The sequence below is a fragment of the Lissotriton vulgaris genome, chromosome 12, assembly GCF_964263255.1.
Source record: "Lissotriton vulgaris chromosome 12, aLisVul1.2, whole genome shotgun sequence".
Taxonomy (NCBI): Eukaryota; Metazoa; Chordata; class Amphibia; order Caudata; family Salamandridae; genus Lissotriton; species Lissotriton vulgaris.
The window spans coordinates 58,023,860-58,168,038 of record NC_141700.1 but is presented as its reverse complement, the minus strand read 5'-3'; the positions used below and the strand labels follow the sequence as shown (position 1 = coordinate 58,168,038).

General features: G+C 49.3%; 1 protein-coding gene across 1 annotated transcript; it reads left to right on the top strand.

Annotated features, from left to right (window-relative positions):
- Positions 1–37,132: 37,132 nt before the first annotated feature.
- On the top strand, positions 37,133–97,410 carry SHD (Src homology 2 domain containing transforming protein D). The gene is made up of 6 exons (XM_086946336.1): positions 37,133–37,487; positions 49,337–49,466; positions 49,666–49,896; positions 82,487–82,664; positions 83,698–83,817; positions 96,202–97,410. Exons 1-6 carry the CDS (start codon positions 37,152–37,154, stop codon positions 96,386–96,388), a joined length of 1,182 nt encoding a protein of 393 aa, XP_086802462.1. The 5' UTR covers positions 37,133–37,151; the 3' UTR covers positions 96,389–97,410.
- Positions 97,411–144,179: the final 46,769 nt, after the last annotated feature.

Here is a 144,179-nt window from a genome sequence, read left to right as displayed (position 1 = left end):
GAGGGTCCGGATCCCGCTGACATCGAACTACCAGGCACAAGTCAAGAAGTTGAATGGTTTCCTGCTGATGACCAGGTTCTTGATCCTATAAGAACCAGAAAATACTCTTACCTAGGTAGTGAGTGGGACAGTGCAGGTGAGTCAGAACAAGAAGGAGAAGGTCAGATCATCAAAGCCATCATCAAATCTGATCAGGGAATAGGCCAAGTAGGGACAGATCAAGTCATCGACACTCCTTCTCAGACAGAGGAGGCTGGAAAGGGACAGATAGTAGTCAAAGCGGAAGTTCATGCGGAAGAAAATCAAGAGATCGAAGAGCATGAACTAGGCCAGTTAGAAATAGATGAACGTGTTCAGGAAGAAGAGTCTAGTGAATCACTCACAAACGGAGATCAAATACAGTCTAAACCTGAACTAGGTCAGCTTAAGGACCAGGCAGAAGAAATAGATGAAAGACCTGGAACTAGTCAGACAGGAAGGGAAAAAGACACTGCTGAAGCAATAGTGCGACAAAGAAGAAAAAGCAAAAGAGTTCACGAGGAAGAGCAAGTTTCCTCGACTACAAATAGGATCGAAAAGAAGGATGAACCCCGATATGTAAAAAGACTAAGAATAAGAATAAAAACAGTCGAAGAAAAACTGAAAGACCGAAAAAGGGCTGAAAGTGAAAGAAAAGAAGCCCGAGGAAAATCAATCCGAAAGGGCGGCAGAGTAAAGAAACAGAACAAACTGTATCGGAGCCCTGAATGGACTTATCTGGTGTTGGAAGAAATTGATGAGCCCGAAGCCTGTGGCAAAAGCGACGAAGGATCCATTGCTGATCGGAGTTCTGACGAAGACCCTCCTTGAGGTGAAGCGAAGTAGATCCTCTGCTGAAAAGAAACAAAGAGGGGTTGGAAAAAGCCACCTGTAAGATAAAATGTCTGATTCAAATGTCACTGGAAGATCCAGATTTAGCTGTTGCAAAACATGCTGTAAAATATGCATCTGTAGTGTAGTACTAGTGGTAATGATATGGATAGGATTAACAGTGTTTATACCTTTTATGATAAGCAAAGTGTCACGGTCCAACGACTCCTCTGGATCGATTGATGCTATTTGGGTTCCACCTCCAGCTTTCTCCGTGCTCCGGAAAGAATATCTAACAGAGCACGATAGTAAGCAGGCGAGGGATAACTGGTCCGGGACTGGAAACGAGGGTAGATGAGGTCTCTGTAAGGATACAAAGAACACACAGTAAGACGAGAGCCCTATGCTTCCTATTTCCTATGAACTCTCTTCTCCTCTGGCCTCTTTCCTACCTGATGCGTCTCAGGACCTCTCTCTTCTACCTGTGAGATACTGTCTCTCCACAAATACGTTTCTGCAAAACACAAGAACACTCACACAGGTTATATACACTTCTCCCCCCCGCTACGCTGAATACAAAGCTTGATGTGGTGTCAGATACCTACTCGTTAGTTCCCAGCCCCTTGCTTTAAAAGGTTCTACTCAGGCTTTTAAGGGTATGGATACCAATGCCACAATTCCCGCGGAAACCAAGAGAGGAAAATGTTCGATGGTTCTGGTTTAATACTGAGTAGACTCTTCACCAGAAAATACGGATGGTGTGTTCTGCCCACACCCTAGCAAGTTGACATCTCTTACCAGTACGGGATCCGAAGAAATGTTCCTCCGAAACCTACCATTACCTCTTGTCAACTAGAGAGGGTGCAATCCTGCGTCTCTCACGGTAACGGATTCAAACGGGTTCCAGAACCAATCAACCTCTTGTCAAATAGAGAGGGTGCAAATCCCGCGTCTCTCTCAAGAACCAAAAACTCCCAACACCAGTGAACAAAATAATAATCCCAAACCAGTGTCGCACTCGGGAGGGTGAAATCCAACGTCTCCCCGAATGCACAAAGAAACGTGTCCAAACAAAAGTTCCAGAAATTCACAAGAGGGTGCAATCCTGCGTCTCTCAGTTCGGGTAGATCCAATGTCCCAGAATAGGTAACCCCGCAGCCGCGGGTTACGGTAACATACTATGGAGCACTAGCAATCCAGAATACAATCCCTGAAGCTCTCGACTCTGATCTCCGAAAAGACAAAATTACGTGCACCGCACTCCGGTTCTCACGGGTTTTTATGTTCTCATCCCGACTCGGTGCTCGCTGAGCTTTCTGGGAGTTGTAGTTCCACTATCGCTGGGTAGGCACAGGCCGGATCCTGACAGTATGCCCCCCTCCACCGTGCCTCCTAGCGCCCGGCTTCCCCGGGTGTCTGCGATAGAAAGCACGAACCGCTCTTGGAGCATGAACCGCCGTACTCGGTTCCCACGAATCATCCTCAGGTTGGTATCCCTTCCATGAAATGAGAAACCACAGCTTGCCCTGGCGGAATCTTGAGTCCAGAATCCTCCGGACCTCGTACTCCAACTGCTCGTCCCTCAAAACCGGAGGAGCCGCTGACATTTTCGCCTTCCCAGCGGGTTTCAACAAGCTGCAATGGAATACTGGATGTATTCTTAAATGCCCCGGAAGTTTGAGTTTGAACGCCACCCGATTGACCTTCCGAAGTACAGTATAGGGCCCAATGAAGCGAGGATGGAACACACTGTGATAGCGGAACCGGATATTCTTAGTCGAGAGCCATACCCTGTCCCCGACTTTGTATTCTGGCCCATCCTGTCGATGTTTGTCCGCCCAAGCCTTATAAGTTGATTTCGATCTTTTCAAGGTGGTTCGGATGACTTTGTGGAGTTTGACCAACTCCTCCACATGGGCCGCCACAGAGGGATGATTCTGCACTTCACCCGGTATCACAATGGGCAAGGTCTTAGCATGAAACCCGTTGTTGGCCCTGAATGGTGTTTCCTGGATGGAACTGTGCCAGGTGTTATTATAAGACAGTTCCGCGAGCCACAACATAGAGACCCATGATTTTTCCGCCTCCTTTGCATAACACCTCAGATATTTCTTGAGCGTTTGATTCATCCTCTCCGTCTGACCATCAGATTGAGGATGGAAGCTGGTGGACAATGCATCTTCCACCTGTAGGGCTGTGCACCACATGTGCCAGAACCGGGCGATGAACTGGGGCCCTCTATCAGATATAATGACTCGAGGAATCCCGTGCAGACGCACCACCTGCGTCAACAGTAGCTGTGCTGTTTGTTTGGCAGTTGGGAGATTGTGGCATGGTATGAAATGCGCCATTTTTGTAAGGCTATCTACTACCACTAATATGGCGTTGCACTGTTGATCTGTTGGCAGCCCCACTATGAAGTCTACGCTGATGGTATGCCAGGGATGGGAAGGAGTTGGAAGTGGCATAAGTTTCCCTTTCGCCCTACATTGCTCCCCCTTAGCCCTTGCACACACCTCGCATTGTCCTACCCAGTTCTCCACATCTTTACTCATCCCTTCCCACCAAAAATGGCGTTGTATCAGGAGAAGGGTCTTCTTTATCCCTGTATGGCCTGCCACTACAGCATTATGACACCAATTGAAGGCTTGTAACCTGAGGGAATGTGTGGGCAGGTATAGCTTTCCGTTACATAAGGGCACCCCATGTGTCAAGGCTCGATTGGTATTCTGAGTCGCCCAAGTAGACCACTGTTGAGGGCTTTTCTGCTTCACCACTTGAGACACGAACTGTTCTATTGCATTCGCACACAACACTTTCTCTGCGGGTATGATGGCCTGTGTTTTTTGTATTGATGTTTCTTTTTCTGTCTGCCTTGACAGGGAGTCAGCCTTCTTATTGTCCGCCCCGGGGCGGAACGTGACCACAAAGTCAAAACCCGCAAAAAACAACATCCATCTCATCTGTCTCTGTGATAGATGGCGAGCTGTTTTCATGTAGACCAGATTCCGGTGATCCGAATACACCGTGATGGAATGTCTCGCACCCCACAAATAATGCCTCCACTCCATGAAGGCCTTCTTTATGGCGAACAATTCCTTCTCCGCCACGGTATAATTGGCCTCAGCGGATGACAGCTTTTTCGATAGAAAAGCCACCGGGTGCAATTGTCCAGTGTGCTTGTCCCTTTGTGAGAGGATAGCTCCGACCGCGGCATCCGAGGCATCCGCCTCTACCACGAACGGAACATCCATTTGAGGATGTTTCAAAATGGGAGCCGTACAGAACGCTTCTTTCAATGTATTGAAAGCCACGTCTGCCTCATTCGTCCACTCAAATGTCGTCCCCTTTCTCAGCAATCGAGTAATCGGAGCTGCCACTGCTGAGAACTGTGCAATGAATCTTCGGTAATAGTTGGAAAACCCCAAGAAACATTGCACTTCCTTCACACTCTTGGGAGTTGGCCACTGCTGAACTGCCTCCACCTTACGATCTGCCATACGGAAACCCAAGGGGCTCAAGATAACACCCAGAAACTCCACCTCCTCCACTCCAAACTCGCACTTGCTAAGCTTGCAATACAAGCTGTTGTCCAGTAGTCTCTTCAGAACCAAAATGACGTGACTAGCATGTTGAGGAATAGACCTTGAATACACCAAGATGTCGTCGATGTAAACGATGACAAACTGGTCTATATAATCCTTCAACACGTCATTTAAAAAGTATTGAAACGCCGCAGGGGCATTGCAAAGCCCGAACGGCATTACTAAGTACTCGAATAACCCGTATCGAGTCTTGAAGGCCGTTTTCCACTCATCCCCACTGCGGATCCTCACCAGATGATATGCACCCCGGAGGTCCAACCGAGTGTAAATGTTGGCCTCCCTTACTTGGTCCAACAGCACAGGGATGAGTGGTAACGGATACCGGTTCTTAATGGTCTGTCTATTCAACAGGCGGTAATCAATACAGGTACGTAGTTCCCCGTTGGCTTTGGCTATGAAAAACAGAGGTGAGGCCGCCGGGGATCGTGATGGCCGAATAAACCCCATGGCACAAAACTCTCTCAAATACTCCTGCAGGTGTTTGGTTTCAGGCTCTGAAAGGGCGTATACTCTACATGAGGGTATCGCTGCTCCTTCCACCAGATCAATACGACAGTCGTATTCTCTGTGAGGCGGTAAGGACGCAGCCTTGGTTTCACTAAACACCTCACTATACTCTTCGTACTCGGCGGGGAGGCTAACATCTTTCTCAACCGCTGTCGCTACTTGATACCCTTGTGATAGAGCAAGGAGATGATGGACCTTTTCCCTCATGCAGGTTGTTTGACATTCTGTCGACTGAAAGCTGATGGTTTTCCGTTTCCAATCCATAGTAGGATTGTGCAGACCTAACCAAGGCATGCCTAGGATAACCTCATATTGAGGTGCTTCGATAATATTCAGGACAATGGTTTCTACATGCTCCATAGGATCTCCCGGGAGGTGCAGCTCTACTTCCTCGGTGTGTTCAATGATAGGGCCGGACTTCAGCGGCGTGCCATCTACTGCCAGCACTCTCTCTGGTTTCTGCATCGCCACTCTCACCAACCCCAAACGTGCTACCAACCCTTCGTCTATGAAGTTACCCGTGGCTCCCGAGTCTACCATACTATGTACTGGGTATAGAGTTCCTCGCACCCGCAACAACATAGACAGGACGATGTGCGCTTCCGTGGTCGTGGCGGAACCCCCCGCCAGCGATGGCAACCGCCACCCTTGCTCCTCAGGGTTTTCTTCCAACACCAAGGATGCACTCTCTGAATCCCCCTTTACCGCTGGAACAGCTTGGGTCCTTCCCATCGAATACGGACGGCCTTTCTTGGGTTTTACCGTACAATCCTTAACGTAATGGCCCTTTTTTCCGCAATACATGCAGAGGCCCAAGGTACGGCGACTCTCTCTTTCTGCTCTCGATAAAGGAGCCCTAACCGCCCCCAACTCCATAGGTTCGGCTCCACCACCCTTCTCCTGGGGTATCCCACCTTCACTTTTCTTCTGACCCCCAAGGGGTTGATACCCACGTCTCCGTTCACCCACACGGTCCGCTCGACGATGGTCAAGCCTCAGCGTCAGGTTAATAAGATCGGTACAAGTAGCAGGCTGCGGATCGATTTGCGCCAGAACATCCTTCAACTCGTCTGAAAGACCATGATAATATAAGGCCTTTCTCTTCTCCTCTGGCCAAGCTGTTTCTGCTACCAGACGGTTGAAGGCTGTCATGTACGTGATTAAATCATTCCGCCCTTGTTTCAAATCTAGGATATCCGTGTCTGCACTTAGGGTCGTGGCTCTTCTATCGAATACCCTTTCGAATTCTCTCCGAAAAGCCCCCCAATCCGATAGGAGAAGGTCATCATTTTTCACTAACGGCCCTGCCCAATTCGCCGCATCCCCTGTCAGATACGAGATAGCAAAGGCTACTCTTGACATATTAGTGGGGAACGACGCAGGGCGACATGCGAAATGTAACGTTATTTGCGTCAAGAAATTTTGGACAGATGTAGGACTCCCCGAATATCTCTCGGGACTGGCCAACGGAATAGGCTGAGGGACGGTGACCTGAACCTGCTGCACACCTGCAGAAGCACTAAAGGGATTCCTGCCTTGTCTTTCTACCTGTTCCTTTAGAGCAGCTGCTTCTGCTCTTGAAGTGACTAGTTCTTGTTGTACCAGCAACAAGGCCGCCATTACATCTTCCAAGGTAGCCATCACTACTCGATCAAGAGGAGGTTATTTCGTGGGCACGTAATTCTGTCACGGTCCAACGACTCCTCTGGATCGATTGATGCTATTTGGGTTCCACCTCCAGCTTTCTCCGTGCTCCGGAAAGAATATCTAACAGAGCACGATAGTAAGCAGGCGAGGGATAACTGGTCCGGGACTGGAAACGAGGGTAGATGAGGTCTCTGTAAGGATACAAAGAACACACAGTAAGACGAGAGCCCTATGCTTCCTATTTCCTATGAACTCTCTTCTCCTCTGGCCTCTTTCCTACCTGATGCGTCTCAGGACCTCTCTCTTCTACCTGTGAGATACTGTCTCTCCACAAATACGTTTCTGCAAAACACAAGAACACTCACACAGGTTATATACACTTCTCCCCCCCGCTACGCTGAATACAAAGCTTGATGTGGTGTCAGATACCTACTCGTTAGTTCCCAGCCCCTTGCTTTAAAAGGTTCTACTCAGGCTTTTAAGGGTATGGATACCAATGCCACAATTCCCGCGGAAACCAAGAGAGGAAAATGTTCGATGGTTCTGGTTTAATACTGAGTACACTCTTCACCAGAAAATACGGATGGTGTGTTCTGCCCACACCCTAGCAAGTTGACATCTCTTACCAGTACGGGATCCGAAGAAATGTTCCTCCGAAACCTACCATTACCTCTTGTCAACTAGAGAGGGTGCAATCCTGCGTCTCTCACGGTAACGGATTCAAACGGGTTCCAGAACCAATCAACCTCTTGTCAAATAGAGAGGGTGCAAATCCCGCGTCTCTCTCAAGAACCAAAAACTCCCAACACCAGTGAACAAAATAATAATCCCAAACCAGTGTCGCACTCGGGAGGGTGAAATCTAACGTCTCCCCGAATGCACAAAGAAACGTGTCCAAACAAAAGTTCCCGAAATTCACGAGAGGGTGCAATCCTGCGTCTCTCAGTTTGGGTAGATCCAATGTCCCAGAATAGGTAACCCCGCAGCCGCGGGTTACGGTAACATACTATGGAGCACTAGCAATCCAGAATACAATCCCTGAAGCTCTCGACTCTGATCTCCGAAAAGACAAAATTACGTGCACCGCACTCCGGTTCTCACGGGTTTTTATGTTCTCATCCCGACTCGGTGCTCGCTGAGCTTTCTGGGAGTTGTAGTTCCACTATCGCTGGGTAGGCACAGGCCGGATCCTGACACAAAGACCCTAATATATATCCTACAGACTTGACGACACAAGACGCAGAAGTTGTACATACTGAAGAAACACCACGAAGAGTAGAAAGACGTGACAATTCAATGAGGCTGAGACATACACGACCTGACTTAGAAGCATCAGATGAGGGAGAACTACATTATCACCAAATGAAGAACAGAACACACTTAAATGTTTTCGCTAATCTTTTAGTGCACTATGTAGAAGCTATGGAAATAGAAGATTGCTATGTCTGCATGATGCTACCTACTTCTGTAGCTGAAGGCGTGACATACCACCATTTACCCCTGACCTATGGAATTTCCTGTAGTATATTAGCAAGCTTATTCTATAGAAGCACTTTACAGTATTATTTCTCAAACACTGACGTTATCTTTTCAGAACTTCCTATTAGAGGGAATCTGAATCTTGTACATACCCTTGGTGGAGTGACTCGCTACATGGGGGAATATTTCCTGACTATAGGTGACATAGACTTAAATGAAGCTAGAAAAGCTAACTTGACTTGTTCTTTACATGCACAAGAGAAAATGTTCTTGAAGATGGCAGAGAAGAGAAGGGAAAAGTTTCAGAAAAAGGCAAATGACGAGAAGGACAGAACACCTAGATGGGCAGAAAACATGGATAACACCTCACAAAGCGAAGTTACTCCTGCTCTGTTGCTGGATTTTGAACGGAAAGGGAAACTCTGTCTTCATAGAGAAAAGACTAGTTATTATAACAATGTATTCATTGGTTCCAGCGAGTGTGAACATAATTACAAGGTAATTGGAGGTTGGGGTTTCAAAAATGGGTCAGAACCTGTGTTTCCAGGAATTTATTATATATGTGGAAACAAGGCGTATTTCAAATTGCCGGATCACTGGTATGGAAGCTGCTACTTTGGCATTGTCTTTCCGAAAATATACCATGTGAACAATGCAGCTGGAAGCAATGAGATTACTAATGGCTTAGTGCGTAGAAAACGTGAAAGTGTAGGAGAAATTGTAGGTGATATTTTTAGTGCACTGATACCTGGAATGGGGGTAGTTCTGAATACTCATAGAATCTGCAAATTATCTACAGTAGTGGATCGGTTATCAACTGACACTGCTGCTGGATTTCTGATGATCAATACCGAAATGGTTGCGATCAGATCAATGGTTTTACAGAATCGCCTTGCTCTTGATACCTTATTGGCAAAAGAGGGCGGAGTCTGCAGGATGCTGAGGGCACAACATTGTTGCACTTACATTCCTGATAAAAGTGTCGAAATTAAGAAATATATAAGAAATATTACTAATTTGGAAAAAGAACTCAAACCATTAGAGGTTGACAGTGCCTGGAAGAGACTGACTGATGGTCTCTCCTCTGTAGGTAGTTGGTTCTCTAACTTAGGTAAAAGTCTTATATGGAAAATACTGATGCCAATAGCTGGAATAGGTTTGATTGTTCTGATCATATTCATCTGTTGCAAATGCCAGAAATGCAGAAAATATATAGTGAATAAAAGAGGAAAACGAAAGGCTGAAGAATTAGAATTAGAAGAATTGAGAAACCAGATATATAAGAAAATAAAGAACAATCATACACACAGAGAGGCGGAGAGAAAGCTCAACAATAAGTTCGTTGAGATTGAGATAGATGAATTGGATGAATGAAGTTGGCATCTGTTTTCATGTGTAGTGATGATAGTAAATATCATCAAAGAGGGGATTGATGGAGCAAGGATTCGCACGTAACGCGACTTGCTCTCTTCATGAACCTCGCCTGAATCATAACTGTACTAACTCCGATTGTTTGTCATTTTATTTGTATTTCCCCAACACACGGGTGTCCCTAGGAGGCTTGCCTATGTGTTTTTCATCATAATCAAGCTTGCACATTAATAAAATGGCCGCTTTGCAGAAATCCAGTCTGCGCATGCGTCGGTCATACCCATGTGATGTGACGCACTCGCAATCTGGAGGGAAAAGTTCGCTCATGCGCAGTGGTGTTAAAATGGCCGCTTGTCACTAATCATGCTTCATGCTATCTTAAGCCGCTTTTGTATATGCATCTTTTCTGCACTAACTCTTAATGCAATAAGTATTATAAAATAAGGGATTAAGAGTAGTTGGTCATGGTGTACAGTGTATTCATTTTATTCTGTGTTATTAATTTGTTTTCGCTTACTTTTCATGTACCGCGTAAATGAGGGCCTGGACTTAGTGACCAGGACCATACTGAAGCTGACGTATCCCTCATCACGTGACCTAAGATCTGGGACGTGCAGCAATGGAACCTGGCCAGTTGGCCATTGAAAAGGGGACTGTCCTTTCCTGACGCACCTTCGCCCTTGAAGACCTGCTATTTTTATTCTGAATGTGCAACAATGTTGCAAACCTTTTCTTCACTATTGTACTTTCCCACACGTAGGCCTGGGAACCCAGGTGTTAGGGGGAGGGTAATGTCACGTGAAGTATAGGTGGTACCTATGATCTAACCACCTCCCTTGACCAATCAGAAGATGGGGCTTTGTCATTTTGCAACATTTATGGGTGGTCTTGGGGACTCAAAACTGTATATATAGCCTAGCTTAGCTTAGAGAAATTGTCCGACTTGTCCGAGTAGCAGACCTGTCACTGACCCTACGAACTCTATAGGTGCCTGATACAGAGTGCTGCGGAGCATTCTGCCTGAAACTTTCCACAAACTCCAAGGGGTGGAAATTAGTCCTAAGTGCTAAGCGAAGCACTTTGCTGGGAGATTCGATAACCCAAATCGGGGTTATTGGCGGATTCCGTGCAGAAGAGGGGGTAACGCTGGCGTTACATCCAAAGCTGTGAGGGGTTGGTCGTGCCTTGGTGAACCCAGTCCTGACCCAGACCTGAGGGGTATCCTGTCCTGACTGTCCATGAGCTGTACCTGCTCACCTTCTGGTATTTCCTGAATCCTTGAGGGTCCTTGTCCCGTTCTTTCCCAACTGACCCGTGGCCAGGGTTAGTCCTCATTCTCACCTAGGTAAATATTGGTATAGGTGTCTGTCTATACTATAACCCTCATACTTTTCCTCCTCTGATTAAAGCAATCTTGCCTGCGATATTCTCTATGTCTCTTTTGAATGTAATTTCATGCAATTGATTATTAGTAAATGTTCCACTTCTTACCCTTCCTTTAGGACATTGTTGAACCCGACTGTTTATCTAGATTGTTCCACTTATTCCCTTTCCCTTAGTATGGTTGCCGTGAAGTTAGTAAAGATAGCATAAGGTTTAGGAATTAGTATAAAGGTATTAGGCTACTAATTAGGTCTTTCTCACGTCCTTGCCCTAGTTTTAAACCATATTAGTTAAAATGTTTATTGTGATTCATGCCCTATAGTGTCCCCTTTTACTCTATGATACTCACTTTAATCCATAGCTATATTCTGGTTCTGATTCTTATCATTGATGTATTACTTTGCATTTGCCTACTTGTAATGGCATTTTTGTTCTAAACTTATACTATATAAAACCCTTAAAACCATCAAGGTGTCTGTGGTCATTATACATTAAAGTGAGATTAAAGGTATTAAATGTGTAAAGCAGAATTTTCTCACTTTTAGGAAAACCCTTATCTCCTATCCACTGCTAGCTCCTGATCCGTCAGGAGTAATGTGCCTGTGGTAAGTCAGGTACATGAATAGTAAGTGGTGTAAGAATCACCCACCCCATTACTCATAGAGCGTGGCAGAGGTTTCACCCGGTTCATTGCAAAACACTGTCATCGTATGCACGCCGGGGCCCAGTGCGTGGAAAATTTGGTAATCTAGTGAGCCGGGTGACCCGCGCGCTCTATCAGTAGCACCTGCGTGTCCAGCCTTGACTTGGGGTGTGTGTAGGTCACTGGCAGGTAGGGGCTGGAGAAGGCGATGTATTGGACCCAAAGAACAGAGGTTGTTTTGGCGCCCAGGTCACAGATTTGTGAATTGTGCCAAAGAAGTTAAGGCGCGCTGCTTTTCGGGCACCTGATTTCCTAGTGGTTACCAGAGATTCCAACTCTTATCTAGTTGTGTAAAAAGATGAACATACGTTGGACACTTTTGCAAGCAAATCGAATCACTTTGATGTGTAAGAGTGAACATCTGTCATTCAGCAACAAGGAGCCCCAAAGGGTAAATGTGAGTTTTCGAATACATGTGTTATGTTATGTTAAAACTTAATACAGCTTCTCTTAAATACAGATCGAGGTGTAGTTTATGTGGTGGGGTTAGGCAAGATTAGATAAGGATAGGTTTAGCCTGGTTATTTTGTGTTTCCAAGTGTACACCCAGAAGTCCTGATGTCTCTGCTGCAGCTCTGAATTGCTTCCCCCCCCCCGAGGTTTTTCTGCCTTTCATCTTTTTTACCTGCTCGTGTCAAAATCCCAGAGACCTCTTAAATGTCTTATTAATTTAGCTTTAGTTTGGTTGCATCCGTTCCAGGAACCAGTATGAAGTTATTTAATATTTAAAATCTTGCTTTCATCTCTGCCAAAAGGGTGAGCAGAGGTCTTGTGCATCAGATTTCAAGCTGCTGCTGTCCAGCTAAACAGGGCCGGCCGGAAGCCAGATTTTCACTGCCGCTATAGTGGGTGGCACAATAGATGCTGCAGTCCATAAATGTGATTCTATTATGGTGCCAACAAGGGAATTGTTTTCAAAGATTAAATCACAGGTAATTGATCATTTATACATTTATACTTCTGATCAACTGAATTAAATTGAAACCTGCTATAGTTGTCAATTGTCACATGAATTTGGACATGGTACACACAGTATTCAGAAAGAAGAAAAGCTACACAAATATTGATTTGATAAAGTAATATCTCTTTATATAAATTTGTTTAGGAAGGGTACTTTCTATAATGAGAAAAATTCATCAATGACAAGTGGACTGTAAAAAATAAATTGTTTGTCACGTCCACTTGCGTTGTGGTCCACTCTTAGAACATTGAATCTTGCATAACTGAAAACAATGATTCTTATGACTAAGTTCTTTCAACATAAAGGATGTGGACAAAGAAGTCGACGTTTCGGCCTTGTAGTGGTTAAATCCTTAAGGCCATCCTCAGGACAATTCAGTCTTTTGAGAGTAGAGACCCCCTGAATGTTGTCTTGATCCTTATAATTCTCAGTGAAGTATCTTAACTTCAAGGAACTGACAACCTGCTAGTTGAGATTAATGAATAAATCAAGATGATAGGACTAAAAGGTTCAATCCGCGTCTCAACAGCGTATCTGCTTTAAAAGGAGTTTTTCACTTGGGCAGATAGCGGAAATGGCGTATTCAATCGACATTTGCACAGCGTATTTATTCAAATTCCAATTCCAATCGGTCTCGAACCTGGTGCCTCATAGGAAAGTTAAATGTGCCAATCAGGTTTTAAGCCAATTTCGACATGTTTTAGGGGATCAAAGCACATAGACTGGACACTGGACAGCAGTGTCCTAGTGTTCGAGTTCAAGATTACCAAAAGGCTAGTTCCAAACGAAATGAAAAACTGGGGGTGACTAACAGAAAGGGGGTGACTATACAAAGTGGATAGAATCAAACAAATGGATCAATTCTTGGAGACAGAGTACCTAGGAGAGGGCGTGGGTGACACGCCTGGCAGCGCTGAAATTGAAGTCATTTCCAGGCACTGGCACAGGGTGGGGGGGGGGGTCGAGAACCCTAGTTTTTTCAGTGAATTTCTAGTTTTTTTTATTTTTATGTAGAGTACTATTTTATTACAATTCCTTATTAGCCTGCGCTGTACCGTGCATGGCCTTCAGCAGGGTTAGGCTAGTTATGTATTTAAATTGCATAGTACTTTACATTAAAAAAACGCTAGAAATTCACTGAAAATATTGAAGGTTAAAATGACGTTATCGTGAAGTATTGTTATAACATTTTACTTTACTTTTTTTTTTAAACTGAGAAATTTACTGGAAAACCAAAGGTTAAAGAGACATTTATAGTTAGATGGAAATATCAGTTAAAATGTTTCAATTTAAGCAAAAAAAACATTGAAATTCACCATAGTCAGGGCCACTGGAATTATGCGATTGTGCGGCCAGGTGATTTTTGCATAATTATACATTTGCCACATAATCCATCATCTGTCTAAGCAGCAACTTTTAACCCCAAAAATGATTTTATTTCTACCTCAAACGATTCAAAAGTTACTAAAAACGCAGCAGCTCACTGTTGCTGTGCACTGGAAGGCCTTTTGCTAAGGTTGACTGGTCACCTTTCTGTTGCTTATTGCTATATTTGGATTTAAACGGGTACTAATGAGGCACACCCAATACCCAGACAGTGTTAACAAATATAACAAGCATTTACAATGTAACGGTTTCGCCTTTGGAAAAGTTAGAGCTATTGGCATTGTAAATGACAACATTTGTATTTATGTGCTGGTTTTGAAAACAGATAAATAAATGGCATTGTCATTTACATTGCCAATAGCTTAATCTCTCGCAAATGTGAGACCTATTGTACCCTACGGACGAGCTCAGCAGACAGCAATTACTACCACACACACACACCCACACCCAGAGCCAGCCACACACACCCAGAGCCAGCCACACACACACCCAGAGCCAGCCACACACACACCCAGAGCCCCACACACACACACCCAGAGCCGTCACATACACACACCCACTGGAGCAGTCACACACACACACACTGGAGCAGTCACACACACACACTCTGGAGCAGTCACATACACACACTCTGGAGCAGTCACATACACACACTCTGGAGCAGTCACATACACACACTCTGGAGCAGTCACATACACACACACACACATTCTGGAGCAGTCACATACACACACACACACACCCTGGAGCAGTCACATACACACACACCCTGGAGCAGTCACATACACACACACTCTGGAGCAGTCACATACACACACACCCTGGAGCAGTCAAACACACACACACACACACACACACACACTCAGGAGCAGTCACATGCACACACACACTGGAGCATTCACACATGCACACACTCTGGAGCAGTCACATACACACACACTGGAGCAGTCACAGACACACACACTCGGGATCAGTCACATACACACACACACTGGAGCAGTCACACACACACACACACACACATACACACACTGGAGCAGTCACACACACACACACACACTGGAGCAGTCACACACACACACACAGACTCTGGAGCAGTCACATACACACACACACACACACACACACACACTGGAGCAGTCATACACACACACACACTGGAGCCGTCACATACACACACACACACACTGGAGCAGTCACATACACACACACACACACACTTTCTCTTATTACAGAACAGTCTGGAGACCCTGTGGTACACAGTGCCAGTCACTTGTCAAGATCTCTGAAATGACAGGCGTGTCAGTATGAGTCATGCACCTGGAAGGGTGAGAGAGTTGTGACAGAATCAGTCAAGCCAGAAGTACCCTTGGGACATATAGCTTCGCTCCAGCACTACTACTTCTCAAGACAAATATTAAGCATGCAATAATTTTAACGAACTAAAAAAAAACTATATGCAAAATATACATTTTACTCATACTGTAAGACAAGGTTCAATACAGACTTGAAGGGGATACTAGCTCTGAATTATGAAACCAGGGGGCATAATGGGCACTTGGCGATTCCTTAGTCCGATACTGGCGGTCAGTAAAGAGGACTTAGTTAGTTTACAAACCTGCTACAGACATCGGTTTACACTCCAGTTAAGCCTTTTATGCATCAAAGGTAGAGCTAACAAACCGCACGAGTTTGACAATAAACACAAATTAGTAACCAGGATATTTTTTGATATAGACGATCACGTTTTTGATGTTTTCCGAGCCCTTCCGTTCGCATAAATAACAAAACTGACGTCCATTGTTTAATCAAATATTGGTCACCACTACGGTGACAGGATATTTAGTGTATGGAAAGGTCTTAAACATGTAAGAAGTGTAAACACTGTTCTGGCAGTGTGAATCACGTCACTCATCAGGCTTTGTCACGTCACTGATCAGGCTTTGTATCAATTCAGTGAAAGATTGTCTATATCCATTTTCTTAGAACATTTGCCACTTTGATAGGGAAGATCCGCAGTAAACACAGAGGTTTCCCAACTCTACCACGTGGCCCTTTTTCCACATCTGAAAATTATTGTACCAGCCGACGCACTTCTTCAGCACAGACATTTATCCGCCTATACTAAGGGTTTGTTAAATTATGCAGCAAAAGAAGACAGACTTCATGACCTAATAAGGCCCATTCTGCGGTAGTCTTATTTCGCCATTTTAACATATTAATACTATCTGTGTAGAGGCTCCACCTCACTGATGCCTGAATATAGGCAATAAGCAAGTGAAATGTGGCGAGATAACCCTACAGGTGTGTGCCCCTGCATGGAACGACGTTTGTGGCGTATTAAAGTCACTAGTTCCGTTCGAGTTACAAACCTCACTTAGTTTGGAATCTGCAAATTATGAAGCAGTTGGTGGATTATTTGGCAAATATGGTAATTGTTAGACCTGACATCATTGGCTTGAGTCTCTCCTCCATTTTTTCTGTTTGCCTCTACTGTTTTTCGATGTTTTGCTGGTATATGCTTTGGGTGCTGTGCCACGGCTGATCCGTGCCACAGCGCAAGTACTCCCTATGTTAAATTGATGTATCTATGGTATCCATGTTTGGCTTATTTGGTTTACTGTCAGTCCCTAGTCTAGTGCACCAGGAGTGCCGGGGCTTGTAAATACAAATGCCGCTCGTGGGCTTGCAGCACGTGTTGTGCCACCCACAGGAGCGGCCTCGTAAAATAATGTCTACGGGTCGGTCATTGCGAGACCCACGTGCAGCCTAGTGCTGTCACGCAGGCTGCGCAAGTATACCTACTTGCCAGCCCCCCAACCTTCCCTTGACTTCATGTTAGCCACCCCTATGGTAGGCCCACGGGCAGGGTGCACTGTAAGTATAAGGTAGGACACGCCTGACCAGGTTGGCATGTCCTAATAGTGAATTACCGCCATCTTCGGTCTTCACTATTGCGAGGTAGCCTGCTCTCCATTGATTAGAATGGGCCGCCGGGATTATTAATGCTATGATCCTAGCTGGCTCGGGCAGCATGGTGCAATGTCGAGTTTGGTATCCCTGAACTCTGGGTTTAATTACGCATCCGTTGGTGTGGATGGTTTTTGGACTCTGGGTTCGAAAATAGCACTTTTAGAAAGTGTCTATTTTCTTGTCTAACCATATCTGGTTTCTGTTGGTCTTGCGTGTGTGTGACAGGAGCTGGGTGGCTCCACAGGTCTGGATGAGTCAGTGTGGGATGAGTGGGACATTTGCGTTGAGAGTAGGGGGAGAGTAGTTGTTGATAGCCTGCCCTGCCTGATACAATGCTGGCTCCACCTCCTACCAAGCGGCTGATGGCTCTGTGCCTGCCATGGACGATCCTAGCCCCACCTCCTGCCAGGAGGCCGATAGCTCTGCTCCTGCCAGTGTCAATGCTGGCTCCACCTCCTGCTGGGCGTCTGAGGACCCAGCCCTGCTCAGTGAATAGGCCAGGTGCTTCTGCCTGGCTCCGCCCACAACAGACCCAGGATGTTGGGAAATTCCCCTGCATGGACAAAGGGATCAAAGCCGAAGAGGGGTATAAGAGAAGGACCCCGGAACCAAGAATTTAGATCACTTCTGACAAGGAACCCTGTAACCACGGACAGGAGGCCTGCTGATCTGAGGACTTGCCTACCCCTTCTGCCAGTGTGCTGTTTGCTGGGGGGATTCCTGCAGTGCTTCTTTATTTTTGCCAAGGAACCAGGAGAGAAGAACTGTGTGTGTACTCTCACGCTTGCTAAGAAAATCTCCAAGGACTGGAAGAGTGCCAGTCTCCTGCTGAAGTCACAGGGCTAAAAGACTTCATCTGCTAAAGTGCTATTTGCTGGAATCGTGAATCCAGCACCTCTGAAAGAACCAGCAATCTCGACGCCGACGGACATCGCCGAATCCAGCTCGACGTAGTGGGTAACGGCCCCAGTGTCCCGCTTCCTCGACGACCGGCCGCCGGGCCCGACCGACGCCAGCAGCAACGCCAGTGAGTGGGAGTACGGCTCTAGCTCCAAGGGACCTCGTGTCTGCACCGCTGCTGATCGCATCAACTGTGTGCCCTCTCGACGCCGTGAGCGCTGCTCACTCTGTTCAACCGCACCATCGACGACGCCTGCTGAGGCCTGATCGACACCGAAGACGCGACGCCGGATTGCTCGACGCCGCTGATCATCGTGTGCTTCATTTTCAAAGGTACTGTGTTGTTGGGGGTCCGTGTGACTCCGGGCTCGACGTAGCGCTCCTCGCGGTCGACGCCGAACCTTTGGATTAACTTTGCCTCGACGTCGTGTAGCCCCCGTGTGGGTTACCCTGTTGCTAAGAACTGTGTTTCCAAGAAGAAGATTGGCTTTAAAAGACTTTGTGCTAAAGAAGAAACTACCTTGAATCGTTTTTCCCTTCCCAGAGTATTTATTAAGATTGCGTACATTTTTGTCGTTATTTGGTCTTGTGCTAAGCCTTATATAAAAATACTTATTTTTATAATACTACGGTGTCGTGTCCATTTGTAGTGTATTCACTTTATTACTGTATGTGGTCATAATTGCTTAACACACAGCCTCTGAGATAAGCCTGTCTGCTCTGCCAAGCTACCAAGGGGGTGAGCAGGGGTTATCGAAGGGTGTGATCCCCTTGCCCTGACTAGAAAAGGTGTGTCCCTATTTGTCAGAAGTGTATACCTCTGCCAACTAGAGACAGCCGGTTCTAACATTGGATACAGCGGTGAGGATTTGGACCTTGCATTTATGACCCATGTACAGTGATTAGTGTGCGCTACATAGTGAAAGCAGACCATAACTCAGTCACAATCTAGTTTGGAAGGATCCTATCTTTGGTTCTCCGCTTTTCTGAAGCTTGATTTTTTTTAACACTGCCAGTTTTGACCATGAGTGACAACGGAGTCACTACCCCTGTTGTTGTTGTTGAAGTGGAGGAATTCAACAGAGCGAAGATAAACGACTACGGCTTGAAGAAACTGAAAGCCTTCTGCGAGCAGTTTAAAGTTCCTACCAAAGGCCTCTCGTTGAAGGAGGAATATCTCAAAGCTCTGGAGGCTTGGTTGGAATCCAGAAATCCCACTGATCCAGTGGTGGTACCGCCAGTGGAAGGGGATGAGGAGGCGCCAGCGAATGGGCCTGAGTCCTCTCCCGGAAGCAGTGTTTCCTCCAAAGGTCTTTCCCCTGAAGAACGAGAAGAAAGGGCGAAGGAGCGAGCATACAACATGGAAATGGCAAGGCTAAAGATAAATGGGCAGTTGGAGTTAGAAAATGCAAGAGGTAGACGGGAAGCTGATTTGGAGACCAAAAGGTTAGATTTTGAACGAGAGAAGTTAGCTTTGGAGCGTGAAGCCAGGTTGAGGGAGCTGGATATCCAAGCTAAGAAGTTAGAATTGAATCCCTCTGGTGGCAGCATTCCATCTGGGCCTGCAGAAAGTAAGTTTTACTTTCCCAAAGATGTGATAAAGGATTATCATAGAAACGAAGATATTGGTCAGTGGTTTAAGGCATATGAGCTAGCATTGTTGGCCCACCAGGTCCCTGAGAAGAATTGGGGAGTGGGGTTGTGGGGTCGCTTTGTGAATGAGGGGAGAAGATACCCTGTTAGACATGCCTGTTGCGGATAGGATGTCGTATGCTCATATGAAGGATGCTTTAATGTTGCGGTATGGCCTAACCCCCGAGAAGTACAGACAAACTTTTAGAGAATGTAAGAAGTTGCCTGGTACGACGTGGGTTGAATATGTGTCTTATTTTTGCAGAGCCATGGATGGTTGGGTAAAGGGCAGCAAAGTGGAAAGTTATGAAGCTCTTTATGATTTGTTTGCTTGGGAGCACTTGTCGAATAACTGTTTTCCAGAGCTGCGCCAGCACCTGATTGATAGCAAGATATCTAACCCTAGAAAACTTGCTGAGGAGGTGGACCGCAGGGTCAGTACCAGGGTCCACAAGGGTCCAGTGGGAGACTCAGCCAAGGGTGGGCAGGGTCCCCAGCAGAAGAGTGGGGGGGACAAGGGTAAACAGAAGGAGTCTCAGAAAGGGCCCCAAAGTAATCCCCAAGGGAACCAAGGGAAAGGTTCCCAGCCTCCCCCTGAGAAGAAGCCAGGGGCCCCGACAGGTAAACCTGTTCATAGGGGCCCCCTGACCTGCTACGGTTGTGGGCAGGTGGGACACCGGTTTTACGACCCCCAGTGTCCCAAAAAGGATTCAAATGCACCGCCGCGTGCACCCCCGTCAGTTGGCGAGTGTAGCCTTGGGAGGGGAGGAGATGGTTGTCCATGGTGGGAGGGGTCCCGCAGAGATGTCCCTGGTCTCGCTAGGAGACATGCAAATGGTCCCTCCACCCCCTCTGCCTAGTAACACTAGTAAATATAGGCAGTGGGTGACCATTAATGGCCATAGAGTGGAAGCTCTCAGAGACACCGGAGCGAGTGTGACAGCTGTCAAGTGTCACTTGGTGTCCAGAGAGCAGGTGGTTCCCCACACATTCTACCCCGTGATAGCTGCCGACAACTCCCAGAAAGAGTGTGAGGTAGCTCAGGTTTCCTTTGAATGGGGGGCAGTTTCAGGTACTCTTCAGGTTGCTGTGAGGCCCGCCATGCCTGTCGATTGTCTCCTGGGCAATGATTTAGTAGACCCCCCTTGGGCGAAGGTGGAGAGAGAGGCGCACTTGAAGATGTTGGGTGTGCCAGAGTGGGTGTGTGCAACCACTCGTTCGATGACAGCGAGTAAGGGTGTTGATGGGGTCCCGGAGCCTGAAAGTACGGCCCAGGACCCAGCTGTGAAGAGAAGAGGCAGGAGGCGCGGGAAACCGGCCCCCGTAGTTCCCGTAGTCCAGGAGGAGGTAGACCCTGAGGGGGATGCCCGGAGCCCACAGGGGAACAAATTGCCGAACTGGGAGACCTGACCGAGCTGACCCACTGGCAGCAGGACGGTGGTCCCTCCAGGGAGGAATTCTGTGCGGAACAGAAGGTGTGCCCTTCTCTTGTGGGCATGAGGCAGCAGGCCTCAGCCCAATCCTCAGGTGATCAGTCAGGGTCACATTTTGTGTACTGGGAGAACGACCTCCTGTATAGCGAGCCTAAGGCTGCTGAGCCTGGGTCAGCCCGTGTGCTGGTGGTACCCCAGCGCTTCAGAGCCTTCCTACTGGGTTTGGCTCATGACGTTCCGTTAGCTGGACATCTGGGGCAGGACAAGACCTATGACAGGCTTGTCACCCATTTTTATTGGCCTCAGATGCGTAGGGATGTAGACATCCATTGCAAGACTTGTCGCACTTGCCAGGCAAGTGGGAAAAGCGTAAGGAAGCAGAAGGCTCCCCTCCAACCTTTTCCGGTGGTCAGTACCCCCTTTGACCGGGTGGGTATTGACATTGTTGGGCCCCTGGACCCCAAGACAGCCCTGGGCAACAGGTTCATCCTGGTCTTGGTGGACCATGCCACACGGTACCCGGAAGCCATCCCTCTCAGAACAGTGACGGCCCCCGTGGTGGGACGGGCACTGATGGGTGTTTTCTCCCGGATGGGGTTCCCCAGAGAGGTGGTGTCAGACCGAGGCACCAACTTCATTTCGAACTATATGAAGTCTCTGTGGAAGGAGTGTGGGGTAACCTACAAGTTCACCACTCCTTACCACCCTCAAGGGAACGGGCTGGTTGAGAGATTCAACCGGACCCTGAAAGGCATGATCATGGGTCTCGAAGAACTAATGAGGCGGAAATGGGACGTCCTCTTGCCATGCCTGTTGTTTGCTTACCGAGAGGTGCCGCAGAAGTCTCTAGGGTTCAGCCCCTTTGAGCTCTTATACGGTCACCCGGTAAGAGGGCCTTTGAGTCTGGTCAAGGAAGGCTGGGAGCAATCTCCCAGGAAACCTCCCCAGGATGTATACAGTTACATGCTGGCCTTTCGGAACCAGACTCGGCGCTTCAGAGAACTTGCTCAGGCAAATCTGGAGGCCAGCCAGGAGGAGATGAAGCGTTGGTACGACCGGAATGCCACTCTGGTAGAGCTTCAGCCTGGTCAGGAAGTGTGGGTCATGTCCCCTGTGGAACCTTGTGTGCTCAAGGACAGGTGGACTGGACCGTTTAAGGTTGTGGAGAAGAAGAGCGATGCCACCTACTTGGTGGACTTGAAATCTCCCAGGAACCCCTTGCGGGTCCTGCATGTCAACCGTTTGAAGCCCCACTTAGAGAGGTCCGAAGTGGGCATGCTCCTAGCTACAGATGCTGGAACGGAGGAGGAGAGTGAGCCTCTTCCTGACCTCCTGTGTGCTAAAGAGCAGGATGGGTCAGTAGATGGTGTTGTCCTCTCTGACACACTGACCCTTGAACAGAAACAGGATTGTCGCCACCTGTTGGGACAATTCCCGGATCTGTTTTCCTTGGTTCCGGGTGTCACTCATTGGTGTGTCCATGACGTTGACACCGGAGACAGCCCTCCTGTGAAGCACAAGGCTTACAGGGTGACTGACAAGGTCAGAGCGTACATTAAGGAGGAGGTCTCCAAAATGTTCGCGTTAGGGGTGATTGAGTCCTCTAGCAGTCCTTGGGCCAGCCCAGTGGTCTTGGTCCCGAAGGCTGCAGCGCCTGGTGCTTCACCAGAACTCCGGTTCTGCGTGGACTACCGAGGACTCAATTCGGTCACGAAGACTGACGCGCACCCCATCCCCAGAGCTGATGAGCTCATCGATCGGTTGGGGGCTGCCCGGTACCTTAGTACGTTTGATCTAACGTCTGGGTACTGGCAGATCGCCTTGACTGATGGGGCAAAGGAGAGGTCCGCATTCTCCACACCAGATGGGCTATACCAGTTCCGGGTGATGCCCTTTGGGATGAAGAATGCCCCTGCCACCTTCCAGAGGTTGGTCAACCAGGTCTTGGCTGGACTGGAGGATTTCAGTGCCGCCTACCTGGACGACATCGCAGTGTTCAGCGCCAGCTGGGAGGAACACTTGCGCCACCTCCAGGAAGTGTTGTTGGCCCTGCGCGGAGCAGGCCTCACAATCAAAGCCAGTAAGTGCCAGATTGGGCAGGGTTCGGTGGTGTACTTGGGGCACCAAGTAGAGAGCGGCAAGGTTGCCCCCCTGCAACCCAAGATTGATACCATCCTGGCTTGGGCGCCGCCCAAAACCCAAACTCAGGTGAGAGCCTTCTTAGGACTCACGGGTTACTACAGGAGGTTTGTCAAGGATTACGGTAACATTGTGCACCCCTTGACTTCGCTGACTTCCAGGAAGCAGCCACGAAACGTGATCTGGACTGATGCCTGTCAAACGGCCTTCGACACCCTGAAAACTGCAATGTGCACAGCACCTATACTCCAGGCACCCGACTTTTCGAAAGAATTTATTGTCCAGACGGACGCTTCAGAGCATGGCGTGGGGGCTGTTCTAGCTCAGGTGAATGAAGAGGGCCGAGACTTGCCTGTAGCCTTCATCAGTCGGAGGTTACTTCCCAGGGAAACGAGGTGGAGTGCGATAGAGAGAGAAGCATTTGCTGTGGTCTGGGCGCTGAAGAAGCTAAGACCCTACCTGTTTGGGACTCACTTCCGGGTTCAGACAGACCACAGGCCCTCAGATGGTTGATGCAGATGAGGGGTGAGAATCCGAAACTGTTGAGGTGGTCCATTTCTCTACATGGGATGGACTTTACGGTGGAACACCGTCCTGGTACAGATCACGCCAATGCTGATGGTCTGTCCAGATTTTTCCGCCTTAGTGATGAGGACTCCCTAGGTCAAGGGTAGTTCTCCCCACATTTCAGCTGGAGGGGACACGTGTTAGACCTGACATCATTGGCTTGAGTCTCTCCTCCATTTTTTTCTGTTTGCCTCTACTGTTTTTCGATGTTTTGCTGGTATATGCTTTGGGCGCTGTGCCACGGCTGATCCGTGCCACAGCGCAAGTGCTCCCTATGTTAAATTGATGTATCTATGGTATCCATGTTTGGCTTATTTGGTTTACTGTCAGTCCCTAGTCTAGTGCACCAGGAGTGCCGGGGCTTGTAAATACAAATGCCGCTCGTGGGCTTGCAGCACGTGTTGTTGTGCCACCCACAGGAGCGGCCTCGTAAAAGAATGTCTACGGGTCGGTCATTGCGAGACCCATGTGCAGCCTAGTGCTGTCACGCAGGCTGCGCAAGTATACCTACTTGCCAGCCCCCCAACCTTCCCTTGACTTCATGTTAGCCACCCCTATGGTAGGCCCACGGGCAGGGTGCATTGTAAGTATAAGGTAGGACACGCCTGACCAGGTTGGCATGTCCTAATAGTGAATTACCGCCATCTTCGTTCTTCACTATTGCGAGGTAGCCTGCTCTCCATTGATTAGAATGGGCCGCCGGGATTATTAATGCTATGATCCTAGCTGGCTCGGGGAGCATGGTGCAATGTCGAGTTTGGTATCCCTGAACTCTGGGTTTAATTACGCATCCGTTGGTGTGGATGGTTTTTGGACTCTGGGTTCGAAAATAGCACTTTTAGAAAGTGTCTATTTTCTTGTCTAACCATATCTGGTTTCTGCTGGTCTTGCGTGTGTGTGACAGGAGCTGGGTGGCTCCACAGGTCTGGATGAGTCAGTGTGGGATGAGTGGGACATTTGCGTTGAGAGTAGGGGGAGAGTAGTTGTTGATAGCCTGCCCTGCCTGATACAATGCTGGCTCCACCTCCTGCCAAGCGGCTGATGGCTCTGTGCCTGCCATGGACGATCCTAGCCCCACCTCCTGCCAGGAGGCCGATAGCTCTGCTCCTGCCAGTGTCAATGCTGGCTCCACCTCCTGCTGGGCGTCTGAGGACCCAGCCCTGCTCAGTGAATAGGCCAGGTGCTTCTGCCTGGCTCCGCCCACAACAGACCCAGGATGTTGGGAAATTCCCCTGCATGGACAAAGGGATCAAAGCCGAAGAGGGGTATAAGAGAAGGGCCCCTGAACCAAGAATTTAGATCACTTCTGACAAGGAACCCTGTAACCACGGACAAGAGGCCTGCTGGTCTGAGGACTTGCCTACCCCTTCTGCCAGTGTGCTGTTTGCTGGGGGGATTCCTGCAGTGCTTCTTTATTTTTGCCAAGGAACCAGGAGAGAGGAACTGTGTGTGTACTCTCACGCTTGCTAAGAAAATCTCCAAGGACTGGAAGAGTGCCAGTCTCCTGCTGAAGTCACAGGGCTAAAAGACTTCATCTGCTAAAGTGCTATTTGCTGGAATCGTGAATCCAGCACCTCTGAAAGAACCAGCAATCTCGACGCCGACGGACGTCGCCGAATCCAGCTCGACGTAGTGGGTAACGGCCCCAGTGTCCCGCTTCCTCGACGACCGGCCGCCGGGCCCGACCGACGCCAGCAGCAACGCCAGTGAGTGGGAGTACGGCTCTAGCTCCAAGGGACCTCGTGTCTGCACCGCTGCTGATCGCATCAACTGTGTGCCCTCTCGACGCCGTGAGTGCTGCTCACTCTGTGCAACCGCACCATCGACGACGCCTGCTGAGGCCTGATCGACACCGAAGACGCGACGCCAGATTGCTCGACGCCGCTGATCATCGTGTGCTTCATTTTCAAAGGTACTGTGTTGTTGGGGGTCCTTGTGACTCCGGGCTCGACGTAGCGCTCCTCGCGGTCGACGCTGAACCTTTGGATTAACTTTGCCTCGACGTCGTGTAGCCCCCGTGTGGGTTACCCTGTTGCTAAGAACTGTGTTTCCAAGAAGAAGATTTGCTTTAAAAGACTTTGTGCTAAAGAAGAAACTACCTTGAATCGTTTTTCCCTTCCCAGAGTATTTATTAAGATTGTGTACATTTTTGTCGTTATTTGGTCTTGTGCTAAGCCTTATATAAAAATACTTATTTTTATAATACTACGGTGTCGTGTCCATTTGTAGTGTATTCACTTTATTGCTGTATGTGGTCATAATTGCTTAACACACAGCCTCTGAGATAAGCCTGTCTGCTCTGCCAAGCTACCAAGGGGGTGAGCAGGGGTTATCGAAGGGTGTGATCCCCTTGCCCTGACTAGAAAAGGTGTGTCCCTATTTGTCAGAAGTGTATACCTCTGCCAACTAGAGACAGCCGGTTCTAACAGTAATTATAAATGCGAAAACGTTGCTGCGCATAATCAGAGTCGCTGCCTATACCCAGGCACCATGGTGAGGTAGTTACACCAGAGCGATATTACCCAAAGGAGAATAACTGCTCCCACCACAAACCACGCTCAGTAGCACATCAAACGAACACATCAGTAGGGATGTGAGCAATTACGCGCACTATGACACAATCAAAAACACTAACGCATAGGTCACACAGGAATATGGAATTAATTCATAAAAGCGACTCTCTTCTGGTTTTGCACGAAAACGACATTAAAATGCACACGTAGGGAAGAAAAACACATTAATGCACACAAAATGCACAGGAGTGCCCCCCCCCCAATAATCCAACGACAGCTGATCTATCATATATTAATTAGATCATCTGTGTAACTTAGACAAGTATCCAGGATGCGCGTTTACAATTTGTTATTTAAGAGCCATCATTGATGTGAAACGAACAATTCCTATAATGCAAGAGACAAAATCAAGGATGAACAAGCACCTACGGGCACACGGACAGCGGGAGGGGGGCGGGAACGGGGACACGAACAGCGGGAGGTGGGGGCAGGAACAGGAAGACGGATAGCGGGAGGGGGGTGCGGGAACGAACGGGCACACGGAAAGCACTCACCTGGACCTGGACTTCCTCCGGCGGCGGTCGGCCGCGGAATGACGTAATTATAAATGCCAAAACGTTGCTGCCGCATAATCAGCCACTGCCTATACCCAAGCACCATGGTGAAGTAGTTACACCAGAGAGATGTTACACAAAGGAGAATAACTGCTCCCACCACTGAAACCATGCTCAGTAACACATCAAACGAACACATCAGCAGGGACGTGAGCAATTACGCGCACTATGACACAATCAAAAACACTAACGCATAGGTCACACAGGAATATGGAATTAATTAATAAAAGCAACTCTCTTCTGGTTTTGCACGAAAACGACATTAAAATGCACACATAGGGAAGAAAAACAAATTTATGCACACAAAATGCACAGGAGTGCCCTGCCCCCCAATAATCCAACGACAGCTGATCTATCATATATTAATTAGATCATCGGTGTAACTTAGACAAGTATCCAGGATGCGCGTTTGCAATTTGTTATTTAAGAGCCATCATTGATGTGAAACGAACAATTCCTATAATGCAAGAGACGAAATCAAGGATGAACAAGCACCTACGGGCACACGGACAGCGGGAGGGGTCGGGAACGGACAGCGGGAGGGTCGGGCGGGAACGGGGACACGAACAGCGGGAGGGGAGGGCAGGAAAGGGAAGACGGACAGCGGGAGGGGGGTGCGGGAACGAATGGGCACACGGAAAGCACTCACCTGGACCTGGACTTCCTCCGGCGGCAGTCGGCCGCGGAATGACGAAAAGAAACCTCGACGAACAAAAAAATAAACCCCGCCCACCGCCGCACTGACGTCCTAAAAGGGGCCGGATGAGAAAAATTCTCAGGAACGCCCACAAGTCGCCTCGCAGAATGACTGACGCCTCTGTTTTCCAATGGCTAGCCTCCATTTATGGAGCTAGCCAATGGGAAACAGAGGCGGGACAAACAGCCAAACTGCAAAACAAAAGATTTCGCCTGCGTGAAACGCTGCTTGCGCAGCTTTCGACAGGCGAAACCTAAAAAGTACAAAATAATAAAGTAATACTGATAAAAAATGTACTGCGTTATGACTCATAAATTGCCTTTTCTTGCTGCATAATTTGCTCAATCCTACCCCATAATTTGTCCCTCTACTGCCACATAATTCCAGTGGCCTTGACCATAATAAATTGAAGCAACACCCACGCCATGCACTGATTAGTTTAACTTGACATTTTCACCTAACTATAATGTCTCTTTAACCTTTGCTAATGCGAGTACTAAATAAAATGTTTTTAAAACGTTATGTATTTTCTGTTGTTTGCTTTGCTTGCTTGTGAAGTGCACTGTTGAACGCTCTCATAGCAGGAGCGGGTTGCCTTTAAAATTAAATTAAATGCCATTAATGCGGATGTAAAGTGGCCTTATCTCGCCGTCCACGTGACCCCCCTCTCGCCCTGCCAGGATGGAGAAAGAAGGCGAGATGTGTAAGTACCAGCCTCCCGGAAGCCGCTCCCAGCAGGCCTTGCATTATTGTGTCATTTCGTTCAGCAGGGGGGACGATAAAAGCTTCAACCATGAATTAAACACAGAAAGCCCGCACCGCGCGAGACGTACAGTGACGTCTTCTTGATTTAAAGCTTAATATATCTTGGGGGGGCTCCCTGGGGGCCCGAGAGAGCTGGTACGTCTCCATCCTTGCAGCCTGGGCCGGCTCTCTCAGCTCCTCAGGAGACACCGTTACACCACAAAACCTACCTCCCAGGGGGCGAATCAAGGCAGAGGAAATCAGCCGCGCTCCTGTGAGCTCACCAGGAGAATGAGCTCGCAGAGACAGAGGCATAAAACACATTAGTCACTGTCTGCGGGTGACCTGGCCCTGGGGCGGCTGTCTGTGGACTGACTCGTCGCCACTGTAGGTCAGGGATAAACAAAATGGCGACCGAGTCTGTGGGAACCAGTGCTTAATATGTCACATAAAATAAGTTTAGGCGCCCAAAGTTTTTCATAGGCACTGGACACGGACGTTGTAGAATACCAAGGCTGCCTGGTCTTAATTCCACCTCATGTCTCTTTATCTCACCTCATGTCTCTTTCTTCCACCCCCTGTCTCTTTATCTCATGAATACTGAGGCTGCACGGTCTAGATTCCACCTCATGCCTCTTTCTTCCACCCCCTACACTTCCTGTCTCGTTATCTCATGAATACCGAGGCTACCTGGTCTTGATTCCACCTCATGCCTCTTTCTTCCACCCCCTTACACTTCCTGTCTCTTTATCTCATGAATACTGAGGCTGCACGGTCTAGATTCCACCTCATGCCTCTTTCTTCCACCCCCCTACACTTCCTGTCTCTTTATCTCATGAACACCGAGGCTGCCTGGTCTTGATTCCACCTCATGTCTCTTTCTTCCCCCACCCTACACTTCCTGTCTCTTTATCTCATGAACACCGAGGCTGCCTGGTCTTGATTCCACCTCATTCTTCCACCACCCTATACTTTGTGTCTCTCTATCTCATGATTAAAAGTGAGATTTAGCACACACCAGTACTAAATTTGTACCGGTGCTTGCAGGTGATAGGTATCAGCACTCGTTTTTAGGGACCAGGACTTACTTTTTATCAGTCTCTGACCCAGAGCAGGAGATATTTAAAAATGCTACAAAATGGAAAAAGAATAAAGAGAAAAGTAGGAAAGAAGTCACAAGATGGTAAAAAAGGGGTGAAAAAGAACATGTAAGAGTCCGATAAAGAGTGGAAGTGTAGGGTGGCGGAAGAAAGAGGCATTCGATTTATTGAAGACTAGACACGCTTAGTATTCTTCAGAAAAAGAGACAGGGAGTGTAGGGTGATGGATGAAAGAGGCATGAGGTGGAGTCAAGACCAGGCAGCCTTGGTATTCTCCAACCCTGGCAGCAGGCTACATAAAACAATTTTGGGCCCTTGCACTGGTTTATTTTTATTTTTTTAATTAAATACATGCTACCCTTATCCTTGACCTGAACCCTAACCCTAATATCATTCCTGCAGCTCCCCTTATGCCTCCCTCTGCACTTACACTGGCTGATCCCTGACCTTACCTAACCTTAATGAACTCTCTAACCCTGTCCTCCACCTCGGCAAATACCTCACCTTTCCTATTTTGAGACAAGACCTTTTGTGGCACGATTGTTTTTTACTGTAAACTGAATGGTCATGAGGCCTCTGCTCCGGGTGTCACCACCTCTTACCTGCTAAGTTTCCATTGTCCTTACCTGATGTGCTGCTCTAGTCCAGATTTTTTTTCCTTTGAATTCTGGCACTTGTAGTCCCTGTTTCATAATGGCATAAACAAGACTACAAGTCCCAGAATTAAAAACAAAACCTGGACTGGAGCTGCACTTCACACAAGAACCTGGGAAACTTGTCAGGGCTGCCACCTGAGAGGCCCATCCAGAGTGGCATGGAGGTAACAAATAGCTAATCACGTCAGATGTTATTTCTGTGCTCCATCAGTCCCCCCCGCCCCTCCCCTCCGAGACTCCTGCATCCTGCCTGTGCACAGTGCACCTGCTCCCAGCGGCCTTGTTTCTCGCTTCCATAGAATCTCACACCTCTGCCTGGCTGCTGGGCCCCTCCCCCACCCTCCGCGGTGTAACATCTGGGGAGGGGGGGGGTGCTAATGAGTCAAGTAGCACATGTTCTCCCCAGGCCCCCAGGCGTCGGCTGCTGCCGCACAGAAGAAACACTGCACAGCGCTTAGAAGCTGAAACGTGAGGGTGTTTGTTAGGGTGGGCGTCCCTGTTTTTCCAGCTGTCCCTGCAGATTTCAAGAAATTAAGCTCATGTTCCGGTTTTTAGAAAGGGTCGGCTGAAAACGGTGGGAGGTGTCTTTTTATGTTTTGCAAACAGTTAGTAGCTGTTATTATTAAAAAAAGCAATTTAATTAACAAGCATGCTACTGGCTTTAAAAATGGCATTTTATTTACATTCTTACTGCCTCCTCTGTCATTTTCTGCTAAGTAGGGCTGTTATTCTGTGCACTGGGTTGAAGTCAAATTGTAGTCCTTCTTCTATTTTGGGGAAATGTACCTGTTTTTGGCTTTAAAATTCTGGTCACCCTAGTGTTTGTGCTTTTACACGAGGGGGGCTTTGCAAATGTGAGATTGTCGAGGAGGGGGCGCCCGCTGGTGTGTAATCGAGGACGCTCACGCTTCCTATGGTCCAGCCCAGGTTTTTGCTTTGCATTCTGGAACACGTAGTCCTGACTTTACCACAGGATGAAGCCCACAATGCAAAAAATATAAACTTGGAAAAGATGAGCTTGTCAAGCATGGGACTGGAAACCTGAGAGCGCTTCGTTATCATCTGGAGTCCTCCAGCACGCGCACAGAAGATATTGTTATTATTATGGACTAAAAAGCCCCAGCGTTGCCCATCGTGGGTTAGCGCTAGTTAGCAGTGTCTTTCCCTCAACCACGGATACAAGTGAAACTACAAGTCCCAGAATGCAAAGAGTTGCTGGCTAACATGCCACCACTGACATATGATGTCACGTGGGATGGTGCTACATGGTCATCATGTAGCTAATGAACCTTGCATATTTCATTCGACAAACACATGAGGTGGGTATTTCTCTTCCCCTAACTTCACTTCCAACCAACTGCAGCCCCAGCTCAGGAGTGCATGGTTCTTTTTAGGCCTCAGCCACAGACAGGCAGACTTATTGTTTCTGAGATATAAGATATACTCAGAGAGGGCTTTGGATTTACCCCTTGCTCATGATTGGATGACTCTTTTTTTCTATCTCAGTTGTCTGCTCTTGATTTGATAGCTTTCCTGTGGACTTCTGCTTGTCCTACCCAGAGAATTTCACTCTTGAATTCCAACATGACAAGTTGTATCCTTCCACAGCACACTTGCGGGGACTCTTTTTGTATTTGTTATTGGTCTCTCCATTGGCGTGCAGGAGCTTTCCTGATCCCTCCCCCATGTTCCAGATTGTTGGTCTTGAATGTGTCTGCATCCCGACACATGCGTTCGTATGCCAGTGCCAATAACCACTGGCAAAGCAAATAGCTCGGAGAAGTATTAGCTTGGCCAATGCTTGTTCTTTTTGGGTGGCATTGTCTTCTGAACATTAGACACCCCTTTGACTTTGCATTTTACAAGACCACTACTCCACAAGTGGTGTATACTAGACACGTTTCGGTAACTAGACGGCTTTGTCCGTTAGACACAGTGCTCTCGGCCTTTTACTTTATTTTATTTATAAAGTTTTATATAGCGCGAACTCGATCCCGAAGGATATCAGAGCGCTTTACAATTTGAGGCAATTAAATAACTTCCCACGCTATTTCCCTATAAACCCACATCCCACTATGGAACTAAAAATGCAAAATTAGAACAACATTTTTTTTTAAAAACTACTAACTTTTTTTACACAGATAATAAAAACACATCTTATACCAAAAATACATGCATCCCACACATACAAAATAAATACAAACATAATTAATGTGCCTGTTACGTGGACTGATCATCACATCATCATCTTCTCATTCAATAGCCCCAAAAATATCAACTAAATAACATCACTCTACAGCCTACATACAGGGGAACAAGCGAAGCATGCAGAATTTGGAATCACAACCAACAATAAATACTCAACTGGAAACAACACACTCAGCAGAAAAACTATGAATGGATGTTCTTTGCCTTTGACCAAGTCAAATGTTGTGTGCTCCTGAAAATGGACAGCATCTCCGCAGTCAGATATGTGAACAAACTAGGGGGTCCTCGTTCGAAGGCCCTAGCTGACCTCTCGAGAGAATTTTGGCATTTTTGCCTGAGCAAACATATTATGCTTCTGGCTCAGTATTTACCGGTGGCGAGCAACTCCATTGCAGACTGGAACTCTCGTCAACTGAGGGATTTCAGAGATTGGAGACTGAACAGACAAATGTTTTTTATTTGAACAACAAATGGGGTCCTTTCCCCTTGGATCTCTTTGCCAACCGTATAAATGCTCAGGTTCCCAGGTTTTTCAGTTGGACACCAGACCCAGCTGCGGAAGCAGTGGATGCATTAATGCAACCTTGGGACGAGTCTCGTTGTTACGCGTTTCACCCGTTTGCTCGATTCAGAGAGCCCTGTTGAAGGTCAAGAGCGAAAAGGCCGAAATAGTCCTAATTACCCCATTCTGGACGTCTCAAGTTTGGTATCCAGATGTTATGGAGATGTTGATTGCCGACCCAGTACTTCTGCCGGTTGTGCCTGATCTACTAACCAATTCTTCAGGAGATTTCCACAAGATGGTCCTTCAAGGTCATTTAAGGCTAATGACTTTACTTTTACACACCCGTTGTTTTCAGGTGTATTTGTTCAATTTGATTATTGATGTGAACTTGGACTACAACACCCAGAATTTAATCTGCCCTCTACCTTCCCTATCCCCCAATTTACCAAAATGTGACCTCTCTCCTCTCCCATTCTGTCAATTTCATTCACCCCACTCTCTTCTCTCCTCCACTCCCTTCTACTGAAACCTACTCTGCCATCATGCCACCTTCCCTTCCATTTTCTCTCCTCTACCCTCTCACTCCCTTCCAGTTTTACCTCCACATCAAAACTACCCTTCCCTTGCCCCAGTCAGCGGGGCTATCCCTCACCACAAATAACTGAGCCACGCCTTTCCTTTCACAGATCACTTCTTTCACTCAGCCGCTTGGCATCTTGGTCGCTGCAGACAGTAAAGCTATCCCTCGCTTATCTGCGACCGCAGAGCTGCCTCTCACCTGTCACAGGCAGCAGACCGAACGTGCATTCATTTCAAGGCCCGTGATTGCAGACTATCAAGAAAACTCATGAGATGGACGTGAGGGGGATTTATATATATGCATATATACACACACACACACACACATATATATATATATATATATATATATATATATATATATATATATATATATATATATATATACACACATACATATGAATTAACTCCTTCCCACTAAGCCAGTCTTGACCAGGCAAAAGAAAGAGTGCGGACCACTGTGGCTTGTCAGCTGCAGTTTATTCAAACTCCACGAATAGCGCAGCAGCCATGACGCGTTCCGTCCCTCACAGGGGACTTGATCCCATGATATATATATATATATACACACACACACACACATACATATATCGGGGCACCACCGGAGATCAAGAGGCACAGTGGCATTGCTGCTGTTATATATATATATATTGATAGAGAAAGATATGTATATAAATACAAATTTGAAAATAGGTAAAGGAAAGAAATCAGAACATAAAAATGCTGCTCTCCCAGAGCCATAAAGCCAATGCAAGAGAGCCGATGGCTGAAGCTCTCTGTTTGTATCCATGATGACCTTCAGTGTGGGCGACGGGTCGCCGATTTTCCAACACTGGTTCTGGTACCAAGTGAGTCCCTCCCAGCCCTCTTCTGATCATTGGCTCATCCTCTTGATAATAAGAGCGCTTCGGCGGCAGGCCTGGCGGGCCAGTCGTTCAGTTTTTCTATTTTTCCTACAGTTTCTTTCCTTCTCATCCTTTTAGTGTAATGGTTTTAGAGCACTCTACAGCTCCCCGGACAGCGCTGCCTGGCTGCTGGCCTGCCTTTTATTTCATCTGCAGTGCGGTGCATCCTGCGAAGCCACAGCCTTTAGACCAGGCCGCCATCATGGGATGGTATTATCCAGAGTTTCACTTTTTTACCATTCCAAGATGGCCAACACATTGGTTCTCATTGTGGTGCCCAGGGCTTTCAGTGTGGTGAAAAAGTAGGCGGAGGTTCTTAAAGGAGGGCGGCCTTTGTAATTAAGGGTGTGACTGTTCTTCATTCCTCATCCCTATGCGGTCTGCCAGACACCTGTGCCCTTTTTCTCTTCAAATATGTTTGAAATCCCCATGTGCACATCTTGCACCCTATCTCTTTCCTCCTCAACACTACTCTTTTCACTCTACTCTGCGTGCACTTCTTCGGTCTCCTTCACTTCACCATCCCACCACACACATACAAAAAACACCCACTCACCTCTAGGCACTGCTTTTGCCAACATTTTGACCTCTGTTTATCTCCTTCACACATATTTGCAAAGAATCACAGTTATGCAACAGACATACGTGACTATTCCTCTTTGCTCTCTGCAGAGAGGCCAAGGATTGGATGGCCATGTCTTGTGAGCACCTTTTCGCCCATTGTGAGGAACTCTCACTTCGCTCAGCCTCGACTGCATAACTCTCACTCGTCGTTCATTATAAACGCAGGGGTGCAACTCAGCTCAGAGTTTACACTTTGCAGAGTGTTTTGCTACAAAAAAATACAGAAACATAACTTCAAAAAAATAGCAAATACTTGTACGGAATGGACGATAAAGAAAAATATAAAAAGAACAGGAAATAAGTTGCTGACTTCGATTACCATTACATGTTTTGAATGAATTGCCCAGAAATCGATGAGTGTTTTTGTCTGTAAAGTTAAGGGCATGCTCAAAGACCCCAGTAAGGGCCCATTGCTATGTTGGCATTTCATTTCTACCAGGTCTGAGCCCTCTGAAAGCTCTGGTGGCAACCATGAAGGAACTTCAAAACTATCAAACCCCAAGCCCAACACCACTGCAAGCTGCCCACCTGCAGATAGGAATATTTGTATTTATTGCCAGCTCATGTTTGCCCTGTTTATATTCTTTTAATTTATCTTGCATAAGTTGTGGAGTCAGTCTGCAAATCTGCTGTACTTGTATAAGGGCGTGAATGCACACATGAGTCGAAGGATGGATGAATGCTAAGTTGGGTGACTGAGTGATTGCATGATGACCTTTGCAAGCCTCAACACATCATTTCTAGGAAGCTCTGATTTAAATGTAAAAAAGGTGTACTGACGTTCTCAATGTTTTGTTTTTTTAATTCTCGATTTCTTTGTACTTGCTTCCCTCTCTTTCATCCCAGTCCCAATTGTACTCCCCCCGCCCAGCACACACTCTTCTCCCTGGGTTCCTCCTCTTCTCAGCCCCCTCGCCCCCAGCGCCTCCCCTCTCTCGCTGTGTGCTCTGTGTCGCCTGCCTTCCCCCGCCCATGCCCGGCCTCTTTCATCTTCCCCTCCCCTCTGCCCATCCATCCATTCCCAGCCGCCGGTCCAAGAGAAGCTGCTGTCTCCGGAGCTTGGCCGGGAGGGATGCTGCTGTGCCCGGACCCCCCAGAGCTGCTACTGCACCCCCTCAGCAGCGACTGACCCTCCCTCCCTCCCCCAGCCGGGGCCCCCGGGGGACAGCCTTCATCCCCGCCTTTGTGCGCTGCGCGGACGCCGCTCCGTGTCTTATCTCTCCTGCAGCTGGCTACCTGGTGACTTCAGGGGCCGGGGGCATCTTCAGCGCCACCCCCTCCCCCAGCGCCACCATCCATCATCTGAGCAAGAAAGAGCCGACAAACCACAGCCCGCGGCACTTTACACAACTTCCAGGTCGGAAACAGATCCTGAGGCAGACGACCAGCTACTTTTAAACAATTTATATAGCGCCAACAGGACGGTATCTCAAGGCGCCGAGAGGCACTTTAGCGCTTTGTGGGCCGCCGCAACTTCCAGGTCGGAAACAGATCCTGAGGCAGACGACCAGCTACTTTTAAACAATTTATATAGCGCCAACAGGACGGTATCTCAAGGCGCCGAGAGGCACTTTAGCGCTTTGTGGGCCGCCGCAGAATGAAAAGTTGGATCGGATTCCAATCTGCGGTTGCATCAGCACCTCCGCAGCAGGCGCAGTAACCCACTGCGCTCCCGCATTGTTTCTTCGCCTGGTGATTTCTTAGCAGATCCATTCTCCTCGCCGGAGGGGTGGCGGACACTCTCTGTTGGACTTCCGGAGCCGGGCGATCGCTGAAAGCCCCCCATGCTGGCACTGAAATTAGATTTGGAGTTCTTGTGACACGGGGAGAATTGCCCAGGGTCACCGGTGCAAAGGCCAGCTGGGCACGGGCGTGAACCTTCTGAATAAACCCCGCACGTCCCAGTGGGGCCGGATTAAACCTGCTGTCGACGGATTGAGTTTCCCGGGCCTCCTAAACTACACGATTCGTTCCAAGTTTGCCACTTTCTGCATTCACTGTGAGAAACTTCCCTCGCACCCTTCGTTCAGCGCCCGGAGTGTTGTTTTCACAAAGAAAGCGGCTCGCTTCAGCCATAAGGATTTGTACCTTTTATGTTTGTAAAGCGCCCACAAGAACCGGTTTTAGGGCGCATCCGGACGACCAGTACATACAATTCCATGAAGCCAATGGCATTGTGTACACAGGGAGTATAATATTGCACAACAACAGGTGCATGTTTTGCTCTGCAAGCTGTAGCTGTGCACTTCGAATGCAGCGCTGCGTTTGAACAGGACCGCTTTTGGGCGCGTGGGAGAATTGGGCGTGGTTTGGATGTTTTTGGAAACTGGAGGTTGGGAAGTCGCAGGGATGGGTGGGGGGTCAGTCACTCTCTTGTGAGTGACTCTTGGCCTTGTCCTGTGAAAACTTGGAGTGCCTACCCCACTGCTCCCCTCTTTCTCTCCTGACCCGGTGACCTTTGCGCCGCGAGGATGGAGCACGTGGCCAAGTGGCTGAGGGACTACTTGAGTTTGGGGAGCAGGAGGTCTCCCCCGCAGCCCCCCAAGCCCGACTACACGGAGAGTGAGATCCTGAGGGCCTACCGGGCCCAGAAGAGCCTGGACTTTGAGGACCCCTACGAGGACTGCGAGCCCCCCCTCCGGGAGGAGGGGGCCCCGGAGGGCCACGAGTCCCCCTCCAGGAGCCTGGGCCCCGAGGGGAGGTTCGTGTCCCCCAAGCATCGGCTCATCAAAGTGGACTCCGCCGACCTCAACAGGAGCAAAGTGCTGGCGGCGGCGGCGGGGGAGGCCCTGGGCAGGGCTGAGCCGGTGAGTGAACATTGAGGTATGCAGGGTACTCGGTGACTGAGCTCCCAGGGCAGAGGAGTGTGCAACGAGGGGTGCATGGTACTCGGTGACTGAGCTCCCAGGGCGGAGGAGTGTGCAGGGTACTCAGTGACTGAGATCACAGGGCGGAGGAGTGAGCAGGGTACTCAGTGACTGAGCTCCCAGGGCGGAGGAGTGTGCAGGGTACTCAGTGACTGAGCTCCCAGGGCGGAGGAGTGTGCAGGGTACTCAGTGACTGAGCTCAAAGGGCGGAGGAGTGTGCAGGGTACTCAGTGACTGAGCTCCCAGGGCAGAGGAGTGTGCAACGAGGGGTGGAGGGTACTCAGTGACTGAGCTCCCAGGGCGGAGGAGTGTGCAGGGTACTCATTGACTGAGCTCCCAGGTCGGAGGAATGTGCAGGGTACTCAGTGACTGAGCTCCCAGGGCGGAGGAGTGTTCAGGGTACTCAGTGACTGAGCTCCCAGGGCGGAGGAGTGTATAGGGTACTCAGTGACTGAGCTCCCAGGGCGGAGGAGTGTATAGGGTACTCAGTGACTCAGCTCCCAGCCGGAGGAGGGTGCAACGAGGTATGGAGGGTACTCAGTGACTGAGCTCCCAGGGCAGAGGAGTGAACAGCAAGGACTGGCAGGGTACTCATTGACTGAGCTCCCAGGGCGGAGGAGTGTGCATGGTACTCAGTGACTGAGCTCCCAGGGCGGAGGAGTGTGCAGGGTACTCATTGACTGAGCTCCCAGGGCGGAGGAGTGTGCAGGGTACTCAGTGACTGAGCTCCCAGGGCGGAGGAGTGTTCAGGGTACTCAGTGACTGAGCTCCCAGGGCAGAGGAGTGTGCAGGGTACTCAGTGACTGAGCTCCCAGGGCGGAGGAGTGTTCAGGGTACTCAGTGACTCAGCTCCCAGCCGGAGGAGGGTGCAACGAGGTATGGAGGGTACTCAGTGACTGAGCTCCCAGGGCAGAGGAGTGTGCAGGGTACTCCGTGACTGAGCTCCCGGGCGGAGGAGTTTGGAACGAGGTCTACAGGGTACTCAGTGAGTGACTGTGCTCCCGGCGGAGGAGTGACCAACAAGGGCTGGCAGGGTACTCAGTGACTGAGCTCCCAGCCGGAGGAGGGTGCAACGAGGTATGGAGGGTACTCAGTGACTGAGCTTCCAGGGCGGAGGAGTGTGCAGGGTACTCCGTGACTGAGCTCCCAGGGCAGAGGAGTGTGCAGGGTACTCAGTGACTGAGCTCCCAGGGCAGAGGAGTGTGCAGGGTACTCAGTGACTGAGCTTCCAGGGCGGAGGAGTGTGCAGGGTACTCCGTGACTGAGCTCCCGGGCGGAGGAGTTTGCAACGAGGTCTACAAGGTACTCAGTGAGTGACTGTGCTCCCGGCGGAGGAGTGACCAACAAGGGCTGGCAGGGTACTCAGTGACTGAGCTCCCAGCCGGAGGAGGGTGCAACGAGTTATGGAGGGTACACAGTGACTGAGCTCCAAGCCGGAGGAGTGTGCAACGAGGTATAGAGGCTACTCAGTGACTGAGCTCCCAGCCTGAGGAGTGTGCAGCGAGGTCTGCAGGGTACTCAGTGACTGAGCTCCCAGCCTGAGGAGTGTGCAGCGAGGTCTGCAGGGTACTCAGTGACTGAGCTCCTGGGCGGAGGAGTGTGTAGCGAGGTCTGCAGGGTACTCAGTGACTGGAGGAGTGTGTAACAAGGTCTGCAGGGTACTCAGTGACTGAACTCCTGGGTGGAGGATTGTGCAACAAGGTGTGCAGGGTACTCAGTGACTGAGCACCCAAGGGGAGGAGTGAGCAGCAAGGACTGGCAGGGTACTCTGTGACTGAGCTCCCAGGCAGGGGAGTGTGCAACGAGGTCTGCAGGGTACTCAGTGACTGAGCTCCCGGGCAGAGGAGTATGCAGCAAGGTCTGCAGGGTACTCAGTGACTGCGCTCCCTGGTGGAGGAGTGTGCAACGAGGTCTGCAGGGTACTCAGTGACTGAGCTGCTGAGCGGAGGAGTATGCAGCAAGGTCTGCAGGGTACTCAGTGACTGAGCTCCCAGAGCAGAGGAGTGACCAACAAAGGCTGGCAGGGTACTCAGCGACTGAGCTCCCAGGCAGAGGAGTATGCAGCAAGGTCTGCAGGGTACTCAGTGACTGCGCTCCCTGGCGGAGGAGTGTGCAACAAGGTCTGCAGGGTACTCAGTGACTGAGCTCCCGAGCGGAGAAGTATGCAGCAAGGTCTGCAGGGTACTCAGTGACTGAGCTCCCGAGCAGAGGAGTATGCAGCAAGGTCTGCAGGGTACTCAGTGGCTGCGCTCCCTGGCGGAGGAGTGTGCAACAAGGTCTGCAGGGTACTCAGTGACTAAGCTCCAGAGTGGGGGAGTATGAAGCGAGGTCTGCAGGGTACTCAGTGACTGAGCTCCCGAGCGGAGGAGTATGCAGCAAGGTCTGCAGGGTACTCCGTGACTGCGCTCCCTGGCGGAGGAGTGTGCAACAAGGTGTGCAGGTACTCAGTGACTGAGCTCCCCGGCGGAGGAGTGTGCATCTAGGTCTGCAGGGTACTCAGTGACTGGAGGAGTGTGCAACAAGGTCTGCAGGGTACTCAGTGACCGAGCTCCCGGGCGGAGGAATGACCAACAAGGGATGGCAGGTTACTCAGTGACTGAGCTCTCAGGCGGAGGAGTGTGCAACGAGGTATGGAGGGTACTCAGTGACTGAGCTCCCAGGGCTGAGGAGTGACCAACAAGGGCTGGCAGGGTACTCAATGACTGAGCTCCCGGGCAGAGGAGTGAGCAGCAAGGACTGGCAGGGTACTCAGTGACTGAGCTTCCTGGCGGAGGAGTGTGCAACAAGATCTGCAGGGTACTCAGTGAGTGACTTTGCTCCCGGGCGGAGGAGTGAGCAGCAAGGGCTGGCAGGGTACTCAGTGACTGAGCTCCCAGGCGGAGGAGTGGGCAGCGAGTTCTGCAGGGTACTCAGTGACTGAGCTCCAGAGTGGAGGAGTATGCAGCAAGGTCTGCAGGGTACTCAGTGACTGTGTTCCCGGGAGGAGGAGTGTGCAACAAGGTCTGCAGGTACTCAATGACTGAGTTCCCAGGGCGGAGGAGTGTGCAACAAGGCGTGCAGGTACTCAGTGACTGAGCTCCCGGGAGGAGGGATGTGCAATTAGGTCTGCGGGGTACTCAGTGACTGGAGGAGTGTGCAACAAGGTCTGGAGTGTACTCAGTGACTGAGCTCCTGGGCGGAGGAGTGTGCAACAAGGGCTGGCAGGGTACTCAGTGACTGAGCTCCCAGGCGGAGGAGTGTGCAGGGAGGTCTGCAGGGTACTCAGTGACTGAGCTCCTGGGTGGAGGAGTGTGCAACGAGGTGTGCAGGGTACTCAGTGACTGAGCTCCAAGGGCGAAGGAGTGAGTAGCAAGGACTGGCAGGGTACTCTGTGACTGGGCTCCCAGGCGGAGGAGTGAGCAGCAAGGACTGGCAGGGTACTCTGTGACTGAGTTCCCGAACGGAGGAGTGTGCAACAAGGTCTGCAGGGTACTCTGTGACTGAGCTCCCGGGCGGAGGAGTGAGCAGCAAGGACTGGCAGGTACTCAGTGACTGAGCTCCCGGGCGGAGGAGTGTGCAATGAGATGTGCAGGGTACTCAATGACTGAGCTCCCAGGGCGAAGGAGTGTGCACCGAGGTGTGCAGGTACTCAGTGACTGCGCTCCCAGGCGGAGGAGTGTGCAACGAGGTGTGCAGGTACTCACTGACTGAGCTCCCAGGGCAGAGAAGTGTACAACAAGGCTTGCAGGTACTCAGTGACTGGGCTCCCGGGTGGAGGAGTGTGCAACTAGGTCTGCAGGGTACTCAGTGACTGGAGGAGTGTGCAACAAGGTCTGCAGGGTACTCAGTGAGTGACTGAGCTCCCGGGCGGAGGAGTGGACAGCAAGGGCTGGCAGGGTACTCGGTGACTGAGCTCCTAGGCAGAGGAGTGTTGAGGGAGGTCTGCAGGGCACTCAGTGACTGAGCTCCTGGGCAGAGGAGTGTGCAGGGAGGTCTGCAGGGTACTCAGTGACTGAGCTCCAAGTGCGAAGGAGTGTGCAACGAGGACTGCAGGGTACTCAGTGACTGAGCTCCCAGGCGAAGGAGTGAGCAGCAAAAACTGGCAGGGTACTCCGTGACTGAGCTTCCAGGGCGGAGGAGTGACCAACAAGGGCTGGCAGGGTACTCAGTGACTGAGCTCCCGGGCAGAGGAGTGAGCAGCAAGGACTGTCAGGGTACTGAGTGACTGAGCTTCCTGGCGGAGGAGTGTGCAACAAGGTCTGCAGGGTACTCCGTGAGTGACTGAGCTCCCGGGCGGAGGAGTGAGCAGCAAGGGCTGGCAGGGTACTCAGTGACTGAGCTCCCTGGCGGAGGAGTGTGCAGCGAGTTCGGCAGGGTACTCAGTGACTGAGCTCCAGAGCGGAGGAGTATGCAGCAAGGTGTGCAGGGTACTCCGTGACCCAGGCGAAGGAGTGAGCAGCAAAGACTGGCAGGGTACTCAGTGACTGAGCTTCCAGGGTGAAGGAGTGACCAACAAGGGCTGGCAGGGTACTAAGTGACTGAGCTTCCTGGCGGAGGAGCGTGCAACAAGGTCTGCAAGGTACTTAGTGACTGAGCTTCTGGGCGGAGGAGTGAGCAGCAAGGACTGTCAGGGTACTCAGTGACTGAGCTTCCAGGCGGAGGAGTGTGCAACAAGGTCTGCAGGGTACTCAGTGAGTGACTGAGCTCCCAGTGGAGGAGTGAGCAGCAAGGGCTGGCAGGGTACTCAGTGACTGAACTCCCAGGCAGAGGAGTGTGCAGCGAGGTCTGCAGGGTACTCAGTGACTGAGCTCCCGAGCGGAGGAGTGTGCAGCAAGGACTGGCAGGGTAATCCGTGACTGAGCTCCAGGGTTGAGTGTGCAGTAAGGATGGCAGGGTACTCAGTGACTGATCTCCTGGGCGGAGGAGTGTGCAGCAAGGACTGGCAGGGTACTTAGTGACTGAGCTCCCGGGCGGAGGAGTGAGCAGCAAGGACTGGCAGGGTACTCAGGGACTGAGCTCCCAGGCGGAGGAGTGTGCAGCGAGGTCTGCAGGGTATCAGTGACTGAGCTCCAGAGCGGAGTAGTATACAGCAAGGTCTGCAGTGTAATCAGTGACTATGCTCCTGGGCGGAGGAGTGTGCAAGGAGGTGTGCACAGTACTCAGTGACTGGAGGAGTGTGCAACAAGGTCTGCAGGGTACTCAGTGACTGAGCTCCCGGGCGGAGGAGTGTGCAACGAGGTGTGCAGGGTACTCCGTGACTGAGCTCCAAGGGCGAAGGAGTGTGCAACGAGGACTGCAGGTACTCAGTGACTGCGCTCCCAGGCGGAGGAGTGTGCAACGAGGTGTGCAGGGTACTCCGTGACTGAGCTCCAAGGGCGAAGGAGTGTGCAACGAGGACTGCAGGGTACTCAGTGACTGAGCTCCTGGGCAGAGGAGTCAGCAGCAAGGACTGTCAGGGTACTCAGTGTCTGAGCTTCCAGAGCGGAGGAGTGACCAACAAATGCTGGCAGGGTACTCAGTGACTGAGCTCCCGGGCAGAGGAGTGAGCAGCAAGGACTGTCAGGGTACTCAGTGACTGAGCTTCCAGGCGGAGGAGTGTGCAGCAAGGACTGGAAGGGTACTCCATGACTGAGCTCCAGGGCGGAGTGTGCAGCAAGGACTGGCAGGGTACTCAGTGACTGATCTCCCAGGACAGAGGAGTGAGCAGCAAGTACTGGCAGGGTACTCAGTGACTGAGCTCCCGGGCAGAGGAGGGAGCAGCAAGGCCTGGCAGGGTAGTTAGTGTGTGACTCAGCCCCCAAGGCAGGCTAGTATGCACTTGTGATTGACAGGTTAGCGTGTGACTCAGCTCTCAGGACAAGTGAGTTTGCAACTGGGGCTTTCACGCCAGGGTAGAGTTTACTGGGCTCCTGGATTGACGAGTCTATAAGTCGGTCTCCTTGGCAGGGATATTTGAAACTGGTCTCCCAGCCCGAAGGGGGGTGGAGGGTGTCTATGTGAAACTTGGACCCCTGGAAAAAGTTTGCAGCCATGACGACTGGGGGCATTGACAGCTGGGTGGACAAACCTTAAACGCTGAAGCATCTCTCTCACACTCTCAGCTTTCATCCCCGTGGCTGCTGAAGGAGCGGGTCCAAGTTTAGCTTCATAAAACAAAACAAAGGCTCTTCGCTGACGCGTCCCAGCTGTCTGTCTGGGTGACATCAGGATAAATCCAGCGTTGGGGGGGGGGACGGTGGAAACTGTCTCACCTGCTCACTTGAGTCTGAAAGTGTTGACTGCACAAATGAGCAGCCTGTGAGTCAGAGAGTTTCCTGACAGGGAGAGCCCTTGCATCAGCTGGGGAGCGAGGCTCTCTCAGAGCCCGCCAGAATCACTGAGTGAATGACCATCTGGATAACTGAGCTCCCAGGATTTAGCTGCTGCCTTCACGAGGAACAAAAATGGAAACAGTTGCAATCCAGCGAGTAGGTTTTCAGCCTTCACGTCTTGAGGGCCAGGAAGTGGCGCGTCGACCGCTCACCTGGTACGCTAAGTTAGCGCGAGCAAGAAAACACGTTGCGTTTACGCTAAGATGAGTAAATGCATTTTACACTGTTCTGTAATTACCTCCAAGTTGTCTGTGGATGCACTGGTTTTTTTGTCGGACCACAGGTGCCGTTGCAGTGAGGTGACCCAGCGGAGAAAAATGCAAGCTGGCGTTATTTGCACGCGCGTTCTGGAACCTGACTCTTTCACGAGGAAGACCATGGGTGGAAGGAATATTCTTTTGCACCATAATGGTGGGCAGAGGTGGACGACCTTGGTGACTGTAGTGAAAATAGTTTTTTCAGATGTGTATGTCTATAGCCCGGATCAAGCCAAAAGGCCATGATGCAAGTCCGGGTGCCTTAGCCCTGGTCGCCGGTGGCTGTTGTCTTAGACTCTGGTTGCCATGGCCTTGGTCCCAAGTGGCTGCTGTCCTCGTCTCGTGTTCCTCTAGTCTGAGTCTTTTGTGGTCTCAGGTGTTATGATAATCCACTACTTCTTTTTTTTCCAGTCTTTTTTTCATTTTAATCTATATTTGTAACCATCCACGTGTTTTTAAACAAGGTCTTTAGACAGAGTCTTTCAAAGCCAATAGTACCCATTCTTGCACCAAGAAGAATCATATTTTCCTTAGTTGTCCATTAAAATTAAGAAAGGTTTCAACGTTTGTTTGCATTTTTCGGAAGCACCCATCTGTTCTATTAAAATAAACCTGATGGTACTTTCTTTTTTTTAATTGAAAGCACATGGCTGCTACTTTTAGGCATTTGTATATTTTCTTTAACTTTACTGTTCGTGGCATATGCATGCAAATATATATATATATATATATATATATATATATATATATATATATATATCTCAAAATACTAGCAGATCGCCCCAGCGTTGCCTGGGGGCAGTACACCCGCTCCCACCCCAACCCCCTCCCGCACCGACTCCCTCCTGCCCCGACTCACTCGCGCCCCCCTCCAGCCCCAACTCACTCGCGCCCCCCTCCCGCCCAGACTCAATCGCGCCCCCCTCCCGCCCAGACTCACTCGCGCCCCCCTCCCGCCCAGACTCACTCGCGCCCCCCTCCCGCCCCGACATTTTCATTTACTGCTGCCTCCTTCTTTCCTCCCCTTGCATCACAGTCTCACTTTCCCTTTCCTTACCTGTGCCGCCGTTCCTCACTGCACAGCCGCTCGTCACTGCACCGCCATCCTCCTTCATCGTCATCACGCACGTCGCGTCGCGGCCAGCGCTAGGTCCCGGCCGGCGCTACTTTCAGGGGACTACTTTGTTTACAAACGTAATTTTTTTAATTTACTTTTTTTTAAAAATTTATATAACCTATGTCCATCTACACACCCTGACATTTTCATAGATGTATCGGGTGTGTAGATTGGCGCTGTGGTTCCCGAGTTTACCTGGCCAAAAGGTGCAAGTTCTCTCTTTATAATAGTAGTATAGGTATATATATATATATATATATATATATATATATATATATATATATATATATATATATATATATATATATCGCACCAGCTTGCCAACACCTGCTATAATGTCTTTGACAATGCTTGTTTTAGTTGCTCACTTCCTGAACTTTCAGTGCTGTAATTAGGCACACCAAGGGCCATACAATCAGAGCCAGGAATACCCAGAAGAAGGCTCCTGGTAGAAGCCACTGTCCAAGTCAGATGTTTATCCTAGCTTAATTTGTCCCTGGAGGTTGGTGCCCCCTCTTAACTCATACTCTCACCGGTTGCTTCCACCATGATTCTCGTTTGCCCTTTATAGGGCGGGTCTGGGCGCTTGATAACCTGTTTCAGCCGCAGGGGGTGTCTTCTCTGTACTTGTGGAATTATTTGCCTGGGAAAGGTTTCCGAATCTGTCAATCCAGACTCTGCTGAGAGGTCCAGTTTAAAGGCTTCACAGGTGTGGTGTAGATGAGCCATACACTCCAGCTTCTAGGAGCTAAGAGATGTTCCAGGAAGGGCTGAACATGGGACAGTCAGTACACCTTGCGTCAGTCAGCTTGCAGAGTGTCCAGGAGCTGGAGCAATCCCTGAAGGAATATTTCTAAAAATAAACATGCAACAATTTAGCACTGAAACCTTAGTGCAAATCCTTGTGGTTCAATTTGTCCTTCTAGCCTGTCCTGATTCTCATATTTTTGCTTTAACTTTCCAAGATGCGAGGTGAGGGTTACTTTTTCTTAATAATATCCTGGGATATCAAAATCATTTTTTTGTGGCGTTTTATATAGCGCAATCTAGACCCGAAGGTATCGGAGCGCTTTACATGAGCACCAGTTGCGTTACAGTCTGACACATTTGTTTTGTTAGGCACGGGGAGAGTACGTGATTTGCCCAGAACCACAGGATGTTGAGCGTCCCTGCCGAGACTCAAAGCGACCGCCCAATTCATTAGGCCACATCCTCTCCCCAAATTCATTAAAGATTTTGAGACTGTTTGGATGTTGGGCACATCCAGTTGCTTCCTCTGCTCTGTGAACCCCACAGTTGGAGTTACGGGCCCTACCGGCATACATTAGAGTCTGCTGTGTCAGTAGTTACCAGGTTCCTCGGTCCCGTTCTTCCCACTTTTGATAGGGCACTTAGTTACTGTCATTTTATAGAATGGTGCATGACCAGACATGTTTCTCTATGCGCTAAGTTGGAATTAAGCTCCTCCCTGCAGCACTCTTACCTTTAAATGAAGCAGTACGTACAAGAACTTATCTTTCGCATTCTTTCGATGACGTCTCACCCCAGTGCATCAATTTAACAGAATAGTAATGGTGTTCTGGAATGCGCCCAGTTCTCTTTACTCAAAGCTGCATCACGGGCAGTCCACAACAATCACGGTTCGACAATCTCCAAGTGTTTGATCGATCAGTCACCCAGGTTTCTTGTAAAGTGCGACTACTCACCCATTAGGGGCTCAAGACACTGAGGGAGGAGGGGTCTGCGGTTCAGTCGAAGAGCCAGTCTTGAGGTCCTTCCGTAATTGAGGCATCGGCGGTGAGTGCCTGAGATGCAGCGGCGGGGAGTTCCAGGTCTTTGCAGCGAGGTAGAAGGATCATCCACTGGCCGAAGACTTGCCGATCCATGGGACAGTGGCCAGGGACAGTTGGGCGGAGCGGAGATGTCTGGTGGGTGTGTAGAAGAAGAGGCGGGGGTTGAGGTATGCAGGTCCAGTGTTGTGGAGGGTTTTGTCATGTGTGAGGAGCTTGATGGTGATTCTTTTGTTGAACGGGAGCCAGTGAGGCTCTCTCAGGTGACTGGCGATGGGGCTTTAGTGGGGGATGTCCAGGCTGAGTCGGGTGGAGGCGTTCTGAATGCACTGCAGTTTCTTAGGAGTTTTTGGGTGGCGCCGGCATGAGTGTGTTGCCATAGTCGAGTTTGCTGCTGACAAGCGCCTGGGTGACCATTCTCCTGGATTCGGTGGGGACCCACTTTAAGATCTTCGGAAGCATGCAGAGCGAGGAGTCGAGGAGGATGCCGAGGTTACGTGTGTGGTTGGTGGGTGTAGAGGGCTTCTGAATGCTGCGTACCACCAGGAATCATCCGAGGTCGAGGGGGTGGTGCCCAGGATGAGGACTTTGGTTTTGTCGGAGCTGAGTTTGAGGCAGCCCTACTTCTTTCAGGTGGCTACTGCCTTCAACCTGTTGTGAAAATTGATCTTAGCAGCTGTAGGTTGGTTGGTGAGGGAGAGAATCAGCTGGGTGTGGCAAGTATTCATTACAAGTATGGGGTAACCCAAACAAGTCTGTGGACCTGGGTAACGTTTGATATGAAAAACAGTGGTCCTCAAACCAATCAGTTTACAAAAATAAAGCTATTTCCAATATTTTCTCAGTTTAGAGCTAAAATAAATTTGCGCTCCTTTTGGACAACAATGTTCAAAACATAAGGTATTTTGCAATGATACGTATATATATATATGTGACACTTTAGAAAAACGGAAAGAATTGAATGTGCAGAGACTTAACTTTGTAAGCAAACAACATGAGTTTATTTTCATTCCAAACTTTTTGGACATTTTGTGAGAAACAATGGTTGCTCCAAGGGGAACGTGCAACGGAGTAGTGCTCGAAGATTTGAGTGGGTGGGGAAGTATTCCCAAGGTTAGAGATGAAGAGAGAGTAGAAAAGTTCAATGTGAGATTGAGCTAGTGTATCAATCTAGGTGTCCTGGCCCTGGCCCTAACCTGGCTCTATTTACATTGGTTTATACAATCACAGATTGTAATCATCTGTGGCACGTGTTCAGTAGGGGCTGGGTGGGTCCAGGTACAAGGTTGTGTGTTCGTCGACGTTTCGACTCGTCTTGCGGCTTATAGGACAGTTGAGCCTTTGCCTGCGAGTCTTCCTCAGGACGGGATAGGTGGGGGATGGGAGGCAACCAGCTTGTGGTTTTAACACCTCATCCGCACTAGAAGTGTAGCGGGAAGTGTAGCTGTGTCACAAACAATTCCATATCCAACGGATGCCCAAGGGTTAGTCCGGATAACAATTGAATTGTTCAAGTTCTGGTTCAAGACCGATGATCACTACTGGCAAAAAAGATTGTGTTGCAAGTAAATCAAGTATATATTGAAGAGAGTGAGACTCAGCGAGGAGCCCTGGGGAATCCTGCAGCTGATCTCTACAGGGGCCAAGAAGAACGGTGGGAGCTTGACTCCATGGGTTCGGCTGGTGAGGAAGGAGCAGATCCACTTTAAAGCTTTGCCACGAAATCCAGCGTTGTGAATCTTGTGCAAAGGTTGGGGTTGGAGACTTCTAGTTGTCCATTCCAGATCCCATATCCCTACCACAAGGATTGTAGACGTCCCTTCGTTTCAAAATACCATGTTCTCTTTACTCAATCCACCCCACAACCAGTCAGGATTCCAGACAGTCCCTTTGTTTGATGGTGTCTGGTTCTTTACCCCATACTGCTTCACCAACAATCAGATCCTAGAATGTCTCTTTGTTGGCTGATACCCGGTTCTCTTTACAACATCACCAACAATCCGATTCAAGAATACACCTTTGTCGATGATGTCTCATTCTCTTTACCAAAACACACAATGCCAGCTATCACCAACAGTAGAGATTCCAAAATGTCCCTCTATACTGTCTGGCTCTATTTACCCATTTTTCAATCGCTAAAATTCAGGATTCTAGAATGTCTCTTAGTTTGCTGGCGTCTCATTGGGTTTGAAACCTATTGTGACATGATTTCCCATAATGAACTCACCGTCCTGATATGCGATAAACTGATTAAGACTGATCTCCTTCTTTACAGGTCGTAGAGGACAGTGAATATTCAGACCCTTTCGATGCACAACACGGGTCAAAAGACGAGGTGGAAGAGGCACCGAGACCAGAGAATAATGGCTACATGGAACCCTACGAAGCCCAACGGGTGATCGCAGGTAAATGCACAGAGGGCCAAAGGTCAACAATAGGGGTATTACTCCAGGGATTGGCACCTGTAGGAAGCAGCTGGTAGTGGGGATATCCCCTCATTTCCCAGTAGGTCACACCATGTATTCTAGGTTTAATCCATCCTTGTGCCCTGTTCAAATTCATGAACTTCGTCGAAGTCTATTGACGTGTTTTTCCTGACCCCAGATTGCCATTGGAGAGGAGACCGGGAGCCGGAGGGAGCCAAGAAATCCACAAAGGTCCTGCAGCTCTACGACACCCCATACGAGACGCACATCCGAGCCGACTCAGACCCCGAAGTAAGCCTAGTAGGCCGGGGCCGGGAGAGCCGCCTGCCCCAAGATGACGAGCGGCCTGCCGACGAGTATGACCAGCCATGGGAATGGAAAAAAGACAACATCTCCAGAGCCTTCGCAGGTACCTCCAGCACCCATGTCACAATCACTCTCCTCTCTTTGGGTAAAGTTCATGAACGGGCTGGCCGTAGCGGGCATCCGGCATTTCCCCGGGAGGCTGGAATGGCGAGAGCTAGTTTTTCAGCTGTGGAGACCGGTTTTGTTACTGGGGCCAGGTTTTGCAGCACTGCTACAATATTGGCACCCGGTAGCAGCCTGTCTGCCAGGGCTGGTTTGATAAAATTGCCAGGGCTGCTTTGGGTTCCCAATCCGGCTGTGCTAAAGTTCTTGGTATGACATGCATAGCTCTATTATGCGCCTATGTTGGAGGATCTCGTGCTAATCCTAACCACTGTATGACTCTCAAATCGCAGTATAATGAGGCCCCCCTTTCGTTGATCACTACTGGGGCTGGGATTAGAGCAGCCCTGAATGTGCATGAGCCATAATGGGGCGAGGTATTTACTTCTTCAGGTAAATACTGGGCTTTGGAGTGTGATATTTGCCGGGTGCTGTGAATGCCTCTTATTCAAAATCGACACTCCGTAATTGGAAACGATATGCGGCAATATGAGCCATGCGCATGTTTCACAGTTTTCTGCAAGTTTTATCCGGCTGGCATGTCAAAATTTACCTGGGGAAAAATGTGTAATAATTACCACCATGCTCAGAATTCTGATACCTGCACAAAGAGGAGTTTATGGAAATATCAGAATTTAACAGCCCTCGCGCAATCAGGGCCTTAGTGTAATTCACCTTCACGGGGCCGTTGTGCATAAATAACGGTCTTCAAATGGTAAACTTGCAGAGAACAAATATCAAACATGCACACATTTGCCATTGTGCATAGAAGAGGTTCAGCAAAAGATGAAGTAGTTGAGAAAAGTTTTGCACGTTTTTTTAGTTGGAGGTGAAATTAATTTGCTATGCGAGCACAGTTTTTTTTTATAAGCGATAGAAAACCTTTGCACACACAATGGCCAAGACAAATCCAGACACATTGTGAAAGTTGGAAAGAGCAAAACCTTAAAACATTGCAAAACTTCATTCAAGATGAGATGGGTCTAGGTGACCTGGTTTGGAGTGTTCCCATGGGGAGCAGGGTCAAGAATGATTTGCATATGGCTGGGTCCAAGCTGGGGTGGTGTGGTGAGCAAAAAAACGATGGATTAGACCCAGATCTGTGACTGGGCGTGGGGGGGGGGGGTGTTTGCAGTGTTCAGCATTCCGTCCATCTGAGAGATGAGACTGGCAGACAACAATCACCTGTAATCACTATTCAGATTAATGACTTGTTGTATATATATATATATATATAGCGGTTGATACCAAAGCTGTCTTTTCTAAGTGCTGTAAATAACAGATATTAATATTACCCATTTTAGTGACAGATGGGTTGCATGAGATTATTGCATGGAACCCCAGGGCAGGAGAGAAGGGTCCTGTACCTAAAGCAACCAAAGTTATACCTCCCGAGGAGAGCTGTGACCATCACCTCATCAATGAGAAGAAGACCCCATACATTATCAGAAAGAACAGGAATCAGGTGAATGCCCCCCCCCCCCTTCCAGTCTTAATGCTCTGCTTGGAGAGGGATGCAGCTGTTTTGCCCCCTGTTGCCCTAGCTCTGGAGGCAGAGCTCAACTCCAGGAGCTATTCTCAGCAAGGCCGGACAGGCCTTCTATTCCACGGGCATTTCCCCAGTGGGCTGGAGTCCTTGGAGGCCGGGTTTAAAAGGCCAGGCCTGCTCTGCTGTCTTTGACTTTCACAGATCCCCAAGGTTAATTGCTGCAGACGCCACGGGGAGGGTGAGAGGGAAGTAGGGAAGTGGAAGGCAGTGAAAAGGGATCAGAGAGGAAAGGAGAGAATGGATGGATAGAAAGAGAGAGATTTCGCAGTGGGACTGTTTTTTATCATTTTTGGCTCCACTGCATTTGGTTCTCCAGCCCGGTCCTGATTGTCTGGATGACCCCTGAACTCCGAGCACTTCCACTGACTAGTGAAAGCCGAAGCTCAGGCAAGAGCCGGATTTTCTGTCACCTTCCATCAGTTAGACCGAACCATGTGGATAACTTTCAGGATGTTGGGTCTCAGTGACATGGTTGAACTACGGTTGGCCATCGCCGACCCGGGTGAACCCATCATAGTTGGGGTTTATCCATAATCCTAGGAATAGATAAGCACGCTGAGAATGCCTGCTCGCTCCCAGTGCACCTCTCTGGGAAGAACTGGCTCAGTGGGTGCAGTGACACCGGGGCCTGGAGGGGAGACAGATTCTCTGCACCTGACCGCTGCGGCGAGGGAGGTGACTGACCCACTTGGTCTCCGTTGCTAGCCTCCAGTGAGGGTCTTTGGCAATGCCTCACCAACGAAGGCCGCTATAAACAAAGCGTGGTGGGGCGGCTGGGGTCCCGTGTGGGGGGTAAAAAAACACTAACAAAATAAATAAAATTTGCCGCTGTGGCCGGCCGGCCGCCTCCAGCGTCGCATTTGCTGCCTCTCTTCTTCTTGTGTCCCTGCAGCCCCTGGGACCCCGACTCCCACCCAATCCCATGCTGCAGAGCAGCACAGGGATTGGTCTGAGCTGGCAGGGAAAACATCCTGCTCAGACCAGGGAGTCTGTAGGGTTTCTGCAGCCGGGCTGGAGAAAACCTAAGTGTGCATGAGTGTTTTGGTCGGCCTGAGATGGCCAGCCGAAACACACATGCGCACTTAGGAAGAGGGTTGCACATGGCACTCCTCCTCCCTCCCACCCATGCCTAAGCCCCGCCCCTCTCAACACCGCAGGCAGGGCCGGCAAATGTAAAATAAAACAAAGCAATAACATCGTTTTATTTCACATTTGCTGGCTCTGAACCAGGCAGTGGGGCGGCGCACCTCCGCCATTGTGGAGGAGCCGCCCCTCACCCTTTCCCTAAGGGTTCAATCTATAAGCATCAGGGTGCCCCAGGCTCACCCAAGCAATGAGCTCACCTTGCCGGGAGTGGAAAGGACACACTAGCAGCAGTCCGTTCCCCCTGGAGGGAGACAATATTTGCCTCGGCACGATTGGCCTGTCAGGCCGTGACCCCACCGTGGACCCAACTGCTGCCCAGCAAGCTGCACACCATCCAATCCAGCCCTATATGATAGGGGTCTGATGGCAGTCACGTAGGCACACACCACCAACACCTCCCCAAAAACAGCCTCTATTCTGCCCGAAAACCCATCTCAAAGCTGTCCCTCATGGGCTGGGCTGTGCCCATGCGCCCACTTTACCAAACCGACACTGAGTGTATGTATACATGAAACGGAATTTGTGCAAGTGTGGAGCCCTGTACGATCCGCATGAGCTTTCTGCAGGCTCCATTGGGAGGTGACCTTTCCAATGTGCTGACACTGGTTAGTGATGAAGGAGGGATCCGGTTCAGACACGTCAGCCTTTCACACAAGGACATGAGAAGTGTTCTCTGGTGCACAGTGTGGCTCCCATCTCAGGAGGTGGCCCTTCCCACCCCCTGTATCCAGACTGGTGGTCCTAGAGGGGATGGTGACTCTGCGCTCTTGCCTTTCGTAGCTTTATAAGACACTGCAAGCCATGATTCCTCTGTGCGCCCTGAGGACGGTACTCTTTCCTGCTCCACGAAGGACACAGAATAAACACTTTCCCTCTGTGTCTGCACTAAACACATCATACAAACAGTGCCATGTTAGCAGTCTGTGTGTGCACTAACCACAGGGCGCACAGTGATCTATTTATAGTAGGAGTGTGTTGGGGAGCACATGATACACATAGTCTGCATGTGAGTCCACCGAGCACACAAGAAACAGGGTATAAAGTGTAAAGTTTACAGTGTGTTTATGTGTGTGTGTGTGCACTAAGCACATGGTAAACATGGTGTAAAGTTTACAGAGCGTCCTTGCATGTTTTAAGCACAGCAGAAGCATAACACATTGTTTATAGGTAACTGTGTGTGTGCACGAAGCACATGATAAACGCAGTGTAGAGTTTATTGAATGTTGTATGTTTTAAATACAGGATAAACATAGCACACTGTTTAGGGTCTGTGTGTATGTACTAAGCACAAGATAAACACAGTGTAAACTTTACAGATGTCTTTGTATGTTTTAAATACAGGATAAACATAGCACACGGTTTACTGTCTGTGTGTATGTACTAACTAAGCACAAGATAAACGCAGTGTAAACTTTACAGATGTCCTTGTATGTTTTAAGCATAGGATAAACATACCACATTAGTTATAATGATTCAATGTGTGTGTGCTCTAAGCACAAGATAAACACAGCGCCAAGTTCACAGTGTGTATGTGTTAAGTACACGATAAACACACTGCAGTATCTACTTATGTGCACTAAGCACATGTTACACATGTTGCCATGTTTCTAGTACGTCTGTGTGCACTAATCATATTCTGTATGCTGTGCCATGCATACAGTATGTTTGCATGTGCACTAAACACTCAAGACATTCACTGCCATGTTTATAGTTTGTGCGTGTGCCCTAAGTCCATGATATACACAGCAACATGTTTACAGTCTGAATGGTTGCATACAAAATGCGAGGAACTACAAAGTACCGTATTTATAGTTGGATAGGTTAACTATGCACATGAAACACATAATACCATATTTATAGTCTGTAAGTGTGCACTGAGGATACAAGAGCATACATAGTCCATGTGTGCAGCAGGCACCATACCTAATTACATACTCTGTATGTGTTACACTGGGGACAAGGTGAAGCACATAGTGCCATGTGTGTAGTCTGTGTATACATTAAGCACATGATACATCTACATATCACCATGTTTACAGTCTGCATGTGCAATATGTATAGAATGCGCTTAGTGTCATATTTACAGACTATGTGTGCAAAATGTGTATGAAGCACTCGGTACCGTGTTCATACTCTGTGTATGTTTTAAGCACATGATGCACACAATGTCATATTTCTAACTCTGTATTTGCACTAAGCACAATACGCACAGTGCCGTGCATACAGTACTGGTGTGCAACAGCACATGACGCACACAGTGCAACAGCACATGACGCACACAGGGCCATGCCTACAGTACTGGTGTGCAACAGCACATGACGCACACAGGGCCATGCCTACAGTACTGGTGTGCAACAGCACATGACGCACACAGTGCCATGCATACAGTACTGGTGTGCAACAGCACATGACACACACAGTGCCATGCCTACAGTACTGGTGTTCAACAGCACATGACGCACACAGTGCCATGCATACAGTACTGGTGTGCAACAGTACATGACGCGCACAGTGCTATGCCTACAGTACTGGTGTGCAACAGCACATGAAGCACACAGTGCCATGCATACAGTACTGGTGTGCAACAGCACATGATGCGCACAGTGCCATGCATACAGTACTGGTGTGCAACAGCACATGAAGCACACAGTGCCATGCATACAGTACTGGTGTGCAACAGCACATGATGCACACAGTGCCATGCATACAGTACTGGTGTGCAACAGCACATGACACACTCAGTGCCATGCATACAGTACTGGTGTGCAACAGCACATGACGTGCACAGTGCTATGCCTACAGTACTGGTGTGCAAAAGCACATGACGCACACAGTGCCATGCCTACAGTACTGGTGTGCAACAGCACATGACGCGCACAGTGCCATGCCTACAGTACTGGTGTGCAACAGCACATGACACACACAGTGCCATGCATACAGTACTGGTGTGCAACAGCACATGACGCGCACAGTGCTATGCCTACAGTACTGGTGTGCAACAGCACATGACGCGCACAGTGCCATGCCTACAGTACTGGTGTGCAGCAGCACATGACGCGCACAGTGCCATGCCTACAGTACTGGTGTGCAACATCACATGACGCACACAGTGCCATGCATACAGTACTGGTGTGCAACAGCACATGACGCGCACAGTGCCATGCCTACAGTACTGGTGTGCAACAGCACATGACACGCACAGTGTCATGCCTACAGTACTGGTGTGCAACAGCACATGACGCGCACAGTGCCATGCCTACAGTACTGGTGTGCAACAGCACATGACGCACACAGTGCCATGCATACAGTACTGGTGTGCAACAGCACATGACGCGCACAGTGCCATAACTACAGTACTGGAGTGCAACAGCACATGACGCACACAGTGCCATGCATACAGTACTGGAGTGCAACAGAGCATGACGCAAAAACATGACGCACACAGTGCCATGCATACAGTACTGGTGTTCAACAGCACATGACGCACACAGTGCCATGCATACAGTACTGGTGTGCAACAGAACATGACGCAAAAACATGACGCACACAGTGCCATGCATACAGTACTGGTGTTCAACAGCACATGACGCACACAGTGCCATGCATACAGTACTGGTGTGCAACAGAACATGACGCAAAAACATGACGCACACAGTGCCATGCATACAGTACTGGTGTGCAACAGCACATGATACATACAGTGCCATGCATACAGTACTGGTGTGCAACAGCACATGACGCGCACAGTGCTATGCCTACAGTACTGGTGTGCAACAGCACATGACGCACACAGTGCCATGCATACAGTACTGGTGTGCAACAGCACATGATGCACACAGTGCCATGCATACAGTACTGGTGTGCAACAGCACATGACACACACAGTGCCATGCATACAGTACTGGTGTGCAACAGCACATGACGCGCACAGTGCTATGCCTACAGTACTGGTGTGCAACAGCACATGACACACACAGTGCCATGCCTACAGTACTGGTGTTCAACAGCACATGACGCACACAGTGCCATGCATACAGTACTGGTGTGCAACAGTACATGACGCGCACAGTGCTATGCCTACAGTACTGGTGTGCAACAGCACATGAAGCACACAGTGCCATGCATACAGTACTGGTGTGCAACAGCACATGATGCGCACAGTGCCATGCATACAGTACTGGTGTGCAACAGCACATGAAGCACACAGTGCCATGCATACAGTACTGGTGTGCAACAGCACATGATGCACACAGTGCCATGCATACAGTACTGGTGTGCAACAGCACATGACACACTCAGTGCCATGCATACAGTACTGGTGTGCAGCAGCACATGACGCGCACAGTGCCATGCCTACAGTACTGGTGTGCAACATCACATGACGCACACAGTGCCATGCATACAGTACTGGTGTGCAACAGCACATGACGCGCACAGTGCCATGCCTACAGTACTGGTGTGCAACAGCACATGACGCGCACAGTGCCATGCCTACAGTACTGGTGTGCAACAGCACATGACGCACACAGTGCCATGCATACAGTACTGGTGTGCAACAGCACATGATGCACACAGTGCCTTGCATACAGTACTGGTGTGCAACACCATATGACGCGCACAGTGCCATGCATACAGTACTGGTGTGCAACACCACATGACGTGCACAGGGCCATGCATACAGTACTGGTGTGCAACAGCACATGACGCGCACAGTGCCATGCCTAGGGTACTGGTGTGCAACAGAACATGACGCGCACAGTGCCATGTCTAGGGTACTGGTGTGCAACAGCACATGACGCGCACAGTGCCATGTCTAGGGTACTGGTGTGCAACAGCACGTGACGCACACAGTGCCATGCCTACAGTACTGGTGTGCAACAGCACATGACGCGCACAGTGCCACGCCTACAGTACTGGTGTGCAACAGCACATGACGCGCACAGTGCCATGCCTACAGTACTGGTGTGCAACAGCACATGACGCGCACAGTGCCATGCCTAGGGTACTGGTGTGCAACAGCACATGACGCGCACAGTGCTATGCCTACAGTACTGGTGTGCAACAGCACATGACGCGCACAGTGCCATGCCTAGGGTACTGGTGTGCAACAGCACATGACACACACAGTGATATGCCTACAGTACTGGTGTGCAACAGCACATGACTCACACAGTGCCATGCCTACAGTACTGGCGTGCAACAGCACGTGATGCACACAGTGCCATGCCTACAGTACTGGTGTGCAACAGCACATGACGCGCACAGTGCCACGCCTACAGTACTGGTGTGCAACAGCACATGACGCGCACAGTGCCATGCCTACAGTACTGGTGTGCAACAGAACATGACGCGCACAGTGCCATGTCTAGAGTACTGGTGTGCAACAGCACATGACGCGCACAGTGCCATGTCTAGGGTACTGGTGTGCAACAGCACGTGACGCACACAGTGCCATGCCTACAGTACTGGTGTGCAACAGCACATGACGCGCACAGTGCCATGCCTACAGTACTGGTGTGCAACAGCACATGACGCGCACAGTGCTATGCCTACAGTACTGGTGTGCAACAGCACATGGCGCGCACAGTGCCACGCCTACAGTGTTATTGTGCACATGATGCTTTTAACACACAGAGAAAAGTGACGGCTTCAAAGACTGCGTTTGCCTCCATAGGCGAGACGCCAGCATATGGAAACAGTGAGGGAGTGGGGTCCTTTGTACCTGTCCCTCTGTTCAGGTGCAGTGACCCTCGGGGATCACTCTAGCTCAGAGTGTTGAGTTATTGGATGAGGTGGTCTCACCCACGCAATGTGCCATGTGACCTGCTTCATCCTCGGCCTCATCCTCCCACTCTGGTAAGATGGCACTGCCAGGGCAGAGTCCACCTCATTCATTATTTTAGGGAGTTCTTAAAGTATTATCTTCTGGCTGACATTGAAGGGATCCAGTTTACACCAATTAAAAATACCTTAGAGTACACCACAAAGACTGCCTTTATTAGGTGGTATCTTAGCTATGAATAAAAATACTATAATGTATATTCAGAGGACGCCTTCAGGTACAATCACCTCTGTGTCCCCCTGTTTGGCCGACATGTTTCGCCCCCTAGTAGCCATAACCGTGCGTCAGACATTCTTCAGGTCTCTAGAAGGATCCCTACTCTATGCTTATTTGTGAAAAAAAATAACCAAGTATGGTCCTAATTCCCTTTATATGTCGTCCAGGAGATAAGTCCTCAATCCTCCAACCCGCCCCTGTCATCAGCCGGTCCACGGTTCGGCTGATGACCCTATTAGGGTGCAATATATGACATTTAAAGAGAGGTAGGACCCCACCGTTGTTATGCGCATCAGGCAGATTGTGAAAACAGCTCTCTTAAAAGAAGGTACAAAATCAGAGCTTTGTCTGCTTAATTAGACTGATGTCTGCCTCTCCGTCTCCACTCCTCTCTCCCTCGACGACCTTCACGTCTTGACTCTACTCACTCTCTCTCTCTCTGGAATCCCCCAAGCTCCCCATCCGCCTCTGTCTCAACAGTCTGTGTGAACAACCTCTCTTATTCATCTCTCTCTCTCTCTCTCTCTCTCTCTCTCTCGCTCTCTCGCTCTCTCGCTCTCTCGCTCTCGCTCTCTTCTCTCTCTCTCTCTCTCTCTCTCTCTCTCTCTCTCTCTCTCGCTCTCTCGCTCTCTCGCTCTCGCTCTCTCTCTCTCTCTCTCTCTCTCTCTCTCTCTCTCTCTCTCTCTCTCTCCTCCCTCCCTCTCTTTCTCCCTTCTCTCTCCTCTCTCTCTCCCTCTCTCTTCCCCTCTTTCTCTCTCTCTCTTCTCTCTCTCTCTCTCTCTCTCTCTCTCTCTCTCTCCCTCCTCTCTCCCTCGTCCCCTCTCTCTCTCCCTTTCTCTTCCCCTCGTTCTCTCTCTCTCTCTCTCTCTCTCTCTCTCTCCCCGTCCTCTCTCTCTCTCTCTCCCCGTCCTCTCTCTCTCCGTCCTCTCTCTCCCTCCTCTCTCTCTCTCCCTCCCTCTCTCTCCTCCCTCCCTCTCTTTCTCCCTTCTCTCTCCTTTCTCTCTCCCTCTCTCTTCCCCTCTTTCTCTCTCCCTCTCTCTTCCCCTCGTTCTCTCTCTCTTCTCTGTCTCTCTCTCTTCCCCTCTTTTTCTCTCTCTCCTCTCTCCCTCTTCCCCTCTTTCTCTCTCTCTCCCTCTCTCGGGAGTTTGGTTTTCGTTGCCTGTGGTTCCTCCTCCACCCCTCCCCCTCCACATTTCTTCATGTGTCGACTTCTCTCTCTCTCCTCCTCTGACTCGACCTCGCACTTGGCGCTGCTGCATCCATCCCCTGGTCCCTTGGAGTATTTCTCTCTCATTCACACCCCCTCCTCCCCCCTCTCTCCACTCACGCTGCATACATTTGTTCACACCGCCTTGTTCTACCTAATTGTTCTTCAGACACGCACAAAGGCCCTCTCCAGAGCCTGCTGTGGATTCTGCTGGCTCCAGCCTCAGCCTCCGGGCCTCAGATGCCACCAGGCACGTGAAGCAGCTGCAGGAGCTGTGCCCTCGGGGCCCCTGTAGATTATTGCCTCGTTAATCTACTGCTTGTACACAGAGTGCACGCGACCCCTGCTTTCCCCACCTGTAAGCCTGCCTAAATAGGCACTGTGTCCTCATTAAAAAAAACAAATATATCTGTAGAGGAAACTAATGGAATGTTTAATTCTTGTTGCCTGTGATAATATTACAATCAAGTAGCCAGGGCATATAGAGGGCAATCAATGGCCTTTTCATTGCTTGGTTGACATGTTTCAGCCATAAAGTTGAAGCCCTGCACAGGATCCATGGCCTTCTTCAGGACCTGTACCCTTTACTGCCACCCATGGCCTATTGTTCTCTATCAAAAATAATGACATAGAAAGGTGTATGGTTAACATGCCAAAGTAGATTTCAAGAATTTAAAACATATTAAACTTGTGATTGTATCTTATACAAAATTTGATTACGTGCCCTATTTTTGGCAGCAGGATCCCGATGAAGGAGTTAAGCAGCGGAAAGGGGGCGCGGGCAGAATTATGGGACGGAGACACAGAGCTTATAGGAGGGCATCGTCAACACCGGTGCTTCATATTCAGAGTGCTGGCGCTGGCTGGGTTCAGCATCGCGCCTTGGACCTACTCCCTCACGGAAGGGTCCTTCATGAAGCGCACATCAGACCCAGCCATGACCTTGAGCTAAGTTCTGATATGTGGCTCATTCCATGGGAAAGCAGTCATATTTAGCCTCAGTGCCTGATACACCACTGCCCCTTTCCTTATTATCACAGCGACGCAACACTACATCAAACAGAAGAATGCATGAACCGTGTTCTGATGTCTGTCTGAAACACGTAATTTTTTTTTACCTGGTAATAGTTGGATACAAGACCCCTTTTCCTCCAATGTTTCCTTGGAAAAAACTATTCTAGCTCCTCAGAGCTGAGCAATCCGAGTCACGGCACCATGATTATGGTAGAATGTGAAGGAAGCATTTATTAGTGATTACAAAAATAAGAGAACATTTGAAGAGAGTTTTTCCTGGCTAAATCCAAAAAGTGGAGATCCCCGTCACAGGATCATCTCTCCTTCATAAAGCATGTAACCCATGGAGTCCAGAGTTTCTGTTCGTTTCAAGTGAGGGTTTCCTGTTACTTTAGCATGAAAACGAGGCTACATCTCCCACGAGCCTGTGCTTCTGACTCCTGTGCCCAGCTGTCTAGTTTTCAACTTGTTTTCCTGTTCTTCCACTTTTTCCTAGTTTTGTGGTCAGTGTTTGCTTTGATCTCTTGGCACAGGCTTTGTGTTTGAATCCAGATTTCATGCGGGATGTTTCGGCTTTGCGCTCGCTGGGTAGTTTTGGTCTAGAAGGCCCTTCCTTGATTGCGGTCTCAGCAGCGTAGCCTGCAGTGTTTCTTGTTCTCTCATCTCGTGTCATTATCACTCTCTTCTGTTTTCTTTCCATTCTCTTCGCCACTGATGCCCATCGCCTCCTGTAGAGGAGCTCCAGGCCACGCAAGACCTCCCGTGGCCTCCTCCTGTGGGACATGTCTCCAACGAGTCCTTTAGTGATGAAGGTGAACTCACGGCGCACGCCTCTGAAGAATGCATATGGCATCCCACCCTGTGCAGAGCACCCCCACTTATGCAAGCACCCTCTCAAACCATACCCTCGCCCACCCCATTTCTGCTGGCACCTTTGTATATACTCCACGCTTGTACACACCAGCTCTATGCACACCCCAATCCTACCCATACCTTTCCTTCTGTCCTCTTTCTTCCCACCTGTGTATGTCCATGCTGTTGCATATATCACTCCTGTGTGTATCTATACTAGCCTGCCCTAGCTCGCACCCTACAATCCTTGTAAACCTGCCCCTGTGCACACAGCCTCCTGTCCTGCACACTTTTCCCCAACCCTTGGCATGCCGACCCCTTCACACACCCAACCCACCCATGTGAAGACCTCCAGCCCCCCTGGATGAGCAACACTGGCCCCATACACACCCCTCTTTGTTATACCCCAGGAATGAATATTCCCCTTCCTTCCCTTGTACTTCTTGCCCTTCAACTTAAACTCATCCAGTGTAGGAAACCGGCTCTTATTTATAGTATAACAAAAAAGATATACTAGGCAACGAGTCCAGGGGGTCCCACATAAGTGGACAGGGGCTACCTCTAGCAATCCCACGGTGATCTTGTATGGAGTAGCGTGGTCGAGCAGCCTTATGCTTATCGGAGAGGAATGATCGACATCTGCAAATACTCACAATAGTCAATAAATGATGCACACAACTCAATAAGGCATCCACGCCATTTTATAAAAATAATACACATCTTTATATATATATTTAGGCACCAGAATCAATACGATCAGGTAAGTACGTTTTGCAAGAGAGACGTATTACTTTTTTTTAAAGTTGACAGTGCATTTTTAAGAAGCTGCAATGTTATCCTTTAGGAGGAAAAACAAGTATGACATTCAGGTAGAGTACAGCGACTTCCAAGACCGATTTCCTGGCATGAAGGTGCGTATGGGTTACGGTCCACGGTAGCACCAGCAGGTCCCCTCCAGCGGCACTAGGACGGCCGGGTGCAGCGGGGCAATACAGCGTCGGGTGCCCATGTTAGTCAATGGAGATCGGTGTGCGGGAAAAGAGGCTGGACAAAGGAGGTTGGTTTCCTCTTTTGTAAAAGAGGACAGATTTGTATACAAAAGGCGGTGGGCTTTTTGAAGCTCCCCTGCCTTGGAAAGCTAATTTGCAGGTCATCCTGTGGGGAGGCCCCCCCCCCCCCCCCCCCCCACACACACACTCAATCATCAACAGTGGTGCTGGAGCACACACATACATTCAATCTCTCTCTCCCCCTCTCTATCGCCACCTCTCTCTCCCTTCTCTCCCTTTGCCTCTCTTACATCTCCCTTTCCCTCTCTGTCTCTTTCGCTCTTCCCTCTCTCTCTTTCTCTTTCCCCCCTCTTTCACTGTCCCTTCCCCTCTATTTCTCTCACTCTCTGTCTCTTTCTCTCCCCTTTCCCTCACTCTATATTCCCCTCTCTATCCCCCACTTTCTTTCTCCCCTCTCTTCCACTCACTCCCTCCCCCTTTCTCTCTCTCTCTCCCACCCCCTTTCTCTCTCTCCCACTCTCTCTATCTTTCTTTTCACTCTCTCTCCTTTCTCTCCCCTCTCCCTCCCTCTCTCTCCCCCTTCCTCTCTCTCTCCCGCTCTCTCTTTCTCCCCTTCTCTCTCTCTCTTTCTTCCCTTCTCTCTTTCTCTCTCTCTCTCTCTCTCTCTCTCTCTCTCTCTCTCTCTCCCCCTCCCCCCCCCCCCCCGTGCGGGGCGGGGGGCTGCAGCGCCCACTGATGGAGTTCAGATGGAGAATGAACATTGAAGAGGCCTCGGGGCGCCGCCCCTGCCCTCCAGTATAAGCTGCCGCCTGACAAAGTGCGGCTCTTTATTCTACCTCGAGCGCGGTGCTTTCCAGTTCCCGTCTCTGAATGCAAATGTTGGGTTTTTATCATTTTAATGTGCGCCCCTTTGATGAGGCAAAGGCGAAAGTATTCTGCAGCTCACAGGCATGCAAATAAAGACACGCGCTGGCTTTGGAAAGCAGAGAACCAACGTCTCACAATGTACATCAGCAGCGTGGACGGTGCCATGGGGCGGGGGTAAGGGGGGGGGGGGGGGGGCTGTGACCCCAACGGAAGTAAGGGAAAGGGGCCCTGATTGCCAGGGTTGAACCTACTGCCTTGAGCACGGTGCCACTGCACGGGCCACCCTATGGCTAACTGCACCCCTGGCATGGGTGGTGCCACGAGGGGTGGGGGTGGGGGGTGTTTAGCCTGATGACGCTGATGGTCAATACCCCCCTCTAAAATGTGTTCCGGTCCCACTGATCCCCAACACAAGGAAAGAGCCCACCGGCGGTCTCTCGCCCACCCACGGTACCCTGCACGGGAGCCCTCCACCCCACACCTCCCGCAGCCAGCTGTCTCTCCTCCCCCCCGCCCGTCCGGCCCCTCTCCGGAGCAGACCCTCCGAGGCTGACGGGCATATTTTGACAGATTAGGAGCCGTCGCGCTGCAGACAGCTTGTCATGAGATAATGATTTGGCTGTGAAAGTCGCTTCTTGGCATTTGCGGGGACTCTCTCTCCCCTCCCCCTTTCCACATCTCTCTCTCCTTCTTACGTGACTTCTCACTAACCTCCTATTCAGTATCCTCTCTCACCACCTCATGTCTCTTCTCTCCTTCTCGCCACAACCGTCGTCTCCCCCCCCCTCCTCTAGTCCTCCAGTCTGTCACTCTCACCTAATTGTCCTTCCTTCGCCTCCTCTCGTTGGTTTTATTTCCACCCACCTCTTCTCCCATTCCTCTGTCTAATCCTCTGGATTTTATTCCATCCATCTTCTCCCTCTCCTCAGCTGTCGTTTCTCACACTCCTTCCTTCCATCTGTCTCTTTCTCACTCTCCTTTTTGTCACCTGTTTTTCCTCTGCCTGCCTTTTATCTATGTTTCCCCATTTTACTCAACCCATTCCTTACTGCCTCTTCTGCTATTTATTTTCTTTTCCCCACGGGTTTTTCTCACTCTTTTACCTCACTCTGCCCTCCTTTCTCGTCCTCCTCCTATCTTCTCCTGTCTTTCGTCCCCTTCCCTGTCCCTCCCCATCTCTCCACGCCACCTTCTTCAGTGTGTCTCCCCCATATCTTTCTCAATTCTTCTAATCTGTATTCCCTTATTTTCTTCATCACTTGTCGACAGTCTTTTAACTCTCTCTACCTCTCATGTCTCCCTCATTCACCTCCAACAGGCACTCTTTCCTCTCTGCTTCTCTCTCCCTCCTTTCTCTTCTGCTTCCTCTTATTCAGTTAGACAGACAGACAGACAGACAGAAGTATTACCATTGAGGGTTTCTGGTGACATCATAAACAATGAGGCTAGAAGTAGTTTGTAAATGTCTTCAGAACCCCCAAGTGTCAATATTGGACCATATTACACAGTGCACCTGTTGTTTATCTTTAATATTACTTGTCCTTTTTAGGGTATTTAGCTTGTAATAGTTTTCTTCAAAGCGCTGCTAAACAACAGAATTGGATTTGAGTTGGAATGTTTAGGTTTTGTTCACCTTTCCTGCATATATTATTAATAAAACAATGGACAATGGCGAGATTCAGATAATTCTGTGGCTGCAGCGTTTACCATATAATTATGATTTTTCTTGTTCGCCTCTTCATTTACCATATATTTTGCAAAATGTGCAACGTTCTCCAAAAAGACAGTTTCTAGTTTAAAGGGATGAAAATAATACTGCCAAAGAATGGGATTTATAATTGGCAGTTTGCAGAATAATTTAGAACACATACAGCCTGATTCATGAAGCAAAATTGCGCCCTCAATAGCTGCGAAATCGCTATCACGGGCGCAATTCCCAAAATCGGAATTCAACATCAAAAATGCGAATTCGCAAACACAGAATAGCGAAATCGCAAAAATAATCGCAGAATGCCGGCAGGATACCAATTGCGAATCGGAAATAGCGAGAAAGCACGGATTCTGCGAAAATAATAGCGAAATCGCACATTACTCGCAATCAGTATTCATGAAAAATCGCTATTAGCGAAAAAGCCAAAAATCGCATTTTGCGAGGCGCTATTTAAGGAGAACCCAAAGCAGGTGGTAACCATCAAACCCATTGGAATTTTTTTTTTTGAAAAACCGTTGGCCAATCAGTAACTGGTGCAGGCCTGACCAAAGTCACTTAAGGGGAAGCAGCAACAGCAGAAAGAGTCTCACAATGCCAGGAATGTACATGGTGGTCAGGCGGCGAAGGCTACAGCGAGCAGCAAGGAGGAGACGCAGAATCCAGGAGAGGATATTCCGCCAGCGGGTCACCCTGCTGGGCCAGACCAGAGAGCAAATATACGCAAAGTACAGGCTCAATGGGGCTATGATCATCAAGCTCATACAGGACCGTGACCCCCTGATGCAGCACCCAACAAGGCAGACCAATGCCGTCCCAACACATGTCCATGTATTGTGCAGCCTGCACCTCCTGGCCTCTGGGAGCTTCCAGGGGATAGTTGCGGCAGCTGGGGGGATATCCCAGCCCACCATGTCCCGCTGCCTACGTAGTTTCCTTGACGCAATGCTGACCCAGCTACACCAGCACATCAAATTCCCCACCAGCCAACAGGAATTGGATGAGACCAAGCTACAATTCTACAATGTTGCCCGTTTCCCACACGTGATAGGATGCATTGACTGTACCCACGTCCATATTTGCCCACCTGCTGGAACGGAGTACATGTACCGCAATCGCAAGTCCTACCACTCCCTCAACATCCAGATGGTCTGCAATGCAAAGACATACATCACCGACATAGTGGCACAGTACCCGGGGAGTACACATGACTCATTCATATTCCGCCACAGCGGCCTCCACACACGACTGGTCAGGGGAGACTTCGGGGAAGGACACCTACTTGGTAAGTACACTTTGCCCACAATGTCACATTGCGAATGACTAGATGCGCTGCACAGGCACTCACCCTCTGCTCCTCTCAGTCAGGTGACAGTGGCTACGCCCTGCGTGAATACCTCCTCACCCCATACCTCAACCCTGCTACACCACAGCAACGGCGTTACAACGTATCACACATACGCACAAGGAATTGCATAGAGCGAACATTTGGGCTACTGAAGAGCAGATTCCGCATTCTTCACAAGACAGGTGGGGCCATGTACTACAGTCCTGAAGTGTGCTGCCGCATTGTGGCTGTGTGTGCTATCCTACACAACATCGCTACCAAGCGCAGGATTCCTGTTGACATCTCTGGCAGTGAATCGGAAGGGGACGACCGGCCACCTGCACATGCGCGCCATGCACGCGGCGAGAACCCAGCTGAAGGCCACAGACGCCGCAACCACATCACAATGAACAGTTTCTAGTGCACCCTCTATCCTCACCCCACAAATCACAAATGCATGCAAAATGTAAAAATGACACAAAGCCAAAGTGTGCTGCAAAATAAATGATTATTGTTTCATTCACAATAATGCTACTACTATAAATGTTGTCATTGGTAACAGTATTTCAGCATACTGCTGTGTGAAAGGACAGGGCAGGCTTATACTCAGCCTGTGCCACAAATAGTCATATGAAGTCAATTGCGCCTCCTGCGCGTACCACCCAAGCACCTCTGAGGCTCTTCATCTTCCAAGGCACGTGTACCTGACGTGGGCCTGGTGCTGCGCCTGAGTGACCCTACTTGTGAGGCAGAGTGGCTGCTCATGCTCGATGTCCCCTCACTGACATCATCACCCCCAACAGTGGCAGGTAGAGCAGGAGGGTGTAGTGCTGTCACGGCAGTGGTCAGGTGCTCGAGGACCCTGGCCACATCCTCGCAGCACTGGATGAGCTGCTGCTGCTGTGCAAGGGACCGCCGCGATAATTGTGATGTTGCATTGCCTACAACATAATTGGACCTGGTGTAGGCCGTCAGCCGGGTCAATAGCTGACGGTGGCGCCGGCGTGCTGCATTGCGCTGAGATGTGATAGCTGCAGTGTTGGCCTCCATGGCTGCAGTCATGCGGGCCATTCCCTCCTCCACACCTACCATGGCCGCCGTCATGCGGTCCCCCACTCCAGCCACATTGCGCCCAATGTGGTACAGCTGTAGCTGTATGGCACCTTGCCGGCGTGCCTGAAGCTGATGAATACGCAGCATGCGTCTCTCAGCGCTCATTCGCGCCTGCCGCTGTCCATTCCCCCTCCTGCTGATTGCTGCATTGGACTGCTGGCGAGACCTGCCACGCCTGCTCTGCTGGCCTGACACAGTGGCTGGCCGCTGTGTTGCCACTGTCGCGGGCCCTGATGTAGAAGCACCAGCTGCTGGTGGTGTCACAGCAGGCGTTGTTGTGCGGCAGGGGCTGGAGGCACACTGGTAGTGGGCCTGGCTGCGGCTCTAGTTGTTGCGGCTGAGGCTGGGGGCACGCTAGTTGTGGGCCTGGCTGCGGCTGTAGTTGCTGAGGCTGGGGGCACGCTAGTTGTGGGCCTGGCTGCGGCAGTGGTTGCTGCGCCAGACGCAGGAGGCACACTGCTGGTGGACCTGGCTGCTGGTGTTGTTGCTGCGGCAGGGGCTGGTGCCTGAGTTTGTGGCGGCACCTCCTCCTCATCCTGGGCCTCCTCATCTATTAGCAGCCTCTCGCTGTCGCTGCTGTCTGCCCCACCTGTGAGGGTAAGTGGACGTTCATTAGTTGCATGTATCTGTCACACGTGCAGTTGCTACTTGCATGCTGGGTGACATTCCCTGACTGGCTATGGCTTTGCGTACTTTTGAACCTGTCTGGCTGTATTGTGGTACTACTACATTGTGGCCACACTACATGTCCCACAATGGTTCAGGGCATTACCTAATGTGCAACAATGGCATGACTATGGAACATTATGGGAGCCTATATGGTCATGGACAATCATAGGGGACAGGGTCGCAGTCGCATGCCACTTACCTTGGATGTCTTGGGTGGGGCGGGATGAGTCCAGACGCGTTACTCCAGTGCACGCCTCCCTCTCAAGCGTGTTTTCCACTTGGTCCTCCAAGGCTGTGTTTGGAGGGACTGTAGGTCCTCCCCCTCCAGTGCCCGATGCCTCTCCAAGGCGCTCTGCCACCTTCTCTTTGGCACGACCTCGGAGGTCGTACCATCTTTTTTTTAGTTCGTCCAGTGACCTATCAGCCACACCCACGGAGTTCACCGTGGACGCTATTTCCTGCCAGATCCTCCTTTTTTCCTGCTCCGGCACCCTCCTAGAGTCCTTGCCAAACAGTTTGGAGTGGTTGGCCACCACCCCTTCTATCAAATGCTCCAGCTCCTGTTCTGAAAATTTTAACTTCCTCTTCCGCCCTGTGGTGTTGCACCCATCCCGACAGACCACGCACGGAACCTAGGCGTCATCCTGGATTCTTCACTCTCAATGAACAGACAAGTCAGTGCCGTATCCTCTTCCTGCTTTAACATCCTTCGCATGCTCAGAAAAACATTCCGCTGGATCCCCTCCGAAACAAGGAAAACAGTCACCCATGCTCTGGTCACAAGCCGACTAGACTACGGAAACACCCTCTACGCAGGCACCACCGCTAAACTCCAGAAGAAACTCCAACGAATCCAAAACGCCTCAGCCAGGCTCATATTAGACATCCCACGCAACGAACACATCTCTGGTCACCTTAGAGACCTCCACTGGCTACCCGTCAATAAGAGGATCACTTTCCGACTGCTTACCCACGCACACAAATCACTCTACGACATCGGACCAGATTGCCTCAACTCTCGACTGTCCTTCTACACCCCCCCCCGCCAACTTCGCTCTTCCAGCCAAGCCTTCGCCACTGTACCTCGCATCAACAAGACCACCATGGGAGGCAGATCCTTTTCATACCTGGCTGCCAAAACATGGAACTCACTCCCCGCTTACCTTCGCCTCACCCAGAATCACCTAGCGTTCAGAAAGCAGCTTAAAACGTGGATATTTGACAAATAATCCTCCTCCCCTTTCCTTAGCGCCTTGAAACCCTCTGGGTATGTAGCGCGCTATACAAATTTTATGACTTGACTTGACTTGACTTGACTTGGGCCCAGGAACAGCTTCCTCAGACATGGCAGCACTGTTGTTGCAGAGTAGGAATCCAAAAAGATTAGCAGGAGCTCTCCCAGTTGCTGACTCGAGGTCTGCCTCACTGTGGTGAATGGGGGTGGGAACTGGCTGCTTCCTGGTTGTGATGTCATCACTGTGCTCGAAATGCGACTTCCCGTTTTCCCGATCTCGCGATTTTGCGACCTCGCAATTAGCGATATTGCTATTTGCGATATCGCAATCCCGACATGGATGTAGCCGGAAATAGCGATTTTTCTGCGATTATCGATAATCGCTAACGGAATTTGCGCCCGCGTGCGAATCGCATTTTATTATCGCAAAACATCATGAATTCCGATCTGCGATTTCTCAGTAGCGAATCGCAATTTTTCGCTATTTGAGAATCGCAGATGCCGGTTTTCATGAATCAGGCTGATAGTCAGAGAATTTTGTTCTTTATGCCACATAATCCTAGTAGTCATGACAATGTTAAATCACTCTTAACATGATGACATTCGTATTTCACAGCAATTTTTCCATATTTCATGGTTTCCTGCGCTATATGTTTTACATACCACTGCATGTTGTGTAACAAAAGCAGCAAAATGTGTGTATGTGTGCATATATATATATATATATGTGTGTTAGTGTGTAGATGTGTGTGTGTGTGTGTGTGTGTCTATATGTAAATAGAGGGCCAGATGTACAAAATAAAATACTGGTTGCAATGTGTGACTAGTATTTATGCAATCAGTAAAGATTTTTATGAACTGATCTAAATTCTGATAGATAGATTAGCAAAATTCAGATTCGGAATGCGTCATAATCCAACCTATGAATCACAAATAGTAATAAGGCGGGTCGCAAACTGCAGCCCTCTCTGATTGGTTACCATTACAGGAATGGTAGCCAACTAGGGTCAGAAGACGACTACGTCTGTGATTGCCTTTACATAAAATCGCTGGTTCTCTGAAAGAAAATGTGTCTGCATTTTATTAACAAAATGGTTCTTTAAAAAAAAAAAAATTTGAACAGTTGGTAATGGTCCCCTGAGCCAATGCCAACTCTCCAACAAACATTTGTTTACATTTGCAAAGAGGAAGTGTCCCCAAACTGAATGCCTTCCCACCCTCAACTCAGCAGTCAGTCATTTTTCAATGTTTTGCAACAGGACTTTGGTCACAAAATATTGATGCATCTCAAGCCTACTAAGTGTATGAAGAGAAAACCACAAGGCGTACCTCCCAAATAGAGAATAAGTATGGGGTCTTAATAACGTTCTAAGAGTCGGTGAAAGTTTACTGACTCCTAGAAGAGTTTATTACTTAGTGAAAAATGCTTTTGTGATTGCAAAATGTAACACATATACATGTATAATAGTGTGTGTGTATAAATATATATATAGTTAATTTTTTTTAAAGAATCATTGGTAAAATAAAATATGTATGTATTGATTTGTTCGTGGCCCTTTTGGTTTAGACCTTTATTCTAAACCTTTCTGTTCTCCCTTCACTCTTCTTCCTATCTCTCTTTCATTTTCCGCATCCCCTCTACCTGCAACCCACTTTGGTGACCTTCCCAATCATTTCTCGATTGTACTCGTTGTGTACCCTGTAGCTCTGCCGCGACCCCTCACCTCTGTCTTGCACAGATTTCCAAGTTCCAATATAAGACTAAAATCTAGCTCAGGTCTTTCAAATTCAGTACCAGTGCATTCTGGGATTTGCAGAACCAGCAAAGACTTGGGTGCTGTTTTCCTACTTTGAAAGTTGTTCTTCTTGCCTGCAATGGTGAATGTTGATGTCTGTTCTGGTGCAGTGTGGATGGTACTTCACCAAAACGCTGCTTAAGTGTTTTCCAGAATGTGGCTACTCCATCAGGAATTGTTAGCAGCAATTCTAAGGTGCATTTCTACAGTCTCTATGGTTCCTTGGCTCCCTCCTTTCAGAGTCTGAGTGCCCTTTCAAAACTTCCTTGTCCCATGTAGCCATCAAGGTGGCTGGCTTTGTGTCTTCCCTCAATGTTATGCTGTGGCATCATCAGCTTTATAGATAGCCCAATCTTCGCTCGTTGCAAGCAAATAGCTTCTTCAGAACCATGGGTAGCTCATGTTGTGTTGTTGTTCCTGAAGCATACTGACAAGTGTTTCCTTATGTCAAGTTCAGCACAAAAGATGGCTCTTTGGCCCTGAAGTCTGCCCTCAGGGTTATCCTATGGCGGGTTCAGCACAAGGGATATCTCACTTTGTGTCCTTGTTCCTGAAGTCTTCTCTTCAGTGTTACCATATGTTTTTTTAGCACCACTGATATCTCAGACATCCTTCAATGTTATCCTATGGAGCGTTTAGCACCATGGATAGCTCAGGCTTCCTTCAATGTCATCCTATGGAGGGTTCGGCGCTCTGGATAGCTCAGGCTTCCTTCAGTGTTATTATAAAGCGGGTTCAACGCCATGGGTTGCTCAGACATCCTTCAACGTTATCCTATGGCGGGTTCAGTGCCATGGGTAGCTCAGCTACCCTTTAATGCTAGCTTATGGCGGGTTCCGCACCATGGATAGCTCAGGCTCCCTTCAGTGTTATCCTATGGTGGGTTCAGTGCCATGGATAGCTCAGGCTCCCTTCAGTGTTATCCTATGGCGGGTTCCGCACCATGGATAGCTCAGGCTCCCTTCAGTGTTATCCTATGGTGGGTTCAGTGCCATGGATAGCTCAGGCTCCCTTCAGTGTTATCCTATGGCGGGTTCCGCACCATGGATAGCTCAGGCTCCCTTCAGTGTTATCCTATGGTGGGTTCAGTGCCATGGATAGCCCAAAAAATAGACCTTTTCTCTGTCAGGCATTATGGGCCTACCTTTGTATTCATTTCTGACTCCATATCGTGGTTCTGTAGTAGGGGAATCTCTGTTGTAGTCATAATCTAGTGAAGAGTCCCGCCCATGTGCGTGGACCCCGGAGCTATCAAAAATAATCTCTTAAAGTGTCGAAAAAACGCAGAACTGCACAGACACTTCAGAGAGAATTAAAGACAGATAATGCAGCCTATAAAAACAGGCTACACTGTCCAATACTTCAACTAGAAATTCCACCAAAAATCCACCAACAGCAAAGCCTGTCCAGATTTCCCTTGCCTCAGCAGCAAAAACCCCTCTGGAATGATAGAGAGGAAGACCTGGACAGACAAGCCCATAGGCTGCCATTATGTGGCTCAGAACAGAATACTGTCCCTTTAAGAGAACTTTCCAGAACTTCACAGTATCCCAGAATGCACTGCAGGTCCCTTTTACTTTCAGTTCTTTTTTCCGGCTCCTTCAAGCAGGACCCGGGAGCATTGAGCTCTCCCTTTTCAAGGGTTTATTGGTGATTTTTCACTTTTGTTTCAAGTTGAGTGCTTTCTAAAGTACTTTAGTGCTTTTCTTCTTGGTTTTTGCACCCTTTTGATGTCAAATATGCCTGCATTATTTGACAAATGTCCGGAGTGCTCCAGCAAGAAGGCCAAATCAGATCCCCATGAGGTGTGTATCCTCTGCCTTCCCTCTTCCCATGTCCTAGAGGAGTGTGTGATTTGTCAGGGCTTCTCTGGCAGGACCCTGAAGGACAGAAAGAAGATCAGGCTTCAGGGCCTTGAGGAAAGAAGGCTGAAGGCGCAAGGTGGGTCTGGAGGGGCTTCCTCTGCCCATGCTGAGGGCTCTGGGGGGCTCCCCTGGGGCAGGAAGACACCAAGCGTCCCCATTCTCCGTCTGGGTCGATTGCACCGACTATGGCGTCGAGAGGGATGACTACAGTCTGTTCCCCGTCGTCTGGGGCGAAGCGATGTCGACGCTCGACGTCGAAGGAATTAAACAGACCGCCGTCGAAGTCTCCTGTGATGATTTCGTCGTCGTCCTCGTCGAAGTCATCGTCGAGTGATCGACGTCGAAAGCCCGGCGTCGGCGCTCGCCATCGAGGCAACACCGCCGTTCGCCATCGGCGAAAAGGAGAAGATCGTCGTCGAGGAGTAGATCGCCGTTGAGGCGCAGATCGCCGTCGAGGCGGAGAAGGTCGCCGTCGAGGCGTAGAAGGTCGCCGTCGAGGCGCAGAAGGTCGCCGTCGAGGTGCAAGAGGTCGCCGTCGAGGCGAAGGCACTCGCCGTCGAGGGAGAGATGTTCGACGCCGAGGAAAAGGCGCTTGACGTCGAGGGACCGACGATCGCCGTCCGGTCGCCGTTCTTCGACGCCGAAGAGACGTGGAATGAGGTATGACGCCATGGGAGGTTCACCAACGTCCCAGGCTGGAAAAGGAGGTGGATCACCGGGCTCAGTGTACTCCGCGGGGTATACCCCGTCACAGAGGCCGGTTACACCCCCGCCTCCATTGCCGAGGGGTCTCCCTCCGAGGGCCCCTACTCCTCCTCCTTTTACCACCACTTCCGCAGCCTGTACCTCGACCTCAGTTGCCAGTAAAGCCGCCTCCGGTCCCTCCGAGGTCGGTCTCACTGCCCAGACTTCCGACCCCTCCCAAGGGGACCCCTAAGCCGAAGGCCCCGGCCAAACCAAAGTCGCCCGCTCCGGTGGAACCGGCGGATCGACCGAGGCCAAGGAAGTCGCGATCATGCTCCGGACGGAGAGAAAGATCGAGGAGTCTACGTAGGTCCTCCACCAGATCAAGACGTTGCCATAGGAGGCGGGGATCTAGGTCCCGCACGGACTCCTCCAGGACCCGGTCCTATTCACCGACCTTGTCGGACTCCCCAGGGACAAGGGTATCTCCGGTGGACGACATCAGCATGTTCCAGGAGGTTCTCCTGAGGGGGGCTGCAAAATTGGGAATCACGGTGATGGCTCCAACACCGACGACGTCAGTGATATTCGAAACGCTTCACAAGAAGCATTTGTCTCGCCCTCTACTGCCACTAGTGCCTGGTTTGGTAGAGCCTGCTGAGGAGCTGTTCCTCACGCCAGGGGTTTTGAAGGCCGCTCCCTCCCGATTTCTGAAGAAGTACAGGGCCCCGAATTCGGACCCGGCCTTTCTGCGGATAGATCCGGAGCCTGACTCTGTTATAGTGACGGCGGCCAGGAAGTTACATTCTACCTCCCCGTCCTCCACCGTGTTGCCCGATGAGGAAAGCCGATGGATCGACTTGGCTGGAAGGAAGGCTTGTGGGACTGCATCCACGGCCATGAAGGCGTCCAGCGATACGGCGTTGCTAGGGCGGTATGACCGTGCCCTGTGGGACTCCCTGCAACAGTTCACGGAACTTCTGCCACGAGGCAAGAGGGAGGACTTCCAAGAGATCCTGAAAGAGGGGATGCTGGTGTCAAAACCAGGTCATCAGCGCGGCCGCGGATGTCTCCCTTTTGGCTGCCCATGGGTACTGTCATGGGATCAACCAGCGGCGCCATGCTTGGCTCAGGCTCACATCACTCAAGCTGGAGGCCCAGCAGCGGGTGGCCAATCTGCCCTTTTCCGGGGAAACCCTGTTCGGAAAGCATACCGATGATGAGATGGCCCGCATGAAGGCGGAGGCAGAGACCCTGACGGCTGTGGGCTTGGAGAAGCCCAGAGACGGTTCGGTGCACAGGGAAGGGGACGAGGTCAGTCTTTGGGACAGCAGCAGCAACAACAGCAGCAGTTCCGGAGACCCTTCCAGAAGCGCCAAAAGGGTAGAGGGGGACAGCAGTCCTCTACAGCGAACAAGGGCCCAGCCGGGTCTCGACCCTGAGCGGTTACTTCCCCTACATCCGTTACCCGCTCCGGTGGGGGGAAGCGTTCAATTTTTTCTGGCAGAGTGGAGAAAAATTACTTAGGACAAGTGGGTGCTGAATATTGTTTGCAATGGATACTGTCTTCGGTTCACCAGCCCGCCTCCATCAATTCCTCTGGTCAGCTCGCGGTTACAACTGCTCGAGCTCCAGGTGGAGGCCGATATCCTGTTAAGGAAAAGGGCGATAGAAGACGTACCTCTGTCTCAAAGAGGAAGAGGTCTGTACTACCGGTTCTTCCTGGTTCGCAAGAAGGACAAGAACGAGTTCAGGCCCATTCTGGACTTGCGACAGGCAAACAAGTGGATTCGCAGAGAAAAGTTTTGCATGCTGTTGTTGCATCAGATTTACCCTCAGTTGCAACAGGGAGACTGGCTATGTGCAATAGACCTACAGGATGCGTACTTCCATGTGCCCATTGCACACAAACACAGGAAGTTCCTGCAATTTCAAGTCGGCACCAATCATTATCAATACACAGTACTGCCATTCGGGCTGAAGTCTGCGCCCAGAACATTCTCGAAGTGCATGGCAGTGGTAGCAGCACACCTAAGGAAGAACAAGGTGTTTGTCTACCCGTACCTGGACGATTGGTTGATCAAGGCCTCCTCCTTCTCGGAAGCTCAGGCACACTTCCAGAAGACGTGCGTTCTCTTGAACAAGCTGGGGTTGCACATCAACATGTCCAAGTCTGTCCCGACTCCGGTCCAGTGCATTCAGTACTTGGGAGCCACCATCAATACGCTGTCAGCAAGCGTGTCTCCTTCGGAAGAGCGACGATTATCACTTCTTCGGAAGGCTCAGGTTCTTATGACCACTCCATCTACAACAGTGAGGCCGGTGTCTTCTCTACTGGGATCGATGGCCTCTTGTATCTTCCTAACGCCACACGCACGGCTGCACATGAGACCGTTGCAGGAGTGCTTGGAGGATCAGTGGGATCAGAGGAGAGGGTCTTGGGACGACAAGATACGACTGTCTCTGCATGCTCTTCAGTCTCTGAAGTGGTGGCGTTCAGCGGAGAATCTCCTCAGAGGGGTTCCCTTCCACCAGGACATTCCCACTCAGACTATCGTGACGGATGCTTCTCTCCACGTTTGGGGGGCGCACTCCGGAGACTTACAGATTCAAGGAACGTGGTCCCCGATGGAGTCCACGTATCACATCAATTTCCTGGAACTCAGAGCTGTTCACTTGGCACTGAAGGCCTTTCATCCGTCCTTTCAGACCAACTCTCTGCTTGTACAGACGGACAATACGACCACGATGTATTACCTCAACAAGCAGGGGGGCTCGAGATCACGCACTTTGTCGCAGGAGGCGCAGGCGATCTGACACTGGCTTCTGGCCAGAGGACTGACGATAACGGCTACCCATCTGCCAGGTGTGCAGAATGTTCAGGCGGACGCACTGAGCAGACTAATTCAGGAAAACCACAAATGGGTCATAAACGACAAAGTGCTAGGAGAAGTCTTCGCAAGGTGGGGGACTCCAGACCTAGATCTGTTAGCCACCGCCGAAAACAGCAAATGCAGAGACTTTACCTCCAGATGCTACCAGCAGGGGACGCTGGGGAATGCGCTATGGATCAACTATTCGAACAGCTTTCTGTACGCTTTTCCACCCATTCCCCTGATTCCGGCAGTGCTCATCAAGCTGTCCCAGTCCAGGGCGCGGATGGTCCTGATTTCCCCGGAATGCCCCAGGCAGTGGTGGTTCAAGGACCTGTCTTACCGGTCTCTCCTTCCTCACATACGGCTGCCGTGCAGGCCGGACCTTCTCACGAAGTTCAGGGGGCAGATGTTGCACCCCAACCTCTCGTCTTTGAGTTTGGTGGCATGGCTCCTGAGATAGTGCAATATGGCCATTTAAATCTACCCAAAGATTGCATGGACATACTGAAGGAGGCTAAGCAACCTTCCACTCGGACTTCCTATGCTTACAAGTGGAAAAGGTTCTGTATCTGGTGCAAGTCCAAGAACTATGACCCGACGACGTGCAAGGAAGACGTCATTCTTCCTTACCTTCTACATTTGGCGCAGTCTGGCCTTAATGTTCATTCCATTAAGGTTCATCTCGCTGCGTTGACTGCCTACAGGAAATGCCCTTCACAGACTTCCTTCTTCCAGATCCCTGTGATCAAAGATTTTTTGGAAGGCTTGAAGAAAGTATTCCCTCCTGTCCGGCTTCCTTCGCCTTCATGGGAATTGAATGTGGTGCTGTTCAGGTTGATGAAGGAGCCTTTTGAACCCATTCATAAGGCTTCTCTGCAGCACCTGTCCAGGAAGGCGGCGTTCCTCGTGGCCATTACATCGGCCGCAAGGTGAGTGAAATTCAGGCGTTGTGTTGCCAAGAACCTTATACTGTATTTCATGCTGCTACGGTAGTTATGCGTACTCACCCTAAATTTCTTCCCAAAGTTATTTCTGATTTTCATGTCAACCAGACCATAACTTTGCCTACGTTTTTTCAGAATCCTTCATCTCCAGCGCAAAGATCCTTACATTCCCTGGATGTTAGGAGGGTGTTGAAATTTTATCTGGATAAACCCAAAGATATTCGTAGGTCAGACCAATTGTTTATCAATTATGGATCAGTCAGGACGGGTCTTGCTACCTCTAAGCAGTCCATCTCGAGGTGGATTGTGTCCTGCATACAACTGTGTTACCAGAAAGCTAATAAGACCTTAGGGGGGTAAACCTAAGGCTCATTCCACCAGGGGCAAAGCTGCCACGACCGCTTTGCTTCGTAATGTTCCCATTGCAGAAATCTGCAGGGCAGCCACTTGGAAGTCGGTTCATACCTTTGCTAAGCATTACTGTCTGGACACTGATGCCAGGGCAGACACTCGGGTTGGGCAGGCTTCGCTGCGAAATCTGTTCGCACAATAGTGGTGTTATTTCTCGTTTCTCCACCGCCGCTTTGGGGTGGGGATGGGCTTGCCATTCTATTCACTAGATTATGACTATACACAGAGATCCCCTACTACAGAAGGAGTAGTTTCTGTCCTGTAACTCCAGTTCTGTAGTAGGGGTATCTCTGTTATAGTCATAAGCGCCCGCCCTCCTCCCAGGTGGAGAGAGATATTCATGTAAGGGATGCTACAGGTCTGGCGTCTTACGCCTTCAAAAAGAACTGAAAGTAAAAGGGACCTGCAGTGCATTCTGGGATACTGTGAAGTTCTGGAAAGTTCTCTTAAAGGCACAGTATCCTGTTCTGAGCCACATAATGGCAGCCTATGGGCTTGTCTGTCCAGGTCTTCCTCTCTATCATTCCAGAGGGGTTTTTGCTGCTGAGGCAAGGGAAATCTGGACAGGCTTTGCTGTTTGTGGATTTTTGGTGGAATTTCTAGTTGAAGTACTGAACAGTGTAGCCTGGTGATATAGGTTGCATTATCTCTTAAGTGTCTGTGCAGTTCTGCATTTTTTCGACACTTTAAGAGATTATTTTTGATTGCTCCGGGGTCCACGCACATGGGCGGGACTATTCACTAGATTATGACTATAACAGAGATACCCCTACTTCAGAACTGGAGTTACAGGACAGAAACTACTCCTTCTCTGTATTTACTTTCCTCAATGTGTAATTTTTTAAACTTATTTTTAGTAAAACATATAGATCGGGGGTCTCCAACCCTTGCACAGAGATAACATTGGTTGCTCCAGTATTCCAATGCTTGTCCTTCTGTGTCTCCCGTGTATTGAAAGATTCTCCCCTCGGAGCGCAGACTGTTCTAATAGCCTTATAGCCCTCCGGCTGCAGCTCAAGCCTGGAACTCAAGAAGGCCTTTAACAACTGTTAGAGCCCTCACCGCTGGGCTACAATGCTATAGTAGTAGGTGGTATTAGAATATTAGCATTATTATTACTGCAAGATCATTGATGTTGTCCTTATGTTGGGGTTATTATGCCATTCTTTTGCTTGTTTGATTATTAATATCACTAGCAAAACCAACATCGTCAATTGCCTTATTGTTATTAATATGCCTTTTCATTTCTATTAGTAGTATCAATGGTTCGTAGTAACATTATTACTAGCGATGGTGGTAGTATTTTTAGTAGTGACTGTAGTAGGATTAATATTAATAGTAGTGCTGGTGCTAGTAGCACTATTATCACTAGTGGCGATGGTAATAGGATTATAACTAGTAGTGGTGGTGGTAATATTATTAGTGGTGGGGAAGATTTAGTACTATAATTGGTGATGGTGGTAGTAGTAATATTATTAGTAGTAGCAATAGAAGAAGTAGTAGCATTGATATTTTAACATTTTTATTAGTACTATTGATGATGTTAGTAGAATTAGTAGTAGTAGTAGTGATTTTTTAAAAATGTTATTAGTAGTAGTGATAATGTTAGAAGTACTAGTTGAGACGGTGGTAATATTATTGTTATTAGTAGCAGTGATGGTGGTGGTAGTATTATTGGTAATAATGGTGGCTGTTGCAGTGTTGATTATAGTAGCATTAATAGTAGTATTGTTGTTGTTATTATTATTATTATTACTCTACTCTAGTTCACGACAAGGGATCGTCTTGCATGCTGGCCCCCTGCCTCGAAGCAGTGGCCAGGTGGATGGAGGACTCCTACCCCCGTCTTAACGGAGACAAGACTGAGATCATGCTATTGGGCAATTGCTCGCCCTTAATCTCCGTCCCCACGTGGCCCTCATGCCTAGGCCCTGTTCCTTCGCCAAAGCCATACATAAAGAGCTTAGGTGTGTGGTTAGACGACACCCTTAATTTCGGACACCAAGCCACGGTTCTATCATCAACCTGCTATGGGCTGTTGAGGATGCTATGCAAAATCCTTCCCTTACTCCCATTCGAAGCTCGTAGAATTATGGTCCAGGCCTTGATACTTTCTCGGCTGGACTACGGAAACGTGTTGTACTTAGGAGCCCCACTGGCCACAGTAAACAAACTCCAGGTGGTCCAGAATAGTGCAGCAAGATTGCTTCTTCAGGTCCCTAGGAGACAATCTGCAAGACCAGCCCTCCGCCAGCTTCACTGGCTACCTATGGCCGCCAGGATACAGTTTAAGGCGATGTGCATAGCCCACAAAGCCATGTGGAAATCAGGCCCTGCTATTCTTCACGCTTTGCTATCGCCTTATTTACCATCTAGACCTCTTCGCTCCAGCAACCATTTCCTGGCTAATACCAGGAAGGTTAAGAAGGCAAGATGGGGAGGTCGGTCCTTCTCTTACACGGCAGCCAGATTGTGGAACTCTCTTCCTCAGTCGGTAAGAGAGACTCGCAATCTGACAACCTTCCGCAAACTCCTAAAAACACACCTGTTTGACTAGCAGTCTTAGTGGAGACCTCTATCTGTGCCGCTCTTGGTTCTCTGAAGCGCCACGAGGCCTCCGGGTAGTTTAGGCGCTATATAAATATTTTTTTCATTTTTTCATTTTTTATTTCTCATTTCGGATTCCTTCTCCTCGCATCTTTCTTCTGTCCAGTCCCGCCAGGCTCTCCACTCCCTCCTCAGTCTAGTAAGAGGTTTCAAGCCTACCAGCTACATCCGCCCCGTATTCCGTATCCTCGCTCCTCTGTCCCATACACTGTTATATTTTTTTACTCTTCACTTTCATTATTGAGCCTCATTTCAACCCTTGCACCCACCAGATGAGTCCAGTATTCAGTACTTCCAAACCATACAAGTCCTCTTTCTAACGCCTTCTTCTCTCGCCCCGACTCCAGCTCCTCGGTTCTCAAATGACTCCTACCTCCGCTGCCCCACAACCCTTTAACTGCACTCCTCGCCTGCTTTTTAAACTTCCCTCTATCTCTCATATCCCAATACCTTCTCCATTGCTTCTTTTCTTGGCTTCCAACTTTGCACCTGTTCATTGTCTGTTGTGGTTTCTACGGTCTTTCCCCATTATATTTCCTGGTTGCCGGCATCTTCCCCTTGCCGCAGTCTACGGTCCACTTCTCAACTCACGCCAACTATTTCCTCCTTCCATGGAGCCCGATTTTGCACTCCTTCCCCTTCTCACTGCTTTTATTAGGAACCCTCTCCCCTTCTATGTCTGTTCGTCTCAGAACCTGCTACCCTTCTGTACTTTTCAGCAGACTTCCAGCTCCCCCCTCGTTCGCCCGCCTCCATCACGATTATCCGTTTAGATCACTCCCTCTACCCAATGTACTGTGCTTTGTGTCCCTAGGGGCAGCACTTTAATGAAAGTGCTCTATAAGGTCAATAAATAGAAACACAAACAGTGTATGGAATGATGCAGTTGCCTCAGCCAATCAAAAGGCACTAACTCCAGCTGTTTGCCTGCATTTTGAGCCCATTTTGTGATTGTGCTGAGTGGGAGTAGAAGAACGGGTTCTATTGCCCATGTGGTGTTGTGCATTAACCATTGTTAACTGCCCTACCCCTAATTAAGCCTTGTCTATAACTACAGCCTATAACTGTATAGCGAGCAATTAATGCATATTAATGACCTTCGCTAACACAAGGAGCAGAGGGTAATAATAATAATAGTACTCATCACTATTATTATCAACATATTTTTGTACTGTTATATATATAATTGTTACTTTTATGAATCATATTTTCATCTCTATTTTAATTATTTTTATATTAAGTGTTCACTATTTGTATTTTTTAGTATAATTTGTTTAATAGTTATTGTTGTCAAAATCAATATTATTTTATTTCTTAACACCTTAAGTGCTGCGCCCGTCCAATGGCCGACGGCACCACTACCTGGGGAGTGCTGCCGTCGGCCATTGGACGTTCCAACTGCACCTGCGCAATGGAACGTTCAGCACTGGAGCTGGACGTTCCATAGCCGTTAAGGTGTTATTCATTCATTACTCTCACAATCCTCTATAATCTTATTATTTAATATTTTTATTGTCATTATTGTTGTGGTGGTTGTTACATTGTGGGTTGGCATCTGTCAATATATCTACCCCCTCTTTTCTTGTTTCCACAGTGCAGTTTGAGAGCCCGGCTTGGGACCTACCTCCTACGCCCTCCATGGAGCGCCTTCAGCAGACCCGCCAGCTGAGCCCCCAGCTTGGACGATGCCGCCATGGCAGCGGCCGCAGCCAGGAGCGCCGGCCCAGTGTTGGCGAGAGGGTGGACCCCACGATACCGCTGGAGAGGCAGCCGTAAGTCGCTCGGTGGGAGATCCCTCAAGATGGCCGCTTGCCCAGAATAAACGGGGGATTCGTGTTGGCTATAGATATAAACTACTGATTCCAGCGTGGCTAGAAGTGGTTTAGTACCACATGCAGAATAAACGTCACGTACCAACTAGGGGGAAATATAAGGAGCAGTACACAATGAAGTAATGAAGAAATTAAATGTGTTTAGTGCTGCACCCCAGACTAGATTGACTCAAGACGCTCCTGAATGGAGAAGGCATGGCCGATGGATGTGATAATGCCGATCTGGGCTTCCTTTAACATCTGGAGTTAAATGTATATCAAGAGTGGCCAATGGGGGATAAAAGAGATTTCCAGAAATGCTGGTGCTTCTAAAAGGCACATGGGGTGGTCCAGAGTCTAACATATCAATCTTAGAGCACGTCCTCAGAGGCACGCCAGTAAACAGCTGGACATGTGCCTCAATGTGACGGAGTACCCTGTCCTCCAAGATCTAAATAAATAAGGCTCTTAGGGGCAGATTTACAAGCACCTTGCGCCACTTTTGCGTCCCTTTTCCCATGTTAAAAGGGACGCAAAAGTGGTGCAAGAGGCTTGTAAATCTGCCCTTTAGTTATTTATACTAATGGTAGTGACCGAGTGTCTTGACAGAGTGTTCGAGAGATAGTTAAATTCCAAAGAGTGACAGAGACAATCTGTGGCACCAGTGTGAGCCTGAACTACAGTTGTATCCGTGCCGGAGGGTACCACTGACAAATTTTCTGAAAGATACGTTTTTTTTATGGATGAGCTAGTTGGCAAAGTGAAATTTCTGTGACAGTTCAAGATAAGTCTGTGGCAGTAGCTCAGGGGTGTTAGAGGCTTCAGAGATAGGCGTGTGTCATTGCCGGAGGCTACTACTGGCAAGATATGTCGAAAGAGTGGATATGCCAGTTGTTGGAAGGACAGAGGTTTCTAGGAGAGTGCCTCAACACGGTTTGTAAGAAGGTACCCTCCCCCCAACTCACATCTTTGCTTTCCTCATCCTATCCTGCAGGTGGTTTCATGGCGCTATAAGTAGGGCAGATGCTGAGACCCTGCTGCTCCTGTGCAGGGAGTGCAGTTACCTGGTGCGGAACAGCGAAACCAGCCGGAACGACTACTGCCTGTCTGTCAGGTGAGCGTCCCTCACTCGCTCCTCGACCAGTCGCGCGTGTCCTGCTATCATGTCTTTATTCATATTGCCTGTGTCAATTACAATTTAAACACGCGTCATGCAGCCTGCTACAGCACAACAGTACAGATGTGGGGGGGGGGGCACTCGAAAACAGATTCGCTTGAGTACTGATGAAAAAAGCAAACTAATATGCATATTCACACCCTCCTAGATTCATTCACAAGAATGCAAAAAAAGTTATCTACAATGAAGTTTAAGTGCATTTAAACTAAACCCGAAGATCTTTTAATCCCATCGATGCTCATGACGAGCTCAGCTCGTCATGAGGTACACCTCTCGTACACTCATGACGAGCTGAGCTCGTCGTGAACAATGGGAATCGATGATAGTCAGCACTGGAGGAGAATACCATCAGCATCGATGGTGTTAATACTAGTCAGTCGCACATTTATTTGCAACAATCTGAGTGAAGTACATAAAACCGATAAAAGAAAGGTCCTCATAATAGCCATTGTTAGACGGACCTGGAGGGTCGGCCGAGGACAAGGGGAGAGGTCTCCGGGGAGAGCCGTCTCCAGCGATCGTACAGACGAGTAACTTCCCCCCCACAGATGTACACCACACAAAGATAAGGTTTAACGTTCTTTATAAGCAATCTTGAAGTACGATAGAATGGTACAAGGAGGTCAGGACTCAGGGGTCCCCTCGATTCTAGTCTCTTGGATGGGAAAGGGGGTAGCGGGACAGTCTTGTTACCAATCTGGTAGATGCGATGATATGATGGATAGCTCACAATCCTCGAGCTCGGCGTTCTAGGTGGACGGGCCGCGGCAGCGCCGGCAGGTCCCGAGATGATCGTAGGTAGCGACGGTCCGCGGCAGCGCCAGCAGGTCCCGGTGAAGGTGGTAGTTACAACGGTCCGCGGCAGCGCCAGCAGGTCCCGACGAGGATGAAGGATGCAGAAGGTTGCGGCAGCGCCAGCAGGCAGGACGATAGTTCACAAGGCAGGGCTACGGCAGTGCCAGTAGTCCGTCAAGGATGAGTTCTTCACGGTGTCTCTCGACTCCAGGATACAACTGCCTTCCTACTCTGGAGCTGCCCCAGTTATAGGTCTGGCGCCCTTTGATGTCCGGACCCTCGCACTTGGAGGTCAGGAGGTCCGGGATGAGGGAGTCCAGACACCCAGCAGGGGGGTGGAGCCAGTACCCGGTGGAGCTGGGGGCGATCGGCACCTGTCGGGGGAGAGCCTTCGACACTTCTTTCTCCCATTGACCTGCCAAGTGGTCCGCTCACCTCCTGGGAGGATGGTGGTGCCGGGATGTCGGGGCCTGGCCAGGCCCAGGGTTAGGGTCGAGTCGAGGCCACGCAGCCTCGTGGTGCAGGGTCCAAGATGGCGGCCGGGCCGGGCGATGGAGCTGGTAGTGGCTCGGCCCCATGATACAGAGATGTCCGGGGGCAGGAGTCCCGTAGGGGACGGGGTGCGGGTTGCTTCTGTGGGTAACACCTGGAGGGCCTGGGCTTGGGCCCTGTCATGCGGGGAGGGAGCGAGCCCTTCATGTGGCCTGTCCAACATGCGTCCCCCCCAGCTGAAGGCGGGGAGAGTCACCCATCCTCTTGGGGACTCTCCCCGTCGAGGCGGAAAAAGCGTGACAGGCCATCCGCGTTGGCGTGGTCTTGGCCAGGTCGGTGTTCCACAGTGAAGTCCATCCCCTGCAGGGAGATGGACCAACGCAATAGTTTGGGATTTTCCCCCCGCATCTGCATTAGCCACTGCAGGGGCCGATGATCTGTTTGCACCCGGAAGTGGGTACCGAAGAGATAGGGCCGGAGCTTCTTGAGGGCCCACACCACTGCGAAGGCCTCCCTCTCGATGGTGCTCCAGCGCTGTTCTCGGGCCAGTAGGCGTCTGCTGATGAAGGCCACCGGTTGGTCAAGCCCTTCGGGGTTCAACTGGGAGAGGACCGCCCCGATGCCATGGTCGGAGGCATCTGTTTGTACGATGAATTCCCGGCTGTAGTCAGGGGCCTGGAGCACAGGGGCAGTGCACATGGCGGCCTTCAGTTTCTCGAAGGCCGCTTGACAGTCTGGAGTCCAGTTGACCTCCTTCGGGTGGTTTTTGGATGTGAGTTCTGTGAGGGGCCCCACAATGCTGCCATAGTCCCTCACAAACTGCCGATAGTAGCCGGTGAGCCCCAAGAAGGCTCGGACCTCGGTTTGCGTGACTGGAGGCTGCCAGGACTGGATGGCAGCGATCTTGAGTTGAAGAGGGGCCACCAGACCGCTTCCCACTTGGTGTCCGAGATAGGTCACGGACCCCTGACCAATTTGGCACTTGCTGGCCTTGATTGTGAGGCCGGCCTGTTGGAGGGCCTGCAGGACCTCTCGGAGGTGGCGGAGGTGGTCTGACCAGTGGCGGCTGTACACAGCGATATCGTCCAGGTAGGCGGCGCTGAACTCCTCGAGTCCCGCCAATACCTGGTTCACCAGTCGCTGAAAAGTAGCTGGAGCGTTCTTCATGCCGAATGGCATGACTTTGAAGTGGTAGTGGCCATCGGGGGTGGAAAAGGCGGATCGTTCTTGGGCCCGGGGTGTGAGACCGATCTGCCAGTAGCCCGCTGTCAGGTCGAAGATGCTGAGGTAGCGGGCAGCCCCCATGCGGTCGATCAGTTCATCTGCTCGGGGGATGGGATGAGCGTCGGTTCTGGTGACAGCGTTCAGGCCCCGGTAGTCGATGCAGAATCGGAGCTCAGGAGTGGTGCCGGGGGCAGCAGCTTTGGGGACCAGCACGACCGGGCTGGCCCAGGGGCTGTCCGAGGGCTCGATGACCCCGAGCGTGAGCATCTTTGACACTTCTTCTTGGATGCAGGCACGTACCCGATCTGGTACGCGGTACGCCCGATGTCTGATAGGGGGACTGTCCCCAGTGTCCACGTCGTGCAAGCACCAGGGGGTGACCCCGGGGGTGAGGGAAAACAGGGTCGCAAATTGCAGCAGGAGGTCCCGGCAGTCTTGGCGCTGTTCCGGGGTGAGGACATCTGAGAGTCGGACCCCGTCTACGGATCCATCTTTCTCACGGGTCTTTAGGAGATCAGGGAGAGGCTCGGAGTCTTCTTCCGCTCCACTGTCCGTAGCCATCAGGAGGCTGAGCTCCGAGCGCACAAAGTGGGGTTTGAGTCTGTTGGCGTGGAGGACCCGGAGGGGGTTCCGGGGAGATTCCATATCGATGAGATAGGTGACGGGGCTCTTGCGCTCGACCACTTTGAAGGGCCCCGTCCACTTGTCCTGCAAGGCACACGGTTCGGTGGGGGACATCACCCACACTTGTTGGCCAGGTTCGAATTCGATGGAGGAGGCATTTTGATCGTACCATTGCTTCATGTCCTCCTGACTGGCCTCAAGATTCGCTTTTGCCATTTCTCTGAATCGTCTGGTCTGATTGCGTAGGGTCAGGAGGTATTTGAAGACGTCTGGAGGGGTCTTCAGGGGGGCCATCTCCCAACCTTCTTTGACTAGGCTGAGGTTTAAGTTTAGTTTAGTTTAAAGGAGTTTGTAAAGCGCCTGGTGACGCCTCCCGGCGTGTCCCCGCGCTGTGGAGAGAGCATATTAAAACGGAGAGAGAGAGACCATTCACACAGTAAAGAGGCAAGTTTTCAACTTCTTCCTAAAAGAGGACTCATTACTCTCAAGCCTGGTATCCAGAGGCAGGAGGTTCCAGTGCTTAGCCGCTAAGGTGCGGAATGATCTGCCCCCCATTCTAGCTTTTTTGGGGCAGGCAGTTCTGAGCAGGCCTATTCCTTTGGATCTGAGAGATCTGTTGGGTTCATACAAAGATGCCAGATCCGACATATAGGCCGGTGCTCTGTGATGGATTATCCTATGGCACCAGAGCATAGCTTTAAAAACAATCCTCTTACTAATAGGTAGCCAGTGGAGGGCTGCTAGAGAGGGGCGTGAAGGGGCTCGGCGGGGAAGCCTTAACACCAGGCGTGCTGCCGAATTTTGTAAAACCTGTAGTTTCTTGATGTTTTTCTCCGATGTACCCATGAGCAGTACATTACCGTAATCAATACGGGAAGTTATTAATGCCTGCGTCATGGTACGCCTGGAGTTAAGAGGTAGCAGGTCAAGGGTGCGATTAAGCGTTTTCATCACCCCAAAACATTTGCCTACAGTTTTCTTTATGTGGCTATCAAAGGACAGCTTATTGTCCACCCAGACGCCTAGATTCTTCGCCTCTCGATTGGGAGAGGGCAGAGGTCCCAGGCAACTAGGCCACCATTCTGCCGTCCATTTAGCCTCATTGCCTCCAATAATAAGGACCTCCGTTTTTGTACCGTTGAGTTTTAGACAATGCTCTGTCATCCAAGTGGCCAGCTTGGTCATGCAGGCATTAAAGTTGTCAGCTTCCATAGACGGGGCTTGGGTCAAAGATATAAGAAGTTGCGTATCGTCGGCGTAGGAGACAAGCTCCACGCCGAACGATTGCACCACCTCTGCCAGGGGGGCCATGTAGAGATTAAACAGGGTGGGACTCAGGGCAGAGCCCTGAGGAACCCCCTGTTCAAGCATCACCCTGTCTGAGAGGAAAGTCCCTCTTTGAACTTGGTAGCTCCTGTTGATCAAGAAGGCTTTCAGCCATCCCAGTGCCTTGTTGGTGACTCCAGCTTTGTTTAGACACTGTAGCAAGATGGAATGTGCTACAGTGTCAAACGCGGCACTGAGATCGAGCATGATGAGGGCCATGGTCTTGCCTTCATCTGCTCCCTCTCGTAAGGTTTCAGTGGCCCTCAGGAGAGCTGTCTCCGTGGAGAAGCCGGATCTGAAACCCGACTGGGATTTATGGAAGACATTATGGGCCTCAAGGTGTTCCATGAGTTGATTGTTAGCAATTTTCTCCGCTAACTTGGCCACATAAGGTAGCAGGGATATTGGCCGGAGGTTATCCATAATGTCTTGGCTGATGTTCAGTTTTTTCTTGATCGGTAACACTACTGCCTGTTTCCATTCCTCCGGTAAGCAAGCAGTAGTAAAGGAGATCTGTAGTAAGTGCCTGAAGTGTGGTTCTAATACAGAGAAAGCTTCAGCTAAGATTTTCGGGGGCGCCGGGTCCCGAGGAGATCCCGATTTGATTTTGTTGCATAATTTAAACAGGACTTCATAAGAGGGGACTACAAAAGATTTTAGACACTCAGGTGTATTTACATGGTTGTCATTTTCAGTAAAGTCCATGGCCGGCTCTACCTGTTTGGAGAAGCTCGTATAGATTTTATTAATTTTGCCTGCAAAGTATTGTGCAATATTGTTACAAGATTCCACGGAATCATTTTGGGCGGGGGAAGTCACGTCCACTATGGATATTTCTTTATATATCTGAAACAGTTCCCTAGAGGAGTTGCCTGCTTCCATGATACGGGTGTGATAGTGTTCTGCTTTGGCCAGATGTACTGATTTATAGTATTCTCTCTGAGCTGTTTTATACTGCATTTTAGTATCTGCACAGAAGTTCTGGCGCCAGGCTCTCTCAAGTTTTTTGCATGCCGTCTTCAGGGTCTGCAGTTCTTGGCCAAACCAGGGAGCAGCTTTTTTTGATCTCCTGGCATTGGTCAGGGTGCGACTGGGGGCTGTGATGTCCAGGGCCTTAGTGACGATGTAATTTAAGTTCTTGTTGGCTGCCTCACAGTCGACCCCTTCAGGAGGGCCTTCGTCCTTAATGATTTGACTGAAAGAGTCTAGTGAGAAGTTCTTCCATTTTCTGCGTTTGTATCGCAGGGATTGATGTCGAAAATGCTCCGTTCTGTCAAGTTGGACTGTGATAGGAATGATGTAGTGATCCGACCAGGGTATGGGTATAGGATCTGAGGTGTACACTCCCTGCCAGTTTCCAAAAATGGGGTCTAGTAAGTGTCCTAATTGATGAGATGGTTCTTTGTTTTTTAATTCGAGCTGAACCGCGTGCAGTTCCATTCGAATATCAGCAGCATCTTTGTCTAAGTGATCTTCAAAATGAGCATTGAGATCTCCTAGAACTAATAGTCTGGATTTCCTTAGTGCTAGATGAGTTATAGCTTCCATTAGGGTAGATGTAAAGTCATACAATCTACCAGGAGGTCGATATATCAAGATGCCTGATATGGAATGCTTGGGACCTGTGTTGATTGTGAAGGAACCGGCTTCACTGTGATCAACCTGTATGTGTGAGGGGCCCTCGAACAGGGTGTCCGTACAAGAGTTCGAAAGCACTGAAGCCGAGGGACTTCTGGGGGACTTCTCGATAGGCGAAGAGGAGGCACGGGAGTAGCACATCCCACTGGTGACGGAGGGGCTCTTCCAACCCCCCGATCATTCCCTTGAGCGTGCGGTTGAACCGCTCGACTAGTCCGTTTCCTTGAGGGTGATATGGGGTCGTGAATCGGTAGGTGACCCCGCACTGTTGCCAGAGGGATTTCATATATTTTGAAATAAAGTTTGTGCCTCTGTCGCTGACGACTTCTCGGGGGAAGTCCACCCGGGAGAAGATCCCCATTAAGGCCCGGCCGACCACCGGGGCTGTTACAGTTCGCAGGGGAACAGCCTCGGGGTAGCGGGTGGCGCGGTCCACCAGTACCAGGATGAACCGATGTCCTTGTGCTGTTCGGGGGTCCAGGGGCTCCACAATGTCTATTCCCACCCTCTCGAACGGGGTGGTGACAACTGGGAACGGTTGCAGAGGTGCTTTGAGTTTGCGGCCGCTCTTCCCGCTGGCCTGGCACGTGGGGCAGGACCGGCAGTGATTGAGGACGTCGTTTCTCATCTTTGGCCAGAAAAAGTGGGTCAGCAGGCGACTGTAGGTTTTGTCCTGTCCCAGGTGTCCAGCCAGAGGGACATCGTGGGCCAAATTCAACAAGAAGTCTCTAAAACGGAGGGGCACCACCAACACTCGACTGGCCCCTAACTCCGCGATTCTTTGTTCACTATACAACAGGTCGTTGTCCCAATAGATCCAATGGGCTCCGGCGGTGTCTCCCGCGCTCTGGGCGAGGGCTTGCTGTCGCAGTCCCTCGAGGGAGGGACAGGTCTTCTGCTCTTGACGGAACTGCTCCTGGGTGGGTCCCCCTTCTTGACGCCACTGAGCCAGGTCTGGAAGGTCTTGGAGCTGAGCGAGACCTTCGGGGGTTTGCTCAGGGGGGTCGGTGTGGTCGGTGTCCTCCACTGGAGCGACCGGGGGAGGAGGTGCTGGCCATTCTGGTTCTTCAGGTCGGGAGATGGCCCGGGCGGCCATGGACCGAGTGCTTACGCATGCCCAGTCCGGGAGGCCCAACATCCCCAGGTGCTCTCTTCTTTCCACGGCGGCCCACGGGGAACTCTCAAGATCATTCCCCAGGAGACAGTCCACGGGGGCATCATCTCGGACCGTCCCCTTCAACATGCCGGAGACTCCTCCCCACTCGAAGGGGACGCAGGCCATCCGACACAGACTTTCGGAATTGTCGGCTGAACGGACGGGGCAGAGGATGTTCGGCAGGATCTGTTCCGGGGTCACCAGGTGACAGCGGACGGCCGTCACACTGGCCCCCGTGTCACGTAGTGCTTCGGCCCTGCGCCCATTAATGTTCACCCACTGACTGTATTTTCTGGTGTTGGCGGGTAGGGGAGCCCGCGGGACCATGTCTCTTCCCCCTAGGCACGCTAGTACCATGGCGGCCGGTTCCCACTCGTGCTGTTCTTGTTCGCATTCTTCCTGTTCTTCGGAGATTTGCTCTCCCCCCAGGGCGGCGGCAGCTACCTGGCGGGGCCTCGGAGTCTGGTTCTGTGGACAGTTTGGGTCATTGACGTAGTGGCCGACTCGCTGGCATCGGTGACACGTGACATTGGCTCGGAACCCCGGGCGCATCGGGGGGTTGCCCCGGCCGGCTGGGGGCGGGGTGCTGGTAGCGGGAGCGGCCGGGGCGGTGTCTCTTCCCCGTCCCTGGCCTCCTCCTCCTCCTCGGGGACGGTGCTGACCTTGGTTGTTCCTGTTCTGTTCGTGCGGCCTACTCGGGTGCTCTCCCATCGGTCAGCCTCGGCGGCGAGCTGCCGTGGATCAGTCAATTTACTGTCGAGGAGGTGCTGCCTGAGCTCGACAAAGCAGTTGTTGGAGAGGTGCTCCCACACCATGAGATTAAAAAGTTGCTCGTAGGTCGTTACGTGGCTCCCCTTGATCCAACCCTCGAAGGCTCGGCTGAAATAGTTTACATATTCCACCCAAGTTGTACCCGGGATCCGGGTGCAGTCTCGGAACCTCTGGCGGTACATTTCGGGTGTGAGCCCATATCGAGTGAGGAGGGCAGCCTTCATGTGGTCATAGGATGTCATCAGATGGTCGGGGAGCTGTAACAGGGCATCGCAGCCTTCATTGACGAACCTCCCCCATAGACCGGCTCCCCAGTCACTTCGGTCAATCCGGTGGGAGGTCATGGCGATCTCGTAGGCCTTGAACCACTGTTGGATGTCGTCGTCTCGGAAATATTCTCGTAGGACATCCTTGGGGATGTGGACCTTTTTTTCTGTCGCTCCTGGGGTGCGCGGTTGCTCGGGCACCCCCAGATCTTTGTTTTGCTTTCGTAGGTCTAATTCTGCCAGTTTGCGCTCGTGTTCGTACGCTAGTCTCTTTTCTTCGAGTTCTCTTTGCCTCTGTTTTTCTTCCCGTTCTTCTCGGAGCCGCAGATGTTCCAGGTTCAGTTTTTGTTCGGCTAATTTTAGTTCACCGTCCATTTTGAGCCGTGCCATTTCTAACTCATGTAATCTGCTTCTTTCTCTCTCCTGGATCTCTTCCTGCGAGAGACCCGTGCTTCGCTCCTCGGGAGCCGTGGTGTTCCTTTCTGATGCTGCAATGTTTTGGTCCGGGGGTCTGACGGCCCCGGTTTCTGTCCAAGACTCAATGGCGTGCTTGAAATCGTCTTTAGTGCTCAGACCGGTGGTAGCAATGCCTAGTTCAATGCAACATTGTTTCAACTCACGATGGCTGTACTCTTCCAATTTCTCTATCTGGAATTTCTCGGTGGATCCGCTCTCTTTGGTTGTCATTGTGGTTTAGTCGTGGGGTGAGCTACTCTCTGTACGATTAGGCGTTGATTCGGATCGCGCCGCTGTCCACCAATGTTAGACGGACCTGGAGGGTCGGCCGAGGACAAGGGGAGAGGTCTCCGGGGAGAGCCGTCTCCAGCGATCGTACAGACGAGTAACTTCCCCCCCACAGATGTACACCACACAAAGATAAGGTTTAACGTTCTTTATAAGCAATCTTGAAGTACAATAGAATGGTACAAGGAGGTCAGGACTCAGGGGTCCCCTCGATTCTAGTCTCTTGGATGGGAAAGGGGGTAGCGGGACAGTCTCGTTACCAATCTGGTAGATGCGATGATATGATGGATAGCTCACAATCCTCGAGCTCGGCGTTCTAGGTGGACGGGCCGCGGCAGCGCCGGCAGGTCCCGAGATGATCGTAGGTAGCGACGGTCCGCGGCAGCGCCAGCAGGTCCCGGTGAAGGTGGTAGTTACAACGGTCCGCGGCAGCGCCAGCAGGTCCCGACGAGGATGAAGGATGCAGAAGGTTGCGGCAACGCCAGCAGGCAGGACGATAGTTCACAAGGCAGGGCTACGGCAGCGCCAGTAGTCCGTCAAGGATGAGTTCTTCACGGTGTCTCTCGACTCCAGGATACAACTGCCTTCCTACTCTGGAGCTGCCCCAGTTATAGGTCTGGCGCCCTTTGATGTCCGGAACCTCGCACTTGGAGGTCGGGAGGTCTGGGATGAGGGAGTCCAGACACCCAGCAGGGGGGTGGAGCCAGTACCCGGGGGAGCTGGGGGCGATCGGCACCTGGCGGGGGAGAGCCATCGACACTTCTTTCTCCCATTGACCTGCCAAGTGGTCCGCTCACCTCCTGGGAGGATGGTGGTGCCGGGATGTCGGGGCCTGGCCAGGCCCAGGGTTAGGGTCGAGTCGAGGCCACGCAGCCTCGTGGTGCAGGGTCCAAGATGGCGGCCGGGCAGGGCGATGGAGCTGGTAGTGGCTCGGCCCCATGATACAGAGATGTCCGGGGGCAGGAGTCCCGTAGGGGACGGGGTGCGGGTTGCTTCTGTGGGTAACACCTGGAGGGCCTGGGCTCGGGCCCTGTCATGCGGGGAGGGAGCGAGCCCTTCATGTGGCCTGTCCAACAGCCATCTACTCAATCGCCAACAAACACTTAAAAGAGTGCAAACTTAAATACTGAGGTTGGTAAAAGGGTGCTGAATTCTCATGTTCTGCATATCTAGGACTCTAACATCAGCTGATGTATAAATCTTGTCTGAAAGGGTCTCCCAGTGGCGTAGCTAGGGGGGACGTGGGGTGAGGGTGAGCAAATTGTGTCTGTCAACTACTACCATCCCCTCCGCCCCCAAGAACAAGTTGTGCGTCGGCCTCCAGACCCTCCCCCAAACAAGTCGTCCGGTCAACACCCCCCCTTCTTACTTGCACCGAGCGAAGGCCATACCCCCCCCCCCCCCCCCCCCCCCGGGTGGCAGTAGGCCTAGTTACGCCATTGAGGTCTCCCAGCCTCCTTTTATGCCCTTGTCAAAGAGTTTCCGAAAGTGCCCTAAGACCATCTGCACAAAGTACCACCAATCTGAGCCATTGTGTAGTGGTGATATCTTTACAGAGACATTAAAAAGGAGTACAAACCCTTCCAAAAAACACTACAAAGAACAGTTTTTACTGAGAAATACCCTTACCAAAAAAACACTACAGAAAAGGTTGTTTTAGAGAAATATCTCGAGAGAGAAACAATTCCACAGAAATGTTTCTATCGAGAAAAAATGGCATCTTCGTTTTTGAAGTCCAATTAATGATAAATTAAAGTATCCCAGTTGGATTTTGATATCTGTGCTTGTTTCTTTGTAAGAGCATTTCTCTGGATGGACTTTTCATCATTGTGGTTTCATCATACAGGTATTTCTGTATGAAGATACTCTTTATAATGACATAAATCTTCGGTACGCTCTATCCAGCACCGTCCTTTTACCTTGGAATCCTGTCCGCTATCCATTTCTTGAGAGTACAGGTGGAGGTCTTTGGTTGGGTGTGTTCTCTGCTCTTCATGTAAGGTTTCTCTCCATGTCCTTCCCCACGCGAATGAAACCTTGAAGGTGCAAATGGGTCTCTGGGTTCCAGTAAGGAAGGTTTTCCATTGCAATGGGGCTGTCCTTCATCCTCATTGGGCTATCTGGATAATGATATATTCACACCAGGGTCATGTGAGCGGCTTCAGGCAGGACCACCAGTAGCTGGAAAGAGCAGAAAAGGAATGCAGGAAAAAAAAGACAAGTACTGGAAAGACTAACCGAGAAATGTAGAGAAAATAGATGGCTGTCTGAACAATAAGTCATCAGAGGTTTAAACACCAAATCGCAATGTTCCAGCAAAACATCCAGCCCCCCAATGAGTTGGTGCACCCTGAATAGTGATATGAAAATGGGGAATATTAAAATAGTGTGAAAAAATGATAAGCAGCTCTTTTCAGTATCCATAAAGGCATGCAGACCAGTTTCTCGACAAAACCCGGACTCATCCCGTAAAAGCTCTGTGTTGTCTTTTTGTCTTCCTCTCTCATTCCGCATGTAGGGAACGTCAACCCCAATGACTGTTTGTGTAACACCGCCCTACTTACATCTTCATGTTCAGGAGATGCCTCTTTCATTTGTTGTGGACAAAACGCTGACGTGTTTAATGACTCATTCCTGTATCAGTCCTTACTCGTCAAGCACAGCACCATATTGTTTCTTACATGCGCAGGCTCACCCCGTATCTTTCCACAAGTGTAAAGGACCCTATACTCTTCCTCTTTGTATGTGCAAGATGGCTCCATCAGGTTGATGCGGTTGGCCCCACTGTCGTCCCTAGTTTGGTTGGCCGCTACATATTCTTCCTTACCTCTCGTTACTAAGGTTCTGTCATCGTATACGTATTGTCCAGGCCATCAAAGTAAAGAGTCCCAAATGGGGCCATCAAATTGTACCAGGTTCAGTTCGATCGAACGTTCAATTCAATTGGTCTGCTTGATTCATCCAACTTGAGAACGCCAAATTCCCAGGGAGCTTCTTTTACGACACCAAACTTTCTGAATATCCCTTAGGACTTGCCAAATCCTTGCATTCTATCCCACAAACCCACCTTGCACCCTACACTGCAGACAGCTCTGAGATGCTTGCCAGCTACATGTAGCCCTTAGAAAACCTAAATCAAGGATAATACACACATCATTACCTATGTGTTCTCTTCTCCACCTTGCTCTCTCGTCCGCTGCATGTGCCTCCTTGTCTTGTCTTGTTCCTCTCTTCCTTCACTTAATATCACTTATCGCATTCACTAATGGTGTTTTCTGCCCTCAGATGCTGCCAAGGTTTTATGCACGTGAAATTCACACAGACAAAAGAAAACAAGTACATTGTTGGTCAGAACAGCGCCCTCTTTGGAAGCATCCCAGAGGTGATACACTACTACAGCACGCGCAAGCTGCCCATCAAGGGGGCAGAACACCTCTCTCTGCTCTACCCAGTGACGGCCCAGACTCTCTGATAGGACATCTGAGCAGCCAGCGGACCTATCCTTCCCTTTGCATCTTGCCCACAAGGTTGGGCTGATATGAACTAAGGAAGCCAAAGGGTCAGATTCTGCTTTAGACATATCCAGCCTGCCCGTGGGCAGCAGGGTCTGCCCAAGAGGGCAGATATTATGTGGAAAGGGCTCAGGCTGACTGTCTGAGAGCTATGGTAGGCGGAGAACACAGTAGCAGGCAACTGCCACAGCCAGACATGCTATCCACCTCCGACTGACAGAAGAGAGCCATTGAGAGTGGTGACCAACCAACCCATGTGAGTAAAGCAGGAAAACACCATCTGCAAAGAACACCGCCATCAAACATGGCAAGGCCAATAGGAAAATGCCTGGAATGAAGCTAGACCATAGGGGGTCATGTGTGAGGATTTGGCTTAACAAGCAACAAGCAAAGAGGCAGTCATGAGTGAGAGAATGAATTACTCCAAACTGTTATGGCAAAAGTGTCAAAAGAATATGAGCATGGTAGAGGACTGTATGAATCAAAGTGAAGAAGTAACAACTCCATAAGCAACAAAAACAATAACTTCACTCAGATAAAGCCTGGCCAACAAACATCAGAGAGGTAAAGAACTACCTCAACCAAAGCCAAGCCAGCAGAGGACATGAGGTACAAATAGGAGCAACTAAATGACTTAGAAGGGCAAAAGAAAAATGGCTAGCAACAGCAAATTCACCCAAAATCTAGAGGAGAGCGGTGTCGACTTCATTCAGACCAAATTAGAGGACATCTTGGGCAGAGAAGAACATTCCACCAAGAATCAGAAAGAAAAAGAACAACATCAGAGGGCAAGTTCCTTAAACACAATGAAGGCCACAAAACATTTGTAAAGCAAACACTAACACAACTATATGGAACACATGAGCCCATCGGAATTTGGCTTTTACTACAAAAGAGTCATTTTAAGGAAATGGACTTGGTGTTACCAACAAAAGAAAGAAATTAAGGGAGAGATGAATTAACAAAAAGCACTGATGTCACCTCAGTTAAAGGGAGTGTCCCTACAGAAGCAGACAATAAAGAGGCTAGCTAAGCCATAAACAAAAGGGACGTTGCCCACATGAACACGAGGAAGAAAGATGCCAAGCCAATGGAAAGAAAAAGGATCACTTCAAAAATGCAACTGGGTGGAAAGTGGCAATGCGACTAGACGGAGGATAGAATGAGATGGTGTAAGAAATGTCAAGAGGAAAGGAGCATATCAAAAAGATTTTGAATAGTCGTGGAGGGGCTACCTTTTCTGTAGCCCTGAGAAAGTCCTGTAGGTGTGGCGAAACGTGTAACTGATTAAATACACCATTGATTCTGATATTTTTGTGACAAAACAATGATAACAAATAAATTGTGAAGAAATGTTTCTACTTTTGATAGAGTACAAGCTAGTTATGTCTTTTCTGGAATTAGTGATGCAGAACCAACATGAAATCTGTGAAAGGAGGAGTGAGGACTGGTTTAGGAGTGAAGGGTTGTCCCTTCTTCAACCTGCTTAGATGGCTATCAACCAAAAACATATTTTTTTGTATCCTATTGAATCAGAAACTGTCTGTCATCAATAAGAACCCAGCACAGCCTGTCTGTGGCCTGCCATTGGCTGTTTTGTCTGGTTTACCCCTCGACAGCACGTGCAGCTACGAAAACCTTTTCCGCTGATACTCGAATGATAAGGACCATATCAAAAATTCCCAACTTCTCACGTAGACGTAAGAGAAGAGTTTATTATGTGCGGGGAAACAAGCAGGCATTTCAACGTGTCCATGTTTTGGGGAACCAGGAAGTTGGACATTCTCACTTTTCACAGAAATTGAGCACAACAATGCATCAGCAATGTATCCATTAAACTCACTGCTTAGTAAATGTAAAATGTATTACTTGTACAGTGAATACTTCCTGCTTGCGGTTAGCTGACTTCTAAACTCTCCCAGTGTGTGGCTGAGAAGATGATACGGCTAGGAGCGCGTAGTGCGGTCCATCGGGGAATCGTAGATTAGCGTACAGGTCTACCATTTGGTGCCAATTGCACTTCTTCGCCCCCTCCCCCCTGGTGTAAGTGGCATTGAGATCATAGGTTCATGATACGGAGTGATACTACTTTAACGATCAGTGCAAGGTCTCTCGATTGAATATCTTGTTTTATATCTGCTTTGTCCAATGTAGGTCAAGGAGAGCCGTGTGTCTAAATGAAATAATTTTACATACAGTGAATCTAATTGGAACTCATTTACATAGTCACATTAATCCCTAACTTCTGTCATGGATTTAGCTTTCTGGACCTAGGTTAGAAACTCCTGGTTTACAGGGACATGTATGGTTTGAAACAGCTGGTCAGAAAGCCTGGTAGGTTAAGCCCCAACTGCAGAAATCTGTGGGAATTTGTATTTCAGTGATCTGATTCCTGGCAGGGATGACTCAGTCTTTCATTCTTCTGAGATCATTAAGGTAATAGTAAAAACGTATTTAAGTGCTTCGAATTGTACCGGTGTGTTGAGTAGCGGGCATTAAATATATGGCACGGGTCAGCTGACAAGTGCGAGGCTCTATGGAGAGAAGAACAAGTGATGTAACCCTTGTGAAAACTATAGTTACCCAGCTACAAATGGATTCTACTGCTTACAATTGTGGCATAGACAATGGATGTAAATTCCCATTGGAAAAAACAAGGTCATTTCTGCTGCTAATTTAAACAAAACAGTTGCACCAATAACCGGTTACACGATGCAACTGGGGAGAGGATGGAGCCTAACGGCTAGAGCGGTCGATCTCAAATCTGGGGAACCGGGTTCGAGTCTCAGCAGGGAGGATCGACATCCTGTGATTCTGGGCAAAACACTTAATCTCCCCGTGCCTAACAAAAATGAATGTGTCCATGTGCAACGCAACGGGTGCTCATGTAAAGCGCTCTGATACCCGATACCTTCGGGTCAAGTTAGCGCTATATAAAACAACAAAGAAAAAAAGAAAATTTATATTGGATGATCCAACTTCCTCCATTCCAGAAAATTGATCCAGTAGAAACTATTTGTAAATGGTCACTTGGAATGTGCTGTAGTGAGAGGTGAAAGGTAAGAGGAGGAGGCCATGGTAGCTGGAGAGCAGGATTGAAGGGTGCTTCGGTGAGGCGTGGCCTGGGGGGCTGGCATATTCTGATTTAGGGGCCAACCCCGCCCATCTTGGCTTCTACTGGTCCTGTGGCTTGCTTCATTTTTCTCACCTTCTCCTCTCAATCCATTTACCCCTTCTCTCGTCCATGTTCTCGCTGCTGACACGCCTCTCCCGCCTTTGCCTCCCCCACTCTTCCTCCTTTTCCCCCTCCCCCTCCCTCTGAACCCCTCTTTCTGCTCCTTCTTTTGCAAGTGTTGCATGAATGGCGGCTTCCATGGCTCCCCGCTGCTTCCGTGAAGGCCCAGCATTGCTGCTCAGGGAAGGGTGCGATGAGAGGCTGCTGAGAGTGGGCTCCGGCAGGGGCCCGGGGCCAAGCACCGGAGAGTGGAGGGCCACCTGCTGCTCCCAGCTGTACCGGCGCCTGCTGCCTAGGGAAATGGGGGTGCACATGCGTGGCTCCCAGTACCAAGGGAGGGAAAGGCGCAGCTGCACCCAGTATTCAGGGAAAGAGGGTTATATGTGCAACCAGAGAGCAGGAAAGAGGAGGTGTCTGCACTCAGTGTCCAGGGAGGGAGGGGTCTGCGCCTTCACTCAGTGCCCAGGGAGGGAGGGGGCTGCGCCTTCACTCAGTGCCCAGGGAGGGGGCTGCGCCTTCGCTCAGTGCCCAGGGAGGGGGCTGCACCTTCACTCAGTGCCCAGGGAGGGAGGGGCTGCACCTTCGCTCAGTGCCCAGGGAGGGGGCTGCACCTTCACTCAGTGCCCAGGGAGGGGGCTGGACCTTCACTCAGTGCCCAGGGAGGGGGCTGGACCTTCACTCAGTGCCCAGACAGGGGGGCTGCACCTTCACTCAGTACCCAGGGAGGGGGCTGCACCTTCACTCAGTGCCCAGACAGGGGGGCTGCACCTTCACTCAGTGCCCAGGGAGGGGGCTGCACCTTCACTCAGTGCCCAGGGAGGGGGCTGCGCCTTCGCTCAGTGCCCAGGGAGGGGGCTGCACCTTCACTCAGTGCCCAGACAGGGGGGCTGCACCTTCACTCAGTGCCCAGGGAGGGGTCTGCACCTTCACTCAGTGCCCAGGGAGGGGTCTGCGCCTTCACTCAGTGCTCAGGGAGGGGTCTGCGCCTCCACTCAGTGCCCAGACAGGGGGCTGCACCTTCACTCAGTGCCCAGGGAGGGGTCTGCGCCTTCACTCAGTGCTCAGGGAGGGGTCTGCCCCTTCACTCAGTGCTCAGGGAGGGGTCTGCCCCTTCGCTCAGTGCCCAGGGAGGGGTCTGCCCCTTCGCTCAGTGCTCAGGGAGGGGTCTGCCCCTTCACTCAGTGCTCAGGGAGGGGTCTGCCCCTTCGCTCAGTGCCCAGGGAGGGGTCTGCCCCTTCGCTCAGTGCCCAGGGAGGGGTCTGCCCCTTCGCTCAGTGCCCAGGGAGGGGGCTGCACCTTCGCTCAGTGCCCAGGGAGGGGGCTGCGACTTCAATCAGTGCCCAGGGAGGGGGCTGCACCTTCGCTCAGTGCCCAGGGAGGGGGCTGCACCTTCGCTCAGTGTCCAGGGAGGGGGCTGCGCCTTCACTCAGTGCCCAGGGAGGGGGCTAGACCTTCACTCAGTGCCCAGGGAGGGGTCTGCGCCTTCACTCAGTGCTCAGGGAGGGGTCTGCCCCTTCACTCAGTACCCTGGGTATGCCCCTTCACTCAGTACCCAGGGAGGGGTCTGCGCTTTCACTCAGTGCTCAGGGAGGGGTCTGCCCCTTCACTCAGTGCTCAGGGAGGGGTATGCCCCTTCACTCAGTGCCCAGGGAGGGGGCTGCACTTTCGCTCAGTGTCCAGGGAGGGGGCTGCGCCTTCACTCAGTGCCCAGGGAGGGAGGGGCTGCACCTTCGCTCAGTGCCCAGGGAGGGGGCTGCACCTTCACTCAGTGCCCAGGGAGGGGGCTGGACCTTCACTCAGTGCCCAGGGAGGGGGCTGGACCTTCACTCAGTGCCCAGACAGGGGGGCTGCACCTTCACTCAGTACCCAGGGAGGGGGCTGCACCTTCACTCAGTGCCCAGACAGGGGGGCTGCACCTTCACTCAGTGCCCAGGGAGGGGGCTGCACCTTCACTCAGTGCCCAGGGAGGGGGCTGCGCCTTCACTCAGTGCCCAGGGAGGGGGCTGCACCTTCACTCAGTGCCCAGACAGGGGGGCTGCACCTTCACTCAGTGCCCAGGGAGGGGTCTGCACCTTCACTCAGTGCCCAGGGAGGGGTCTGCGCCTTCACTCAGTGCTCAGGGAGGGGTCTGCGCCTTCACTCAGTGCCCAGACAGGGGGCTGCACCTTCACTCAGTGCCCAGGGAGGGGTCTGCGCCTTCACTCAGTGCTCAGGGAGGGGTCTGCCCCTTCACTCAGTGCTCAGGGAGGGGTCTGCCCCTTCGCTCAGTGCCCAGGGAGGGGTCTGCCCCTTCGCTCAGTGCTCAGGGAGGGGTCTGCCCCTTCACTCAGTGCTCAGGGAGGGGTCTGCCCCTTCGCTCAGTGCCCAGGGAGGGGTCTGCCCCTTCGCTCAGTGCCCAGGGAGGGGTCTGCCCCTTCGCTCAGTGCCCAGGGAGGGGTCTGCCCCTTCGCTCAGTGCCCAGGGAGGGGGCTGCACCTTCGCTCAGTGCCCAGGGAGGGGGCTGCGACTTCAATCAGTGCCCAGGGAGGGGGCTGCACCTTCGCTCAGTGCCCAGGGAGGGGGCTGCACCTTCGCTCAGTGTCCAGGGAGGGGGCTGCGCCTTCACTCAGTGCCCAGGGAGGGGGCTAGACCTTCACTCAGTGCCCAGGGAGGGGTCTGCGCCTTCACTCAGTGCTCAGGGAGGGGTCTGCCCCTTCACTCAGTACCCTGGGTATGCCCCTTCACTCAGTACCCAGGGAGGGGTCTGCGCTTTCACTCAGTGCTCAGGGAGGGGTCTGCCCCTTCACTCAGTGCTCAGGGAGGGGTATGCCCCTTCACTCAGTGCCCAGGGAGGGGGCTGCACTTTCGCTCAGTGTCCAGGGAGGGGGCTGCGCCTTCACTTAGTGCCCAAGGAAGGGAGGGGGGGGCTGCACCTTCACTCAGTGCCCAGGGAGGGGTCTGCACTTTCACTCAGTGCCCAGGGAGGGGTCTGCACCTTCACTCAGTGCCCAGGGAGGGGTCTGCACCTTCGCTCAATGCCCAGGGAGGGGTCTGCACCTTCGCTCAATGCCCAGGGAGGGGGCTGCACCTTCACCCAGTGTACAGTATTATATATATATATATATATATATATACACACACACACATACACAACCATCTAGGTACCTACTACAGAAACTTTTCCGTGGTGTAAAAAAAAAGAAACATGACAAATCCATTCAGCGCGTTTCTGCAACTTGTGTAATCAAGGGGTTAACATAGATTTATTCTAAGCTTAAGATAATGAGCTATTGCTAAAAGGAATCAATAATTGCTATAAAAAAAATCAAGCCTGCTCCTAGGGTAGCAACAAAAGACTGGCAAATTCTCTGTGTCTGAAAGCGGCTGGGGTTCAGGGTGTCAGCCGTTCCCATTGAATAGCAACGCCGCTTATTACGGCCCGGACGCCTGTAATTACACGAACAAGCCCTCGCTTAGAACAGGGGCTGCGCCGTCTTTGTGCAGCTGTCGATGGGGAGGGTGTGGAGAGGGCAGCTTCAAATGCAGCCTTGGCCGGCACCACCACACTGGGCGTAAGATGTGTTTGAGAGGAGGGGTGTACGAAGCCGGTGAAATCTGTTTTACAAAGTACACATCATTTTTTGCTAAATACATTTTATTAGTGTATCAAGAAACTTTTCTCCACCTTGCGAAGAAAAGCCATGGAGATACCTTCAAGAAACTGCTACAATTGGAGAAATTAGATTGGCCCAAAAAGCTTAAGAATGCGGCAAATAAAGGCGTTAATAGGACTTGATCACTGACACAGGGCATAGATTATAGATAAACAGCTTAGTGCCTAGACCATGAACAGAGGGCTTAAATCAGTGGTTGGAAGGTTTGGGTCATCAGAGACTGTAGATCATAAACGGTGGGTTTTAGCCACAGGAGAGGGTAAAATAATGGGCAAGGAGTTTACATATCAAGCGATTGGATTCAATATTGAGTGGATGGCAAAGATTTTGTATGAAGGTCTTAGATCGTTGTCAGAGGGAATAAATATTTGTCACAGGGTTTACTTTATGAACAGAGTTGCTTTGATCATGGCCAGAGATTCAGATTATGGATTCATAATTTAGATCACCGTTGGAGGGATTAGATCCTAGAAGGATTAGATCGTGGATTGATAATTTAGATCACAGGTGGAGGTATTGTATTCTAGACAGAGGATTGGATCATGGATTGATAATTAAGGTCACGGTTGGAAGTATTAGATCCTAGACAGAGGATTAGATCATGCACTGATAATTTATATCATAGTTGGAGGGATTGTGTCCTAGACGGAAGATTAAATCATGGATTGATAATTTAGATCACAATTGGAGGGATTAGATCCTAAAAGGATTAGCTCATTAGTTGATAATTTAGATCACAGTTGGAGGGAGTCGATCCTAGATGGAGAATTAGATCATGGATTGATAATTTAGTTCACAGTTGGATGGATTAGATCCTAGAAGGATTAGCTCATGAGTTGATAATTTAGATCACAGTTGGAGGGATTAGATCCTAGAAGGATTAGCTAATGAGTTGATAATTTAGATCACAGTTGGAGGGATTAGATCCTAGACAGAGGATTAGATCATGGATTGATAATTTAGATCACAGTTGAAGGGATTAGATCACGGACAAAGGATTAGATCATGGGTGGAGGCCTTAGATCTTTAACTGTAGACTTAGGTCTTCGGAGGACAGCAACAGGTTTCCAAAATATATTAAGGGGCCTATTAGGATGGCGGACGGACCAGCGTCCGTTCGGCACCCCCGAGGTGGAGGGACCGTCCGCAGGGGCAGCGGCGTTCCCTCCGTGCGAATTAGGATGTGACCGCCACCCTGGCGGTCACATCCTGTATATTTTACAATGCGGCGGGTGCTGCTTAAAGCAGCACCCGCCGCAATGTAAAATAGGCATGTGTAGCCTTGGCATTCACAACTTGGCAGGCACCGCGTGGTGCCTGCACCCCTGTGCATGCTAAAGCAGGGGGTACCATAGGTACCCCCCATGTGCACCCCCCAACACCCTGGGGGTTCGCAACGTGCCCCCAAACACGAAGGACCACATGCTTTTCCAGGGCAGAAAAGCCGCCGCGGAAAAGCATGTTTTCTGCCCCATCCTAATATGGCTGGTGGTGTCTGATAGACACCGCCACCATATTAGAGCTTTTCCGCCACGGTCGGAAGGCGACCGCGGCAGAAAAGCGTCGGATGGTCTTCCTGTCCGCCGCTGACCCCCCAGCCATCCTAATGTGGCGGGGGGTCTTTGAAGGCACCGCAGCGGTGAATCCGCATCCTCCGGGCCGGCGGAAGCCACCGCCGGCCCAGAGGATGCGGATTCATGGCAATCCTAATCGGCCCCATAATGCGAGCCTTTCTAGTAATAAAGACATGTCTTAAATGTTGGATGGAGAGCCCACATCTTGCCTAAGCACTGACAATTGCTTGGCTTCTCATTACATATTAGACAAGTGGAGGTGATTACTCAATACCGGAACCACTACAATTAAGTTGTTTCTAGTTCATACAGATCAAAAGTTACTAAAATTGTGTCCACACGTATTATTGCACAGTGGAAGGCCCTTTGCGAAGGATGATTGCCCATCTTTCAATTGCTTATTGCTGTACTTGGGCGTTAAAGTGTTCTTAATAAGGTGAAATCTTTGCCCAGACAGTGTTACTGTGTGCAGAATGACAAGATAATGAAGCAATACTATCAAAAAGTGTGGTGCAAGCACCACATAATTTGCCTTTTCTGGCTGAATAATTTTGACAACCCTGCCCCGTAATATGGTCCTCCCATGCCGCATAATTCCGGTGGCCCTGCTAAATATGTTGAACACAACATTCACAAAACTTTTAACATGCAGAATTTGTTGACCGTCTCATGATTCCTAACTAGAAAAGACCTCACAAAGGAGTATATTAAAGGTGCAACAGCGAAGCGGTTTGCATTTTATCATATTGCAACATTTACATAGCGCTTACTACCCCTATGTGGGTCACTGAAGCACTCGCCTACATTGACAGTAAGCTACGCCCTGTAGGGTGCGTGGCTGGAGGGTGTTGTCTTTTTTTTGTGATCCTATATGGGAAGTGTTTCCATGTTGTGCGTGAGGACCACTAAGGCGTGGTTGTCGTGTTATGTGCAGCGGGGCTTAGCAGTGTGATAGATGAAGAGGGGTCGTTTATGGTTTTCACTGAACTGGCAGCTTTGGGCATCTCTGCAGCTCCCTTTATGGTATTTTTATTATCACAGTCCACAGAGCTGGTCACTGGGTTGATACTGAGACAGTTTGTTTACATTTTTTTGTGGTCCTCAGTTATCTCTTTCCCCTTCCCAAATCTTGTCACCTTGGCTTTCTCTTGCTGTTGATCTCAATCCAGAAATCTACTTCCCGCCTTCTCTATTTCTGTCACATCATGTTAGCTTTTTTTAGTGCGTCACAACTTAGTTTTTTCTTTCCTCTCTTGTGTATCTCTCTCACGCGTATTTTTCTCACGCACCTGCTCTTTCGCCTGCTCCCCCCTGTCCTCATCACCTTGAGTCTCTCTCCTCGTGTACTCTCTCTCCTCGCCCTGGCTCCGTCCCAGTCTCTAGGCGGACTTTTATCTCCACGGCAACGCCAGGATTCCCACCAATAGGAGCTTCTGTCATTTCAAGGTGAAAGAAGCCTGCAACACAACAATGGCCGCCGCCGTTGAACTCCACCACCTGATCCCCAGCTTAATGTTCCTGTAAAAGACTGAAACATATGTATTTTTTTTGTCTTACAGTGTCATACACAAAACCTTTCAGCGACTTCAACACGATTCCGCCATATTGTACAGGGAGGCAGTTGCTCCCAGTGGTCTACTTACCCAGAGGTCCCTGGGTGGCATGGGGTGCAATGAGCAGGTGGGGTTATTTTTCTAAGTGCTTTTAGGTCACATTAATTTGTGATGTCTTTTCCAGGGCTGAGGCCGCTGTTTTAGACATGGCGGTCACCGTGTCAGCCAAGCGTACATACCAGACAGTGCCACTCAGGCATCAGGGGAAGGGGAGAGTTTGTTTGTAGTGAAAGCTGCTGGTATAGAAATCAGCCTGGCACTTTGGAGGAATAAAAACACAAGAAAATTACTATAGTTACATTTAAAGGGAATTCATTGTGTAGGGGCCGTGGTTATGCGCAAATGTCTTATGTATTTCTTGCAGTGTTTTATAAAGTGCCCTGGGAAATTTCCATGCTACTGGATGTATCGAGCCTTCAAGGACAGAATCAATATTTAATTTAAAGTCTTAAGAATTGTCAGAGAAAGGAACAGTTCCTTAAGGTGCCTGACCCGGCTGCATTCTTTGCCTGGGTCTGAAGGATCCTGTCTCATTTACAGTGGACTGGTCCCTCTCTGCATCTCAAAATGTTTGCAACCTTGGATTAACACGCATTCAAGGATTTCACAGTTTCCATACAATGAATAATGTTACAAAAAAATCTTCTACCACCTGTGGATCCTCTGTGGAATCCAGCCTCCGCTCCTCCCGCCTCACGGGACTGCTCTTGACAAAGCCAATAGATCTGGCACTGGCTGCAAGACTTTTGGCTTTGTATATGCTTGTTATGTTATCATTATTTATATGAGGACTAGCTAATTTAAGGAGGATTTAGGAGACTCAGATAGGTACGTCAATAAATAAGGAAAAGCACGGTTTTCCTTATAAAGCCCTCACCCACCGACCTAGTCGGTGGCATGCTTCATCATCAGGCCCACCACAGTGGCACCGAATGTGCCCCGGGTGTGCTACAACGCCAGGTGACTGCGGAGCTGGTATGTTGCTGAGTGTGCAGTGAAAAAGGGTGAGAAAGGTGAGTTTTAAAAAGCTATACAGTAGGTCCCAGCACCCGAGGGTTACTTATCTTTAATAAACTGGGCCTCTGTTAGCGGATAAAAAGGCAAGGAGACGTAGATTGGAGTACTAGTTATGACCTCCAACGTCTAGTGTGGTCTACATGTTTCAGCCAGTGCCTTGTAGATTTTAAGCTGGCTTTCCTCAGGACCATTAGGATATGTGAAAAAGTGCAAATTAAATAATAATAAACTTAAATTTAAGTGGTTGTGTAATTCTTGGCTATGTGTAGTGCACGCTAAGGCACTATAACAGTTAGAGGGGGATTCCCTCAAGCTTGACTACAGAAAAACACATAGGACAAAGACAAGACGTACAGGGTAGAGTCATATTAGTATGGTCATTGAAAAATTTGACAACTCTACCAATGAAAAACTTCTCCTACAAAAGGAACAACGCTGGATATATCGCTTATCCACACATATCCATGGCCTTAACAACGCCATACTGTGGAACACTCTAGCTGTGTAAACCCCCCCTCTGAATTACGAGATAGCCTACACTCTAGTTGTGTAAATCCTCTCTGAAATACGAAATATTGTACACTGTAGCGATATCTGTGCCAGGGTATCCCTGCATGAGCGTCCCCATCACTTCTCCCTTCTCCCCCACTGTGTGTCTCCAGTGCACTTCTGTGCACTTATAAGTAGCCACCACCTCCCTCGTGTTTGACCACCTACACGCTGGTTTTTCCAAGGAAAGGGTATAGAGGGCAGTGGTGTGGTTTATGCATGGTGTGGTAGCACACTGCCATTACAGACAACGCATTTTCAATTGAAATGACCCTTACATTTCCACAGACATACAGTTTTACTAATAAAGCTAGGCAGCGCATAACTGATAATGTGTGGAAATGGCATCACCTAGTATATTGATTTTCTGGATCATATTAAAGTATTTATTTCCTACACACATCAGAATTAACAAAAATGTGCTTAATATGTGCTTTGCAAATTCTGATATATTTTGAAACATTTGGATGGCGCAAAGGGCCAGGACCCCTGCCCCATTTGCTTTGGCCCCCTTGCTACACCTCTTTGGAGTTTAGGAATTTGTCTCTCCCTACCCCGTATGACTCCTGCGAAGTGGTGGATCCTATGCAAGATATTCTCTGCTATGCTAAGTATGGATTTACCCTTCAGACCCTAGCGGAATCTAAGTCTTTGGGGGGGAAAGATATCACATGCCTCTCACGTAGCACAGTTCTACTCTGTCAACTGTCACTCATTAGCGAAACCTAAATTTGAACTTCATGACTTCTTGATTGTCAACTTGCCGGACGCCATTTTGCTATCTGAACCAGGCTGTCAGAAGCCTCAGCCCCCAAAGTACTCTTGGCCCTTCCTCTGGGATATGCCATTGTTAGGCTGAACAGGTCTCTGCACGGTGGGGCAGGATTGCAATTATTTGTAAGCCGTCCATCAGCTGCACCTTTCTGGAGATTGCAATTGCAGGTAGTGAGGTTGCTTTTTTTCTCCCTTGTACCATCAAGCAAACTCACTTTTGCAGGGTTCTAATCTACCGCTCTCCGGGATCGGCCGTAAAATGTATTGCTTCCTTAGCTGACATTCTTCCGGCCTACGTCCTCAGATATTCGAACTTCACAGTGGTTGGAGATCTGAACCTCCATGTTTTGGATGCGGAATGCCGGGCAGCAACTGCTTTGGTGGCTGATCTTGAAACGCTCCAACTAACACAGCTAGTCTGTGCCCCTACTCATAGGATGGGTCATACATTGGACCCATCTTCTCAAACTAAACAAACTTGGTGGTAGATCCCCTCCCCCCATCCCACTCTTATGGTCAGATCAGTTTGCGGTGCCCTTTCACATTCCTACACACATATCACCACCTTTTTCCATCTCTAGTCAGATGACCAAGACTCAGAAATGGGCTATGGTGACGTCCATCGCTTTTAACCACGCTTTGGGGGAGAGATGCCCTAACTTGGAGTGCTGCGGTGAGACAGCCAACTCCCAAAGTGGTAGAGTGAATTAAGGGAGCATTAGATCAAATTGCACTGGTAGTTGATCATACCGTTAGAAGACTGAAGCCTTCCGCAGAATGGTTTAATGAAGAGCTAGCTGTTCGGGGAAAAAAAACTGCAAGTGTCTAGAATGAATCTGGCACAAAAAAATTGATCTTATTGACATGGCCGATTATCGCGCAGCCCTAAAGGACCATCATAAACATATCAGGACTTCGCGATACAACTTCTATGCAGGCCAAATCTAAATGGCACAGAATTCCTCCCATGATCTTTTCTCGATAATAAAATCTCTCTCTTTTCATGATCTCGTCTCAGCGGCAGCCCTGCCATCTGAAGACTGATGCAATGTCTTGGCTCAATACTTTTCTGACAAGGTTGCTTCCATCTCTTCAATCTTTCCCAAGGCTGTAAGACATGTGTCCCGCTTGAAGGTCTGGTTTGAATCTTCAGTGGATAGTGATGCACCATTGAGTCTTAAATCTGTCACATTGGAGGATCTTCTCGACCCCGCTTCTACCGCCATTCAGGAGCGAGGCTTTACCATCATATCTCCGGTGCCATGCAATCTCCTTAACAGCTCTTTCAAGGAGGGCCAGGTCCCTAAATTGTGGACAATAACAAAGAGGAGCTTCAGAGGGAAAAATAATAGCCAGGTCACCCCCCACTCATAAAGCACTGCACAGCAATAGACCAGGTTATGCGGAAAACTTCCACTTTCTTACATAGAACTGGTTTGTGGGGGGTGTCCACCTCTACCTGACCGCTGGTCTGAACACTTTACCAGTCTAATCCAGTCCCCAACACCCGCTCTCTTAAATTTTCATAAATGTAAGTTTTTTTGTTTTTTTTTAAATTTTTGAAAACCTTTATTGTGCATAAGAAAAATTACAAATACGGGCCTACAACCAACCGGCCGGCCACGAACAGCTGGGTAGCACAACGGCATACTTTATGGCGACACAGTACTGTAGCAGAATTGCAAACGATTAACGGAAGAAGACTGAAGGGTATCACCACATCGTGTCACAGGATGACTGTAGGTTTAATTTTAAAGTTTTTTTTTATGCAACTATCAAATCAGGTCGTAGTGTTCCATACTAATAAAGAAGATAAGAGCAAGGTCCATGTAGACGGGACTTGACTTTAGCGCCTGTGTCAAGCAAGTCTCAAATCGGAAACCAAGTCCCCGCCAGGCAGGATGGCCACACAATAGTTATGTCACATAGCAACACCCATAATCTAATCGCCTAACCACTGCCACCCTACACCCAGCACTCTCATACATGGACAAGAAAGTGAAAATCATAGAAGAAGCAAAACAGGTCCCATAGAAACTAACAAAAAATGAATGATAACCCCCCACCCTACACACATGCAGAGGCTATGTCCTACCCCCCCCCTAGCAGCGTGCCTGTCGCCCCATAAACCCGAAATTTAGAAAGAAGAAAAGTCGGAAAAAGGAGAAAGAACAGCAAGAAGTGCAGATTAAGAAAGAAAGGAGACGAAAGGAAGAAGAAAAAGAAAAGGAAAAACATCACTCATGACATTCAGGGAGGGAGAAAAGAACAAGCTAATCTACCGCTCCCCGAAAGGAAAAAGGTGGGGGGAGGAGCCCACTAAACATCAGAATTCCCGGGATCCCAGCCGTCCACTGCGTACCCACACTGAGACCTCCCATTCCAAAAGCGGCTGCGCTGTATTTAATTGCAACGACAGGAGTGAAGGAAGAAATCAGTACACGATATGTGCACCCAACACACATAAAACCTGCCTCCATCCCCGGCCAACCCGCACAAAAAGCATAGCGTCAATAATTACCCCAAGACCGACATGATAGCGGGCGCACATCAAGGCTGGGCATTAATGATTACCCTTTAGTCCCCGGGCCCGGACATAACCTCCCTTCCACCACCAAATATCACACCAATACAGGATAGACACAAGTTAAATCGGGAAGGAGGCTGCAATTACCAATCAGTCAGTATTACAAAACGAAAAACAGTCCAGGTCACCGCCAGCCGATTAATCTAGCCGAGATGAGGGTCCCCATCAACCCTGGCCCGATCGATGAAACATCTCCAGGCATGACCAGTTCAATGGAAACCCGTCCGGCAGAACAAAGGAGCAAAATGGCCGCTCCCGCCGGGAAAGGTGCAGAAGAGAGGAAGATGAGCGTCCCCGGTCTCCAATTAAGTCAGTGTCCAGGATGACGAGCCCCCCCTGCCATGTAGGATGTCGCTCACTTCGGCGATACTGGAAGGGGGCTACGCCCGCTAGGGGGGCAAACAACTGAGAGGGCACCAAGCGAAGCCCCGCTTTCAATCGGTCCGGCAGAATCAAAGGAACCGGTGTGAGGGAAAACTGCGTAGCAGTAGCAGCATCGGCAGGGAGGCGCGCAACATTGTAGCCAGGATTGTAACTGTCTTCCACATGCTCTTGTAGCAACACTGTAGTCGTTGAAAAATCACACACAGGCAATAGAGAGACAAGCAGCCTCGGCCGCTGTAAGGAACTCACAGCTTCATCGATCTTATCCCCCAGTTCCTGAGCAGTGCGCCGCCATGTTGCTCGTAGGTCAGCAAGGGCGTCGAGAACATCGCCATAGGTCGGGTCACCCTGCCACAGCAACCGATCTTCACTACCCAGCGCCGCCTCCGAATCCTCGCCCGGGTCAATTGCAGGCAGGTCCGCGCAGGCTGGGAACAAGGAACCAGCTCTCCGTTCCCGCTGGAGAACGAGCGCCATTGTTGTCTCTCCCACGAAGTCACACTGGAGGGAGAGGGGGCGACTCCGTTATGGAGGGCAGCCGTCGTATCCCGGGGGGGCAAGCAGCTCTCAGCGCGGAGGGTCCTGCACAGTGAGAACCCACTCAACAATCAGGGGCACCCACAGCGCGCGACCAGAGGGGCGCCACAAGATGGAGACCGCTCAGGCTAGAGGCAGTGCAGGAACGGAGAGCGAAGAACAAAAGGATCTCGTCTCCCCGGCACACACTCGTCAGCCGGCTGGAGTCGCTCCTCACAGGACAGGAGGAATTCTTTCCGCCACTCATAGGCGGGTCAGTCCCATACGCCGGTACCTCCACAGTCCGGCCGCCCGACAAAGAGCCCCAATGACCTGCAGCAGCAATCGGTTTGAGGGTCGCGGGCAGCCCCGGTGAGTGGCTGATCCCGAAATCCTCGTCCAAAACGGCCGGCGATGGTCGCAAATGAAAGCGACTGTCCACAGCGCACACAAATCGTCGTCCCAGCGCGGAACAAGCAAGGATTGGTGCCAGGATATCCAAGTGGAGCAGACGGCCTCGGGAGCCGGGCGCTCACACGTCCGTCCCGTCCGCCATCTTGGCTCCTCCCATAAATGTAAGTTTTGTCAGTCAACTCATTATAACAATATCTTTAACTGAAAAAAGTGTATTAAAAAAACCCACAAAAAAATGTGTGAGAAGGTGAGAAAGTCCCTCATGTGCGCTACACCAGAGGAGCTACAGGCAGGTTCTCACCAGCTTGCCCACGTTTTTCATCATCTGTAACTTTCTCACCTTTAGAAATGAAAGTGTGTCCACTATAAAGATAAGAGGTGAGAATAGTGATATGTGTATAAAAAAAAGCCCCAGTGTAGTGCAAAAGATAACATAATTACAATAGAGTTAAGCCTCACATGTAGAACGTAACTCTTTTATTTAAAATCGTGAGCTTACTCAAAAGTAAAAACCAACTGCATGTTACAGGCCGATACAGGGTGGGACACACTTTCATTTCTATAGGTGAGAAAGTTACCGTTGTCTTTTTAAGCTTTGAGATATTTAGTCTATCCACTCTTAGGCCACTCAATTTAATGAAATTGTGTTTATGTAAACAATACATTTATGTGCAATTTTAATCTTCATAGTGGTTCCCCCGTTACATAAGGTTCAATCTTCAGGTGTGGAGAGCGAGAGAGTTGAAGGAGTGTAACTTCTTGGTGTGCAAAGAGGTGTGTGATATCCATGATTTGTATAGAAATCTACCCAAAGGCATATTTTCTTTTTCACCAAATCTAAAGTAGAACATCTAGGAATCTGGTTTGACTTCACACCATCATTTGACAGCCACATCACCAGCCTAGCGGGACAATGCTTCGGGAACCTAATAACCTTGAATAAAATCCTTGGTTCTCTACCAGGAAGACAGTGGTCCTGGGTCTGATCATGTCCAGACTGGATTACTGCAATGTTCCATATCTGGGGGTCTCTTGGTCACACCTTCTGAGAGCGGGTGCAGAATGCGGCAGCACGGATGCTGCTAAATCTGCCCAGATGCCCCCCTACATCCCCTGCTCTTGCAATGTTGCACTGGCTTCCCTCGAAAGAAAGGGTGTCCTTCAAAGCCATGTGCTACTGTCATAGAATCCTCAATAGCAAAGGCCCTGGGTACCTGCAGCCTTTAGTTACAACTTATACCCCAAGAAGAGAATTGAGATCTGCCAGAGCCTCATTGGTCAGTGTTCCCAGCATTTAAAGAGCTCTCATTGGAGGATGTGGCTCTGGCTTCCTGGCCGCCAAGATGCGGAACTCTCTTCGTCTCTTGCTTAGGCAGGAAACATCAGAGCCACCTTTCCAGAAGAAGCTCAAACCTGGCTTTTTAGACCCGCACAGTACCTTGGGCTCACCTGATCAGGACTTTGGGAGTGAAACTGCAGTGCTGGGACACTTTAGTCAGAGTAACCATGCGCTTTATAAATCACTTTATTATTATCGTTTCTTGCACAGTTCATTTAAATGTTGTTGTGTTCTAGACAAAAACTCTTTTGTACCCCCTACCTCATATCCATCAAGATCGTCAAATAAATCCTCTCACTTTGAAGTCCAAGAAAGAAAAGTAAACACCAAGCTCCCTGGAAGACACAGCCTGACATTTGACCTCTGTCTTTGATTGCACAGCAAATATGACAAGAACAAGATTTAGAGGGGTGATGACATAAAAGGAACACTCATGGAAAGATTCAAGGCTTTTCTCCTTGGGAGAGATGAACTGTACCTGGAAAGCCTTAAAAAATAAAGCCAGCAAATAGAAAGCCAGAAAATGTGAGTTACAAACCACAAAACCAATGTCAACCAACGGGCGGAATGCATTCCGAGGGAAGCTTACTGAATGCCCCCAAGATGTCTGTAGCAAACCAGACAGCTGTGTTGTTTGGTAGGCTCGGCCCTAAAAAAGGGTATTACGAAGCCAATGCTGGATAATGGCAGGAAGATGGGTGGATGGGACGGAGAGACAAGGGCATGAGGGAAGTGACCACACAATCAATGTCTGGAGGGGGCAACAGGAACAACGGAGTGATTGCGTTTGAGGGTACATCGCTACATACAGCGTAGGGTGTGCAGGCGGGAGGAACACGGAGGAGGCAGAAGTACACGACGGAGACTGCGGAAAAAGACGCACACTAGTAGACCCACACAGAAAAGATGTAGTGCCTGAAAAGTGAGCAGTGGAAGGACCTAAGTAATGCACCCATGCATCAGGGGAGGAACAAACACAAGAAAAGGAAGGACTACACCAGAAAGCACAAAAAGCCATTCCCACTGTGGTGAAAGCACTGCCCTCCATCATCTGGTGAGATATATTTGAAGGAGCGCGAGGCAGCGAAGAGTCTGCAGCAAAAGGAACAGGGACAGAACCAACAAAGGACTCTGGATGAAGGAATCGTTTGAAGGGGATGGTGCTATGGCTACTTGGAATTCAATGTCAATTATGATCATTTTGCACCATAAAAATCTTGGGTCCGCAGTAACATACTGGATCCACCATGGATTCAACAAGCCTTGGAGCCTGGCAGGAAAGTGTTGTTTTGTGTTAAAAAGAAATTTTGATTGGGGGAGGGGGATAGTTTCCTATTTTGTTTTTTCAGGCATGCATACATGGTAGTTGATAGCCTCCAATGTATGTACGGATCTCTGTGGAAATTATGCCAATTGCAGAACAATACCAGTTACTGCAAGTCAGTATTACAGTGGGGGTCGACAGCATACAGTTGGCTGTTTCAGTATTGGAGGGTAATGCAGACTAGCCCTGAGGTGCATGGGTAGTAGAAGTAGTAGTAGTGGTGATGAAGGAGGGCGGGGTTCCGCACTTGACTGGCAGGTATGACTGTCTCAGGACTGGAATAGCTGATGGGTCAGGGATGCTATGTCAGAGTTGGGTGCAGAGGCGTGGCAAGGTCAGGTGGTACCCGGTGCGGAAACTTTCATGTCACCCCCGGCTTGACAAAATGGCAAGAATATGTGTTTAAAACACATATTTTTCTCATTTCGTCACCGCTCTCAGTGATGACACCCTGGGCCGCCCGCACCCCCTTCCTACGCCACTGGTTGTGTGTGAGACCAGGAGTGAATATTGACAGGGTGCGAGGTACTGTAGAACAATGTTTCAGTGCACTGGCAGATCAGCAGAGGGGTCACAGTACTGGCATGAGGAGTGCCCTAGGACCGGTGTTAAATTTGGAACTATAGAAATACATGTAGCAATTCAGGTATTCACTACCCAAAAGACCTGTTTGCTACCAAGAAATGCCTGTACTCTTGCATTACAAGTAATGCACTAGTGCTGGTACTCTCCCATTACAAGTAACGCACCAGTGCTGTTACTCTCCCATTACAAGTAATGCACCAGTGCTGGTACTCTCTCATTACAAGTAATGCACCAGTGCTGGTACTCTCCCATTACAAGTAATGCACCAGTGCTGGTACTCTCCCATTACAAGTAATGCACCAGTGCTGGTACTCTCCCATTACAAGTAATGCACCAGTGCTGGCACTCTCCCATTACAAGTAGTGTACCAGTGTTGGTACTCTCACATTACAAGTAATGCACTAGTGCTGGTACTCTCCCATTACAAGTAACGCACCAGTGCTGGTACTCTCTCATTACAAGTAATGCACCAGTGCAGGTACTCTCTCATTACAAGTAATGTACCAGTGCTAGTACTCTCCCATTACAAGTAATGCATCAGTGCTGGTACTCTCCCATTACAAGTAATGCACCAGTGCTGGCACTCTCCCATTACAAGTAGTGTACCAGTGCTGGTACTCTCACATTACAAGTAATGCACTAGTGCTGGTACTCTCCCATTACAAGTAACGCACCAGTGCTGGTACTCTCTCATTACAAGTAATGCACCAGTGCAGGTACTCTCTCATTACAAGTAATGTACCAGTGCTAGTACTCTCCCATTACAAGTAATACACCAGTGCTGGTACTCTCCCATTACAAGTAACGCACCAGTGCTGGCACTCTTACATTACAAGTGATGCACCAGTGCTGGCACTCTTACATTACAAGTAATGCACCAGTGCCTGAACTCTCCCATTACAAGTAATGCACCAGTGCTGGTACTCTCCTTTCACCTTAATTAAGTGCAGGTACTCAGTTAATACCCATTTAAAGCACTGTCTGGGACATGACCTAGCCACAATACAAGTGCTGCCCCATACCTATTGGTGTCCCTGCTTTTTAATAGGAGCGCTTCACCGAGAGCGCATAGTTGCAAGTGTGTGCATTGTGTCAACCTTGACACTTGTTTTGGAAAGTGAACACATCTGGCCTGGGGATTGGAGCACCCGTTACAAATGAAAACCTCGACCAATAACACATATTTGTAAACCTGACATCTTCGTCCAGTCAGCCAGCCATGAATGCATGCACGACTACCTTTCATTTTACAAAGCATGGATAGCCCATGTTCAGTGCTGTGCAATGCAGGTGGGTCGACTACAACTCCCAGAATGCATTAGATTATGGAATACAAGTCCACGACGATAGAGCCAGGGCTGACAACTCTAACACGTTCTTCCATATTCCTTTATCCCCCCACACCAGGGCTACTCCCCTACAGCCCCAGTCAATCAACTGTGCACGAGACACGCACCTATGTATTTCTATTATATATTTCAAAACGCTATAGATAAACGCCCCTCATTAAATGAACCATCCGAGGAGTCAAAGGCCCATAGTGACAAGGCGGGCCGACTCCAAGCAGCAGAAATTCCACTTCCGGGGCTGTTCCCTGCTCCCCCTAAGGTACCCAGAGGCCTCCGGGCCATAAAGACAGCTGCCCCATCACCCAAATACCACGCGGCCAATCATAGACCCCGCTCTCACTCGGGGACCAATCAATGACACCCGGATTGTTCACCTGGCTCCATCCCTCGTGCTCCATCTGCCTCCTCGCTCCCGCCAAAATCTCAGGGCAGCTTTGGATTGGCCATGAGATTGTCATTGTCACGTGACCACAAAAGGCGCGACTTTTAATTAACAGAGAGCCTCTGATGTGTCCAAAGGTGGCCACGTGATCAAATGCTACACCTGCACTTTTGATTTAAAAGTGGACCGAGGACACTTGTGAAGCTCTGCTTTCATTCAGGTAGTTTGGTTTCTGTAGTAATTTTAGTTTTTTGATTTTAGAAGTTGTGTTTCTTCGCTGTGAGTGTAATTTATGTGCTCGTGCAGTTTACGTTTTTAGTAATATTAGCGAGGTGTATTATTTTGCGAGCATTCCCGGGTGATTTTAGTGTTCTTGATTTCATTGTTTTGTAGTCCAGGATTTCGATGTTTCTCTCCTAGCGAACCACAACGCGGATGAATGGTTTTCTGAGGTGAGTAATGGTGGTATAGATGTTTTATATACTCTGTGTGTTTACTTATTTTGTAGTTCTTTATGTAATTTTCAATAATCGGTCTTGAAGATGTTTTTGAAAACTGAAGTTCTCTAAGCACTTGTAGGTTAAACGCTAATGTTATTTTTAATTTACTGTTATACTGCAGTTGAGTCTCGCATGGAGAAGCCTGAATCTCTTGGGTTATATGAAATGCCGACGATGGAAACAAAGGGTACTTTCTTGGAGTTTGCAATGCTCGTTGTTGGAATAGGTGTCAGAGGTGTAAGAGTGAACACCTTTACTGAACTTGAGCTTTAAGGTTGGGCGGGGCGGCATCTTGTGCAGGCTGTTTAAATTGAAGTCCGTTTCATGTTTATGTTGTACCGTAATGCTATTTCTTTGTGTGTGTGTGTGTGTTTTTTTTTTTTTTTTTTTGTGTTCCAAGGTGACTCTTGAAGCCCGTGAGTCTGGCTCCAAGCTAAGTCACTCATGTTAGGTTTTTTGGGATGCAACTCTAGTGAGGAGGCGGGGAGGGGGCTTCTGCGGAGTTTATCAAAGGGTATGGACTATTTAAAAAATATAAAAATTCCTCATTTTTTCAGTGGGCGCTCTGTGTTCATGTTTATTCTTTGAAGATGGATGCATTACGATGTTTTTGTTTTCATGCAGGCTTGAAGCTGGTTCTTTGTCTACTACAGCTTTTCAGACCTTCTCATCCTATCAGTGACTACGATTGAACTTTACTAAAGGTGTGTATGTAGCAGGATGTTTTTTTGCCCGCTAGCCTCTGATCCGCTAGGAGGGGGTATTGAGTGTGGTGGATGCCGCTGTGGCTTGGACCATCTGATGGGCCAGTTGCATCTGCTTGTGCGAGTGGTCTGCTTTGAAGGTTTGTTTTGAGTTTTCTTTAACTTTTGTGTTCTTCTCTATTTTAGGTGGTTGCCGCGGTGCAGTGAAGCGCGTTGATATGCTGTGGTATAGTTTGCCTTGGCAATTCCAAGCCTCAGTTTCTTGGGCTGCCAGTCCCTTCATGGGAGTCCTGGTCACGGGGTACTTCCCTGCTTCTCTAGTTGGTATTGCCTGCAGACAGGATTCCACCAGTGGCCACCTCAGCAGCTGGTGCTGAATCAGCGAGCTTCTTTGCAATTGGTTTCTGTTGTCCCTGTGGCTTATATGGACTATCCACAAAATAAATGTGATTGTGATCAATGTTCCCTCTAATTTTTTTCCTCTGTGCGCTGCAACCATGGCTATGTGCGCCAGGAACCAAACCCCACGCATCTGCGGTGCCAAATGGCACTCAAAATGCTCCGCCGCCACCGCATTGAAAAGTGCCTCATGTTCGCGCCGCTCGATTCTTTACAGTGGCTGGCGGTGCATCTCTCTCTCGCCCTCTTGCCCTCTCTCTCGCCCAACTTTCCAGGAAAGGTGAGGAACCTGGACTCAGCTGGCTCTTCTAGTGCATTCTTAACCCCCCCCCCCTCCTTTATAAATGAACCTGGCCATCTCCTAACTTACGGCCAGATGTATCAAAGGGTTTCGCCCATTCTGTGTCTATGGGAAAATGTGTTGATACATATGGCACTTAGTGCCTTAGGGGTGCTTATGAGCAAAATCTTTCAATTTCCATTATAAAAGTCTGTGTCCCACAAACTACAAAGCGGTTCAGGCCAACAAAAAAAGACCGCTTTCAGCTCTAGATTTCATGTGATTAGAAATTCACTCTTGAACGAGCAAGGGAAATGGGAATTCATTCTACTCCCTGCCCTAAGGGTGGACTTGCCCGCATACAATGTAGGAAACCGTTCAATCAACCTTTCATTGTGCTCTTGATTTCACCAGAGAATCTGATGCCAACCAAACTACCACCCATGTGAGCAAACCTGCCCCACCTCCAACTCTTCTCACTGTCCCTGTGATGTCACAGTTCATAGTATGGATTCTACCATCTTCTAATCCTAAACTGCTCTGTGGCCTAAATCCATATTTTATATATAGCTTGATTGGAATATTTATCTTGGTGGTGGGCAGTGTCGCAAGGTGACCGGGCGGCAGCTATTGACTTGGATCAAAGGTTTTTTTGGGAAGAAATGCTACTGCCCATATTAAACTCTGCATTCTATACTATTTTTTGTTCATTATGAGGTCCTGTTAACAGTTGCCCCCTATTTGCGGTGCTTGCCTACAGTTTTTGGGGATTAGTATAATCTCGTATCTGACTTTCGACTGGTCTTAAGGCTGCAGTTGATCCTGTGCTTATCTCTGTGAAAGCCGTGGCTAGTTGTGGAATTGAACGCTCCAGCCGTAGCCTGCTCTAGCAGCTCTTAATGAAACGATGGACCGGCTTCTTTTGGTCCAGTAGCTGTGTGCATTTATTTATTTTTCATATTGCAAGTGACTAAATACATTTGCTTATTACCTGTTGGACATCTCTGCAGTAGGCGAGGCTGCTTACTAGTGCTTTTGGAGAAGTTAGTACTCAAGAAGGTTAGTTTTAGGTAATTTTTTTTTGCCTCTTCACCGCCTCCCTTTCATCCTTTCAACATGTATATTGGTTGAGTGACCGCTAAATGCCATTTCTTTAGCCACCTGCTGAAGGTGCAAGATGGCCACTTTAATTTTTAATTTTTTTTACCAATCTGTGTTCATGGGCAGTATCCAGACAGTGAAAGCGCTTATGTCTGTGGGATGACCTGCTATGTGGCTTGGACGATTGTCCTTTGTACAGTCTGACAGGTCACCTGTGACATGCGCACCAGTTACTCCTTTACTCTACTACGTGGATTCCATTGACCATTCCATGCTACATGTGGTGCTTCGGCTACCGCTTGCTGACTTTCACCCCCTCTCTTCTGGCCCAACCTGCTCTGCAGCTTGGTAGTAGGACTTGCAGTCTGTCTGGTCTCCTGCACAAAGGATACAACTAGCAGCTCATTGGCGGAATGGATTGTTTAAGGCAGTCCTCTTCTACACTTTAATGGTAGTGTCGGTAGCGCCTTTAGTCTTGGAAAGTTTTTTTGGGGTGGAGGGGCTGGGTTTTCGAAAGCTATTGACAGTCACACATTTGTCACGTTCTTAGTTCTCTGCCTCTGTCTTCCAGCAAGGCCAGCTTCTTCCCAAGCTGCGAGGGTAAAGATTTGTTGGATTGTAGGTTTCCACCTGCATTAATGCACCTGAAGTTGGACTATTGATTGCAACTAGCAAAACGTGCTTGGAATCTGGCCGTCTCCCACATGCTGCAAACCAGTTTGTTTCCAAGGTACTTTAGCAGTACCTGAATGTTTACTCTCATGGGTTCTTCTCCTTTGACCTTCATTTTATAGACTGACCATTTTCCTCACATATCCAGGTCTTGGGTATGTAATTGGGCATGGCTGTACCTTGTTCTCATCTGGTCTTTGTGGTACTGGTTGGCTAATCGCTGATCTTGCCCCTTATGGACACTTTTCCTGACTCAACATAACTCATCCGCTCCCCTTGCCGCTTAAAAATATTTTTTCTACAGATTGGGTCTCTTCGCCGTGTTAATTGGTGGCTATAAGTGTAGTCCTTTAATAGTTATGTGGTCTTTATAGCTAGTCCTTACACAAGATCCTTGTTTCTATTTGCCACCAGAAGAAGGTCTTCATCAATTGCATCTAAAGTTAACAAACTATCTTAAGGAACTTTGAGCCCCAACCCACTGACTTCCTCACTCCAACAGAAGCCTCCCCATGACAAGCCACTCAATGTGTGGGAACAGCTCAACCCACAATCCCACAGCCATCAAACTTGATCCACTCCGGAGCACCCAGGGACCCCTGCCCCGCTGCCGTTTGAACCTCTGAGGCACGGATATCCGCCGCCATCCTCACTGCATCCATCGCCACAGTCCCCTCTGCCAATGCATGGAAACACGTAGAAGTCAGACCTATCCAGGAACCACCCGCCCCCCCCCCCCGAACCCAGTAAATTCCAGAACTGCTATTTCACCTTGTAGCTCCCTTTCCCCGCCAAAGTCCTTGAAGGTAATCAACCAGCCTCACTGAACACTTGGAAACAACTTGCTTGACCGATCCCAATCAAGTTTCTGCATCAATCACAACAGACTGCCCTGATTGCTGCCACAGACAACATCCTGGCAAATGGCAAATGGAAGTTTAGTCTGTGTTTGTCTTTTAGACGCAAGATATTTGAGTACCACTAAGATGGGTAGCTGTGATGCCCACTGAGTACCAACAGAACTTTCATATTTTGCTACAGCAAATATGAAACCTCTTTTTCCTATCCTTCTGTATTCCCACTTTCTCTACCTTTTTTTTTTTTCTTCTATTTCTATTACGTGATGACTAAATTAAAAAAAAGTGGCTTTTCTTTTTAAAGCCTGACCTCAGCACTGCAGCCGGGCCCCATGTGGGCACCCAGTTTATTTTTTGGGGGGGTGTCCATGTGGGTAACCCGGCTGCAGTGCTGACGTCAACTGAGAGGAGGCAGAGATTGGCTCTGGTCTGTCACCTCTCTCGAGATAGCCTGAATTCTGGCACCCGAGGGCCGCATAGAACTCTTCTATTCGGGCATCTCGCAGTGAAATCTACTCCAGTCACTGGAGGAGAAACCCTTCTAGCCGAGAGCTGCTACCATAGACACCATAAGGCTTTATTGCTGGTACAATATCTCCAAATATTTTAATCTGTTTCCCACAATAAGATATTGATGTCTCCACTTGAGTTATGTACTAATTTGTCCTTGCGATCTATTACAGGTTTCCAACCGCTTTAGTGTCTCGGTGCGGCACTAATTCCTGAAGCACATATGGTGGAGAAGTTTCCTTCATGTCTTGGAACCTATCAAATTCAAGCTGCAATATTAATGGTACATCATGAGTTTATATGATGTATGTCAAATAATGGAAATGCAAAATGAGTTAATCATGGCACTCCAGCTTTATGGAGAGGTAATTCAAATGAAGTAGACTGATTTCACGAAGCAATATTTTGGGTTGAAGATGGCATTCTTTCTGCAATAGACTAAACATTAACAATGGGGAAACTGTTCCATTATTAAATCCCTGTTTAATGTACTATTTAATGCAACAGGAACCACCTGTGTATAGAACCAGACTGCATTTTATGTATGTTACTAAAAAGGATGTTTGAGATATTGGGGGAGGGGGGAGGAGAGATATTAGACCTTGTGGAAAACTTACTTCACTTAGTAAAATGGGTGCTTGTCTTTCCATAGGCCTGAGGTGTGAGTTAAGCAGTGGAGTTGGGGAGGTGTAGATTGTAGGCTGTAGTACGGGTTGGAGGGAGCTTACAACTGTCCTTGTGAGTGCCTCCTCGGATCAATAGTGCCTGCTAATCTGTGTTGTAGTCCCATCTTAATATGGTGGATCTAACCCATGTACATTGCTACTAATGGTACATAAGGTGATAGCTGCTGATGGTTTGCATCGCTTTTGGATACAACCCTCTTTGGGTGCCGAGTGCCCTTGACACCCACTGGGATATTGTTTAATGTCACAATTTGCTTCCATAGGAACTTACAAGGGGTGAACTGGCTTTAGTACTCCTGTCAACTGAGGTGGAAGAGATTGGTCTGTTCTGGCACCCGAGAGCACCCCAGAGTGCCTTTGAGACTGTGGATGAAATTGACTCCACAGAACCAGGAGTGACCCCCTTTGAGTGGGGCTAAAGCTGGAGCCGCCATGACGGAAGAGTCTTTGACTCTTGGTACATTATTTTGATCCATCAACTTGAGCAGAAAATCTACCATGTTTGGTACCAATTAATACAAACTGAACAGCACATAGTGGTTTCAGATGCTAAGTTTTTCTGTTTTCCACAGCTTTGGAGCATCATTCAGTAGCGGACCTGGTGTTGCTCAGTTGTCCACTCTGCTGTCTGTTTTTTAACCCGACTTTGCCTGCACTTTGGAAGGTAAGTTATGGGTTCAGTTAAGTGCAGGTCACATGCACTATATAAAAGTATGATATGTGATTACGTTTGCTTTAGTAGTTTGGATCACTGCTGCCTTTGAGGGGGTGGTGGGAGTGGCAGGAGTTAGGTATTGCTCTGAGGACTACAAGTGGAGGGGACTTGGAGAATAGAAAATGCATCAAGGGGGGGGGGGAGAAAGAGTCGTTTACTGAGCAATGAGAGTCGTTTACTAAGCAATGAGAATATATCTGAATTAATGGGTGCTCTGAGGCAGGCCGGTCTGTGACTAGCAGATCCTCCAGTTTCATGATGGGGTGTGGCTTGGAAGGTTAAACTAGAAGGGTTTAATGGTCCAGACCATGAAGCTGTCCAAGTTGGTGAGAGAAGGCTCGCCTTGTCCACTCCCTTAGAAAGATGACGATATTAAAGCTTTAGCAGAGTGATACAAAGTAAGACCGATTTGTGCAAACAATTTAACTAAGCCTGCAGGAAAATTAGGAAACTGGTAAAATGTGAGGGTCAAAGGGTGCATAAAAAGCATCCTACACCAGATTGTTGGAGCAGGGAAAAGTAACTTTAGAACCTGGTTATTCACAAATAGAGGGACAAAGGGCTTTTATACATAAGGTCCAGCACAGTTGCCCAAATGCAATATGAAAATTAAAGTTGTGCTGTTGTAGCCTAATGTCCTTTGTATATTACTAAATTCTAGATCATTCAGAAACAGCACAACTTAAATTTTTAAAGGTTTAGAACCTGGTCCCATATCGAGGAATGTCTTCCATAGCAGGAGACTCCCATGGATCTTAAATAGCGTGTCTGCATGTAGGGTTGTTGGTTTCATAAGAATGATGCAGCTCCCACGTGCTGTAATCTCTGCTTGCAAAGGGTGGCCCAGCAAATCCAGTTTCAGGGAGTGATTAACATGGGATTGTATGTATACATGGGTTCTTGAAACGTCAACTGAAAACCAGCTCATGTGACGCTGATCTGTGCATACCCTAGTTTGTTTACTTCTCTGTAATCTGGTGTGCTTGTTTAGGGCCTTCTCACCACTGTAGGTTGAGGTAGGAATCTTACCTGTTTGGCTTACTGCAGAGGGTGGAGTATACTTGCAGATTGTTTACAAGTCTTAGTTGATTTTTGATGCTTCAACATCTGGTGGCCGTAGCTGTCCTCACTCACGTTCTTCTTTTCTTGTAGGTGACTCTCCTCCCACAGGAAGCCTCTTGGAGGAAATCTTTGGTGGCCAGACCATGTCTCATTTCACAGCTTCACATTGTTGTAAAATAAAGGATTTAAACTGAATTATTGTGTCTGTGCTAATTTTGGGAATGGGAAAGAGTGATCAAGGTTTCCTCAGAGGGGCTCTCCTGTGGGTGGGGAGATGGGTGGATGGGTAAGGGGTTTGTGAGGGGAGTGCTCTTGAGCTGTGGGTGTCTGCATTTGCTCTGCGTGGACAGTGCCCTGTCGTTCTGCTCTGAACTCTTCCTTGTTTACTAGCTGCACTTGCCATAGTAAGACTGCATCCTCAGCAGCAATTGAGATCCTTACTCTGAGGCTGCTAGGAACTGGCTTTTATTGAGGGTTTGTATGCCACACCTCCTGGTGACAATGGGTGGCGCGTGGGCACTGGGGCTTGGTCTCCTATTGCATTGAACCCACCTTTCTGAACTACTCTGGCCTCTGTTCCCTCAACACTTGGCCAGGTAGTATTTCACAAGGCATGTTGGAGCTCTGACCGCGGTCAAACAGACAGGCGTTGTAGGTGATGGGTGATGCTGCTACCACAAGATCCTCTCTATTAGTGCTACTGGTAGGGGCCATTGAGCACTCTCTACAAATCATGACTTCATTCCCGTCACTCAGGACTTGCAGACGTTTAGTAGGAGACACTTACCAATGCCTTTTTGTTTCTCTTTGAAGAAAAGAATTCCAGTACATGTATTCAACACCTGGTCTGTAGACAAGCTAGGACTCGTCCTTCCTATGTATGCAGGTGATACACAGAGGGGGAGGGAGCACACTGCTGCTCATCCCAGCACAGTTCTCCCCATTGCATTCTGGTAAATGCAGTACGCTTACTTTCAAAGTTGCTGTAGTTACATAGGTGATACAATGGGCACTTGGCCTAACTCCCTTTGGGAATATACTCTTTAGGTTTTCTGGGAATGCTGGAATCCAATATGCTCACTCTGGCACTTCACAACCTGGACACATGAATGGAAAACTGCTTTTCTGTTTTGAGGGTAAATTTGGCCACTGTAGCATGAGTCCTGGAATGACAATGGTTTGAGAGCAACCTCCTACGTGGATTTAACTGTCTGGTAGATTCAATGGAAGGTGTTCTGCAGAATGATAGCTGTGTCCTCCCCAACAAGGGAAGGGAGGAAGCACAGCATGCAGCGTGTATGCTTCATTTGCCTAAAGATTATAAAGCAGAGATGTATAGTGTATCTTGGTGTCCTGCATTCTAAGTGACTTCTCAAATGTGCTAGGGGGGGGGGGTGTATTGCTCCTCAGGGTGCTTGTTCCCAGGCATAGGTTCTCCTTTTTGGGGATTTGACTGAGCATTACTGCTGTTGTTCTAACAAGGACTCTATCTGAGCAGACTTGTTCTTTCTGGGTCTTCTAAGACTCATGGCTACCATGTTAATACACCTGGGGGTTATTTGTTCAATCTTTTCTTCTGTTTCTTACTGCGTCAATGTCCAGTGATGTTGTGCAGTTGATAGGGGTTGTTTCTGGTTGTCACTATGTGCATCAGTTGGCTTCATCTAGATCCTCTTGTAGACTAATCTTGTGGTGTAGAGGTTGAGGTGTGATGGGCAGCAGTTAGAGGGCATAAATAATTGTGTAAGATTCCTTAATATTTATGGGCCTTGTCGGGCTAGCATGGCTATGCAGAGGTCTTATGTGGCACGCTGTGTGGCAGTGAGTGAAGTACAGTTGGGTTTCCAGTGAACTTGGAGCGCCATGCACAGCAGCAGAAAGCAAAAAATGGACCAGTGTGCAGAGTCTGAAGGGGAGGCTTGGAGGAAGAGGACTTTGTGAGACATCCATAGAATGGACATTGAACGGGTACTGTAAGTTTGCACGTGTTTGGGAAAGGCTGGACGAGGCAGTGTTTACAGGATGGCTGGTGGGGGCTGGAATTGTTAGCAGGCAAGGTAGTAATGGGATATGGTTTTGTCCATGTGGGTCTCATGGATCGTGGTACTTTAACTGTCCATTCCTTAACATTTTCTGGCCTGCTTGGAGCAGTCTTCAGAGTCTCAAGAGCCTGTGGCGGCTAGAGGCAGGACCACTGGGATTGAACTTTTGCGGTGACCTTTTCCTTATGGGGTGAACTAAATCCTGCATCGTGTTGCTGCACAGTGGAAAGTTTCTTTGTTATTGTATTTGGGCGTCAGACTGGTGCTTATGAGATGAAACCAATGCCAGGCTAGCAAACTTAACCAGCATTGGTAAAGCCAATATATCACCTACCTAAATTAATGGCTTTTTGATTTTAGCAGTGTTGTACACCAGAGTGGCTGCTGTTCAGCATGGCTAAATGTTAGTGCAGTAAAGGAGTTCAGTGTTATAGAAAGCAGTAGCATGGAGAGGTATGGAGTAGCATGGAGTGTCATAGTGTAGAGTGGAGTAGTGTTGTCATAGAGGAATAGTAGAGTTAAGTGGCGTGGAATAAAGGGTGTTGAGTAGTCGTAGAAATCAGCCATATGCGCACACATTTAAATGACAGTTCAATAATCCACCTAAAATCAGACTTTCTTTAGTAGTTTTAATTTCAGCCTTCTGGTCACTTTTGGCCAACACTTAACGTCACATTAGGCATCCTGCCTACGACTTCATCATGGCTAAAGAGACAGGAAAAAAAATCTCAATTGTAAGAACTACAGTACACTTTGTCCCACAACACCATTATCACAACACCATTATGGTGACATATGTGCACTCGCATCACACATTTATGTTGTGGCATACAAGTGGAAACCCATGCATATTGGTTTCTAAATTTCAATATAGCAAATTGCATAATGCTGAAAATACAAATTTAGTTATTTCCTTACCAGTATAACCATCCCAAGCAGTACTGTACAGAATACATTTAAGATTGTACTATGGTGAAAAGGGTGCTCGTGGAGATAGTCGCTGTCATGCTTTGTTCAGCCATCCATCAGAACACAGGGGCCTGGGCAATTTAAGCCGAATCCACGATCCATTGCAAAGCGCAGCAACCTTAAGACCCCTAAAGTGCTCTCCCTAAAGAAACCTGCATCTAACACCTAAAATGTTGTTCCAAATATTCGCGCTAAAAAATACGAAGACTTATTTTATTCCACACCTAAATAAAGTGTGCAGGCTAAATGTCCACCTGGAAGTGCTGTATCCAATTCATTGCTACCAAGCTGCACCATTTCCTACCTTGTCTCTTGGTAGACATTTCTGACCCAGATTATACGTATCAATTAATAGTAGCAATCTATCCAAATTAATAAAGAATGCAATTCTGGTCTCATTGTAAGTGTTGCATGTTAAAGTTTCACACCCAGTACTAGTCCATGTAACGCTTGCCAATCCGTGATCTGCTTCTACTATTGCCGTCTGGGTCTGCTCTCTTGTCGCCGGGGTCAATCTAAATATATATTTTCAATTCCCTTTAAATTGATGGGAGCATCCTTCCTACAATCATAGAAGCGTACTAAATACATATGTATTTCCCCAATAATGTGCATCACTCCATAAACATGCCTGGTCCAGCCTCACAGCAATAACACCGCTCGTGCCAAAGCTGCTTTTAGTACGTCCTCCAAGCGAGTACGCTTTGATAGTATTGTAGGGTGGAGTAGTGTCAGTGGAGCGGAGTTTAATGGAGTGGAGAATCTGAGTGTTGTGGAGTATAGTAGAGTGGCCTAGAGTGATTTGGTGTAAGGTGCAGAGAGAGTTCCTTGATTTTGAGTGGAGTAGTGCAGAATATACTGGCGTACAGTGACCAGTACAATGGCGGAGAGTACGCTTTTGTACAGTGACTACACTGGTACAGTGCATCCTTTGCAGCTAAGTTTGTGTCCTGATCTAGTTCAGTAAAAAAAAAACTTGAAACCCCTGCTCTTAAACTTCTATCTGTGGTAATGTTACTCCTGACCTGTGTGTTGCTACAGTGCCGAGGGTGATTTGCTGTTTTAACAAGTACCAGTAATAACTGCACTGTCGTACAGTGACGGGCGTAGTTTGGCATAGTGCATTGGTTTTCAGAAAAGGAGTTGAGTGCAGAAGAGCAGATTCTTTTAGAGTGCAGAGGGGAAACCACAGACCAAGAACTCAAAGGTCCCCTGCACACGCTAGTGGTACATAGTACAGTACTGAGTGTAGGAAAGAAACGCTGTTCAGCCACTGCTCGGTGGTTCCAGGATTTACTGTACTTGTTGTGCATTCCTTGGTACAGAGTCTTAGCCTAGCCAGCACGTGTTACGTCGCTACCATGAAGTACAGTTACTTCTTCAGGGCTAAGTTCGTATGATTATGGCCCTTATTGTCGGTTGTACTTCCGTCCCAAAGATTAGTAGTAGATGGTGTCAAGGGTAACAGACCAGAATTCCATTTAATTAAAATGTCCATGATTCTGTGATGCAGACTAGTATTCAGAATATGCAGCTACTAATTATTGTGAGACCCTATTTGTAGGGTTATGGCTGTCGGCCAGGTTTGCTTGTGTTGCCGCTGGCCGATCTGGTGAAGTCTCCTGCGTATGACCGGGACGGCACCGCACTTACGCCTAAGTTGACACTATAATATTTGCGTACGGCCTTAGAGCGCCATCACCCCACTAGAACAACCACCAGGTGTGCAGTGTCAAACCATGCAATGGTGCTTAGTAGAATAGTGTGGGGGGGGGGGGGGGTAGAGTGCATTGCCGTAGTGGGGTAAAGAGTAGTATGCATGGTGGTAGCACACTACCATTACAAAAAACACATTTTCAATTGAAATGACTTACATTTGCACGTGCATGCGGATTTACAGGGCGCAAATGATAATTGGTGTGCTAGAAAAGAATCTTACAGGTTTCCTCAAGCCCCCCCTGACCACGCCCCCCCTGCCAGCATGATTGTCACATAAATCCTCTCACTTTGAAGTCCAAGAAAGAAAAGTAAACACCAAGCTCCCTGGAAGACACAGCCTGACATTTGACCTTCGTCTTTGAATGCACAGCAAATGTGACCAGATTCAAAGGTTGGTTTACAGAAAGCAAGTTTGTGGAAGAATACAGTAAACAAGGTTTGGGCAACCGGAGCAACAAACTCCAGCTGTAAAGCCTAAAGCAAATAAAGCCAGAAAATGTGAAATGCAAATTTGTAAAGCCAATGGTAAGCAAGGGGGTGGGAGGGGGATGCATTCATAAGTCCACTTTCTGAACGTCCCCAAGAAGTCTTTAGCAAACTAGAGAGCTGTTAGGCTTCGACCTAAACACCATCAGATTGGAATCTTCACATGTCTAAAACCAACTGCCCTGAATCGCAGACGTGGCAAATCCGCTTTTTGTGCGCGTGAATCCGTGTGATTCGCCCATGAGTGATGGTCTCAGTGGCTGCGGGTGGGGCAGGGGCCCTCCCCGCCGTGGCCCCGGGGCCTGTCGGTATTTGCAGATCTGACGCCGGCTGCTGAGCGCTCCGGCTCCCCGGACCCCGCTGTTAGATTCATTATTAATCGGACACGCTTTTGCACTTCTCCGCACTGAATTATTGAGGGGCCCGGGGGCTGCCTGTCGCTAGCAATTACCCTCGGTGTGCGGGGTGGAGGGGCATTTCCTCGTGCCCAGCCTCTTCCTCTGGTTTTTGCTGTCTTATTGCACTCTGTCTGCGAGGGTGTTGAACGTGATGCGCGCAAACACGAAGCCCAAGTTTGCCCTCACTTCCTCTTTTGATAATGTTTCTCTTGCTGACAATTTTTCTTTCGTTCCCTTTCCACCTTACCCTCTTCCTTTCTCGTTCCTCTTACTTTATTTTCCCTTCCCTAAAGCCTTCTTTTTCATTTGTTGACTTTCAGGTTCTGTCTCTATTTTGTTTCCTTACTCTGTATGTATGTATTGCTCATGTATGGTATTTCTATACCATGGACACTGCCAAAAAGACAGTGGAGTGTTGCACAGGGTCAAAGGCGAGCATTACGTTTTGCATACCTGCCAAGTTTGCCAGGTCTAGCATGATGAGCAGCTCCAGCCCAGGGGTTTTCCTTTGAATTCTGGGACTTGTAGTTTTGTAGCAATAAACAAGCTAAGGCCCATAATGCAAAAAAAACCTGGACTGAAGCATCTAGCCAAGCATGGACCTGGGAAACTTGGCAGGGCTATAGGAGGCCTAGTTGGGTCGTGGACCGTTATTCCGCTGTGATGTTTTTTAAGGGGTGCATCTTTAACTCTTCCCTAAATAGGGGAAGTGGTTTTTCCTGATGGATGCAGGGATGTTGTTCCAGATGTTGCATAGATGGAAATGGCGTGATGCCTTTTTAGCACGAGTTCGAGGGTGTCCTAGCTGTGGGCGTGCTGAGAACCACTATATCATGATTCCTTATTTACCGCCCGCCAGGCTGTATAAAACATTTTACAGAATCCCTGCTGGAAGCTACTTTAGCAGCAGCAGCCCGGGCACCCAATTTTCTGGTTCTTGGAGACCTGAACCTGCACTTTGATGATCCTAACGATAAGGTGGCCTCAGACCTTAGTTTAAATCTTAAGGCTTTCGAATTAAAGCTTTTAAATAAAGAAGCCACTCATATCAAAGGACATCTGCTGGATCCGGTTTTCTCAAATAACAACCAGTTCATAGTTAAACCCCCATTGCCCCTACCATGGTCTGACCATTTTGTAGTTCCATTTTCCTGGGAAATCTGCTCCGAAGAGAGAAGTGCCCCTCACCCTCGTATATTACAGAGAGCCTGGCCAAAGTTATCGGTGGAAGATCTGATACGCACTTTAGAACAAACAGCCCTTGTAGCAAAATCAGATGCCCTCTTAGCAGACACAAACTTTCAGAACTGGCTCAATGGCTCCCTGAATACGGTTCTGCCTCAAAATGGTGACTAAAAAAAACAGCAGTACTTTTAAATCCCCATGGTACACCACAGAACTTAGAGACCTCAGAAAAGCCTGCAAAAAGTCTGAACGCATCTGGAGGAGAGACTGGGCAGTTAACAGCAAAGCTTCCTACCAGTCTGCCTTGAGACTATAGTTGCACGGCAGAAAACTAAGGCATCCTTCTTTGAGGAAAAAATTAAACTTTCGGTTAACTCCTCAAGGGAAACGTTCAAGATTGTCAAGCAACTTCTTAAAGTCCCGGCCCCGACGATCGCTCAAGATGATAACGAAGCAAGGTGTAACCAGCTAGCGGAGTTCTTTGATGATAAAATACAAAGAATTCTTGATAGTCTACCACAGACTATCACAATTTCTATCACAATTTTAGGCGTTGATACTTCCCCGCTCCCGACAACTGGTCCCCGGTTGGACGTGTTTAGATGCATTACTAGGGAAGACTTTTGTAAGACACTATCCTCCCTGAATAGTGGTTCTCCTTCCGACCCGGCGCCTATGTACATCCTCAAACAAATCGCAAGTACCATTGCCCCCCTTGCTACAGAGTTGTTAAACTCCTCATTCACCAACGGGGTAGTGCCCCCTAGCTGGAAGCAGGCCAGAATAAAACACTCCTAAAGAAACCGGGGCTAGACACCACCGATCTAGCTAACTTTCGCCCGATCTCTTTGTTACCTGGTCTGGGCAAAATTGCTGAAAAGTTAGTGAACCAACAGCTATCAGGATTCTTGGAAAGTAATGGCCTACTGAGCGACTCCCAAACGGGTTTTCGCCCAGGACAGGGCACTGACACAGCCCTCATAGTGGTGGCTGAGGAGGCAAGGTGCATCTTAGATTCAGGAGGCACTGATCCTCCTGGATCTGAGCGCTGCATTTGATACGGTGGACCATGAAATATTGGTCCATCGTCTTGCCAGACTGGGCATTGCAGGGTCAGCCCTTAGATGGTTGGAATCCTTTTTGAACAAACGATCCTTTAGGATTTGGGAAAATGGTGTCATGTCTAAGTCTACTCCCCTCCAGTGTGGGGTCCCCCAGGGATCGTCCCTGAGCCCCACCTTGTTTAATGTTTACATGGCCCTGCTGGAGGAGGTAGTAGCCCCATTTGGGATTAAATCCATCACCTACGCAGATGACACACAACTAGTCCTCTCGCTGACACAGCAAGTGGGATGTTCAGACAATCTCTCGGGTTGCCTAACTGCAATTTACTCCTGGATGACCGGATCAAAGCTCAAATTGAACGGAGCTAAAACCGAGATCATGGTCCTGGGCCATCAATTTACATCCTTGCCCACAGATTATTGGCCGCCTTGTATGGGTGAGTTGCCCCAGCCTAAAGAGAAAATTAAAAGCCTAGGGGTTTGGTTCGAACCCCAACTAACCTTTAGGACACATGCCCAGAAAGTCACAGGGGGATGCTTCGGCCTGCTTCGGGCAATACGGAAAGTTCTCCCCCTCCTGCCGTTTCAGTCCAGGAAGATACTAATCCAGGGACTAATCTTATCCAGACTGGATTATGTATGTATGTATGTATGTATAGGCATTTATATAGCGCACTACTTACCCGGAGGGTCCCAAGGCGCTTCGACCGCTGCGAAACCCTTCCTGGCTTCCCTGAGAGATGGTCCCTTAATGGGTATCTCCAGGGTGAGACCAGGCATCCCCGGTGGTCTGGTGGGGCCGTTAGTGAAGATGAGGCAAGCTAATGCCCAGAGTTGCCGAGTGTGATCGCTGATCAGAGTGGGCACCGAGGCGAGAGAATTGTCGAGTCCGCTGACCCTGGTCCAGAAACCTGCCGCTCCGGGAATCGAACAATGCTCTTTTCCTGGCAGCACCAAAACCCACGATCAATACCTTGCAGCGGGTGCAGAATGCTGCAGCCAGGTTGCTTATGTGGGCTCCAAGAAGAGCGTCGGCCAAACCATTGCTGAGAGCCCTCCACTGGCTTCCAGTCCATAAACGAATCGCCTTTAAATCATCTTGTATCACTCATAAGACACTGCAAGGCAAAGGTCCTCCGGCCATGACAAGCTTGATTCGTCCTTATAGACCTGCTCGGGCCCTCCGATCGGATGGGGACAATCTTGCTATAGTCTCGAGAGTGAGGAAGGCTCGTACAGGAGGCCGCCGCTTTTCTATAAATGCGGCAAAAAACTGGAACGCTCTCCCCAGGGATATCCGGAATGAATCTTCTTATCTTAAATTCAGAAAATCACTTAAAACTTTTCTTTTTCCTAAAACCCCTTAAAAATTCCAGTTCCTCAGAGTTTTCTGTTATCAGTCAGGTAGCGCTGGGACGCTCTAGGGCAGCCATGCGCTTTACAAATCAAATTTCATTTCATTCATTTCAGTGTCTGCAAGGTAAGTGGGTTGCTGGTCGTGTTGGGTTTCCACACTTGATTTCACCCCTTTTTCAATTCTTTCTCAGACTGTCTTTTTTTGTAGTCCCAGGCTTGCTTTCCATATTACTAATAAACATTTTTTGCCCCTTCTCGTTTTCCTGCTAGTGAATCAATGTTGCCTTTTTTCTGTTTTATTCTTATCAGCATTGCACAATGGGTTCTCTTTACTTTCTCACCTTTTCCTTCTGTATTGTGAGGCTGTTATTTCCACCTTCTCTCTCATACCATGCCCCCTCCACCAGCCCCCAGCCTGCTGTTCCTTCTGGCTTGCCCTTCTTGTTCTCCTTGCAGTGAAGACACGTCTTACATCAAAGCTCTGGGTCTCACAGGAATTAGATGTGTTTACTATTATAATTGTTTTTCTGAGGCAGAGCTTGATGTGGCAAACGGGGTGTCGTGGGGTTGGGAAGGAGGGGGAGAGGAGGGTGAAAGACAGGAGATGGAACACCCCATCCTCACATCATATTTTATTGCCATTGCATTTTATTAGTGCTTTCCTGATGAAAGTATGGCCTAAATGCTCTGTTATTCCCCAAACTGCCCCCAGAATGCATGCAATTGTATGCATGTATGGGTGACGCGGTGCTGTGTATATGATGGCAGCTTTGTTCGGACATCTAATGATGACTTCCAGTTGTATTCCTAGTGGTGTAAATGCATAAGGAGGCAGGTGTGTGTAGTAAGTAGTGTGGGGAGGTTTAAGAGTTCTAGTATTGCGTTGTTGCAGCCGCGTGAAGGCCGGCGATGTGCATGTGCCGCGATAACAACTAAGCCATATTTGAGTGTAGCTGAGCAGCGGGGGGGGGGGGGGGGGATCAACGCTATCTTCCAAAGGTGGCACGGTGAGAACTACAGGAAGAGAATAAATTGAGGGTATCAAATGCACACCTGTATGTTCATCTGATCCCAGGTTTTCTGTGACACTCATTGCCATAGGTCCCAGTGACACAGCAGCTAGGTCTTCTGGTCCTCTCCAAGATGGCGTGGCTTTGCTAGATGGAAGCGGCCATGTTGTTGGTGCTTTACAAAAGGCTAGGTGTTTGTGATGCTTTGAGCATGTTCCAGAGTTCTGAAGACTCGATAAGGATGTTCTCCCAGATTCAGTATCTGCTGTGGGTTGGTTTTAGACTTTGAACCGCATCCTTGAGCAGGGACTTTGTGGTAGTTTAATGGACCTGGTCGGTGACCGGTGGTGCAGAAATCAGATGGGTTTGGAAGTGCTCCTCGGAGGGCAGTTGAGTGTTGTGTAGTACTTTGTCCACTTCCCTGGCGCCTTTCTTCAATTGACATTTTAAAATTCTTTGATTTACTAACTCCTAGGGGCGATCAATTTTGGACCATGTTTCCTAACGTACGTACGCCAACTTTACACCGAACATATGGCCTCTGTTCACATCGCTGGTCATTGCTCTCCCTTCGCCATTGGTAGAAGCACACAGCAGGGCTGCCCCCTGCCCCCTCTCCTTTTCGCTCTGGCGGTAGAACTCCAGGCGGCGTGGGTCCGTAGGGACCCGGTGCTCCGAGGCTTTGATTGGCCAAGGTCACAGCCGGACCACATTGCATTATATGCGGATGATGTCTTGTTTTTTATGACCGACCCTTGGGTCTCGGGCCCACGTATTTTGCAAATTCTTCGGGTCTTTGGTCAGAATACTGGGCTCCACACCAACCCAGCTAAATCTGTGCTATTCCCATACGGTCATCAAGGTAGGACTACGTGGGCATCTCAACTAAAACATGCCACAGAGGGCTCCAATACTTGGGGGTGTCTGTGTCTCCCTGCCTGCAGTTTTCATGGGCCCACAACATAAACCCGCTCCTAGTCCACCTTCACGAGGAGACCTCTATTTGGGCCTCCCTACCTCTTTCACACTATGGACGGTCTGCCATTTTCAAAAAGGTCTCCCTCCCTAGGGTGCTCTACCATCTTTAAACTTTTCCATACCACATTCCGAGAGTGTTTTTTGCAAAAAGTAACGCCATCCATAATAAATTTTTATGGGGAGGGGCAGGGGGGGTGATTCGGGTGGCATTGCAGACATGTGCACAATCCACCTATTGTGGAGGCATTGCAGCTGCTGATGTCTATTCCTATTATGTGGCGGCCCACCTTTTAATTATCAATAATTAGTGGTACAATTCACCTACCGACCTGGCGTTTGCGTTAGAGTATGCAGCCATGGAGAGGACTCCCCTCCCGCGACTACTCTATAGCGCACAGAACCTTGACTCCTTACCCCATGCCAGCCGAACAATGATTAGGTTATGGCGGTACACCGTTTGACAAATGGGATGGAATATACGGCTGACGCAGGCGACACCCCTGTGACACAGTATTTATTTATACCAGGTGGCTGCACTGAAGGGGTTCCACCAGTGGGACCACATTGGTATTTCCACATTAGGAGACGTTATGCGAGGTACCGTCCTTAAATCCTTCCAACGACTGCAGGAGGAGTTTCATCTCCACAAAACCCAGTTTTACAGGTACCTCCATTTACGTCATGCTCTGGCCTCCGGTCTTGCAAATCTTGCTGACCGCCCTAAATTTCATCCGCTCGAGGGTTGCCTTCTTATGGGCGATCTCGAAGCACACAAAATACGACCGATATACCAGATACTGACGACGCATTCCACCACAGCTCTACATGGAACAAGTAAGGCGTGGCAGGATGACTTCCCTGACCTGATGGATGACTGGGCGAGGCGATAGCTAGCCCTCGGGGCGCTGCAGTAGCTCCCAGATATCGTATTATTCAGTTCAAGTATGTGCACCGCGTGTACTACACCCGTATTCGGCTTTGGAAGATGGGTGTTGTGCCATCTCCCATGTGCCTGCACTGCGACAGGGAGGAAGGGACATTCTTGTCTTAGTATTTTGTCTCCGTATAAGTCACTGTCCTCGTCTCTCCGCCTCATTGTCCTGATACTGGCACATGTCTCTCTCTACCCCAGTCCACCATGCCCCTCTTTCCTATGCCCCTCTTTCCTGTACCCCTCTTTCCTGTACCCCTACAGGTGCGTTTCACCCACTGAGCTACTCTGGCAGGTGCCAGGTGCTGTCCCCTTACCACAACCCCTAAACCGGTCCTAGGATGCTTGTTTCCGGTCAAGGGAGGACCTGGCTTGGCAGTTCAGGCTGGACTGTTCCCATTGGGCGCAGGGTCAGACTGGTTTGCATATGGCTGGGTCCAAACTGGAATGGCGTGGTGAGCAAAAAAACGATGGGTTTAGGCCCAGATCTCTGTACTGGGGTGAATGTACGACATTATTCCGCATTCTCTCTATCAATAGTTTTTTTTTGCACTTACCACGGCCCTGGCAGCGCTGCGGTGCTCACGGCCGCAGCCGCGGTGATTGGCCTCGGAGGGGCATCTGCACCGTTGAGGCTTCCATCACCGATAAGTGTGTGGGGGAGAGGGGCGCTGGGAGCGGGGGTGAAGCAGAGAAATCAATTCATTAGGGCATTAAGTGACAATCTCGTTTGTAATCACCCTGCCGCGCTCCAGGCTCAATCCGGGCCCATTCTCTCTTCTCCCCCTCTTCTTTCAGCCGCTCTCCTCCTGTAAACAATTTGATTCACATTATTAATGCTTATTGGCAAGATCGGCAGTAGTTTATATTCCACCGGCGTCTATATGATGTCTCGGCGGTATTTTCTTCAGTTTCTCTTCGTTTTCTTCTTTTCACAACATCTGTAAATTCATTCCCATTCCTTCCCCCCTTTTCCCTCGCTCCTTCTCCTCCCATCTTCCTCGTTACCTGCATTTTCTCCTCTTCCTGTCCGTATTTCACCTCTTTTTTTTATCATACTCCCTTCTTTGCCCATATTTCCTCTCTTCCCTACTCTCCATCTCTCTGCCCTGTCCCTTCTTGTTCTTATACTTTCCCTTTATACCCATGCCCCCTTACATTCCTAATCCCTTCTTCACTTCTCATCTTTCCATTCTCCACTTCTTTTCTTCTCTTTCGCAATCTCCTCCCTCTTTCTCCCCTCACTATATCATCCTTTTCCTTCTCTTTTACCTTTCCTTCTCTTCTGGCATCCCTCCAGTTCACTGCCTTTCAGCCCCCCTGAGACTGTGCTGTTCTAAGACGCCCCAAGCTTGGTGCAAACAATCCCTTTAAATCTGGCCTTGTCTACTGCTAGACGGAGTGCAGTTGTTTAAAAATATAATTTCAGTTGGAAAGGTTTTGCAAAGGCAGCTTTGGGTGCAGGTAAGAGCAGTGGGTCCAGTTGAGGTGGGATTTCGACAGACGAGGGAAAATTAATTATTTATTTCATTTACCATCATGGTCGTCCGTTGACCCCCCACAATGAATTTTCCCGCTAAAACAAAATTAAGTTGGAGAACCTTCCCACATAAGAAAAGTGGGTTTTACTGCCGTTTTTCTCCTGCAGCTCCCTAGTTTTCTTTTAAGAAGATTTTCCATCTTTAATGTTATTTCACAACTTTGTGATTCAACATTGCACTTTTTGTCTACTCCGATCAATCTTCTCAGTTCGATTTATTTGCAAAATATTGCACCGTACATATAAGTTGTGAAATAACATGAAAGATGGGTTTTGCTGTTGTTTTGGGCCCGCAACGACATGTGTACTACCCATGGGGAAAGGCGTTTCAGAGCCCACAACATTCGAGCGCTAAGCGATATGCAAATGCTACAATACAATTTGGCTTGGGCGAAATGTAAATGATCCCAGCGTAAATTGCGTAATCTCTATAATTTTGTGTCAAATGTATTATGCAAAATTCCTGAGATTATACCATTACGCCACTTTGCGAAATTAAGGGACATGCGATGTAAAAAAATGACTGCAAATACATGGGAACAACACAACACGAGGGCTGTTTGCGATGCATTTGTTTCTTTGGAGTATTTTCTTACTGCAGAATGCGTTCTTGCTCAGTGGCGTCCGCCACAAACAAAGGGTGGTGGGGCAGGTGGAGGGAGCACAGGTTTTTGATTATAATTTTTTTCCATGAAACTTACTTTAAGCTGCCGGCCCCCTCCTGTGTCTCACCTCCGTGTGCTTTTCCTGGCTCCAAGCATACACAGGCTCCCAGCATGCATGGGGACACACTCCCTGTACAATCCCTGCGCTGCTTTCATGCTATGAGTGTAGCGTGGGGATTGGCCAGAGCAGGCTGAAAAGACGCTCCGCTCAAGACAGGGAGTCTGTATTGTAAAGCCGGGCTTGAGAATTGCACAGTTAGGTTGGAGAAACCTAAGTGCTCTTGTGTGTTTGTCCGGTCTGAGACAACTGGCCAAACATGCATGCGCACTTAGAAATGCACATAGCACTCCTCCTCTCCCCTCCCATGGCCCAGCCTCTGCCCTCCCCTCACACTGGCTCAGAGCCGGCACATGAAAAATAAAACGACGATAGAACACTGTTTTATTTTTCACCTACTGGCTCTGAGCCAGTTGGTTGACGCTCCTCCGCCATTGCGGAGAAGCTGCCCCAAAATTTGACATACAAGCACATTCCGCACTAAATACAAATATTGGGCTAAAAGATGGATTTGCATTTCCACTAATTACGTGAAATTTTGCATAACTGTGCAAAAGTAAATTACCCAAATTTTGCTTGTCCAAGCCTCCGTCTCCCTTGTAAATCCAGGCGATTTCCTTACCGCCCACTGTATAGGGAATCCAAGAGTCTCTGCATGGACAACGGTGCAGTACCCACAGACCCTGTGGGTCAGGCAGCCAAAGGACAGGCCAATCTACCACCCCTCCCCCCCCCCCCCCCCCGGCATCTGCCTAACCCCTTTAGATTGCTCTTATAATGATGGGTGCCCAGTGGGAGGCAGAATATGCCATCACCTGCCCATCTGGAGGTCTATAACATCAGACCGCTGGGTTCTTCAAATTGTGTGAAGGGGCTACTCCCTCACCTTCATGCCTACCCCTCCATCCATGCCACAGGCTGACAGAGGGCAATCTCTCCTTGCTCCACCAGAAAGTGACAGCTCTCTTGGCCGAGAGAGCCATAGAGAGGGTGCCAGCAGCAGAAGTAGGGTGTGTTTTTTATTTCTTCTAATATCTGGTGCCCAAGAAGGACAGAAGCCTTTCATCCTATCTGGACCTGTGCCCTCTCAATTTCTTCCTGAAAGACGTTACTCAAAATGCTCACGCTTGCTAAAGTCCTATCCTGCCTGTCTGCCCTGGACCCAGGAGACTGGATGATAGTGGGACTTGCAGAACGCATACTTCCACATTCCCGTCCTGCCTGCCCACAGGCGTTCCTTGTGGTTTACAGTGAGCCACGAGTACTTTCAGTTCGCCATGCTTTCTTTTGCTCTTACCAGCGCCCCTCGTGTGTTCACCACGGTGATGGTGGTGGTTGCAGCTCGTCTGCGAAGGTATGGGGTCAGGGTGTCAGTCTTCCCCCATCTTCACAACTGGCTGCTGAAGGCGTCCTCACCTCAGGTTGTCGTCTCCCACCTCCAGACTATGGCAAACCTTCTGCACTCGCTGGAGTTCACTATCAACGTGCCGAAGTCACACCTGACCCCTTCTCAGATGCTCCCTTGCATCAGAGCTGGTTTGGACACAGTGCCGTTTTGGGCCTATCCTTCCTAACTGCGAGTCCAGGATATTCAGGCTATGATACCGATGTTTCAGCCTGTATCCTGGATTTCGGTCTCACTGACTCTGCTGGGCCTCCTGCTGGTGACACATGCCCGCTGGCATATGCAGGCTCTGCAGTGGGTCCTGACGTTCCAGTGGGTGCAACATCGGGGAATCTCTCTTGACATGGTCCAGATCACTGAGGGAACAGGAAAGGACCTGCAGTTTTGGTAAACGAACGGCGACTAAGTCAGTGGCAGACCCCTTTCCCTTCCCAAACCAGATCTGACAGTGGTGACAGGTGCTCCACTCCTGGGTTGGGGCGGATATCTGTGAGAGGTGGAGATCAGAGGTTTCCGCTCTTCAGCAGAATCTGAACTCCACATCAACCTGCTGGAACTCCATGGGATCTGACTGGCAATAAAAGCCTTTCTGCCCTCCATCATGGGAAGGCTAGTGCTGGTGTACACGGACAACACCACCATCATGTGATACTGCAACAAACAGGGCAGGAGCGGTTGTGGACCCTTTGTCAAGAGGCCCTGCGTCTCTAGACATGGCTGAAACATCAGGGCATATCCCTGGTGGTTCAACATCTGTCGGGCTCTCTCAACACCAGGGCAGACTAAGTCAGACGAAGATGCCTAGAGGATCACGAATGGCGTCTCTATCCACAGGTGGTGCAAAGTTTCTTTCAGCACTAGGGCGAGACTTGGTAAGATCTGTTCACCACTGCCGAGAACGCGCATCGTCAACAGTTCTGCTTACTAGAGTTTCCAAGGCGGCTCTCACTCGGTGACGCTTTCAATCCCGAGTGGCTTTCAGACCTCCTGAACACCTTTCTGCCAATACCGCTCCTGCCCAGAGTTCTCAAGAAGATCAAGAACAACCAAGTCATCCTTGTGGCTTCGGACTAAGCTCGGAGAGTCTGATATCCGGAGCCGTTGGAGATGGCCAGCGGTCCTCCGATGAAGCTGCCTCTTCAGGAGGAACTTCCGTTGCAGCACCAGGGGAGCCTTCTACACCTGAACCTGTCCACGCTCTGCCTTCATGTGTGGAGATTTAGCGGTGACAGTTGACAGCTTTCCAGTTTCCGCCCAAAGTCTGCACTGTTGTCTTGACAGCTAGGGCTCCTCCACCAAGATGGTATATGCCTGCTGATGGGGCAAGTTTGTGGCATGGTGTGCAGAGGAACCGGTTTACCCTCTTTATGCTGCACCCTCTCAGGTCAGGTCCTTCTCGTTACCTTTTCTCTTGCTAAGCAGGGCTTGCTCTGGGCACCCAAAGGCCTATCTTTCTGTCATCTCAGCAGTTGCCTGGTCAGCCATCCCTCTTCAGATCGCCCATTATAAATTGGATCTTTAAAGATTTGCAACACGTTTCCACCTTCGCCCTTCATTATGCCTCAGTGGGACCTTAATTTGGTCTTAACTTTTCTGATGTGCGCTTCCTTTGAACCCTTGCACAATTGTTCTCTCAGGATCTTTACCATCAAGAGAGCCTTCCTGGTGGGAATAACATCTGCACAAAGGGTCAGTGAGCTTCTGGCTTTATCCAAGCCCCCTACCTGAACATCGACCCAGACGCACTGGTTCTTCACACTACAGCGTCCTTTATGCAGAAAGTGTCACTCCCGTTTCACGTAGGCCAGTCCCGTTTGCCAGTCCATCACCCTGCCTACTTTTTACACTCCTCCAAGGTAGAAGAGTGAGTCACCGTCTGGACCCAAAAAGAGCATTGTCTTTCTACCTTTGACCACACAAAAGAGTTCCGTGTGGATGACCAACTCTTCGTGGGATGTATCAAAGTGAAGAAGGGAAAGGCTGAGCAGGTTTGGACCATCTGCAGATGGAACAGGCTCTGCTTTAAAATCTGCTGCGCACTGGCCAAGAAGCAACACCCTGAGGGTTTGCATGCTGATTCGACCAAAGCCAAGGCTGCAACCACTGCATTAGCATGCAGAGTCCTGGTCCTGGGCATCTGGCAGGTTTGTCAGGACGGGCCCTTTGCTAGTTCGGTCCTACAGGAGTTTTTGGTGTGAAGTTGTTTCAGAGACCCACCTGACAAGAAGGTATTGCTTGTCATGCTTGGGTATGCATTCTAAGGTAAAGAATTTGCTGCTAGAAGTCTCTATCAGATGAAAAAGATACTTACCTTTGGTAACGCTTTATCTGGTAGAGACTCGTCTAGTCTCGGATTCTTGCGAATGGATTTCTAGGGATTGGTCTTTACCCTTTCAGAGCCCTAGTTGTCCACATCAGTGGTCAAAGTTCTTCTTGGCTCCATGCTCCTGGCGAGGAACGACGCAAAAAGAAACTGATATCAATGCCCTGCGATGGCACCTATATAGGCACTGGGCATGTCGCTTCCAGAGCTGAACGATGCCGGCGCACAGGGATGCTGCTCACAAAACATAGTGGGGCTGTCGCTTGGCAGAGGTGATTTCTCTGGATGAATATACGAGGTGTGAACAGTTTGAGGAGGATTTGCATGTCTTATGAACCATCCCTGATTCTTTAACCCCTCCCCTGCTGATGACGGAACCGCTCCGTCATCAGCTGCGGTGGCACTGTGCTGATGACGGAGCGGTTCAGTCATGGCCCGCCCGACGCTCCTGCGCGGCGCGAATTCCGCGCCTGCGCTGAGCGTTCTATTGAGCGGGCGGGGCCATGACGGAACCGCTCCGTCATAAGCACAGCGCAACCGACGCTGGTGACGGAGCGGTTCCGTCACCAGCATGCGCCCGCCCCGCCCCCTTAGCACTGCGGCAGAATAGCCGCCGCAGTGAAGGGGTTAATGGTGGGTCCAAGGAGGGTGGGGGTCTGTGGAAGGGTACTGTGATGACATGGCACCTCTCATTAGCAGCAGCCAGGCAGTTGTCACACGCAGAGCTGCCAGTGAGTGAACAGCTGCTGCCAACGGAGGTGTCAGACTGAAAGCACATGGCGCTGAGATGGGCTCCGTGCTGGGTCTGTGCCTGGGGCACCAGGTCCGTGCTTCTGGCATA

Bases quoted from the DNA above. Each gene is read 5' to 3' on its own strand.
- SHD (XM_086946336.1), top strand. From the start codon at position 37,152: ATGGAGCACGTGGCCAAGTGGCTGAGGGACTACTTGAGTTTGGGGAGC. The intron at 49,897-82,486 runs GTACCTCCAGCA...TTGTTTCCACAG, and splicing joins CATCTCCAGAGCCTTCGCAG to TGCAGTTTGAGAGCCCGGCT. The intron at 83,818-96,201 runs GTGAGCGTCCCT...TTCTGCCCTCAG, and splicing joins GACTACTGCCTGTCTGTCAG to ATGCTGCCAAGGTTTTATGC.